This window comes from Leptodactylus fuscus, chromosome 10 (assembly GCF_031893055.1).
Source record: "Leptodactylus fuscus isolate aLepFus1 chromosome 10, aLepFus1.hap2, whole genome shotgun sequence".
NCBI classification, from domain to species: Eukaryota; Metazoa; Chordata; class Amphibia; order Anura; family Leptodactylidae; genus Leptodactylus; species Leptodactylus fuscus.
The window spans coordinates 54,875,167-55,008,953 of NC_134274.1; the positions used below are offsets into that span (position 1 = coordinate 54,875,167).

Below are 133,787 nucleotides of genomic sequence, written 5' to 3' on the forward strand. Positions count from 1 at the left end.
CAGGTCACATCTGCACTTGGGGACACAGGGACCCCCCTCCAGACGGAAGCCTATATGCATTAAAAAGCAGTTAGCTAAAAAACCGCACAGACCCCCATAGACTATAATGGGTCCGTGTGGTTTCCGCACAAAACATGCGGAGAGAAAAGTGCTGCTTGCAGTTTTCTCTCCGCATCTTTTGTACCGAAGCCAAGCGTATGGGGTCCGAGGGCTTCACAGGCAATCCCTTTTTTATGAGTATAGGGTTCTGTTTAGGGGGTCCCCAAACAGACTACTGGAACGGAAACCCAAACGCAGATTTGAACCAGGTCCGAGGCTTAGTATGACCAAGGGCAACATCTACAGTTTAAGCAAAAGCCAAGGTTTAGTCCAAAGCTAGCAAATCTTCAACACTGTTGTGGAACTAAAAGTCCCAGAATGACTACTAGCTCTGCTCGGTACTATTCCGTTATCGGGCCAGCAGCAGCGCATTTCAGCACCAGCTTTCGGGACAGCAGTTCAGTTCAGCAGCGGGAATTACAATGACATCCGAGGACTGCTGGCCCGATGCTTGTGCCCAGTAGCCAGTACATCAATGACCCCCCCTCCATCTCCTCCTCCTTCCAGTGCTGCCCCCCAGCTCTCCTTACATCTACCCCGTACCCTCTCCCCGCCACATGACTAAGCCGATGCTGGCCCGATGATAGAGGCCGTGCTTGTGTGTAGTAGGCAGTACATCGATCGATGCCCTCATCCTCCTCTTCCTTCCAGTGCTGCCCCCCAGCTCTTCTTACATCTGCCCCGTACCCTCTCCCTGTAATAGGCCTCACCGTAAATCTTGAGCAATGAATGCTACTAGATAGCCGCCGGACGCTGCAGAAAGTTTGTCCCTCCGGCTCGCTGTAGCTCACCGTTCCTATAGTCGGCGTGTTTCTTGTCAGGGCCTGGATTGAGCCCCGGTGTCTTTCCTTTCGGTCTCGGTACTAGCGCTGAGGTGAGGCCTAGTCGTGTGGCGGGGAGAGGGTACGGGGAAGATGTAAGGAGAGCTGGGGGGCAGCACTGGCAGGAGGAGAAGGATGGGGGAGGGGGGTCATCGATGTACTGGTTACTGGGCACAAGCATCGGGCCAGCAGTCCTCGGATGTCATTGTAATTCCCGCTGCTGAACTGCTGTCCCGAAAGCTGCTGCTGAACTGCGCTGCTGCTGGCCCGATAACGGAATAGTACCCTCTGCTCTCCCATAGAAGTGGCTGGTGCATGCTGGGAGTTGTAGTGTCACATCAGCTGCTGGTCCCTGCTACAGTCAGCGTGCCCTGGACATGGTTGACCCCGCCGATCATTTCATGGCCAGGACTATCCAGGCTGCATGTCAGATCCGCCATCAGTCTGGCTAGAAGTGACGCAGCACAGGGCCAGTATGCGCCACACATCACAGCATGGCGGGCACCACACGCCGACCACTCACCCGTTCTTCAGGTCCACCTCCACAATCTTCCCGAAGCCCTTGAAGAAGCGCTCCACATCCCTCTCCCGGGCCCGATGGCTGAGTCGTCCGATGTAAATCCTTGGCATCACAGATGACCGTGACATATCCGCGATGCTAAGAAACCTGCGCAGCCTACAACGTCAGGCCTCTCACCCAAACGCACGCACACTGACCACAAACACAACGGCCAAAGCGCGGGCTGGGAACCGGAAGTCGCAATGAGGACACACGATGCGGCGTGCAACACGCGATGGCTACGCGATGACGTACATCCGGAGGCGGAGAGCATGGGGGGCGGGGGTAGAAGTAGTGGTTACTTCAGAGTATGGGGTCCAGGTCACGTGATCCCGAGGCTGTAGTGTACAGTATGTGGAGGACTACACGTCCCAGCAATTTATCCTGGGACTTTACTGTATACTGAGTGACCTTATACAAGTGATAATAGCGAATGGAAAATGTATTAACCCATGAACAGTCCATGGTTAGAGATGTTACTCGAAGCTTCTGGACCTCCCCATGCCAAATCTGTAATGGGACCCCCAACCAACCTTGTGCCACTTAGAATAGTGTAGCTTATGGGGCCCCATAATGACCAATCTATAGCCACATCCCTGCACGGGGTAATGCCAAGCCAACCCCCTTCTTTCCTATGCCCTGTAAAGGCCATATACCTGCATTATAGGGACAGAGTAAAGGATGTCATGTCAGATCTGCCATACCATGAACAACAATAAAGAATATCCCATACAATATAGTCCTGTATGCTATACTATCTCCGATACCTGACAGAACCTACAACAGAGGCTTGTAACAGAACCTTCCAGGCAGGTGTGAACATAGCCTTACAGACAACTCATGCCAATTTTACTGAAGTGTTAAACCGGTCATACATATTAGATTTCGGATAGCCTTCACGCTTCTGTCCAATTCTTGGTGAGATAATCCGTACAAACAATCCCACTGTCACCATTAACAACTAATGTGCCTCTATAAGGGGGCAGTTTAGTTGTTAGAAAAGCAATGGGACAAATTTTAGAAGATTGGCAATTTCAACTGTATCAATGGAAGGTGTGCTTCCTTTGGGGTAAGTTCAGACAGAGTATTGTGGACCGGAACTTGAGGCGGAAACCACGTCTAAAATACGGGTAGCCGCAACTGAGTGCAATGAATGGGCCTAGTCGGGAGGGAGTGCCTTGAGGCCGAATCGCAAGGCGAAACTGCCTGAACAATGAGCATCTTGATTTCAATGGGAGCCGTCTTTTTGGTCAGGATTTTGAGGCGGATACGGCCTCAAAATCCTGCCCAAAAAACTCCGTATGAACTTACGCTTATGAGAGGGGGGATCTTTCACCAGGCTGTGCGCCTGAACTGAAATCTACACAAGATTTTAGCTGGAATAAATTTAGGCCGGGTTCACACTGGGTTTTTTGGGCTGGATTTTGATGTGGAATCCGCCTCAGAATCCGTCTCAAAAAACTGCCTCCCATTGACTTCAATGGGAGCCGTTCACTTCATTTTTCCGCGAGCGGTTTCTTCCCACTCACGGAAAAAAGAAGTAACCTGCCCTTTTTTGCTGCGGATTCTGCAGCAGAGTAAGCCACAGTGTCCACGCCGCAACACCTCCCTCCAGAATAAATCTATTCATTTGGGCCTAATCCAGAGCGGAATGCCGTGACTGGAGGCTGGTGCACTGCTCCAGCATCCAGACGTGGCTAGCCGTTTTTTGGACCGGATTCTGAGGCGGATTCCGCGTCAAAATCCAGTCCAAAAATCTCCATGTGAACCCAGACTTAAACGTAAATGGCGTAAATGAATGAATCTGACAGCTGGCCATTCGTCAGCCAAAACGGATGAATTGGCCATTTTGGCTTTTGACAATCTATGTGCTTCGCCATGTTTAGGTTGGGTTTACATGGGGCAAATATGCTGCTGAATTTTCAAAGCATAAACTCAGCAGCATTCTAAGAATCCACCAAAAGTCGCTGCAGGTCTCCCGCTGCATCAACCTTTTCATTGCGAACTGCCGTTTTTCATAGAGGTGAAAGAAAAGTTTACCAATGTATGTCAGTCCAGCAGAAGCCTAACAGAGTGTTATCATGAGAATGAGGCCTAGGGATACAACTGAGCTTTTTCGGTGCATAACATTTGGATACTGTAAATGAAGTGACAATTCAGTCTTAGCTCTCATTCACACAGCAGGATTCAACATCCCTGTGCTAGCTGTTGTACTACTGGCCTGTATACGGCCCATAGATAGGAAAGGGTTGTATTGTTAAGGTTGTATTCTCTGAATGATGGGTGCCCGACCCTCTCACAGCAGCATCTCTTTAAATTGTTTGTATATGAATAAGAAAACATATCTGTTTTCCTGAAAAACACTCCAACACATGGTCTCAGATGATTCGGAATAGTGCGGCTAACCCCTCGTTCACATCTGCATTGGTATTTTGTCCGGGGGAGTTCGCCTGGGGACCCCCCGAACAGAATACCAAACACAATTGCAAGCGCTGTGCAGTAAAAGCACACGGACCCCATAGACTATAATGGGGTCCGTGTGCTTGCCATGAATCATGCGGACAGAAAAGTAGATTGTGAACTACTTTCCTGTCCACATGTTCTGTGCGGAGATCTTGCGGCAAGCACACGGACCCCATTATAGTCTATGGAGTCCATGTGCTTTTACTGCACAGTGCTTGAAATTGTGTTTGGTATTCCGTTCGGGTGTGTGTGGGGGGGGTCCCCATGCGGACTCCCCTGAACGGAATACAAACGCAAATATGAACCAACCCTTAACCACATTTTAAAAGAACCCATCCAGATGGGAAGGGAGTGAGCATTACCTGGCACATCATGTAATGGTCTTTGTATGGGATTGTTTTTGTAGACTTCATTGCACACAGATTTCTACAACTCCATTACACTAAATAACATATCTGCTTATCTCCAGCAGTCCTGTAGAAGTAAATCGAGCTTTATCGTGCATAAACAACCTGCTGCTCCATGGGAACCCATTTCATGATCAGTGTGAGTATGAGAAGTCTGATTCTCACAGATCAAGATAATTATGCCCTCTTCTGTGTATAGGAGATAGCTTGTAATTACCAGAGTGCCCCTATAGGCTAAGACCCCAAGTAGCGAGCCACAGCCAAAAAAGCTCTGTGGGAAAAACCATGGTGGAAAGGCATCACATTTTTTCCCGCAACGCTTTTCACAGGAAGTTCGCCGAGTTTTCCTCCACGGACTTTCTGCTTCCATTGTACTTATATGAAAACCATCAGTATTTCCGTAGGTATTATTGACAGCTGATATTTACAAAAACGCAAACGTTTCTGAAATGGAAGCGTTTTCGCTGCAGCGTTTCCGCTACGTGGGGCTCCGGCCTCAAGGATTTGTTTGTGTTTTTTATTTTTAAATTGTTGCAAGCCTAAACTATTGGATGTGCCTTGTTGTTATTTTTTTTTTAACCCCTTAAGGACCAGGCCATTTTTTGGTTTCGCATTTTCGTTTTTCCCTCCTCACATTTCAAGAGCCATAACTTTTTCATTTTTCAGTTCACAGAGTCACATGATAGCTTATTGTTTGCGGGACAAATTGTACTTTGTAATGGCACCATTCAATATGCTGTGCAATGTACTGGGAAGCTGGAAAAAAATTCAGAATGAGGCGCAATTGGAGAAAAAATGCATTTGCGCCATTTTCTTATGGGTTTAATTTTTACAGCATTCACTGTTTGGTACAAATGACATGTTACCTGTGTTCTACGTGTCAGTACAAACGCGGTGATACCAAATTTATATAGTATTTGAAATTTTTTGATACTTTTAAAAAAATGATAAACTTTGCAAAATAGAAAAAAAAATTTGTGTCATCATGTTCTAACACCTGTAACCTTTTCATATTTCCATGTATGGAGCTGGTTGTGGTGTCGTTTTATGCGGGACAAGATGACGTTTCTATTGATACCATTTGGGGAAAGATCCGATGGTTTGATCACTTTTTATTCAATTTTTTATAGGAGGCAAAGTGTTGAAAAAAACGCTTTTTGGCTGTTTTTATTTTTTTTGCCGCTACGCCGTTCGCAGTACGGGATAAATGTTTTAATATTCTAATAGTTCAGGCATTTTGGAGCGCAGGGATACCTAATATGTTTATGTTTAATGTTCTTTAATTACTTTTATAGCTGATCTAGGGAAAGGGGGGTGATTTGAACTTTTATATTTTTTTTAATTTTTTTAATACTTTTAAAAACTTTTTTTTTTCTTCTGTTACATTTATGATCAGACCCCTTAGGTACCTTGAAACCTAGGGAGTCTGATCGCTCATACTATTCACTGCAATACTACAGTATTGCAGTGAATAGGAAAATCGCAGCACTTCTATTAGACGATGCCTCCGGCATCGTCTAATAGATCTAGTGCAGAGACAAGCCTGGAAGCCTTCAATAGGCTTCCGGCTGTCATAGCAACCGATCACCGCCCTCTTGTGACGTTCAGGAGGGCGGCGATCGGCAAAACATGGCGGCGCCCATGCCGCCGGCGCCGTTTACACACTGCGGTCACGTTTGACCGCAGTGTGTAAAGGGTTAACAGCAGCGATCGGCTCGGGCACCGACCGCTGATGTTAGTGGCAGGTCCTGGCTGTATTATACAGCCGGCATCTGCCGTGTATGGAGCGAGCTCAGCGTGTGAGCTCGCTCCATACATCCCCATGTGACCCATGACGTACAGTTACGTCAAGGGTCGCTAAGGGGTTAATTTGCTCTCCATTTTTTGCCAGTATACCAAGAATCACTACAGGTCTATTATTTGACCCCTATTCACAAGAACAAGCCTAAAATGCAGGGTTTTTTTTAAAAAAAATTTCATAAGTACAAGTCTAAATTTTATGCACCTTTATTAAAATCCAATAAAAAGTGACCCACAGACAGTTGTAACAACAGATGGCTCCCAATAATGAGTGCCAGCAGAGTACCCGTTGTATGTGAGTTTCAGCAGAGTGCCCCTCAAAAACAATGTCAGGAAAGGACTGGCTATGTTTTATTTACTAATTTATTTTTATTAGGTCAAAGGACATCTGCTTGGGGACCCTCCCCCGAACAGAAACCTATATGAATTAAAAGGCAGTTACCTGGGAAACCTGCGGAGCCCATAGACTCCGTGTGGTTTCCGCACAAGACATGGAGTTAATAGTCCTGCAAGCAGCACTTTTCTCTCCGCAGGTTTTGTGCGGAAACCACACGGACCCCATTTTAGTCTATGATGTCCGCAGGTTTCCTTTAGGTAACCACTTTTTAATGTGTTTAGGTTTCCGTTTGGGGGGTCCTCAAGCACACTCCCTGAACGGAAGCCTGAACGCAGATGTGACTGCAGGGATGAAGTAACCACAACTCTATAACCTCTTCCCTCCCCTGGAACCAAACCTGAAATAAAGACACGACATTATAGCTTCTTTTATGTGGCAGGGTGGTGGCCATAGCTTTAATCTTTAACCATACTCTTAATAACTTGTTTATGCAAAATTATGCAAATTTCAACTGTATCCAAACAACTGTAGAGATATTGTCAATAAACCGGTGAGCTGGGCCTGGTCCCACTTTCCGGGGGGCCCGCAAAACTCCCTTACCGGCCCTTATCTCCTTTGAACAACCGCACACCAGCTGTGACTTGACATCAAGAAACGCGGATTGACTGCAAAACAAGAAATACCATGAGCAACCGAATAGGTAAACCCAATTCCAATCCTCAAACTAGAGGAAAACCAATCTCCATTTTTATATTTTTTTTATTTTTATACACACACCTTTTGGCCATCATTAATTTCACATCTCTTTTTTTTTTTTTTTTTTTTGACCGTATAATCCTTATACATCACCACTTTTCCCCTTTTTTACTTTTGCGTTTTTCCTTTTATCATAATTTTTTTTTTTTTTTTAATATCAATGCCAGGTAAAGGAAACCATAAAAACTCTAACCAAATTACTGACTAAAAGAGGGAGGGTAGGCAACTCGTCCGTGACAGGCAGCTGGAGAGGGTAAAATGGCCACCCGTCACAGTTTAAATCCGTCTGGGACGTATCAAATGAAGCCCCGCCTCCCCTGTGGGAGGGGGAGAGGAGTGCTCACTGTTAATGATATGCGGGGCGTACCAAAACACCGCTGCCAAGCAGGGGACAGAGCACTGGTACCCTCAGCTGACAGGAAGAGAGAAAAGGAAGTATAATGCGGAAGGAGGATGAGAAAGAGGGGATAAAAACATGAATTTCCAACACACCCGTCTTCTGCCCTTGTATGCCTCTGTTCAGGAAGTGGTTAAATTGTGTGATTGACAGCCTGTCTGCCTATTAACTCCATGGGCGGGTTCTTCCTCCCCATTTAGCCTTGGCTCTCATTCACACCAGTGCTTGCTATTGCCTTGTACATACTTGCTCCTTGCTGTCACTATTTTTGCTTGCATTCTTATCCTTGACCTTTGGCTTTCCCTACTGACTATTCTTTGGACTCCGATTTGGTACTGCATCGCTCGACTGTTACTGACCCTTGGCTAGTTGACCTCCCCTTGTTGTTGTCCGTCTTGTCTGCGTTTTGTGTCTCACATATACAGGAAGGGACCGTCTTCGTGGTTGCCACCTATTACGTAGGATAGGGCCTGGCAATAGGAAGGGACAGTTGGGGGCTTCAGCTTAGGGCTCACTGTCTCTTGTGTCCCGTCCCAGGGTTCAACAGCTACTGGGGAATTGCTGTCCTAGCAATTCCCTAACAGTGAGGTTGTCTAAGCACCCACCTGTACAACATACTATAGAGGCAGGCACAGACCAGCATGGGGGGAGATAGAATAGATACGAACTATGAAAGCTTTATGACACATGATCATAAAGAAAGCAGTGGAGAAACACTGTGCCAGGTTGTGGGATTTGAGAAGATATATTGATCCCAGAATATGCAGTATAAGAATAACATATAGATGAAAGCCCCCTTTAATTATGGAAAGAGGATTTTTCTATAACCAGTGGCTGAAGATCCCGATAATAAGGTCATTCATTTTATTAAAACAGTATGTTTCTCACGTCTGCCTTTCATTACAGGATATAGAAAGGTCTGCAGAGTTTATTTTCTCTAGCTTGACATTTACTCTGATGACACTACGCCGGCGTGAATATGTATTTAGATGGTGTGTTTTTCATTTGCATGGAAATTTGTGGCATTCATTTTTGTAGCCCAAGAGAATTAGAGCAAGAATTTACGAGTTGAGTGCGAGCCCGTGCTTGTTATGTAAAATTCTTCTGCTTTGCCTGAGAACTGGAGTTACTTGTACATCTTATACTTGCTTCGTTTTCTGGATTTGCACAGTGTAAGCAAATCTATCCACTCTCTTTGTAGTAAGTAGACAGCCGCTTCCTACACACATTCCCTTACATCAATAACATTGGCTGAAGAAGAGTGTCCTCTTCACTGAGACTGATTTAGATCTATGTCAACAAAACAATGGGGGGAATTTACTATAGTGGAATTTCACCAATATTTTGCAGAAAAAGTTTACTGTAACGTAAGCCAACTAAGGCTAGGTTCACATCTGCGTTCGGGTTTCCATTCAGGGGGGTCCGCTTGGGGAGCAGCAGTGCCCTGTAGAAAAAGTGTATAGATGTGAGACCCTTATCATCATAGAAACCCTTGTGGTGAAGTTAAAGGAAAGTTGCTGCCAGATTTCCCCCTATCTGACGTCTGGTCTGAAGTCTATTATTGGTGGACCCTTCAAAAACAAAGGGATTGTCCAAAACAGATAGCACATGTAATTTTGTATATACTGTAATAGTCATTTACTATACAGTACATCCCATTGCCAGCACCAGCTGTTGAAGACATGTGGCATGGCTAGTACAATACATAGAGCCCTTTTGTGCACCCGCTATATTCAGAGCTAAGCAGGAGTTGCTGACAGTTAGTGTGGTTTTAACTGAAGACTACCCAGTGTCCAAGAAGGTTGATCCAGATCTATATCCAGAAAATGGTAGAAGAAGTTTCACCTATCATAAGAAACAATTTAAAGGTAAATAAAGGCACAGCTAAGTTATTTGTTTAGTTCAGAGGCCAGCTTCTGTGCCAAGGTTGGCACTTAAAGAGGACCTTTCATCAGATTGGGCACAGGCAGTTCTATATACTGCTGGAAAGCCAACAGTGCGCTGAATTCAGAGCACTATCGGCTTTCCCGATCTGTGCCCCGGGTAAAAAGCTATCGGTCCCGGTACCATAGCTCTTTACAGTCAGAAGGGCGTTTCTGACAGTCAGCCAGGAATGTCCTTCTCCACAGCAGTGCCTATCGCGCTGTACAGTGTGAGCGGGGAGGAACGCCCCCTCCCCTCCTGATAATACTTGTCTATAGACTAGCACTGTGAGCAGAGGGGGGGGCGTTTCTTCCCCGCTCTCACAGAACAGCACTATAGGCGCTGCTGTCAGAAACGCCCTTCTGACTGTAAAGCGATACGGTGCCGGGACCGATAGCGCTTTACCCGGGGCACAGATCAGGAAAGCCGATAGTGCTCTGAATTCTGCGCACTGTCGGCTTTCCAGCAGTATATAGAACTGCCTGTGCCCAATCTGATGAAAGGTCCTATTTAAGGCATATTTACTTGGCATAGGGCTCTCTGTAATGTTTAAATTTCTGCTCCAGACATTCCCTTTTTTTCATGGACAGTATAAATAAATAAGGGAAGAAGCACTGGCCCATTAATTTCTATCGGCCTATGCACATGACCGTGTATTACATGGATCGGTGTACTGGCAGACAGTCCAGGAATCAAAACTCAGGACAGGTTCTATTCCTGTCCTGTTTTGCAGCTGTGCATCCGTGGTTCCTATTTATTGAAAGAATGGGGATGCAGAAGCACGGCTGGTGCACGGCCATTCAATCACGACCAGCGGCCAGCCCATGGTCGTATGCAAGAGGCCTAGGGGAAAAAGAATGAGGCATGGTATCGTGCTGTGAGCTAGCCTAGTCAGAGGGCTGCAATTGCCTATATAATTTGTTTTGTACCTTGAAGAAAGCGCAAAAGTAAAGTAATATGGCAGATGAACACGCTAAACAAGGCTGGACAGATTTGTATGGGTTTATGTAAAATAAAGATTGTGCAATGTGAGGGACATCGCCTGTCCCCACAAAGCTGGTTTATTGCGGATCACTATGTTCAGCCAAAAGTTGTATCCATCAGAGAAGAGTCATCTTTGCACAAAAAGTAATGGACAAGGATAACATTAAAAAAAGGGAGTTTAATCAACCAATTAATGGTTACTTTGATGTGACTGTCATGTAAGGGTCGGCATTCTTACATTTATTGCATGGCACACTGACTACTTCAGATTTTACTTTAAAAAAAAAAAAAAAAAAATTGTCGCACAATACGAAAAAGGTTGCTGACATCTGATTTAGTTTATAAAAACCATGATAGGGTACACCAGTGTTATCACGTGTATGTTGTAGCGCCCTGTAACATATCATATCTCCTATGTGTCAAAACCAAAAGTGGGCACAGAGAATAAGACGTGACCCTCTCTCTACATGTTGACAAAGGAGGCTAAAGCTTATTCATCTGAATGCATTACTAGGTACTTTGAGTTTTATTATTTGAGTACTGCCAGATACTTATTATTTCTGTACTGCTGCTGACGTCATAGCTTGAAGATATGGAAAACTGAGCTTTGCGCAAGAAAAACGTGGCGCTCTGCTCAGTGGCCATACACTTTAGATATTTGTTTGTTAAACATTGCTATCTATTGTTCATACAATGGCTATTTTCTTGAATACCAGTTACATTTGCATGTTTGGTTTGGCTGAGTATGTATTTACAATGGCAACTGGGGAATAAGCTACTGTTAGACTTCTTTTTTTATGTAGATTGTGAGTCGCATATAGGGTTCACAATCTACATTTTCCCTATCAGTATGTCTTTGGAGTACGGGAAGAAATCCACGCAAACACGGGGAGAACATACAAACACCTTGCCCAATCAAGATTTAGTTGTTAAAAACATAAAAAGAAATGAAACAAATTTGTGCAAAAGCAGCTGATCATGCCAAACATTGGTATTTATGGCCAGCAGCCAGCTGAAAATGTCAAACATGGCTAATCTGCTTTGAACAGACTAAAGTCTGACATCAACCAGCCACATACAACTGTTTGTACCATCTACATGTCATTCAACCAGTTGGTTGTCAACTGAAATTTGGAAGCTTTAAGTTTCTTCAAATGAAGCCCATTTACTGTGTTATATACAATTTTCATCCATGTAATGATCACATAGGTGCCCAGCTTGTTGCAATACAATTATTATAGCTCTGTCTAGTAATAAGATGTCCACTTTAGACATTAATTCTCTGAAGGTATATGTAAGGGAATTGCCAGTTAAGCAATTCACCAGTAACTGCTGCAGGAACCTGGGACGGGGAGGGGAACGACAGAGACAGTAAACCATAATGCTAGACCCACCCCCAGTCCCTACCTACTTGCCTAAACTACCCCAGGCGGTAGAGGACAACTGGGTGACAGTCCCTTCCTATAATGTGAGTGGAACACAAAACACAAAGACAAGTAAACAGGTACAGATTTCAAGAGAACCAGGGGTCAGAAACAATTGGGCAGAGAAGTACAGAATCAGAACCAGAAGAATAGTCAAAGGTAAAAGGTAAGATCAGAAATTTATAATCAGCAAACAAAATATAGCTAGCACGAGCAGAGAAGCTAATAGCAAGCATACAAGAGAGGCATGGGAAACTATATAAAGGGAATCAGGAATCTGCCCCAGGCTTGGTTGTCAAGGAGGGATGTCAATCAAATAGCTATTAACTTTAACACCTTAGTGACCATAGGAACTAATAGCACTGGCTGGACTGACACACTGCAACAAATACTCAACTGTGCTAAAACAACAGGAGCAGAAGATCACAAATGCGCTGCATGCAACCAGAGGATGGCGCAGAGGCCCCCTACGGGCAAGTTTGTTACAGTATACAATGAAGGTCCAGTTTGAAGTTCAGAGAGTAAAGATCTTGAAATTGATACCTTAATTATATTAGTATATTATTCAGCTTCAGTTTCATACAAAGAATAACCTGTATTTGCTGAAACTAAAATTTTCATTGCTGAGATGAAGTAAGGATGACATGCTACATGGTACTGATTTGTACATTGCTAAGAAATGTTGGAGCCATATACATTGCTAACAATAGTAATAAGATGGAAACATATGACTTTGTGATAGTGAATTCCTGATTACTTTCTAGGAAATATCAAGACCCAGGATATGTTTCCTAGAATCGGCAAGCGCTCCATTAACCATCCGTCCCCAAGAAGGAAGTAATGGTAATGTGGATGATATTATTTTGCAGTGAATTTTTTATGTATACTGCATTTGTATATATATTGACATTTGTTTGTTAAAAATACAAATCACTAATAAAGAAAATGGATGTCCAGCAAGAATAATAAAATGCTTGGCGCTAAGTGGAAAGGTTGGTAAGAAAAAAAAAAAGAGAAGGATATTTTTAGCACGTTATTGGTGTACATGCAAATAATATTTTTCAGCAAAATTGTCACAAAATTATGATAAATTTGTAATATGAAAATCACTTGTGCACTACTTTCTAAAACAGTCAATATTGAAGGGGTCGTCCAACTCCTTTTTATTGATGTGCATTCCTCAGGAAGGATCAGCAACAAGAGATTAGTGGCATATCCTGCCAAAACTGCAGGAATAACGATAACAGAACATTAGATATAATTAGTTAAAACAGTCAGGAATGTGATTTTTTTTTTTATATATGAAAGCTTTCTTGTGATACCAGAACCATTTTTCTAGGTGGTATAAAACTGAAGATACAGCCATTTTAAGGGACCATCTTCCCCTTTGTCAAATGCTTCAAGTCTGCATATTCACAATACAAATGTGTACGGACTTTCCTTAGTAACAGCTCAGTTAGAGGGTTGCTACCCCCCCAACCCCGGATACAACAGCAAACAATAAATAAATAGTGAGAGTTACCCTTTAATAAGGATGACTCTCAATGCCAGACATAGCCCGTAAATAAAAAAAAATAGTTTTCTATACCTACTATATTTTTCCTTATAGTGATTCTGGAAGAGGTCACCCCTAACATGAGGAATCTATGTGAGGTAAGGTTAGCATGTTTAGTATTCTAACATAAATACAGATGTACAGATTCTGCTTTTGGATAAATTTCTGCAGCATGATATGTTATCACAGAAGACAAATAATACAAGTGAAAAGTCACTGAGGGGCAAAAATGCCGTAACAAAAAAGACATGAAAAACACAAGCATTTTATTCTGCATTGTTTTTGGTGACATTTTGCTACATCTAGCCTTAGTTTTCATGTTTTAGTGTATAAGGAAATAAAATCTCCAGATAGAAGTAAGGAAGACATACTATATGTCCACAAGCATAACCAAGCGAATGCTAAAAAATGCAATAAAGCTCCACCATGATAGCAAAAAATCATTCAGCCAACATGGCAGTATTTTGGATTACATTAAAAAAATTTATTAATCTATAATCTACCTGATTTTTCTGATTTGGGGAGAGTAAGTGTAAGGATTGGAGTCAGGGGCAGGCAGTGCAAAGAGACACAGATGGGAAAGCAACACTGTGCAACTAATGACAAAAGGGGTCGCAGGCCCTGCAGCTATAACTATGCTGTAATATCTGAGATGAGGCAGACCCATGCACTTCCTAATTGAAGTGCGCCTACCAAGGCTCCTGACACTTCTATCCGGCGGCTAGGATAAGGGGAGAGGAGGCCCTGAAAGTCCTAGGGACTGGAGTCACGGGGGTCACACCTAAACAGAAAGCACAGTGTAACTGCAATGCAAAACAAAAGACAAAAACAGCATGGAACCAGGGAGGACCACAAGTCCCAGCAAGACACAGAAGAGAAGGCGAGGTCAGACGAGCAAGAGGTCGAGCCAGGAGATATAATAAAGGTACCAAATCAAAAGACAAGGGATAGTCAAAAATACAAGCCGGGCAGATTAACCAAGAAAACAGACCGAATATTAACAGACAGGGAATCAGACTGAGCAGGGGGACCAGGAACCACAAAGTGAATGGCTGGCAAGGATCCATGCCTGGGTGGGGTTTAAATAGCAGCAGAGAACACACCTGATGGCTAATGACATGGAGACTGAAGGTAAGGAAAAGATTAACCCTTAATGACCTAAGCACACCCAATAGAACTCCTAACACGTCTCCCAGGGAGACGCCGCGCAGCAAGGAGACCGCGGCGACTCCGTATCCTGACAATGTGTGAGCCAATGGCTGGCAAGGATCCATGCCTGGGTGGAGTTTAAATAGCAGCAGAGAACACACCTGATGGCTAATGACATGGAGACTGAAGGCAAGGAAAAGATTAACCCTTAATGACCTAAGCACACCCAATAGAACTCCTAACACGTCTCCCAGGGAGACGCCGCGCAGCAAGGAGACCGCAGCGACTCCGTATCCTGACAGTAAGGCCTCATTCACACATCCACACACATAATAAACACATTGAAATGAGTTTGACATTTAGTGATATTTCTGGAAATAATATAGATAGCACTACAATCTTAGAATCATGCGAAGGAACAGTATCTCCGCTTTAAAGGGATCCTATCATTAGAATCTCTTTTTTTCTAACTAACACGTAGGAATAGCCTTAAGAAAGGCTATTCTTCTCCTACCTTTAGATGTCTTCTCCGCGCCGCCATTCGGTAGATATTCCGTTTTCCGTCTTTATGCAAATGAGTACTCTCACAGCACTGGGACCGTCCTGCGATCTTGCGAGAGAACTCTCCAGCGCCGCCTCCATCTTCTTCAGGAACCGGCCTCTACGCGTTGTCTTCCAACTTGGCTTTCAATCTTCTATGCATGCTCAGTCGGCTCTGCCAGCAGGCCTCAAGCAGAGCCGGCTGCATCGAGCTCGCGTAAACGGCCACAAAAAAATGGCCGCGCGCAGGTGCAGTCGGCTCTGCCCGAGGTCCGCTGGCAGAGCCGACTGCGCATGCATAGAAGTTTGAAAGCCAGGCTGGAAGACGACGCGTAGAGGCCGGTTCCTGAAGAGATGGAGGTGGCGCTGGTGAGTTTTCTCGCAGCATTGGTGGCGCTCCCAGTGCTGTTTGAGCACTGGGGCCCGCCTCCACTGCGGCGAGAGAACTCATTTGCATAAAGACAGAAAATGGAATATCTACTGAACTGCGGTGCGGAGCAAACATCTAAAAGTAGGAGAAGAATAGCCTTTCTTATAGATATAACTGAATAGCCTTTCCATACAAGGCCCTGTACGCCAAGCCCATACGCCATTCACTCAGTGAGAGTCTAGAACAGGCAGAATACAGAAGCAAGGGAAAGAATAAAGAAATGCAGGATTTCACAGAAGGGAACCAACATTGGTCAATTTAGTTTGTTACTGTTTTATTCAAAGCCTATGGATCTGTCGGAGACGGCTGAGTCCTGTACTTCACAGTCTCTGTCAGTCCTATATACTTTGAAGGAACACTGTGGTCATACTGTAAGAAAGAATCTGATTGTGTTCATGCTGTGTTGCTTATAGGAACCATTACAAGAAGTTTCTCATTTAACCTGGAATCCTGGATATACAAGATTTCTCTATTTCACATATAGTGGTAAATCTAAAAACTATATAACATTTTCTGCCATAGTCACTGTGTGTCATAATACAATATGCTACTTCCCTTCTTCAAATCGGTGCATCCGTTATAGGGGTTCATTGGGTAAAAAAAGCAGCTCACCACCTCCAGACAAAGACAAATCCTCAAGATTTCTTTTTGTATGTAATTCAAAATAAACATACACAAGCCCTGTCGGGGTAATGGAAAGCACTGTACAATATAAAATTATAATTTGAGAGGCATATCGAATACTTACATAGCATTCTCACTATTCATGACATTCAGGCTTTTTGTGTGTGGGGAAATACGGTGTGGAAAATTTTCTGGTCCAAACCTAGGAGACCCAGACTCAAAGCATAACAGTGATCTATTGTGCAAAGATTCCCTGTCTACTCAAAGTTCTGCTGTCCCATAGTATAGTACAGTAGAGCTGCAGAGTTTCTAGATCAGGGGTGCCCAATACGTCGATCACAAATAGACGTACTGTATGGGTCAATCGCGGGTTGCAGCCAGGGATCCCCGGTGTCTGCTTGTTCACAGTGCAGGCTGAGAGTCATCTCCGGACACTGACAGGCGGGGCTGCTGCAGCCCCAGCCTGCCAGTGTCCAGAGATAACTCTCAGCCTGTGCTGTGAACAAGCAGACACTGGGGATCCCTGGGCGGCCACAGAACGCCGCTGTCTCCTGCTCTCACGCTCTGCCCAACCCTGCCCACATGCCCGGCCCCACCCACATACACACGCCTGCCCCGCCCACATGCCCACCCCAGCCCCACCCACAAGATGTGGGTAGTAGATCTTTTGCCTTGGTCAGTTTATAAAGTAGCTCACATGCTGAAAAAGTGTGAGCACCCCTGTTCTAGATCATTATGATCACTATAGATTACTATGATGCTTGGAGTCTGGGTCTCTTGGCTGGGTTTGGGCCTGGAATCCATTCAATATACAGACCAGATTTTCAAGATTCCTCCCCCCCGAATGCGAAAGGCCTCAATGTAGTTTTTCTGTAAATGATGTCATCACTAAGTTACATTGTGTCTGATTTGTAATTGGACTTAAATACACTATAGCGAGCCTAATAAACACTTGCAAACAATGTAAACCAGAAACGCAAACCAAAAGCAATTCATAAAGAAAATTTATCTAAAAACTAATTATTAAACAAACAGTTTAGATGGAATTTCAGACATAGATCCAGGAGCCAACATACAGTTAAAATAAGGAAAACATGTTAGAAGATTATAGCATCAGTTATGGCCCTATCATAATGTACAACCAAGCACTAGAACACCAGCAACTGGATGGGCCAATCTAGTTCAGTTCAGGACGCCATCCCAAGTCAGTGTCCTGTTGGAGGGAATATATCACAATTAGCTCAAGACAAGCCAAACTCATTCCTAAGGGAAGGAAGCATTTTGCTAAAGCCAAGTGTATTGATGCACCAATCATCAGGCAGCAATTGGCATTGATGGCACAAAAACTGCTTTTACATTTTTCCATAAATCCACAGTGCAAGTGAAGATAGTAAATTTTGTAACATACTTTATTAAAGAAAATGACTTGTCTCTTCACTTATTCATCTCCTTCCACCACTGAATCTAAACAATAGAAGTCTATGGATACGGGAGGGGAGAAAAAGGAGTTCCTCAAAGCAGAGAGACTTCAGCAATATAGAAAGACAGTTTTCTTCACAACACAACCAGATTACAGAAATCACTATCCAGGCTTTTACCTGCAGAAATTATTCATTTAGTGCTGTGGATGGGCTCATAGCTCTGTCTACCTCCATTGCCTGCTCCCCCTTTCTTCCCCATAGACATGATTGTAAAATGATCTGCTTGTGTATAGGACCAAAATCTTGTAGGTAGAAAGTATAAACAAAAGTAATAGTTAAAGACCCAGGCACTTTTCTTTAATAAAGTACCGGTATATCACAAATTTTGTTCCCTTCATCTACACTATTGATTTATGGAAAAATACCATAAATATAAGTTTACTTACACGTATAACTAACTAGCTGGTACCCGCGACTTTGTCTGCGGTGATTGTAGAAGTGGGTAAATACAGGCGCGGGTAAGGTTTTCGTACTGTGTATAAGGGATGGGATATGAAATGTAACTTTGTATCTTGTTTTTGCTGTAATTCAGAGAATACGTGAGACTTTTGTGTTGAAGTTAATTTGTATTTGAGCTGCTATATGGTGTTGTGAGAAACTTTACATAGTGACTTTGGGACAGAGGTATTTGAAGTTAATATACAACATTGTATGATTTGTTATTTTCTGCCAGTAGTGTGTTGACCTTTTTTTGTTTTTAAAAGTTGCCATATCCTGACAGCAGTCACTTTTTTATTTGTCTGTGTCGGGGGATGTGTTTTTTTGTGGGGCCGGGTGTAGTTTTTAGTTGTTGCATTTTCGGGAAATGCTATTGGTTTGATCACTTTTGATTGATATTTGTATGATAATGAAAATAGTGAAAAAACAGCAGTTTTGAACTTTTCAGTATGTTTTCCGTTATGGCGTTAAGCGTCCAGGCAAAATATTTGTCTAGCTTTGTAGAGCGGGCGATTTCGGACACAGGGATACCTAACATGTATGTGTTTCACAGTATTTAACTACTTTTATATGTGTTCTAGGGAAAGGGGGGTGATTTGAATTTGTAATACTTTTTATTTTTTTTTCCTTTTTTTGTTTTTGTTTTTGCATTTATTAGACCGCCTAGGGGTATTGACATGGGTGGGCGGTGTCGTGGATTGTCAGAGCGGTGGGGGTCAGCAAACATGGCTGCTCCGGAGCGTTAAAGAGAGCCTCCTAGAGTATCGTTAAGGTGAGGGGCAAAGTGGTAAAGTATATGTATATGTGATTGTGTGGGGTTAGGGGCGAGGCTGCAGAGGGCAATATGAATTTTGTGGCTTGCTATGGTCCAAAGTGTGTGAGATTGCAGAGATGGTGGTGTGAGTTTGGGTTTTGTGGGGGTCCTGGCACAAACGTATCTGCGCTACTGTGACGAAAAGTAGCCTATTGCGCAATCGATCGGTCGAGCGGGTTTTGCGTGATTGAGGAACAAACATCCAAACACACAAACCCACAAACTTTCACAGTGATAGGATTGCTCAGTGCAGCATAATAGTACCAAACAGGGCCACAAGGGGTCGATGTGCTTGCAACAAATACTTATAAATACATATTGAAACATTGCTACTAGAGATGAGCGAACAGTAAAATATTCAATTCAACTATTCGATTAAATATCGAACCCCATTATGGTCTATGGGGAAAAATGCTTTGTTTCAGGGGAACCCACCATTCGACTCAGGAGGGTCACCAAGTCCACTATGACACCCCAGGAAATGATGACAACACCTCTGGAATGCAACTGGGACAGCAGGGGAAGCATGCCTGGCGGCATCTAACAAGCCCAAGTCACAGTTTTACCCCACCATCACAGACTATCAACTAGATGTTGCAGAGTGCAGTTGCAGAAGAAAGCTTCACAGTAGATTATATGGGTTAATCTTCTGTTTACTTATCAGAACATGAGGTAACATACATCAGCATGTCTATACAGCAATATAACAAGGAATACACTGGAAAGGACCTAACCATAGAAAGATGCAGCATTCTGAGATATAGACAAGTCTCCATAGCTTATCATTACATGTATTCAGCACATAACAATAATAACATCGCCATCTAATGTCCGGAAGCTGTAAGTCCTCCTACACAGTGTAATACAATAAGTCTATATCTGTTGCATATATGTATATACCAACGCTAGACACTTTCCACACTCAAAAAAACCTCTATGAAAGTGGGAAAATACCTGGAAACCTTCTTTCTTCCCCAAATGGATGCACAGAAACCCAAATTTAAGCTAAAGAAACATTAACAAGCACCCCTTTAAAACACGTTGCCCATGACAACCACAGATGGAATAGGTAAAAAAAAGCCCTTAACTGTCATTGTGGATGTGTGTGTGTGTGTGTGTGTGTGTGTGATGTGGTAAGACCTTCCAAAATTCACTTTTCTGGCCCTTAACGTGAGCCCTTCCAAAATAAGTTAGAGGCCTGTAAGCTGAGCTACCAGCAGAGTTTTAGGCCCTTTAACTTCGTTCAGCCTTGCACCAGCAGAGTTTTTTGCCCTTTTGTGTGAGTTGAGCCTTGCACCAGCAGAGTGTTAACCCCTTTAAAATTCTTAGCCCCTAAAACGGTGGTTCCAGAACCATCACTCTCATTGTGTTGGATTGATGCAGTGGATTGGACTGAGGACCCAGACATTGACCTTGATTTTGATTGGGAAACTACTACTACCGGTAATGATCCTCTAATATTGGACTCTACATTACCAGTACAGGGTTCTGATCAGGTGTTAATAGTCTAAACAACATGCTCCAGTACTTTAGATCTAGATCAGAAACCACTTTCCCTTCCGACACCATATTTAACCAAGCTTCACCATCATCATCCTGCTGAGATGGAGCCACTAAAGGAAACTTTGCCTTCAAAGGCATGCTCTGGAGCTGCGACTGAGCCAAATCTAAACACAGAGTCCTTTGGAACTGAACAAAATTCACCAGCAGTGTTTTTGGCCCTTAGGGTGAGTTGAGCCTTGCACCAGCACATGTCCCGTAACATCAGGCGGACCCTAAGTTCTGCGCTAAGTTGCACAAAGTTCCACTTGACTACCAACGCGTGGACAAGTGCATGCGGCCAGGGACGCTGCATCTCAATCACGGAACACTGGCTGAATGTAGTTGAGGCTGAGATCGGGTCGCAAACTATGGCGGCATGCCTTGTCTCCCCGCCCAATATTCCTGGCAGGAGTGCTGAAACACCACCCTCCTCCTCCTCCGCTAAATCGACCTCAGCTATGAGCTGGAAACGCTGCAACACTGGCATGGGCAGACGTCATCAGGCCGTGCTGAAGCTCATCAGCTTGGGGGACAGACAGCACAGTGCCTCCGAAATTCAGGGATGTTATCCTGGATGAGATGGCAATGTTTTTTGCCCCGCTGCACCTTGGCCCAGGTGCAGGTTGGTGTATATGATAATGGCCGGAACCTGGTAGCAGACCTGGAGCTTGCCAGACTCAAACACGGTCCACACATGGCCTACATTTTCAAATTATTGGTGCAATGGTTTCTAACAACTTACCCCAATTTACACAAGCTACAGGTTAAAGTGCAGCGCTTGTGCTCCCACTTTGGCAAGTCTACAGTACCTGGTGCTAGCCTCAATACACTCCAGCAACACCTACATTTGCCCGAAGCACCTGCTGTTGTGCGAGGTCACCACACGCTGAAACCCTAGATACCGTATGTTGAGCAGGGTGTGTGAGCAGCAGAGACCTTTGATGGAGTACCATCTACAAAACCCAAGGGTTCATCAAAGTCAGCTCCCTCAGTTTCTGCACCATGAGTTTCCATGGGTGGCAGACTTATGTGAAATCCTATCCCATCCTTTCCACTGGACAATAAACATTAGCATGCGCTCATGACAATTCCTGATATGACAGCTGCGTTAAGCAGGGTGCAGGGTACAACGCAGACCAGGCCCGAGCACCAGGAACAGGCGTTACAATGGCTAGCGGATAATGCTTCCAGCTGCTTTTCCACCAGCCAGTCAGCCAGTACCTGCAGTCATGTTCATACCCAAGAGTCTGTCCCTCCTTCCTCCCAACATGCCCAATCTTCCCAACAGAGTCATCCACCCTTGCCCCCTCCCAGGATCTCTTTTCGGGTCCTTTTACTGTCTCTCCCTCTGTTGAACCACTTCCCGAATCCCAGGAGCTACCAGACGACTTTGTGTGTACTGATGCCCAAACACTGTAGCATCCGCCATCACCTGACAATTTTGTGGTTTTGGACCCGCAACCAGCATTTTCCATCCTCAGTGATGATGATGAGACACAGTTGCCATCAGGGCATGCTGTTGTCATGTGCACGTATATAGCAAGAAGTAACTGCTGTGGATTCCTGTTATTTTGTGTGGGGACACCCCTAACAAAAGCTGCTGTGCACGTATATAGCAACAAGTAACTGTTCTGTATCCCTGTTTTCCACCGTCCGTGGAAAGCTGGACTCCTGTCCCTGCAGTATATACCTCTGAGAAGAGCTGTTGTTGTTCTTCGGTTTTTCCCTGCCTATTTCAAGCTAATGCCTATCTAGCCCTCATTAGATATGTCTCTCTCCCTATCTCTCACCGCGAAATGACATGAATATGGCGGCAGCCGTTCTTATGAATGGGAGGTGACATGTTTTCGGCAGCCACTGGGTTTTTTCAATTTTTTTCACTGCTTCCGTTGTCGTAGTTCCTGTCCCACCTCCCCTGCACAGTTATTGGTGCAAAAAAGGCGCCAGGGAAGGTGGAAGGGGATACAAATTTTTACTGCATATGCCGCGTGGTATTCGATTGGGAACGAATACATCGAGCGGGCTGATATTCGATCGAATACCTATTTGATTGAACGGCGTTCGCTCATCTCTAATTGCTACCATCACAGTGTACTGAAAGATGAAAAACGGAAAACTGTGTTGGATTTGAATAAAAATACGAACTTGTTCATGTACAATATTAGAATATAACCTTTATTTTATAAATGATAGGAGCTACAAGCAGTGATATACCTGCATATGAATGGCATGCACTACATAGAAGGCCTGGTCCACTTAGACTGGTAGGTATTTCTTCTTCCATAATCAAAATGATCATAGAATTACTAAGCACTTGCATGGCCTAGCTGAATCAGAAGTTGTACAGGTTTATCTAATGGTAGGCTCATGCTTGTAAGCTACCCTAAATCTTCATGCACACAACCGAGGGTGCAATCCCAGTTGTCTTCCAATCTTCCATTCCATTCTGATATTTTTAAAGCAGGTCCTATTGAGATTCATCAAATGGATACACAGACCCAGAAGATACTGGGTAAAAACAACACTATCTAATACACAAGCAGCTAGTGGATTAAAGCCATAGTCAATAGATGTCACAGCAGATCATTCCCCTCTCCTTGTTGACAACATTTTCACATTTCATAGAGTTGGGAAAGATTAGCCAGTCCACCATCTAGCAGCTACCGTATTTCGGACTATAAGACGCACTCTTTTTCCCCAAAATTTCGGAAGAAAATGAGGGTGCGTCTTATAGTCCAAATGGTTTTCTGCAGCGGCAGGAGCGTGGCAATACTGCCGGCCCTGTACCTGCGGCTAACACACTCCCCAGCATCCGCCGTTCTATTATAGCGGATGCCGGGTCCGGAGCGAATGCCTGCGATCTCTGATCACAGGCATCAAAGTCCCCCCCCATCAAATACCGAAGCTTATGCCTGCAATCAGAGATCGCAGGCACGAGCTCCAACAACTCCACTGTAAAAATTACAGTGGAGATGCCCACCGGAGATGTCCTCTCCCCCCCCAAAAAAGTTTAAAGTTAGCCTGGGGGCCGGTGGCGATGCTGCGAGCCCCAGCACCCACCCCAGTGCCTGTATGCCGAGTCCGGATGCCGGGTCTGTAAGTGTAATGGCGCCGCTCTGCAGAGCGGTCATCATAGCAACCGGCACCTCCGCTGTAACGCTTACAGCGGTAATACTGAAGCTTATGCCTGCAATCAGAGATTGCAGCCACGAGCTTCGGCATATCCGCTGTAAGAGTTAACAGCAGAGATGCCCTCAGGAGATGTCGTCCCCCTGCCCCCAAAAAAGTTTAAAGTTAGCCCCAGGGCCGGTCCCCACCGGCTCCATACCTTTAAAGTTGCAGGCTGGCTCCTACGCGACGAGCTCATAGGAGCAGACCTGTTCCGATGACAGCCGGGAGCCTAATGACTAGGAGTCTATGACCCTCCGCAATAGTAATGTATAGAATTTCCCATAGACGGCAATACACTTGTATTGCCGTCTATGGGACTTGCAATCAAATGACTGCAGGTTCAAGCCCCTTAGGGTGCGCTAATAAAATAGTAAAAAAAAAAAAAAAAAACCTTTTAAAAAAATATAATAAAAAATAAAATAAATAAAAGTTCACCTCTTTTCCCTAGAATAAAATAAAGTTCACCTCTTTTCCCTAGAATACATATAAAAGTATAACATTACTGTGAAACATATATACATTAGGTATCCCTGTGTCCGAAAATGCCCGGTCTACTAATATTTTCCTGTACAGTGAACGACTAAATCAAAACCACCGGGTTTTTCTCACCGTTTTGCCTCTGATTTAAATAAAAGGTGATCTAAGCAATATACATTTCCCAAAATGGTATAACTAAAAAGTACATCTGGCCCCACAAAAAAAAACGCCCTATACATCCCCGTACGGCTGCAGGGTCACCTGTCAATTGCAGCCTTTGCAAAACTACAACTCCCATACATTAAATATTTTACAATTTTTTGCTTGAAATTTTTTTTCCCCTATTTTTCTCCTCTAAAACCTAGGTGCGTCTTATAATCCAGTGCGTCTTATAGTCCGAAAAATACGGTAGATAAGGTGTCACGGATCCCGCTTTTTTTTTGCTCCTCGAGATATGAAATAGTATATGAGAACTAAGGGTCTTAAGGAGGACTTATTACATGTGTGTACCTTGATAAAAAGGAAAATAAGAATCTGCTGTTTGCCATACATTTAGTGACAAAATACACAATATGGGCCTTTATTAAACTAATGTTTTGTAGTTAGATATTTTACAGTATTTTTATTCATTTTTTTTTTCAGAATGAACCATTCACCTCAAGAAGACCATGTGAAGTGTTAATATGCATGAATTCATTAGAAAAATCTAAAAGATTTAAGTAGGTTTTGGAGGAAAAGCCCTTTAATTTATATGGAGCATTGGTGATGTACAACTAGTAAAAATAGATACTGTAATAATGTGAGCCCTAGCAAACACACTATAACCGCTTTGTAAAGACGCAAATTAAATAGGATGTGTCCCTAGATTTCACAATACAAAATTCATACTTTATTTTAAAAACTCTCATAATATATTATAATGTTAGTACAACATGATAGACTAGATGTATAATCCTTTTTGAAAGTTTTGCCGCCTGATATTAAATGAGCATAAAATAAGTCTGTAAGCTCAATCTCCACCCACCCAACCTAACAAGCTCATTTCGTGCACCCCTCCCTTGCTGCTACTGCTAAGGTCTCAGGGTTGGTTCACACTAGCGCTTATATTCCGTCCGCAAGGAGTCCGCATGTAGACCCACCCGAACGGAATACCAACGCTAATCCAAGCGCTGTGCAGTTAAGCACACGGAGCCCATAGACTATAATGGCCTCCGTGTGCTTGCCGCGCACTGCCTGCACAACTGCACAGCGCTTGCATTAGCGTTGGTATTTCGTTTGAGGGGTCTCCATGCGGACGGAATACAAGCGCTAGTGTGAATCAACCCTCACACCAATCTGCAACTTGTCAGTGAGACTTACACGGAGTAAACACGTGTGTATTTTGGCAAAATACACGTGTAAAATTACATGTCTAAAAATAAGACTCCCATTGACTTCAATGACATTTTACACGTGTATTTTAACGTGTATTATGATGTGTATTTTGACATGTTTTTTTACACGTGTAAAAAAATGTAATTGAAGTCAATGGGAGTCTTATTTTTACATGTGTATTTTTTACACATGTATTTTTCCAAAATACGTGCGCGTTTACTCCTTGTGAACAGGCCCTTTGGCCCGGTTCACATCTGCGTTTGGGCCATTCCTTTCCCCTATCTGCATGAAATATGCAGAGATCAAAGTCCTACAAGCTGTACTTTTCTCTCCGCATTTTTTGTGTAGAAACAGACCCCATTATAGTCTATGGGGCCATGGGTTTCCTTAGGTAACCGCTTTTTTATGCAGGGGGTCCCCAAGCCGACTCCCCGAATGCAAATGTGAACTGGGTTTAAGTGGAGGGAGGTTGAGTTGAGCTCCTGAATATACTGGACTCACAAACGCTATCATTCCTTTTAGCTCAGGGGCAGGGAACCCTCAGCTCTCTAGCTGTTGCAAAACTACAACTCCCAGCATGCATACTTGCTCTGCTGTTCTTGGAACTCCCGTGGAAGTGAATGGAGCATGTTGGGAGTTGTAGTTTCACAACAGCTGGAGTGCTGAAGGTTCCCTACCCCTGCTTTAGCTGAAGCCATTATTTGTTCCATTTAATATCTAGCGCGAAAATTTTTAAAAACGAGTATACAGATATTCTGACAAGTAGAAAAAAAATACACCAGCCTCATCAGGTCTATAAATATCTCTGTAATAATGTGTACAGTTTGTACTATGGCATGTGCTGACAGATCTGACTGATAGATTTTCTCCTACCGTACAACACAATGACTACTTGTCATTGACTAATTTGGGATGTGAAACATGTAGATGAACATTCTCAGTGACACCAAATAAAGAAATAATGTCACGAGATGCTTTTACCCTCATTACATTTTCAGCTATGTGAAGCGATTCAGTTGGGAATTGAATGAAGATTATACCACCAAACTACACTATATACGACAGGCATTTGAGGTAAGATGACAGAGCTGCTAAAGATTTCTCTCTCATTGATGAACATACACAGAGAAAACCAAGAATCTACGTTTTATGATAACTTTAACCTTCATGATGGAAGCTATATTATATAGTATTCGATTGAATACCTACTCGATCGAGTACTACTTGCTCATCTCTAATAAGGACATGATTTGCTGAACACAACACAGTCCTATTTATGATGTGAAGATAGAACCCCGGAACAAGCCTTAGATAATATTGCTCCAGTGAATATTCTATGACTAGGTGATCTCTTCTAATCTGTTCTGACACCAGATAGTGTTTATAAAGGAATCCAACAGAACCTTCATGGTCAATGCAGGGAAGACAATTCTGGCAAAATTTCTGATCCCTTGCAAAAAGGTAAGCGTTTGCTTATAAAGTGAAGTTTCAATTTCAAGCTCCTTTTTATAAAACATTAGTCGTTAATATTGTTAATACTAACTGAAAGATATAGCAGGGATATTGCAGTATATTCAACCTGCGCTTAGGATCTATAAACTATACATTACTGTAGGAGTAGCTGTATTTTTAGTTCAATTATGAACTAGATTTATTTATTAATATAAAATATACCAAAGCAGAAGTGCACATGTGTGAACACTGCTCTTTTCAAATGGGGGACACAGAACCACCCTGTTTGCATAAATAGTGGTCACAGCATTGGACTCCAATCATCAGACGCTTATTATCTGTTCTGTGAATAGGTGATACATGTTGGTTATCAGACAACTACTTTGAAACAATGGGACGCATTTATTGACAGTGTTTCAAGGTGCATAAAGTTATCAAGCGGTGCAATTGGCAATATATTCTTGCTAAGCACATTCTGGATTGTTAAAGGAGTTGTCCAGGAAAAATGGACAACCCTTTTAACTTTTATATCAGCACGATGCATTGAATACAATAAAAACAAAACAAAACATGCTCTCCTGTCCCTGATGCTCCAGTGTCCTCCCGCGTGTCCCAGTTCTTCTGCTCCGGCGGCTTCTCCCGGGTCACTTTGGGAGGTCCATTGAAGCCGCTGATTGGCCTCAGTGGTCCCGTGACCAGTTAGCTGCCTCAGCAGGCCTCAGGGAGAGGACCCATGACATCCCAGGTAGTGACATAGCAGGCCATTTGCTGATTGGACTTAGCAGTCACGTGACCGCTGATGCCAAGTAGTGGCTTCAACAGAACTCCGGAAGAAGCCGCTAGAGCAGAAGAAACGCGCAGGAGGACACCGGAGCACCAGGAACAGGTGAGTGCATTTTTTTTTTTTAATTTAATTTAATTCAATGCGCCTGGCTGATATAATAGTTAAGAGGGTTGTCCATTTTTGCCTTGACAACCACTTTAAGTAAATCTCTAGCAAGCTCTATTCTATCAGTTCCATCACTTTATTATCAAAGGTACTCTTGTACTGAGTTTGTAAAAAAGCTCCAAAAAAACTGGCCTATATTACCTCCCTATAGACTAATAGGCGTCCATGGTGGCTAATATATGAAAAATCGTAAGGTGTGAGTCAGAGTAGATAGATGGGCAATCATCATGAGGATGAATTATATTGCGGTATGGTTGCTACATAAATGTATAGTCAAGAATAACACTAATTCATTTTTAATATAGAAGTATATCAACTTTGAAGAAGCCTACAATAATTTGATATCCTTTATTGAGGAACCTTCAAATGCTGAAGAAATTGCAAAGACATTACGTTGGTATGATGTAAGTAGTCAATAGTAAACTTCATTGCTGTTGACCAGTATGTGGTGAAATATAAAAGTTATAATCTAGTAAAGTATAAGTAAGAGTAAGAAGGGAAAAGACCTAAAATAATTGATGGCCCCTTGCACACGACAGTGAGAAACAAACATGCGATAGATGTTTTTCTAGCAATGTCACATGTCCATTTTGACAACAAATTGAATCTAATGTGTCTATACACACACACAAAAAAGACTTGTACTATCTTTGTTCGCTTAGATGGCCAAATGGACTCAATGCAGGTCTATGGATGAAACGGATTCTCAACAGTTTGGGCTCATTCACATGGGCACAGAGGGGGCAGATTATGTCGCGGAATCCACGTCATAATCCGTCCCCTCACAATGGTGGTCTATGGAGACCGCTATCGTTCTTTTTTCTACTAGCGGCATACTGCCCTTTCTTCAACCAGAATCCGCAGCTGATTCAGACGTGGCGTTCGCCTCGCGACAGCACGCTCCAGACTAGGCCCATTGATTTGGGCCTAATCTGGAGCGGAAAGCTGCGACGGGATGCATAAGTACACACGAAATTGCATGGGAACTTAGCCTTACACATTCATTAAAAAACGGATCAGTGGATTGGGTAACAAAAAAAATAGACCAATGAAATGCACCCGTTTTTTTTCTCTGACAATTGAAAACTGATGACAATTGGCCATCAACGACAGAGAAACAGAGCGGAATGGATGCAAATTGGGCATAACTAGAGGCTCCTGGGCCCCAATGCAGAATCTGTAACTTGGCCCCTGCATAACATGTTCTATGTAAAATATTGGAGTCTTACTATTCTGTAATGAGGCCTATGTGCCATCTCAGCCTTCATGTCCTGGTGCAACCTTACCACCCACTTTAGTTGTACCCTTAATTAAAGGGGTTTTCAACCAATATTATAAAAGGTCAGAATGACATAAAAATACAAGAAGTGAAACTCAACACCAATCCCCATAACTTCTATTATAACACGGAGCTTTGGCTTTTTCACTGCAGGTTTACTTGTTAATTAGAATCAGCCACAGAATTTACAGAAAGATCAAGAAGGGATTTTCTTTTTTTTGTAGATTTTGAGCCCCATATAGGGATCACAATGTACCTTTTTTTTTTTTCTATCAGTATGTCTTTGTAGAATGGGAGGAAATCCACGCAGACATGGGGAGAACATACAAACTCCTTACAGATGTTGTTCCTGGTGGGATTCGAGCTCAGGACTCCAGCACTGCAAGGCTGAAATGCTAACCACTGACGCTGGGTTCACACCTGCGTCTGGGGTCTCCGTTCTATGGTTTCCGTCTTCTGCATGGCAGAAGACAGAAACCATAGACCGGGTCCGGCCGTGAGCGGCGGTGAGCGTTTTAGGCTCTCCTCCGCGAAACCGGATTTTTTTATCCGGACACAGAGTACTGCATGTCCGACTCTGTGTCCGGATTATAAAACCCGGTTTCGCGGCGGAGAGCGCAAAATGCTCACTGCCGCGCACGGCCGGACAGCTTTCTCACCCATTCAAATGAATGGGTGAGAAAGTCTCCTGCAGGCTTCCGTCTCCTGCATCTGTTTTATGCAGGAAACGGAAACCTGCAATAAGGACCCATGAACGCAGATGTGAACGAGCCCTGAGCCACCGTGTTGCTCCAGGGATCTTCTTTTTTCAACACAATGGGAGGCAAATTGCAGATGGGATTTGGGATCAGCTCCAAATTATGCTGTATGAACGTCTGTATGAACTTCCTCCTGTTCTGCTATGAATCCTGCTATATAGCATACTAGCTCTATGCAGTGATTGGCTGAGATGTCACTTCCTGTGTGTCATGAAGTACTAGGGAGTAGAGACTAGCAGTGACCCGAAAAACAATGGAACAAGGGCGGCAGGAAATGATGTGATGAGTCTCTATCACTTCTTTAATTTTTTGTTTTTTATGCCTTTGTGATCCTTTCTTAAATTTATAAATCGGACAACCCCTTAAAACCCCTAGTGGCACCCACATGCAGAGCTTTATCATTTATCTCTATTCATTGACTGTGCACTTAAAATACTAAATACAACTCCAGGCCTATTCCATGTGAGTTGGTTATTTACTGGCATTGTACAGGATTCAAAAACATGGCTGCTTTCCTCTTCTCAGGAAGTGACATCACGTCTGTTGGTCACATGACAATGCCGCATCTCTGTCTCATTGAAATGAATAAGGCTGTCTGCAACATGGCCATTTGTCCAATGGATATGATGTCACCATATAGGGTTGTCCTCTGCTGGACCTGTTACTGTGTCAGAACCTGACCAATGAATGTAGTAATAGGTGCCTCTTAACTATTGTTTATAGGAGACTGCGCAGAAGTAACTGCAAAGGGCTGAGTTTTTAGAAAAGATTGTCATGTAGTGTATTAAGCCTCATAAACTCAGTAAATTTGATCCCTACATCAGCCAGATTTGCCAGACCTCACCCAGTCAGGAGACTCCTTGCTTCATAGTGATCTTCAATGCTGGGAGTCCCTGACTTCTCACAGCTCCATTGTCCATGTTAGGGGGCGTTCACACTACCGTCAGTGTCTGATGTAGGTTTTTTCTGTCCGCTTGAAAAGTCGGACATCTTTACAAACGGACAGTGAAGGACAGGCACGGAGTGCAAAAGAACGCACCCGATCGCCATTTAAATGAATGAAAAGTGTCACAGACACAGCTAGTGTCCGCTCCTAGTGTCCGTGCCAGATTTTGAACAGACACTAGGAGCGGACACTACCTGTCGGACACTGACGGTAGTGTGAATGCTCCCTTATAAAGAGTAAAGAATAGTGATGCGTCCTACAGAGTGGAGCAGTTCTGACTCGGATTCCCCTGTGTGCATGGGGCCTAAAACTAAAACAGCATTTAGTTTTTTCTTCCCTGATAGGTCTAACAATTTATATTCTATGAAAATAATCAACACAGAATTGTGCATTGTATCTGATACAAAAGAAGGTGCCTAATGAGCATCTAATTACATCATATAATAGCAGTAATTAATTGTTTTGTGTCCCCACAGGTTAAAAACACAAATTTCTTTGATGTGGTCCTCTGCTTCCTTGTTTTGCAAGTGATTCATGACGTGGAAAACATTGTTCATGTGCTGCAGAGGAAAGTCGGAGATGAATGGGTTGCACATACTCGACTCACTAAAGTTGGTGCATTTATTTACCCTTTTCTTTAAAGCCTTTGTATGTAATGCTTTGCTTCTTCATTATGTCATAAACACACACAAAGATCACTATTGTGGAAGATTATTTTATATTCAAGAAGACACAAAGAAACCCTGTTTTCCCATTGAGGCACATAAACTTAGCAAGACAATATAACAGATAACAGAGATAGTGTATATCTCACAGTGTTACACTAATTCTGTAATTACTAATATATTCTATTGGAGTTATGAAAGTAGCACAGCAAGGTCCAGGCAACCTCAAGTATTGGGGAACACCACCTTAGGCTAAGGCCCCACATTGTGGTAACGCAGCTTTTTTTTGTTGAAGATTATGCTGCGTTTTGTTTTGTTTTTTTTTTAAACCCAGGAATGAATTAAGCAGAAGGTAGACGTATAAGAATTGCATGTATATAATCCCATTCCTTTTGTAGCTATTACACATCAAAATCTGTAACAAAAGAAGCTGCGTTTCTGCAACGTGGGGCTTTTAGCCTTAAAGGGATTCTACCATTAAAACATGTTTTTTTCTAATGACCATGTCGGAATAGCCTTAAGAAAGGCTATTCGTCTCCTACCTTTTGATGTGGTCTCCGCCGCGCCGGTCATCTGAAATACCGTTTTTTCCTGGTATGCTAATGGGTGTCTGGCAGCAATGAGGGCGGGCCCCAGCGCTCATACGCCGATGGAGGCGTCCCCACTGCTGCCGGAACTGGGCAATCCAGCCACACCTTCTTCCTAATCTGCCTCCTCCCCTTCTGTGTCCTCTTCTTTCGTCGTCATGGGTGACGCATGCGCAGTCGGCTCTGGCAGCAAGACCCTGTTAGAGCCGACTGAGCATGCCGGCCGGCGGCCATATTTGCGAGGCCGCAATTGCGTGCATGCGCAGTACGCTCCGCGAAGTATTTGCCAAACAGAGTGTACTGCGCATGCTCAGTAAGATCCATACAGCACTCCGACGCCTGGATGAGTTCACTTACGTGTCGGAGGGCTGTACGGACCTTACTGAGCATGCGCAGTACACTCTGTTCGGCAAATACTTCTAATCCCTAAACCTCAACGGACTCTATTTACTGTAGTCAGCGTACAAGTTCTTGACTACCTTTTTGTTGAAATCCCGATTCATTGGTATTCCTAACACAATATTACATCATCTTTATACCTCAGTATGGTTGAGAATTCTTTATCTTCTTATTTATAAAGGATGTAGATGGATTTTTATACTATATTGGTGAGATGCTTAATATCCTAGTTCCTGATCTTCTGGCTTCTGTAAGATATGGCGGAAAACAGAGAATAATTTTCGACCGCCTCAAGGTAAGAACAAATGGACTCACCCTATTATTATTCCATAGAACACTGAGTAAAATAATAACACAGTGTACTATGCAGATCACATCTTGCTCACTTATTTTGTTAACTGTCATATTTTAGTAAAAACTAAAATATGACAAAGGGCTTAGCAAAGGAGAAAGATTTTAAAGGGGTTTCTCAGGAGTGTAGACCTAGTGTAGACTCACTTAGCTGATTGACTTTTGATGATGGACCTGGGAGGGGTCTGGCCTTTTTTCCAACCCTAGGTCTTGTTAACAAAAGCAGCGCTCTGCCCCCTCTGTTGCTTCACCCCTCAGGTTGCTCTGCCCACTCCCTCCTTCCCTGATCTTCCATGCTATGAGGGCTGACATTGTCAGTGGTAAGTCAATTTAGACTTTTCGGACAACCACTTTAATGATATTTGGATGAAATGAAAGAGAGAGAAAAAGAGTAAATTCACGCAGCAGACTTTCAATAGGACCCATCATGCAAACCTGCAGTGGAAGTCTAACTGCTGTTGGCAAAAAGATATCTACCCCCAATTCACTCCAATGGGAGTCTGAGGCAGAATCTAACCAAAGATCAGGTAGGATACTTTTTCGACTAACTGATTTTTTCAGCTAAATAGAATTTTCTGCCTCCAACTGGAATGAATAAGAGGTGGATTCTGCCTCAAAATCTGCTTCACAAAATGCCTGAAATCTTCCTCCAGTCCATTTAAGGGTCCATTCACACTGAGTTTTTTGGCAAGGGTTTTGGCATTGAATCTGTGAAGTCAATGGGAGGCTTTTTTCCCCACACTGATTCTGACGCGGATTCCGCTCCAGAATCAGCGCCAAAATACTCGGTGTGAATGGACCCTAAATGGAAGGCAGTGACAGATTCTGCTAGTAGATTTGTTGCATTAACAGCAGAATGAAACATCCTGCCCAAACTTCAGGCTGAACATCCCATAAAAATTAATGAAAGACAGAAAAAAAAAATTCTTAAGAGGTGATTTTTTTTGGTGATTTTTGCAAAAACTGCTGTAAAGGTCGCTAGTAGAGATGAGTGAACAGTGAAATATTCAAGATTCAATATTTGTTTCGAGTAGAGCCTCAATATTCAACTACACGATCAAATATCGAATCCCATTATAGTCTATGGGAAAAAATGCTCATTTCAGGGGAAATCACTATTTGACTAAAGGAGAGTCACCAAGTCCATGAATAGCAGGAGGAGAGTGTTTAGGAGGAGCGCTGTGCAGTTGCGCTGATAAAAAGTCAGCTCCCTCGTAACAGCAAGTTCCCAGCTCTCCTGGTTCTGCAGCAGGCTCGTCCTTGCTAGTCAGGAGAGCTGGCTGCTTGCTGTTAGGAGGGAGCTGACTCTTTCTCATAGGAATGAATTGACCAGTGTTGATTGGCCAGTGTACAGCATTCGGCCAATCAACGCTGGTCTGCCGGAGGCTCATCTGTGAGGAGGCAGAGTCTAAAATCGGACCACAATGGAGACTGCTGTGGTCCGATCTTAGACTCCGCCTCCTCCCAGACGAGCCTCTGGCAGAACCAGCATTGATTGGCCGAATGCTGTACACTGACCAATCAACGCTGGTCAATTCATTCCTTTGAGAAAAAGTAAGCTCGCTCGTAACAGCAAGCAGCCAGCTCTCCTGACTAGCAAGGATGAGCCTGCTGCAGAACCAGCGTTGATTTGCCGAATGCTATACACTGTATAGCATTCGGCCAATCAACACTGGCTCTGAATCGAATATTTACTGCGAATAGCTAGTAGTATTCGATCAATTACGAATATTTTGAATACCATAGTATTCGATCGAATATCTACTCGATCGAATACTACTCGCTTGTCTCTAGTCACTAGACATTTTAGAAAACAGAACCCTATTTGCTAGGCACAAAATGCTTCCAAAATCTGCTTCAGAATTATGTGCCCAGAGATCGACGGTATTATATACTGCTAGAAAACTAAATTCACTAAATTCAATGTTCCCAAATGCCCGAGTATTATTGAAGAGTACTGTCAGAGGGAGAGTTCTTCATAATCCAGCGATCAGCGATGACGCTAGTCTGTAAGGCCCACCTGTCCTTCTGACAGTGGAGGGATATCTTGTGCTGAAACTAATGGCACCGATATCTCTGGCACACATGCGAATACTGGCAAAGCTGAACTCAGCCCACTGTCAGCTTTCTAGCGGTATATAATATCACTGATCTCCAAGGACATGAAAAGTCCTCTTTAATATGTGGCTGTTTTAATGGGCAAAATTTAACCCTCCCCTCCTCCATCGCTACAGATTGTTTAAATCCTTGAAGATCCTTTGATGCTGATTCTCTTTTTCCTCCATTTATTTCTAGAAACACATCTCATGTTTTATAGCAGATATATTCACCTATGAGAAAGAAAGCTACACCGTGACAGACGAACTGGCCAAGACTATCTATGAAAACTTAATAGACCACATTGATGTGTTCATGGCTTTTACTGCAAAGCTCTGGGATTGAAAGAAAATGGTATTCAAGCACATACAGCATGTTTGCAATGCTTAATTTTATTAACAAAAAAATAAATAAATAAAATCTTAAAGGGACCAGAAAAAAGGGTCTGTTTTTTTCCCCCAGATACAGCACCACTATGCCCCCTGGTATGTATCTGGTACCGTAACTCAACTACATGCATTTATGCGCACACCTACAATGGAGAGCTCCTACAGGAGTGGCGTTATTTGAGCCCAGCAGAAGAAATCATTCTCAGGACCAAATCTCAATTTATACAGAATATTAACACATCCACTTTTAGTTCAGGGTAAGCTTTGTAGTTATAGACACATGATATACTGTCCCATCAATAAGGTCATCTTAGTTATTTGGGAATGACTTACCGGTAAATCACAAGAAAACGTTTCTCATGACAAGTGGTCGGCTTCCAATACAGATGTTTCCTGCTGGATCTTTGAGCATTTTATTATATCGGAGTTTGGGCACACTGGTGGAGTCTGACCTCGGTTTTTAGTGAAGCACTGATGCGATTTGGTAATAAAATTCCCATTTCCAGTTAAATTATATAGTGAATGAGATATCTATAATGAATCATCTGCACAAACAACAAGAAGCTAGACGACAGAATAGTGAAAGAAAAGCTCTATACCTGTGTTACCATGATGTAAGTTGGTGGCATGCTTTATTATTATTATGCGTTAAAGGGGTTGTCCAGAATATACAGTTTTCCGTAAGGAGTCCTGCTGCTCCCAGTGCTTCTTTTCGAGGAAGTTGTTGCTGTCCGTGACCACTGAGGGCAATCAGAGGCCTCAGCAGCCTAAGAGAAGAACATGGACGTCATAGGTGACCTATGTGAGTGATGTCCTGGTTCCCTTCTGTAGGCCTCTGAGGCCAATCACCATCATGTTAGGTGAGGATTTCTACCAGAGTGCTGCAGGACCAGACAGTGGTGGTGTACACTGGAGCACCGGGTACAGGTGAGTATGTTTTGTCTTTTTTTATTTTTCACCTTCCCCAGCTTCTTTGCGGGAAAATTGTAAATCGTAGACAAACCTTTTTAAGAATTTCTAACCCCAGAATCTTCCCACGACAGTCTTCAGTCTCTGGAACAAAACGAAAAATAAAATGTGTATAATGCAGATATTATCATGTCATTTATACTACATGGTGAGCACAGAAACAAAAACACCCCCCCCCCCCCCCCCCGAAATACTGATAGAAGTTATCTAATATTTTAGAAAGTGACAACTACACCCACAATAAACAATCTCTAATATGGCTATGTCAATGGAAAAGTAAAATAAGTTGTGACTCTCAAAATGCTCTGTTCTGAATTCAAAAATAAGCTGGGTCCTTCATGGGTTAAATGTTATAGGTATCACAGTTCTTAGTTCTTGCTGTTACCAAAGAATCAGGAAGCAGTGATCAGTCAGTTCTCATCCAGCAGGGTTGTAAAATTGGAGTCAGAATCATGGAATTGGAATTGGACCAATTTTGGCTAGAGTCAGAAAAAATTTGCCAACTCCAGTATCAAAATAAAATGATTATTTTTAATTATATTATACAATTATTAAAATTCTTTATTTACTTAGATGTATAGTTTGTTACATATTTACCTTCGTAGGATTTCACACACTTACTTTTTCATGAAATAGAGGATCTTTACTGCTTCTTCTGACTGATGGTGGCCGTCAGCCATTTATGAAGGATTTAGATTCGGTCCATGGAACAATAAAGGAGTCAGAGTTGCTGGTTTAGGCTACCAGTACTGTTCTTGTGATAATATATAATATGTATAATATTATAATATGGGCACCACAAGGTACTGTTCTTGCCCCATTTCTCTTCACACTGTACACTGCTGACTTTAGGCAGAACTCATCCAGCTGTTACTTACAGAAGTACTCTGATGACTCTGCTATAGTAGGCCTTATCACTGATGGTGACGATAGGGAATACAGAGACTTAAACCAGGATTTTGTTGAATGGTGCCAGCAGAACCAGCTCAGGATTAATGCTGGGAAGACCAAGGCGATGGTGGTGGACTTTAGTAAACGGAGAAGTGCTCCGACCAAGGGACATGCATTGAGATAGTCAGGACCTATAAGTATCTGGGTGTGCTCCTCAATAATAAACTAGACTGGGCTGATCACCTGGAGGTGCTGCACAGAAAGGGCCACAGCAGACTCTACCTGCTCAGGAGGCTGAGGGCCTTCGGAGTACAAGGGCCACTTCTTAGGGCCTTTTTCAACTCTGTGGTTGCCTCAGCCATCTTTTTCGGTGTGGCCTGCTGGGGGAGCAGTATATCAACCAGGGACAGAAATAGACTTGACAGGCTGATCAGGAGGGCCAGCTCTGTCCTGGGGAGCCCCCTGGACCCAGTACAGGTGGTGGGTGACAGAAGGATACTGTGGTGACCTCCATGCGGGAGAACAAACCCCACCCCATGTATGGGACCTTGATGGCACTTGGCAGCATTGTAAGTGACTGTCTGCTTCACCCCAAGTGTGAGAAGGAGCGCTATCGCAGGTCCTTCCTTCCAACCGCGACCAGGCTGTATAATCTACATCAGACCAAGAACAGATCACTCCGCACAGAAAATTAATGATTGTGACGTCTTCTTTCTTTCTTCTTCTGTTCCTTAGCTGCTATGGACTCCTAGTATATCTTCTCTTCTCAGCATATGTGTGTCTACGTCTGTAATATATTACTGTGTATTATCCTGTATCTGTATTACTATGCTGCTGAAACATACTGAAATTTCCCCACTGTGGGACTATTAAAGGATTATCTTATCTTATCTCTTATCATAAAATATCAGAGAAAGGTAACCTTAGATCTGGCTTCCATTATCATTGGAGAATGTGAGCCACAGAAGGAAATAATATCTGTCGGGTAGACGTGCAACCTAGGTAAGATATCAATAGCAAATTCTACAGAATAAAGCTAAACTGGCAGTGTGCTGATAGTTTAATATTGCACTACCTGCCCACTAAACCACGCTGCCCTAGACATGTGCCTAGTCTTTGTGTAATAAGTAACATGTACTAAATATTCAATTTGAGCACATTAGTCTGACTATGACTGGAGCCTCAAGTATGCACACCAATAGAGGGCGCTGACTGAGAATGTGCAAGTCTATCTTCCATGATGTAATTAGATTATGGGGATAATGTCACTCTTTAAGGAGAGACCACCTTTTCAGGTGTGTGTAGATTTCTACAGCCATAGTTGCTCCACTGCAAGGGAACATGGGAAGAATATGCAAATCTGTCTCCCAAGATGTAAACAGGGAGACAGTGCCTCTGTTATGCTGCCCTCTATGGGAAGCACCCTGAACATCATGCCCGACTTTCTCAGAAGTCTTTACTGCATAATGATCTAAACATAGTGTGAACCTAGCCTTATATGCATCACAATATGATAACTAAAAAAATCTACCATACATACAAAAAAAAGCACAAATGTTAAAATGGAATATTATGACAAAACAAATAAAGTAAATCCTCATAAAGCTTCATTGTTAATACAAAATTCATTTCTTTTCAGTGAGTTTGTCTCATGCTATGTACGTTTAATTTTTTATAATTTCATTTTTTATTAAAACAGCTATATAAAGCTCAAGGGTGAAGAAATAAAACAATTTTGAAACTGCAGATCAGTTTATTGTACAGCAAAAATACATTACAACACTAGAGGGCAGTAAAAGAGCCTACTGTAAGCAACATTCATTTTAAATTTACATTGTAAAATTACTAAGACTGGCATATTGTAAGCATCCCGACTGGTTCAGGGACCAAGATGCTGCATCCTCCTTATATATCTGTATAATGTCCCGGTGCCAGGATGGAAATCTATGCTAGGTAGGAACTAGCATAGGATCCCAATCTAACTCATGTCAGGAAATGGGTGAACTTTAATAAATCAGGAGCAGGATGTGGCAGGTTAGGGGCAGATTGGGGCTTGAGGAACTTGTGCCAAATGTGCCACTTGATGTCCATCCAGGGCCGGCTCCAGGTTTTTATGGGCCCTTGGGCGACAGAGCCTCAGTGGGCCCCCTTGTAAAGGAGGCGGGGGAGTCGAGACACTGTGCGTCGCAGATGAAGCGAGTGATGTCATGCAGGAGTGTGGCGTCACCAACGCCATACCTCCCAATTTTTAAAGAGAAGAAAGAGGAGCAAAATGTGCCGCAGCAAATTTGGCTCCACCCACTTTTGTTGATTCCACCCATTCTCATTCATTTATCATGTGCTCCCACACAGTACAATCCTCCTACAGTCACCCGTAAATTATATGCCCCCCCTCCATCTCTCCCCCAGTTTCATATACACCCTTCCTTTGCCCCCAGTTTCATGTCCCCCCTCCATCTCTGTCCCCAGTTTCATCACGTTCTCCCCCTTCATCTGCCCACAGTTTCATGTCCCCGTCTCTGCCCCAGTGTCATGCTGTTCCACCCCCCCATCTGCCCCAGTGTCATGCTGTTCCCCCCTCCCCTTCATTTGCCCCCCCAGTTTCATTGGGCTCCCTCCATCTTTGTCCCCAGTTTCATGCCATTCTCTCCCCACCACCTTCATGTTCTCCAGTGTCATGCCATTCCCCCCCTCCCCTTCATTTGCCCCCCAGTTTCATGGGCCCCCTTCATTATGTTCCACCTTTATATTTAATACAAAACAAACACTTATACTCACCTTCCATCACTCACCTTCCATCGATCCCCCGACGCTCCTCTTTCCAGTCACATACGCGATGCAGGAGCTGTGAGTTCAGCTCCTGCTTAGCTGCGGCCCGGCTTGCGTGTGTAGGCGTGATGACGTCATCGCGCCTACACACGCAAGCCGGGCCGGAGCTTTAAAGTAGGAGCTGAACTCACAGCTCCTGCTTTAATCGCGTATGTATTCCAGCTCATCGGCGTCCGTCCGCCGATGAGCTGAAATCGTGACAGGCAAGTGCCGGGGGGCCCCCAGAGGCTCTGTGGGCCCCGGCACTTGCCCGACTATGCCGTGCGCTGACGCCGGCCCTGTGTCCATCAATGCCAATTTTTTGGCATGAAGGCGAATGATGTATTTCCCCCCATAGTATATAAAAGTCGCCAATGCTCTGCTGACTACAGAGTTCCAGACCTGCTTTGACAGTAACATAGGCACAAACACTGTGTCAGTAGCTTTATGCCATGGGTTTCAATGGCTGAGCAGCTGCATGCTAGCTTTTTATCACCAAGCACAAAGACAAGTGTTGGATGGAGTGGCATAAAGCACAAAATGCTACTGGACTCTGGAGTTCTTTGCAGTGACAAAGCACGCTTCTCCATATGGCTAGGAGAACATTATCTGACTGACTGCATGGTACCAACTATAACATTTGGTGGAAAAAGGATAATGCTATTGGGTTGTTCTTCAGGGGTTAACCCCTAAGTTCCAGTCAAAATCTTAATACTTCAGCATACCAAGACATTTTGGACAATTGTCTGCCATCAACTTTATGGAAGACCTTTTTCTGTTCCGGCATGAGTGTGCTCCAGAGTACTAAATCTGATCCAAGAAAGCTTTAACGGGTGAGTTAGACCTGAAAGAACTGGACTGGCCCACACAGAGTCCTGACCCTAACCCCATCCTGCTCCTTTCAGATGAACTGGATCGGAAGAACAAGACTTTCTCATCCAATACCAGGATCTGCCTTCATACTCCAAAATCCTGTAGAAAACCTTTCCTAAAGAGTAGAAGGTTTTTTTTGTAGTGGTCAGGGGGAGGGGACAACTCTATATTAATGCCTTATGGAAATAGAATACAATATCATACAATGCTTCTGTAGGTGTAATGTGCAGGTGTCCCAATACTTTTATCTATATTGTGTATTTTTGCAGAAATTTTTTTCCATAATTTCTCCATTAAAAACAAATATATGGAACTTGATAGAGTATGCCACACTTTTTTTTAGCTGTAATCGCATATAGTCACACAAAGTTACAGAAAGGGTCTATACATTTGAAGGGCAATATAACTTACTATGCTCCATTCTAAGGCCTAGTTCACATCTGCATTCAGTATTCTGTTCAGGGAGTCCGAATGGAATACCAAACGTATTAAAAAGCAGTTAGCTAAGAAACCACATAAACCCCATAGACTATAATGGGGTCCGTGTGTTCTCCGCGTGGTGTTTACACGGAATATGGGGACATTCTTACGGACACTGCGCAGAAAACACATGGACCCATTATAGTCTATGGGATCCGTGTGGTTTCTTAGCTAACTGCTTTTTAATGCGTTCAGTATTCTCTTCCCCAAGCAGACTCCCCAAACAGAATACCAAACGCAGATGTGAACCAGGCCTAAGAGAGTGTATTTAGCTGTGATATGCAGTTTGTGAAGAGCACGTGTATGTGCAGAGTACAAATTCTATTACTAGATCATTTTATCATGCTTGTCTGGGAGAAAAGGAAGAGGAGATTATAATAATCTTGTACTGCTTTATCTTCTGTCTGCTGGTTATGGTCTTAAAGTATATCTAAACTGTTATGATAAATTTGATAACTCAATACTGTAGATGATAGTAGTAAACTTTGTAATATACAAAATTTTAATTAAAACGTTTCTGTTATTTTCCTCCTTCTCCTGCCCTGATCACTATTTCTGAATACACTGTTCAGACCTGTACTCCATTACAAATTACTGCTACAGCCTATTGCAGTCTATGGAGAGAGGAAGGGGGAGAATGGGCAGACAGTGATAGTGAGTGATCATGAGACATGGCTTAGACTATGTTTAAATTATGTTTTGTTTTTTTTGTTTTTTACTTAAAGGGTTTTTCCATGACGAAAGAAACATTTTACTCTAAACTACCCCCATCCCCCGCCTAACTTCTAATTTACTTGCTTTAAAAAAATCTATACCCGTATCCCTGGGGCAATCATGTGACTGCACCAGGCACACTTTCTAATATTCCGGTGACGTTCCGTTCCCCAGTTTCCAGAAACAGAGCATCAGCAATACTACCCCCCACATCCCCATCATACTTACCTGTCTTCAGTCTTCTGGACATGAAATGTCACTTCCTTCCCTTCTGCTGGCACCTGCGCAATAGAGCCAGCCGTTTCAGCTCTACTGCACAATCACCAGCAGAAGTGAAGACCAGAAACATCCTGCCTCCCATGCATGTGCAAGAAGTCCACAGAAGAAGGAGATGGCAGGACAGAAGAAACTGATCTCCAGGACACAGAAAACAGGCAAGTATGATGGGGGAGGGTTTCTGAGTTAGTTAGGTAGGTTGGGTTAGTAGTCCATGGGCTAGATAGGGAAAAAGGGAAGGGGTGTGAAAGAGAAAGTCGGAGGGAGTGAGAGGGAGATCTGAGTGAAGTGCAATGCATCATGGTAGTTGGAGGCTAAGATAGCAGGTAGCTACTAGAGATGAGTGAACAGTGTATCAGGCTGTTCGAGATATTCGATTCCAATTGAATACCACGCGGAAAACGCAGTAAAAATTTGTTTCCCCTCCCACCTTCCCTGGTGCTTTTTTGCACCAACAACTGTGCAGGGGAGGTGGGACAAGAACTACGACAACGTAGGCATTGAAAAAAATAAATAGGAAAAAGCCATTGGCTGCCGAAATCAGGTGACCTCTGATAAGAATAGTGTGAGCCATGTTCGTCTCAGTTGCAGTTTGGAGAGATAGGGAGAGATTGTTTTGAGGGTGATAAAGAGATTTTAGCTTTTTCTAGACAGGAAAACATTCTGAAACAACAGCTCTTTTCAGAGCTACACTGCAGGAACAGTGTACACATACAGTGAACTTGCCAATGATGCATCAGGGTAACAGCAAGGGATGGGGGCAAGGACGTGGACGTGGAAATCCAGCTGGGCATCCAGGCCACAGTCCAGGTACTGGAGAGGGGCTGCCAGCAGTGCCCCTCGTCAGTAGCACAAGGGGGCGAGGACGTGGAAATCCATCTGGGCATCCAGTCCACACTCCAGGTGTTGCCAGCAGTGCCCCTCGTCAGTAGCACAAGGGGGTGAGGACGAAGACGTGGAAATCCAGCTGGGCATCCAGTCCACAGTCCAGGTACTGGAGAGGGGCTGCCAGCAGTGCCCCTTGTCAGTAGCAGAAGGGGGCGAGGACGTGGACGTCGAAATGCTGATGGGGATCAATTTCACAGTACCTCGACTCCAATTATATACTTGAGAGGGGCAGCCAGCAGTGCCACAACATCAAGCAGGGTGCAGGGTGTAGTGCTGCCAGCATACAATTTACTCATCCTCCTCCTCCTCCAACAACACCACCTTCACCGTACTTTAATACTTAAAAAATCCCATTAATGTTTTAGGGCTCCCCCCAAGGGCCTGAAAAATAATGTTTTATGGCTCCTCCCAAGGGCCTGAAAATTAATGTTTTAGGGCTATAAAATAAGCCAAACATAGGCTATAAAATGAGATAAAATTGTGAATCTACTTGCAGTTTTCATCTAACTGTAATATTTTATGTGAACATTTTATGTAACATTTTATTTGAACCACTCCCGCCAAAAGAAGAGGACGATGAAGCTGAGGAAGAGCCAGGACTGGAGGAGAAAGAAGAAAGAAGAGGAAGGCGTGGCAGAAGATGACGTCGGACAGTGCATGACCTCCCACCGTGCATGATAAGTATAATTTGCATATAGGTTTTTAGGGTTTTATTTCAAAACTGGGGGGGGGGGCTTAATATAACATTAGCGGTGACTGAATAGCCTATTTACAGGCTATTCACACACATATGTGGGGCTCATACAGCATAATATTTCTGATAGAGCCCCTTTAATAAACAAAAGTGTTATCTTGTGCCCCTTCCTAATCCACCTCTCCCCACTGGTTCACTAGTTAGGTGCTCATACTCTCTGCCAGTCTGGGACCAAATAAACAGAGAGGTCCTGGGACCCACTATTGATATGATAGGAGAGCCAGGAGAGGGGATAGTATTCCCGGCTGTCAAAAAAAGATTTGACTTCCTAGAAAAACCCTTTAAGGATGACACTGTCTGGGACATATGGCATTCAGTCCAAAATGAGTATAAAGGTATAATAGGTATAATAAATAAATGATTTAACGTGAATACATAAGTGACCTCTAAAATCCACTAATAAATGTCCTCCTAGTGAACTCCAAACCCACTGTGTCCCTTCATATAATAGATGATAAAACTCTGTCTGCCCGATGTCACCACTAGGGGGAGCTCAGTACATAGGACGTGATCCAGCTAATATAGAAGCCAATAGTAGCTGTAAGAATCATTGGTGTTTGGTATCTGACCTAGTATCATCAATGAAAGACTACTGTCTCCTGTCAAATAATGAGCTGGTCAGATATATATATATATATATATATATATATATATATATATATATATATATATATATATATATTTTATAGGTTATATAAAACATTATGACTCAATCTGCTAAAAAGCAAGACCTCATAAGGCAATATCAGTTGTAAATAATAAATATATGGCACCTGGAATGTGGGGACATAATAAAAATATTTTACTGATTTATTCCTCATCCACCAATAAGCAAGGTTCATACAGAGATGTCTATGGAAAAAATATAAATGGTGTTAATGCTGAATCAGTGCTGTAGCTTAAGGGGTTAAATCCTGGGTTGTTTATGTCACCGTGGTAACCACCACCAACCAATAGGATTGCAGGATGTCATTTGAATAAAACAGTTGATGTCCGTCAGTTGCTCCTTAGTGATGCAGGAGATGGACGTCTACACGATCGGCTCTGCTCAGCATAGTGGTGAAGACTGGTAAGAGCCCGGGGACTGATCCTAATACTGACAGGACATATCACAGATAACAGCTAGGGGGCGACTGTTAGTAAATGTCCATCATCCAACATTTCCTTTGATTTCCACTCATTACAGTAAGGCTGGATTCACACTACCATTGTTCATGTCCATTGCTGTCATCAGTACATAAGTAATCAGTACATAAGTAATCAAACAAGATGGAAGACAAAATGACTTCTATCACACACTGTACTGATATCTGACACTTATTTGTTGCACCTTCCTATCTACCCAGGACGTTTGTCATATATGTATGTGAACAGGATGTCCGTGTGTTATATATGTATGTATGTGTACAGAATGTCCTTGTGTCATATATGTATATAGGATGCAGTGCCGCACCTCCCATGAGGCGACCTGAAGCGAGCGCTTCAGGCGGCGCTATGCCAGGGCATCAGGGAGGGCGGCATTTTTGCTTCCCTAAGCCAGTCCAGGACAAGCTGTCCTGGACTGGCTTATCACCGAGCGGTGGTTTGGGGAGGCAACTGGAGCAGCGCTGCTCCAGCAGCCTCCCCTCACGCTCAGGCAGAGAGCAGGCAGTCTCCGGGCCTACTCTCTGCCGGCGAAAGGGGATAAGCCCCGCCCCTTCACCTGGCCACGCCCCTGATCTGCCCAGTCACGCCCCGATCCGCCCGGCCACGCCCCCTCCTCCCGGTCGGGGGGGGGGGCGGCTTTCTGCAGTTAGCCTCGGGCGGCAAAAGGAGCAGGTTCACCCCTGATAGGATGTCCATGTGTGATATATGGATGTATACAGAATGTCATATATGTATGAGTACAGGATGTCCGTGTGTTATGTATGTATGTGTACAGAATGTCCATGTGTTATATATGTATATAGGATGTCCATGTGTCCTATATGGATGTATACAGGATTATGTATGTGTACAGCATGTCATTATTAAAACAAGAACTGGACAATCCCTCGCCATTTATGTATTCTCTCTATATAGTTTATGAATGTTGTGTCTTTTGTATGTATATATACATTGTAGAGAATTTATTTAGACTGGCATTAGTCAAGTATCCGGCTGTCGTGAGACCAAGATGCCCACACCCTGACCCATGTACTTGGTTAGCAGGTAGCAAGAACAATGTGTCACATCTTTAACAGATGATAAGGTTGTACGCCAAAGTTGTGCCACATTTATACACATTTACGCCAAAATCTGCTGTACTTGGGTTAATATATTCCCCCTATCTTATGTATATTTACATTGTGTGTATTGTAGGCATATATACATATATATTTAGACATAGCTGTACATTGCGCCAGTTGTGTAATAAGTGCATGTAAATCTGCTGTACATATGCTATATATAGTTAACGAATATTCATGAGGTTCAGATGTCCATTTTGTTCAGTGCACGAACCAGAAGTGCTATTATTATACTGTGGGTATATACCTCAGAGTATAATAAAGTGAGCGTATGTAGCAAACGGTTATATCCACCTTGTCTCACCTCTCCTGAGCCTCCACTTGTTATATTCTGGGGCTGAAGAGAGCCAAAGTATAATAGTGTTTTGTGTATGAGAAACCCCAAAAGATTCCGGTTGCGGCTGAACCTGAAACTTGAGGCCAAATCAGCTGTGATCTGAACCAGTTCGCTTATCTCTCATATATGTGTAAATCATTATTTAGACATGTCTGTAAGTACTGTCATGTATAAAATAAGTATATCTGTATGAAATAAGTATATCTGTATACAGTATGTGTAGGGTGTGTTTGCTGTTACATAGATAGATAGATAGATAGATAGATAGATAGATAGATAGATAGATAGATAGGAGATAGATAGATAGATAGGAGATAAATAGATAGATAGATAGATAGATAGATAGATAGATAGGAGATAGATAGATAGATAGATAGATAGATAGATAGATAGATAGATAGGAGATAGATAGATGATAGATAGATAGATAGATAGATAGATAGATAGATAGATAGGAGATAAATAGATTGATTGATTGATAGATAGATAGATAGATAGATAGATAGGAGATAGATAGATATGAGATAGATAGATAGATAGATAGATAGATAAGAGATAGATAGATATGAGATAGATAGATAGATAGATAGATAGATAGATAGGAGATAGATAGATAGATAGATAGATAGATAGATAGATAGATAGCAGATAGATAGATATGAGATAGATAGACAGGTAGGAGAAAGCTAGATAGAATAGATAGATAGATAGATAGATAGATAGATAGATAGATAGATAGATAGATAGATAGATAGACATAGCTGTATTTTAGTATGTTTGTAAGGGTAAGGCCTCAGGTAGCAAAAAAAAAAAGGCTGCAGAAAAAACACTCGGTGGAAACACATCACGTTTTTTTCCCTGCAGCATTATCCACTGCATAAGTAAGCAAATTTTTTAAAAAAAGCATTTTCACAGTTTTTCTCTGCGGTCTTTCTGCCCCTATTATACCTATATGGAAAACACGATAGTTTCCGCAGGTATAATTGACATGCTGCGATTTTTTTTCTGGAATTAGCCAGAATCCACTTTGCAGGTACTGTATAAGGCAGCCCTCTTATCAATGTGGGGCTTCAGCCTAAAGATAGTAAAGGTGTGTGCATGAGCTACAGTCCTATGAAAAAGTTTGGGCACCCCTATTAATCTTAATCATTTTTTGTTCTAAATATTTTGGTGTTTGCAACAGCCATTTCAGTTTGATATATCTAATAACTGATGGACACAGTAATATTTCAGGATTGAAATGAGGTTTATTGTACTAACAGAAAATGTGCAATATGCATTAAACCAAAATTTGACCGGTGCAAAAGTATGGGCACCCTTATCATTTTATTGATTTGAATTCCCCTAACTACTTTTTACTGACTTACTGAAGCACAAAATTGGTTTTGTAACCTCAGTGAGCTTTGAACTTCATAGCCAGATGTATCCAATCATAAGAAAAGGTATTTAAGGTGGCCAATTGCAAGTTGATCTCCTATTTGAATCTCCTCTGAAGAGTGGCATCATGGGCTACTCAAAACAACTCTCAAATGATCTGAAAACAAAGATTGTTCAACATAGTTGTTCAGGGGAAGGATACAAAAAGTTGTCTCAGAGATTTAACCTGTCAGTTTCCACTGTGAGGAACATAGTAAGGAAATGGAAGACCACAGGGACAGTTCTTGTTAAGCCCAGAAGTGGCAGGCCAAGAAAAATATCAGAAAGGCAGAGAAGAAGAATGGTGAGAACAGTCAAGGACAATCCACAGACCACCTCCAAAGAGCTGCAGCATCATCTTGCTGCAGATGGTGTCACTGTGCATCGGTCAACTATACAGCGCACTTTGCACAAATAGAAGCTGTATGGGAGAGTGATGAGAAAGAAGCCGTTTCTGCACGTACGCCACAAATAGAGTTGCCTGAGGTATGAAAAAGCACATTTGGACAAGGCAGCTTCATTTTGGAAACAAAAATTGAGTTGTTTGGTTATAAAAAAAAGGCGTTATGCATGGCGTCCAAAAAGAAACAGCATTCCAAGAAAAACACATGCTACCCACTGTAAAATTTGGTGGAGGTTCCATCATGCTTTGGGGCTGTGTGGCCAATGCCGGCATCGGGAATCTTGTTAAAGTTGAGAGTCGCATGGATTCCACTCAGTATCAGCAGATTCTTGAGAATAATGTTCAAGAATCAGTGACGAAGTTGAAGTTACGCCGGGGATGGATATTTCAGCAAGACAATGATCCAAAACACTGCTCCAAATCCTCAGGCATTCATGCAGAGGAACAATTACAATGTTCTGGAATGGCCATCCCAGTCCCCAGACCTGAATATCATTGAACATCTGTGGGATGATTTGAAGCAGGCTGTCCATGCTCGGCGACCATCTAACTTAACTGAACTTGAATTGTTTGTCCAAAATACCTTTATCCAGGAACTGATTAAAAGCTACAGGAAGCGACTAGAGGCTGTTATCTTTGCAAAAGGAGGATCTACTAAATATTAATGTCACTTTTCTGTTGAGGTGCCCATACTTTTGCACCGGTCAAATTTTGGTTTAATGCATATTGCACATTTTCTGTTAGTACAATAAACCTCATTTCAATCCTGAAATATTACTGTGTCCATCAGTTATTAGATATATCAAACTGAAATGGCTGTTATAAACACCAAAATATTTAGAACTAAAAATGATTAAGATTAATAGGGGTGCCCAAACTTTTTCATAGGACTGTATATATATATATATATATATATATATATATATATATATATATATCAAAGGTTTGGAAAAAGTAAAAATCAGCACCAAGATGCGCAAAGTATACTTAATAAAATATAACTTTAATTCTATAGTAAAAAAAGGTTTCATCGATCCAGTGGTAGACTACGCATTTCGAGATATGTCCTTTACTCATGGGGCATATAACCTCTATTTCGGATGGATTTGTTAAGGCTGACGTTCTATACACCAGTCTTAATCTATTCCCCATTTGTTTGTGTATATATTATATTACTAGGACAATCCATATCTTACTGCTCAGTGTTGCTGGGACTTCTTGTTCCCCATTTATCACTATAGTGAATGAAGGAGTTGCAGCACTAGTGCAGCACAGCTGTAGGTTTTCTTCTTGCCCATCACTACTCCTGCCCCAGCACTATGTAGCTTCTGCACCTTCTTCTATACTCACCTGAAGGGGGCGCTGTTGCAGTTCTTTGTACAGGATCTGGTTGGGAGCAGCGATGTGCAAGGAAAAGTCAGAGGGGCTGTGTCTGTCAGTAATATACTAGCACTAGTTGTAGTGTATAAACATATATAACATTAGTAAGAGCATGTTATATATTTAATGTTATATAATATTTTATTTTATTTTCAATAGTATATATAATATATAATAATATAGTATATAATAGTAATAGTTATAGTAATAAGAATTTTACCCTAAATGTGCAACATTTTATGTAAAATATAGTGGGGAATTTAACTAAGGCTGAGTTCACACTAGCACTTGGTTTCCTTACGGGGATTCCATCTCCCATTCCACCTGAGTTTTCTTTCTGCATTTTTAGGGTGGAAACTCAGTGGACCCCATACAGTCTATGGGATCTGCAGGCTTACACGGGTAACCGCTTTGTAAGCGGATTGGGTTTCTATTTACCAGGTCCTCAAGTGGACCCAAAGAATAGAAACCTGTGCAGGTGTGAACCTAGCGTAAGACGGGAGTTGATGTACAGGTATATCTCTGCTATACTTCACACTAATTTTTAGCTTACTATGAATTATAGTAAAGCTGTCAGGCTACGGGTGATCCCATCCCCTCTTAGATGACCCCGTTCACTGTTTTGTAAAGTAATCATTAGCAAATGTATTTTATGATTAAAACATATTTTATATATAATAGTAGCATTAAAAGGGTTTTCTCTGGGCCAATGATGTCATGTTCATTGGCCACATGGTATAGAAATAGTTCAGTCCCTCTCAAGTGAATGGGGCTGAGCTGCAATAAAAAGCAGTCCCTATGATATATACAGTCTATACTTGGTATTCAGTGAAGAGGCCCCAGACTCACCAGAATGCTGCAGCCAATTCAACCCGCTTATTGGTGAGGTCCCGGGTGTCAGACCCGCAGAAATTATATACTGACAACCTATCCTAAGGATATAATATCAATATATAAGTCATAGAAAACCCTTTTAATAGTGAGAATAAATAAGTTAAGACTAACATTAAGTCGCTTCTCTTGGACAGGACTGCACAATCTGTGGCCTGGGGGAAGATAAAGAATAGTGCAAAGTTATAGTGTATACTAGTTATTGTAGACTGTTAATATAACATTATTATAGTGTTTTATGAGCATACCCCTTCCCTAAAGATACCTGTAGTCACACCAGCTCATAGGAGGGGGACACAAGTCACAGACCCTTTTATATGCTACAATGCATAAAGGCAGGGGTTATATTCATTATACAGTCCTATGAAAAAGTTTGGGCACCCCTATTAATCTTAATCATTTTTAGTTCTAAATATTTTGGTGTTTGCAGCAGTCATTTCAGTTTAATATATCTAATAACTGATGGACACAGTAATATTTCAGGATTGAAATGAGGTTTATTGTACTAACAGAAAATGTGCAATATGCATTAAACCAAAATTTGACCGGTGCAAAAGTATGGACACCTCAGCAGAAAAGTGACATTAATAATTAGTAGATCCTGCTTTTGCAAAGATAACAGCCTCTAGTCACTTCCTGTAGCTTTTAATCAGTTCCTGGATCCTGGATTAAGGTATTTTGGACCATTCCTCTTTACAAAATAATTCAAGTTCAGTTAAGTCTGATGGTCGCCCAGGATGGACAGCCCGCTCTCAAATGATCTGAAAACAAAGATTGTTCAACATAGTTGTTCAGGGTAAGGCTACAAGAAGTTGTCTCAGAGATTTAACCTGTCAGTTTCCACTGTGAGGAACATAGTAAGGAAATGGAAGACCACAGGGACAGTTCTTGTTAAGCCCAGAAGTGGCAGGCCAAGAAAAATATCAAAAAGGCAGAGAAGAAGAATGGTGAGAAGAGTCAAGGACAATCCACAAACCACCTCCAAAGAGCTGCAGCATCATCTTGCTGCAGATGGTGTCACTGTGCATCGGTCAACAATACAGTGCACTTTGCACAAGGAGAAGCTGTATGGGAAAGTGATGAGAAAGAAGCCGTTTCTGCAAGCACACCACAAACAGAGTCGCCTGAGGTATGCAAAAGCACATTTGGACAAGCCAGCTTCATTTTGGAAGAAGGTCCTGTGGACTGATTAAACAAAGATTGAGTTGTTTGGTCATACAAAAAGGCGTTATGCATGGTGTCCAAAAAAAACAGCATTCCAAGAAAAACACTTGCTATCCACTGTAAAATTTGGTGGAGGTTCCACCATGCTTTGGGGCTTTATGGCCAATGCCGGCACCGGGAATCTTGTTAAAGTTGAGGGTCGCATGGATTCCACTCAGTATCAGCAGATTCCTGAGAATAATGTTCAAGAATCAGTGACGAAGTTGAAGTTACGCTGGGGATGGATATTTCAGCAATACAATGTCCAAACACTGCTCCAAATCGACTCAGGCATTCATGCAGAGGAACAATTCCAATGTTCTGGAATGGCCATCCCAGTCCCCAGACCTGAATATCATTGAACATCTGTGGGATGATTTGAAGCAGGCTGTCCATGCTCGGCAACCATCAAACTTAACTGAACTTGATTTGTTTTGTAAAGAGGAATGGTCCAAAATACCTTCATCCAGGATCCAGGAACTGATTAAAAGCTACAGGAAGCGACTAGAGGCTGTTATCTGTGCAAAAGGAGGATCTACTAAATATTAATGTCACTTTTCTGTTGAGGTGCCCATACTTTTGCACCAGTCAAATTTTGGTTTAATGCATATTGCACATTTTCTGTTAGTACAATAAACCTCATTTCAATCCAGAAATATTACTGTGTCCATCAGTTATTAGATATATCAAACTGAAATGGCTGCTGCAAACACCAAAATATTTAGAACTAAAAATGATTAAGATTAATAGGGGTGCCCAAACTTTTTCATAGGACTGTATATTCCTTTAAGAAGGTTATTAAGATCTTATATCACATGTTACATGATGTATTTGATCCCATCGACCACTTAGTGGCCTTATCCTGATGGGTCCCTACACTAACACTTTATATATAGGACAGGAGATGAGCTTCTTATATCCTCACTGTTACAGGGCAGTCTCTTGTCTATAGGGGGAGTAAAGTCTTAGTGTAGGGACCCATCTGAATGAGGTCGCCGTGACGTGGCAGATGGGCTCGCACAATTCTTGAAACTGTGCGCTAAGAACCTCACATTTATATCTGTAGTCAGTGATACATGAAAGTGCAGTCCAGGAATTTAATCATTAGAGGCTCTGCCCCAGACCTATAAACTCACTTGTCGGGACTGGGTCTATAAGTGCTTTTCCAAAAATACTAGTACGCGCATGTCGGGTGTTTAACTATGGCAGCCGCCCGGGAGTTGGGCGGCCGCCACAGCCGTCGGGTGTCTACTGTGTTACACAGTAGACAGCCAGCGCTAATGCTTCCGATCGGAACCCTGACCGATCGGAGGCATTAACTCTTCCGGCGCCGGAGGTGCCATTTTCCCGGTGGCGCATGGGCGTCGCCATTTTGCCTGTGATCGCCGGCGCCTGGAGCAAGCTCCAGGGCCGACGTCACGTTTCCATGACAGTGGGGAGCCTTGTAAAGGCTCCTGGCCAGTCTGCAGTCTTTCTTTTGCAGGCTGGTCTATGCAGCCTGCAAAATAAATGATGATTTTTTGCAATGCATTACAATGCATTAGCATTGTAATGCATTGAATTAGTGATCAGACCCCTGGGTTCAAGACCCCTAGGGGGTCTAATAAATGCAAAAAAAATATTTAAAAAAAGTAAAAAAAATATATAATTTTTAAAGAAAAAGGATTAAAAATTCAAATTCAAACCCCCCTTTCCCTAGAACACATATAAAAGTAGTTAAATACTGTGACTATGACTAACTTTAAACTTGAACGTTGAACTTTAAACCCGAAACGCGTTAGCGTTTATTTTATATCACTTGTGTGTTTTTCTTACTATCACAGTTATGTTTGCTATGTGGACTATCTTTTTAATCGATATGGAATAAAGCTTTGAAGTTTTGAGGACTCCAGAGTGCTGCAGACTTCCTTTTTTCACATGTGTATCTTCTTAGCCAAATACTCTGCTACTACTACAAGGCTCAATTCACCTTAAGAGCCTAATACTCTGCTACTACAAGGCTCAATTCACCTTAAGAGCCTAATACTCTGCTACTACAAGGCTCAACTCATCTCAAAGGCCTCAATCTCTGCTGGTACAAGGCTCAACTCATCTCAAAGGCCTCAATCTCTGCTGGTACAAGGCTCAACTCACCTCAAGGGCCTAAAACTCTGCTGGTACAAGGCTCAACTCACCTCAAGGGCCTAAATCTCTGCTGGTACAAGGCTCAACTCACCTCAAGGGCCTAAAACTCTGCTGCTACAAGGCTCACATCACCCCAAGGGCCTGAAGCTAAGTTTGGGAGGGCTCACCCCAAGGAGCTGAAAAGTCATTTTTGTATGGCTCAGCTTAAGGGCCTCTAACTTAATTTGGAAGGGCTCACCTCAAGGGCCACAAAAGTAATTTTTGGAGATCTCACCACATCACACACATACATAATGACAGTTAAGGGTGGGGGCTGTTTGATTTCCCCCTTCCCTATGCCATCTGTGGTTGTCATGGGCAACATGATTTAAAGAGGTGTATGCTAATGTTTCTTTAGCTTAAAATTTGTCTTTCTGTCCATACTAATGTAGAGGAAAGAAGATTTCCAAGTATTTTTCCACCTTCCATAGAGGTTCTATTGAGTGTGGAACTTGTCTAGTTGATAGGCTGTGATAGTGGGGCAGTACTGGGACTTGGGCGTGTTAGTTGCCCCCAGGCATGCTTCCTCTGCGGTCCCAGTTGCATTCCAGATGTGTTGGCATCATTTCCTGAGGTGTCATTGTGGACTTGGTGACTCCAATTGGTCGAATTTTGGTTTCCCTGAAACAAGCATTTTTTTCCCATAGACTATAATGGGATTTGATATTCGATTGAATAGTCGAATATTGAGGTCTACACGAATCAAATTTCGAATTTTCGAATATTTCACTACTCGCTCATCTCTAGTTATTGCAAACAGTCAGAGCCCAAACTAATACAGCAGAGACCCAGCAGGTATGGTGGGCACTAAGTTCTTGTACAGCAAAAGTTGGGAAAGGGTTAAGATACCTTTTACATGTTGGTAGTCAGATTTGAAGAATCACTGAATATCAGATTAGTGCTTGTGCCTGGTTCCTCTCGAATAGTTATTATTAGTAGATGATATAATTGAATAGGAGCAGGATTGCAGTTCCCTGCGCCACCACTACAGTGGACAGACTGTTGTACACTGTTCACAGATACTAGGCTATACAGTACATTGCAGTGGTGGAGTCTATAACTGCAGCTCTGCTTCTGTCCACTTGAAAAGGAGCAGGTCGTATTCTCTCCAATATGATACTGATCAAAGATGATGTGGATAGGTCATCAGAATCAATTACCTTCAGATCCTGGATTTGTCCACGGAAATCGCAGTGTTTTACAGTACAGGCAAAGTGGATGGGATTCAAGCAAATCTCATGCCCACTGTGAGGTAAAAACTGCCGAGCGGACATGCCGCGATATCCAACACTAGTATGGTTTTGGAAATCGCAGCATGTAAATTATATCTACAGAAATGCCGGTGGTTTCCCCATAGATATAACTGTAACAGAAAGTCAGCGGAGGAAAACGCTGCAAACTTTCTGTTTAAAGCGTTACTGCCTCAGTTTTTCCTGCAGCGCTTTATTGTTTTATTGGATGTCCCCTGGGGCCTTAGCCTCAAGGCTGGGGACACATTGTGGACTTTCTGTGAAAAGCACTATGTGAAAAAACACTATTCATTACTGTGGTTCTTCCCATAGCAATTTTTTTTGCTGCGGTCCACTACATGGGGTTTTAGCTTAAGGTTAATGCGCCACGTTGCAGAAGCGCAGTGTTTTTTTGTTGCAGACTTTGCAGTGTTTTTTTGAGCAAAAGTTGCTTGAAAATGAATGGAAAATATAGGAAGCACCTAGACGTTTCCCCTTCATTTAAATCCACTCCTGACTTTGACTCAAAAAAACGCAACAAAATCTGCAACAAAAAAATGTTGCATTTCTGCAACGTGGGGCTATAGCATAAAGATACATCCAGCCTAGTTGCTAAAAGATTTGATCTTTTTGTATTTCTGCTACAAGAAAACTACACTTCCAGTATATAATAAAGTGGGAATGTTTTGCAGGTATGTTACTAGAAATGATAAGGCTGAGGCCCCACATTTCTTAAACTTCTCCCTTCTGCTCAATCCACTCCTCGCTTTGGCTCAAAAAAAAAAAAAAAAAAAAACGCAGCAAAATCTGCAACAAAAATAGCTACATTTCTGCAACGTGGGGCCTTAGCCTAAGCCTGCAAGTGGGATTTCAGCTTTATATTAAGTTATTAAAACCCATCAAATAGTAAGAAGTTCCAAATAGATGCAATACGATCTGGTATCAAGATAGTTCAAAGTTAGTGGGTTTCCACCATACAAGGATCGACAACATATATTAATACATTTTTTTTATTCCAAGTTAAATTCAACAAATATAAACACACTCAAAAGAAGATAAAATTTGGAATTAACTTTTTATTTTCTGAAGTAGCAACTCAGCACCTTACATAGGCAAAAGTTGACTCCACAAAACATAATGTCAGGTGACCCTGTGAGGTGACCCTCTTTGTCAATGACCTGTGTAGACCTTGCTTTACATATAACTAAAAGGAAAATGTTTGTTTTTGTACTGTGTTAGCCAGTGGGTAAGAAATATAAAAACAAAAAACTTGAGAGTCTTCAGTAGTTGATACTTTTTTAAGGGCTAACTAATAATGATGACAGATTACAACGTTTCGAAGCTCTCAGCTTCTTCAGGTATATCTAAAAACAATTTCTGAAGGATGCATATTTATGTACAGAGGGACACTCAGGAATAGAACTCTAGGAGGGAGGGTGGAAGAAAGTTATTGGTTATTGTTACATACAAATAAACAATTCAGTTTGCAATGTTCTTATCAGTTCACAGAGTGTCTTTTATGGCTGTTTCAGTTCAGTGATTTCTGTAGGATGCCATGAACCCATGTGACAGATTCATCCCTTTCTGCAATGTTTGAAGCAGGGTCATAAACTTGTTCTCATAAATCCGTCTCTTTCCTGGATTTAAAATTCCCTCTTAAAACCAAAATTTTCATGTCATTGGTGATATTACGATCTTCATTGCTGAAATGTTTTGACCTGCTTCAAACATTGCAGAAAGGGATGAATCTATCACATGGGTTCATGGCATCCTACAGAAATCACTGAACTGAAAAAGCCACAAAAGACACTCTGTGAACTGATAAGAACATTGCAAACTGAATTGTTTATTTGTATGTAACAATAACCAATAACCTTCTTCCACCCTCCCTCCTAGAATTCTATTCCTATGTGTCCCTCTGTACATAAATATGCATCCTTCAGAAATTGTTTTTAGATATACCTGAAGAAGAAGCCGAGAGCTTCGAAATGTTGTAATCTGTCATCATTATTAGTTAGCCATTAAAAAAGGTATCAACTACTGAAGACTCAAGTTTTTTGTTTTTATATTTCCTACGTATAACTAGTAACCTGTTATGTATATGTAGTACCATTGTTGCTTATATAAAGCCAGTGTATGTGTTAAAATCTACCATTGTCTATATCAGAGATTCTCTATAGGGCTGCTTCTGGTTGGGAATATGATTGCATGCAACGTAATCTGTATTCTAAGGACACATCGTCTTTTGGTAAAAATTACTTCATAGGGGTGCCCTAAGGAAAATTTTTTTCTAAGGGTGCCCTGAGTCTGAAAAGGATGGGAAACACTAGTCTACATCATACATGTTCCCATTGTACCTAGGTGAGTTTAAAGCAGAGGCTGAGGCAGAGTTCAGTTTTTCTTTTGGCGTAAATTATGCGTTATGCGATCAAGATGCGTTCACTATGTGTGGTCTTTGGTTTGCAAAGAACTATTCTTACTCATAGGAGTAATCTTAAAGCGGTCACCTTTTTTTTTCAAAATGTGTCCCTCAACAGGAAACTCTATAAAACAAAGAACAAAAAGATCATGCACCATATAAAGGTCCTTCCATGACCTCACAAGACCACTCATTGGCTGAGATGCCATGTGAACTATGAACATCACATCTTCACTTTCGGTCCAGTTGGGACTAGTAACCTTACAGACTGAATCCCCATTGTTGGGGTGGAGGGATCTGTACATGTAGTAATGGTTTTGGTTGTTTTTTTAGGATTCCTGTCGTAGACTAGACTTTGAAAGATGGTGGCCAACCCCTCAGTGAGTTATTTGTATATCATAGAATTACAATGTAGTTTGCACACTTACTGTATGCAGCACATGAACTATAAGTACCACAAATAAAATGACAGCTTCTGCACTTAGATGTTTAACTTAAAATCCTATTATACAATCATGTATTCTATCCTGCTGGTTCAGGAAGCAACTTCTGTAAACTTATACAGCAACACTATTAGGGATCCTATCTGGAGACAGATAATAATATGGCAGCTTCTTATTCTTGTTGCGGTCAAGGATGGAACTGGTGATGTCTTCAAGGGTCTTCCTGAATTTGGCCATGGCTTTTTTCATTGGTTTTTCGACAAAATGTTCATCAGGATACATCCCTAGAAACAACTAGATACACAGCATAGAATGAGAAAAAATTGTAGGTACGATGTAGTGTTATCACTTACATCGCGCCTGTTGCTCCCTGAAGATCAGAGACCAAAGGCAACGGGAACAGTGAAAGGTGAGTATTAGTTGGCTTTTTTTTTCTTTATTTGATTAATACTGAGGTGGGGCAACATGGAAAGGAGACATTATACTGTTGGGACAACCTCGAAAGGGGACAATATATTGCTGAGGCAGCCTTGAAAGGGGACATGATACTGTGGGGGCAACCTGGGAAGGGAACATGATATGGGAGCGCAACATGGAAAGGGGACATTATACTGTAGGAGAGAAAGTGGAAAAGAGACATTATACTGTGGGGGGCAACCTGGAGGAGGGGACATTATAAAATAATGTTTAAGGAGCCACTAGGTTGAGATAGGTTAATATATGAGGGGCCACTGGGGGAGACTTGTCAATGTCTGATGCCTCTGCAGGAGCTTTGGATAGCGTGATGGGCTACTGAGGGGCATTATATTGTATGGTACTACTGAGCAGGCATTATGCTGTCTGAGGGGCATTGTACCATGTGGGAGCCGCTGATGGGCCATTATAATTTGTGTGAGTCAGGCATTTATAAGGGGTGATGATAGGAGGCCCATTTATGAAGCAATGGGCCCACCAATATGTTAAAATGGCCCTGAGCATGTTGCTTACCTCATTATCTTGAAACTGACTCAAAGCCCATACAGCTCCAAGATGCCAGCACGATCGACCTCTGTCAGGTAAGCTTTCAATGATATCTTGTATTGTAACCACTCCTTTCTCTTTGGGTGGAGGACTGCGCATGGTAGGAGGAGCATTGGGAATCCATGAACACCAATCATACTGCAGGACACAATGTTCCGATATATTAGGTTTGAAAAGTCACTGCAGTACATAATAAATTATATAATATAACTATTAATCTACACAGATCATTTTCAAAATATCCGATAGGTTTGTGTTAAAATTTAAAAGCTTTTATGCATAACCGTGCTTCCAGCTCCACTCTCTTTGGTAGCTAACCCAGAAAAGCCCTATATCAATACATATTTCTCCTAGTTTGCCAAATCTACACATTTACTCATGCTAAAGATTTGAAACACAGAGCTAATAAATAATTGTAAACTTTTTATACACTAAATCTTTAGGTGTAGTTTGTTTTTGCATCATTTTGTTGGATTATTTCATCTTGATAACATATTTATTACAGACTAACCTGACCAAAGTTGACAGCAGCATGTTGCCCACTTGCAGTGAACATGACAAGGGTGAGGTATTCCGCTAGCTTCTCTTTGGTCTTGATAGTTTTGGGAAAACCTATTAAAAAAAAAAAACAATAATGGCAGACCCATGAGAGTTTAGAAAGTTTAGAACAGGGGTCCTAAGCATCCTAGATCGCACTCCGCTCAGTTCAGAGTGGGACTGCAATAATAGGGTTGTCCATAGGTCACAGTCTACAGGTTATATGTGGCAGTGCAGCTCGATGTATCAGATATAACAAGAGGTGTGATGGTAGTTCTTGGAGAAAGCCACTAAGTGTAAACCTGAGGAAGATGCAAGCTTTTGTGGAGGACCTTAAAGTGTACCTCCATTTATAAACCACTAAATTAATGCATTTAGTGCAGATAATGGCTGTTTGCTGCACTCTGCACCTCTGTGCTCTTTTAATACTGCTAGGTTGTTGATAAGAGGCTGCCAGTATATAGACTAAATCAATTAACCAAACGTCAGCAGCCTCCTACTTCACCCCCTCCCTTCTCTATATCTCCACGTGTGAGGTTCAATATGGAGACAAAATTTAGGTAAACAAGCAATCAAACTGAAGATAAGGAGCAGGAGAATAGCTTAATAGTGGTGATGGAAACAGATCTTCTTAATACAATGTGTAGTTTCTTATAGTCACAAGAACTATTCATTTCTGTAAAGTTGTTTAGAGCCGGATGTTACTGTTACTGAGTTACTGCTATGAAGGGGCCAGGGCTTAGAACAGGTAATGTTAGCGGTAAGAACAGTGCATCATAAGATGTGGGTTACAAGTCAATTGAAGATGGAATTTGCTGTATGAACACAATATTTGAGCCAGTTTAAACAGGTAGCCTTTTCTTCTACAAGGAAGCCCGGACTGTTTACAGACATCTCATACGGGTCTTGGTTTATTGGGACAAACCCTTGTCAATGGGGCAGAGCAGTTTTACTGTATAACAAGACACTAGCTGAATTGTTTCTCATCATAATAGTTGCTGTTACATTTGAGAAAGATTTGCATGAATTTTTCCTAACCTTATCACTACTGCACTGTAATAAAAGTAATAATTATTTTACCAGACTCTTCATTGTCCCGCAGTCCAAAGACGAATACATCTTTTATAAAGGCCTGTATCTCTCTGTCTTCACAAACTGTCTCGTCACTTTCGTAATAAAGATCTACCACATCGCCCACAAAGCTGTAGAAAATACATATGTGTATTACATTTACATACTAAGAACAAATTCTTTCTCCAAGCCAAATATTGTTATTTTTTTCTACATTCCTATGATGTGTCTAGTTTTCAGATGGATGGTGCTGCTGCTCCTGCTCCATTGCTACTATAAGTTTTCCAAATGCAGGCAGTTAGGGTTGGTTCATACTAGCATATGTATTCCGTTTGGTTAGAATCTGCATGGAGACCCCCTCCCCCCCCCCCCCGGACGGAATGCAATCGCAATTGCAAGTGATGTGCTGTCAAAGCACACAGACCCCATAGACTATAATGGGCTCCGTGTGCTTGCCATGCACTGCCCACAAGAATCATTCTGTCCGGGGGTCTCCATGCAGAGTCTAGCTGGACGGAATACATACGCTAGTGTGAACCAACCCTTATCCCTTGTCCACAGCATAGGGGATCAATGTCTGATCACTGCGACTACTAGCAATCATGGGAATGGTTGCTCACAATTGTCCCCATTGGAATGGCATGGTAGGGCACATGCTCCGCCACTTCATTTACTCTTATCTCTGTCAGTCTTATAGAACTGAATAGAGCAGTGGCAAAGCAGTGAGGAAGAGTTTGTTGGGTGCGGTGGTCCCTGACCCTCCATTAAATTTCTATGAGTATAATGCTAGGCTGTTACCGTCACCTCATAGATACTAAATAAATTAGCAGGGCACATTCGTGACCACCATACCATACAGCCCTACAGCTTTTATCCCTATCAAACAAATAAGTATCTTTTAAATACATTGTAAATATAGTTATTTTTGGGTGTCATCAGACTGATAGGATTCTCCAGAAGAATAAACCTTCAATGAGGAACATGATAGAAGGGATGTTGACATAATCAAACGTGACTTCCTCTATTATAATCAGAATATCCGTAGATAGAAAAACAATATAACTGGAACATGTCTGTCTTTATTATTACGTGCCTGATGTAAGGTACTTGGAAAACATGCAAACTAGCTATAAGGGAAGAGGAAATATAATCTGAAATACCACAGTCCATTTAGCCATTTCACAGACATAAGCCCTTTTAGTGTTGATGCAAATTCGGGTTTTCTAGCCAAGTGGGCAGTAACACTGCATGATATACAGTACACAGAGACCCCACCCCCTGACAAGCCACAGTATTGATGCCCAATATATGCCCAGTATGCTGACAAGTTGGTCAGTATACCTAAATGATCAGCAACACTAAAAGAATTTATATGTTTGACTGGTTGAACAGATTTGGATGAAGAAAACACCAAAATGCTCTGGGTGACTAAGGCCTGGTTGACATCTGTGTTTGTTATTCCGTTTGGGGAGTCTGTTTGGGGACCACCTGAATGGAATACCAAACACATTGATAAGTGGTGTGCTTATGAAAGCACACAGACCCCATAGACTATAATGGGGTCCGTGTGTTTTCCGCATGGAACATGCAGACAGAAAAGTATTTCATGAACTATTTTTCTCTCCACATGACTCATGTTGACATTGTGCAGAAAACATTGTAGTCTATGGGGTTCGTGTGCTTTACTGCTCACCGCTTGTCAATGCGTTCAGTATTCCATTCGGGGGTCCCCAAGTAGACTCCCCGAACGGAATACTGAATGCAGATGTGAATCAGTCCTAGATGATATATTGAGCTTTTCAGACCTGGTGAAAAGTCTTCTTTAGGATAAAGCCCCAAATTGTAGAAACACAGTTTTTTGGTTGTAGATTTTGCAGCGTTTTTTTGAGCCAAAACCAAAAATGGATTTAACAGAATGGAGATGTATAAGAGCTTCCTATATATTTCCCTTTCCTTTTCAAGCCACTCTTGACTTTGGCTCAAAAACTGCAGCAAAATCTGCAATGAAAAAATCTGCATTGATGAAAAGAAAAATGGACATTCAGGCAGATACAGTATTCTTACGCCAGTATTGCTTCCCAGACTTTCATTCCATCATCTCTGTAGAAATAATAGGGAATTTCCTTTTTGTCATCCATGCCCCTCAACTTGATTGATTCTGGAAAGCAAAGACTCTCGTATGTAAACTCAGTCATAGCTTTCAGCACCAACTCCACGTGTCCTCCTCCTCCGGTTGCATTGGCCTAAAAAAATAGAATCTCACTATAAACATAGAATTTTAAAAAATTATCAAGTAAAGGGGCTTTCTACACTAATAAGTCATGGCAGGGAAGTAGTTATAAGGCAGTAGTAGTGGTTGATACTGGGCCCTGGACCCTATGGAGGCCCCGAAGGTCCTCCTGCTACATAAAATATATCACTATTCTAAATCGCACAACATAAGTAAGATCCCATGATAGACTTTGCATTGGTGAGCTATCTTTAAATCTGATACCTTGGCCCCTAACTGATCAGATGTTTGGGTGAGCGTTACAGCCTCTTCAGTACTTACCAAGTACAGCACTGATCATTTGTATTATAGCTGTGCATGGTATCGCAGCTCAGCCCATTCACTTATATCTTATATCTGGTCCCCAGACTGATCAGCTGTTTGGGTGAGCATTGAAGCCTCTTCAGTACTTTTCAAGTACAATACTGTACTTTTGTACAATGGCTGTGCATGGTATCGCACCTCAGCCCATTGACTTGTATAGCTCATCAATTAAAAAGTCCCGGAAGACCCAAATGGTTAATGAAAGGCAAGGGACTAAGGGGGCACTCACACTGAGTATTTTGGCGCGCATTCTGATGCTGAATCTGCGCGGAAAAAAAATTCTCCTATTGATTTCAATTGATTCCATTTTCCGCGTGGAACCCATTGAAATCAATGGGAGGCTTTTTTTCCCATTGATTTCAATGTGTTCTGCGCAGAAAACGGAACCCATTGAAGTCAATTGAAGGCTTTATTTCTGTGTGGATGCCGACGCAAATTCTACATCAGAATCAGCACATGGAAATTCTGTGTGAATGCCCCCTGAGAAGGGAATAACCTTTAACAAGTAAAAAAAGCTGCAGAATGTAGATAAGTCCAAACCTTATCGAAGAGGCCACATTCACATATTAGCTGCTCCCGTGCCTTTGTGTTGATCGCTATTGTGAATCTTACATGTGGTACCAGCAGCTGAAATGTGGAATTAAGTTTTTAATTTAATAATGTATCACAATTAATTAAAGTAATTACTTAATTACAGGGCTGGCTCCAGGTTTTTATGGGCCCTTGGGCGACAGAGCCTCAGTGGGCCCTCTTGTAAAGGAGGTGGGGGAGTCGAGACACTGTGCGTTGCAGATGAAGCGAGTGACGTCATGCAGGAGTGTGGCATCACCAACGCCATACCTCCCAATCTTTTAAAGAGTAGAAAGAGGGGCAAAATGTGCGGCGCCGCGGCAAATTTAGCTCCGCCCTCTTTTATGTTGATTCCACCCATTCTCATTCATTTATTATGTGCTCCCACACAGTATAATCCTCCTACAGTCACCCGTAAATTATATGCCCCCCTCCATCTCTCCCCCAGTTTCATATACACCCTTCCTCTGCCCCCAGTTTCATGTCTCCCCTCCATCTCTGTCCCCAGTTTCATCACGTTCTCCCCCTTCATCTGCCCACAGTTTAATGTCCCCCGTCTCTGCCCCAGTGTCATGCCGTTCCCCCCCTCCCCTTCATTTGCCCCTTCAGTTTCATTGGGCCCCCTCCATCTCTGTCCCCAGTGTCATGCTGTTCTCCCCCCTCCATCTGCCCCAGTATCATGCTGTTCTCCCCCCCTCCATCTGCCCCAGTGTCATGCTGTTCCCCCCTCCCCTTCATTTGCCCCCCAGTTTCTTTGGGCCCCCTCCATCTCTGTCCCCAGTTTCATGCCGTTCTCTCCCCACCCCCTTCATCTTCTCCAGTGTCATGCCGTTCCCCCCCCTCCCCTTCATTTGCCCCCCAGTTTCATGGGCCCCCTTCATTATGTTTCACCTTAATATGTAATACAAAACAAACACATCACTCACCTTCTATCACTCACCTTCCATCGTTCCCCCGACGCTCCTCTCTCCGCTCTCCCTCCAATCACATACGCGATGCAGGAGCTGTGAGATCAGCTCCTGCTTAGCTCCGGACCGGCTTGCGTGTGTAGGCGTGATGCGATGATGTCATCGCGCCTACACACGCAAGCCGGGGCCGGAGCTTTAAAGCAGGAGCTGATCTCACAGCTCCTGCATCGCGTATGTATTTCAGCTCATCGGCGGACGGACGCCGATGAGCTGAAATTGTGACAGGCAAGTGCCGGGGGGCCCCCAGAGGCTCTGTGGGCCCCGGCACTTGCCCGACTATGCCGTGCGCTGACGCCGGCCCTGCTTAATTACAACAGTTAGCGGTTACCTGGCACATAGACATTGATAGGAGAAAATAATCCAAGCAAATCTAACATCACCACAAAGAGATTTGGGTTTTATGTTTGAAAACATCAAAAAAGCTTACAAAAGCAAATAACAATATTACAGTAAAGATACAAAATAGCGAATAGAGATTGTGGTGTAAACATATGGAATGAAGTCACAGAGCTATTTATCTGATAAATGTTCTGTGCCCAGCCTGAACTTCTGAACTGAATTGCACGTCTACAACCCTGCACATTCTGCCAGATAAAGGATCAGTAATAAATCGGAAACTTTGCATGTTTTAACCTTTTTTGGAATAAAGCATCTCAAAAGCAAATAAAGGCCAGGTTCAGACGGGGTGTTTTGGTCAGGATTTTGACGCGGAGTTTGACCTCCCTCCCGACTAGGCCCATTCATTTGGGCCTAATCCGGAGCTGAATCCCATGACTGGATGGCACTGCATCGGGATCCAGGTGCAGCTAGCCGTTTTTTGTCCGTTATCTGAGGTGGCCTCTGCGTCAAATTCCGGACCGAAAACCTCAAGTGTGAACTTAGCCAAAGTCTGCAGTGCTGTCTACTTATAAGTATCAAGGCAAAAGAGATGGGATAAGCATGATACATATATATAGTTGACTTAGGGTTGGTTCACACTAGCGCTTATATTCCGTCCGCAAGGAGTCCGCATGGTGACTCCCCGGACGGAATGCAATCGCAATTGCAAACGATGTGCTTGCAAAGCACATGGAGCCCACAGACCGGGGTCTCAAACTCAACTCAGCATGTGTGCCACAGAGCAAGACCCCAGCCAGTCGGCGGGCCGCACCGCGGCAAATTTAGCTCCACCCACTTTTATGTTGACTCCGCCCATTCATTGTCCATGTGCCCCCACACTGTATAATCCTCCTACAGTCACCCGTAAACTATACGTCCCCCCTCCATCTTTCCCCCAGTTACATATACACCCTTCATCTGCCCCAGATTCATGTCCCCCCATCTCTGCCCTCAGATTCATGTACCCCCATCTCTGCCCCCAGATTCATGTCCCCCCATCTCTGCCCCCAGATTCATGTCCCCCATCTCTGCCCCAGATTCATGTCCCCCCATCTCTGCCCCCAGATTCATGTCCCCCCATCTCTGCCCCAGATTCATGTCCCCCCATCTCTGCCCCCAGATTCATGTCCCTCCATTTCTGCCCCCAGTTTCATGTCCCCCCCATCTCTGCCCCCAGATTTATGTCCCTCCATTTCTGCCCCAGTGTCATGCCGTTCTCCCCCCTCCCTTCGTCTGCCCCCAGTGTCATGAGCCCCTTCATTCCACCTCAATGTTTAAAGAGGACCTTCCACCATTTTGCCCACAGGCAGTTTTATATACTGCCGGAAAGCTGACAGTGCGCTGAGTTCAGCACACTGTCAGCTTTCCCGATGTGGGCCCAGTGTGAAGAGCTTACGGTCCGGTACCGTAGCTCTTCTATGGTCAGAAGAGCGTCTCTGACACTCAGTCAGAGACGTCCTTCTTCACAGCACAGCCAATCGCGCTGTGCTGTGAGAGCCGTGAGGAACGCCCCCTCCCTCCCTGATAATGCTCGTCTATGGACGAGTACTGCGAGCAGAGGGAGGGGGCGTTCCTCCCGGCTCTCACAGCACAGCGCGATTGGCTGTGCTGTGAAGAAGGACGTCTCTGACTGAGTGTCAGAGACGCTCTTCTGACCATAGAAGAGCTACGGTACCGGACCGTAAGCTCTTCACACTGGGCCCACATCGGGAAAGCCGACAGTGTGCTGAACTCAGCGCACTGTCAGCTTTCTGGCAGTATATAAAACTGCCTGTGGGCAAAATGGTGAAATGTCCGGATTCAACTTGGATCCGGCGTCCCTAGGCTTGTGCGGGCCGCACAAAATTGTTCGGGGGGCCGCATGCGGCCCGCGGGCCGCGAGTTTGAGACCCCTGCCATAGACTATAATGGGCTCTGTGTGTTTGTCGCGCACTGCCTGCATGAATGAATTGTGCGGGCAGTGCGCGGCAAGCACACGGAGCCCATTATAGTCTATGGGCTCCGTGTGCTTAACTGCACAGCGCTTGCATTAGCGTTGGTATTCCGTTTGGGGGGTCTCCATGCGGACTCCTTGCGGACAGAATACAAGCGCTAGTGTGAACCAACCCTTAGGGAACTGCTGCCCCTCCAATACAGTGACTTGAAGATTTATCTTATAAATGTAACAATTGTTTTATGAAGGTGTCTAGCAATACTGATTATTATTAGAGATGAGCGAACACTAAAATGTTCGAGGTTCGAAATTCGAATCGAACAGCCGCTCACTGTTCGTGTGTTCGAACGGGTTTCGAACCCCATTATAGTCTATGGGGAACATATACTCGTTAAGGGGGAAACCCAAATCCGTGTCTGGAGGGTCACCAAGTCCACTATGACACCCCAGGAAATGATGCCAACACCTCTGGAATGACACTGGGACAGCAGGGGAAGCATGTCTGGGGGCATCTAACACACCAAAGACCCTCTATTACCCCAACATCACAGCCTAACAACTACACACTTTACACACTCAATACCACCTCTCTGACAGTAGGAAAACACCTTGAAACGTGTATTTGGCACTTGCAGTGAGGAGAGCTTGTCACCAGCAGTGAATTTGGCCCTTGTAGTAAGTTGAGGTTGGCACCAACATTTGTTTTGAAAATCAGGGTGGATTGAGCCTCTAAACAGCCCAGTTTGGGCAAATTCATGGTGGAGGGAGCCTCTAAAAACCCCAGTTTGGACCAATTCATGGTGGAGGGAGCCTCTAAAAACCCCAGTTTGGACCAATTCATGGTGGAGGGAGCCTCTAAAAACCCCAGTTTGGACCAATTCATGGTGGAGGGAGCCTCTAAAAACCCCAATTTGGACCAATTCATGGTGGAGGGAGCCTCTAACCAGCCCAGTTTGGACCAATTCATGGTGGAGGGAGCCTCTAACCAGCCCAGTTTGGGCAAATTCATGGTGGAGGGAGCCTCTAAAAACCCCAGTTTGGACCAATTCATGGTGGAGGGAGCCTCTAAACAGCCCAGTTTGGGCAAATTCATGGTGGAGGGAGCCTCTAAAAACCCCAGTTTGGACCAATTCATGGTGGAGGGAGCCTCTAAAAAACCCAGTTTGGACCAATTCATGGTGGAGGGAGCCTCTAAACAGCCCAGTTTGGACCAATTCATGGTGGAGGGAGCCTCTAAACAGCCCAGTTTGGGCAAATTCATGGTGGAGGGAGCCTCTAAAAACCCCAGTTTGGACCAATTCATGGTGGAGGGAGCCTCTAAAAACCCCAGTTTGGACCAATTCATGGTGGAGGGAGCCTCTAAAAACCCCAGTTTGGACCAATTCATGGTGGAGGGAGCCTCTAACTAGCCCAGTTTGGACCAATTCATGGTGGAGGGAGCCTCTAAAAACCCCAGTTTGGACCAATTCATGGTGGAGGGAGCCTCTAAAAACCCCAGTTTGGACCAATTCATGGTGGAGGGAGCCTCTAAAAACCCCAGTTTGGACCAATTCATGGTGGAGGGAGCCTCTAAAAACCCCAGTTTGGACCAATTCATGGTGGAGGGAGCCTCTAAAAACCCCAGTTTGGACCAATTCATGGTGGAGGGAGCCTCTAAAAAACCCAGTTTGGACCAATTCATGGTGGAGGGAGCCTCTAACCAGCCCAGTTTGGACCAATTCATGGTGGAGGGAGCCTCTAAACAGCCCAGTTTGGACCAATTCATGGTGGAGGGAGCCTCTAAAAACCCCAATTTGGACCAATTCATGGTGGAGGGAGCCTCTAACCAGCCCAGTTTGGACCAATTCATGGTGGAGGGAGCCTCTAACCAGCCCAGTTTGGGCAAATTCATGGTGGAGGGAGCCTCTAAAAACCCCAATTTGGACCAATTCATGGTGGAGGGAGCCTCTAAACAGCCCAGTTTTGGCAAATTCATGGTGGAGGGAGCCTCTAAAAACCCCAGTTTGGACCAATTCATGGTGGAGGGAGCCTCTAAAAAACCCAGTTTGGACCAATTCATGGTGGAGGGAGCCTCTAACCAGCCCAGTTTGGACCAATTCATGGTGGAGGGAGCCTCTAAAAACCCCAGTTTGGACCAATTCATGGTGGAGGGAGCCTCTAAACAGCCCAGTTTGGACCAATTCATGGTGGAGGGAGCCTCTAAAAACCCCAATTTGGACCAATTCATGGTGGAGGGAGCCTCTAACCAGCCCAGTTTGGACCAATTCATGGTGGAGGGAGCCTCTAACCAGCCCAGTTTGGGCAAATTCATGGTGGAGGGAGCCTCTAACCAGCCCATTTTGGGATAAATATAACAGTCCATGGAGTCTCATCTTCCTCTTGTTTAGTGACAGCTGGACACGTATTGGGCAGCGATCTCCACAGTGGCCTCTTCTTCTCCCAGTAGGATGTAGAGTTTCCTCTTCTCGTCTGCAGATATGAAGTCTGGGATGTGGGCAGAGAGTCTTTGGTAGTAGACGGCCCTCATAGCTGAGTATTTGGTGCAGTGTAGCAGGAAGTGGGTCTCGTCTTCTAGGGCCCCCTGGTCACAGTGCTGGCACAGTCTCTTCTCCCGTGGCTTGTACGTCTGTCTGTATCGCCCCGTCTCTATCTCTAGGTTGTGGGCGCTCAGTCTGTATCGGCTCAGGGTCTGTCTGTGCTTGGGATGGCGTATTCTCTCCAGGTAGGTGGCCATGGTGTAGTCCCTTTGTAGGGATTGGTACACGGTGAGTTTCTTGGAGTTATTTATTTCGTTTCTCCATTCTTCAATGTACCGCTCTCTGTTTGCCTCTGCTAGTATTAGCAGAATTGTGCAACGCTTATGGTGGATGAGTATGAGGATGCGGAGGAATTGGAGAGGTTGAGTACAGACATGGAGTTTCATGTTGGGGTGCTTTACACAGGTGGGCACAAAAATGAAGGCTCTATCCAGTGGTGGTTCATTTTTATCAAAGTGAGCCGGTCGGCACTCTCAGCTGACAGACGGGTGCGCTTGTCAGTGATGATGCCACCGGCTGCACTGAACACCCTCTCAGATAGGACGCTGGCGGCAGGACAGGACAGCACCTCCAAGGCATATAGGGCAAGTTCAAGCCACAGGTCCAACTTCGACACCCAATACGTGTAGGGCGCAGAGGGGTCGGAGAGGACAGGGCTGTGGTCGGAAAGGTATTCCCGCAACATGCGCCTATACTTCTCACGCCTGGTGACACTAGGACCCTCTGTGGCGGCACTTTGGCGAGGGGGTGCCATCAAGGTGTCCCAGACCTTAGACAGTGTGCCCCTCGTTTGTGTGGACCGGTGAGAACTTGGTCGCCTACTGGAGGAACTGTCCTCCCTGCCGCCAACGTCACATGCTGGAAACATCTCCATCATATTCTGCACCAATTGCCTGTGGCAAGCATTGATGCGATTGGCCCTCCCCTCTACCGGAATAAAAGACGAGATGTTGTTTTTATACCGGGGGTCAAGGATAGCAAAGATCCAGTACTGGTTGTCCTCCATGATTTTGACAATACGCTTGTCGGTTGTAAAGCACCCCAACATGAACTCAGCCATGTCTGCCACAGTGTTAGTTGGCATGACTCCTCTGGCCCCACCGGAAAGTTCAATCTCCATTTCCTCCTCATCCTCCATGTCTACCCATCCGCGCTGCAACAATGGGACGATTCGAAGTTGCCCGGAAGCCTCCTGTATCACCATCACATCATCGGACAACTCTTCTTCCTCCTCCTCCTCCTCCTCCTCCTCCTCCATTAAACGCGATGAAGCGGACAGATGTGTGGACCTACTCTCCAGCTGTGACGGATCGGATGCTATCCCTGACTCCTCTGTGTGATCTGAGTTATCCCTGATGTCAATCAGGGATTCTCTCAGAACACACAAGAGCGGGATTGTAAGGCTCACCATCGCATCCTCAGAGCTCACCCTCCTTGTGGACTCCTCAAAGACCCGTAGGATGTCACAAAGGTCTCTCATCCATGGCCACTCATGGATGTGAAACTGAGGCAGCTGACTTTGTGGCACCCTAGGGTTTTGTAGCTGGTATTCCATCAAAGGTCTCTGCTGCTCAACCACTCTATTCAACATCTGAAACGTTGAGTTCCAGCGTGTGGGGACGTCGCACAAAAGCCGGTGTTGTGGCACATGCAGGCGTTGCTGGAGAGATTTTAAGCTAGCAGCGGCTACTGTCGACTTGCGAAAGTGGGCGCACATGCGCCGCACTTTCACCAGTAGCTCTGGAACATTGGGGTAGCTCTTTAGGAAACGTTGCACCACTAGGTTGAAGACGTGGGCCAGGCATGGAACATGTTGGAGTCCGGCAAGCTCCAGAGCTGCTACCAGGTTCCGGCCGTTATCACAAACGACCATGCCTGGGCCCAGGTGCAGCGGCTCAAACCATATTGCCGTCTCATCGAGGAGGGCATCCCTCACCTCGGAGGCAGTGTGCTGTCTGTCCCCCAAGCTGATCAGCTTCAGCACAGCCTGCTGACGTCTACCAACGCCAGTGCTGCAACGTTTCCAACTCGTAGCTGGGGTCAATCTAACAGCGGAGGAGGAGGCGGTGGCGGAGGAGGAGGCGGTGGCGGAGGAGGAGGCGGTAGAGGAGGAGGAGGAGGGGGGTGTTCTTCTCGTGTCCCTGCCAGGAATGTTAGGCGGGGAGACGAGGTACACCGGGCCAGTTTGGGAAGCAGTCCCAGCCTCAACTACATTCACCCAGTGTGCCGTCAGTGAAATGTAGCGTCCCTGTCCGCATGCACTTGTCCACGCGTCGGTGGTCAAGTGGACCTTTGTGCAAAGCGCGGAACTAAGGGCCCGCCTGATGTTGAGTGACACGTGCTGGTGCAAGGCGGGGACGGCACACCGGGAGAAGTAGTGACGGCTAGGGACGGCATAGCGAGGTGCCGCAGTTGCCATCAGGTCCAGGAAGGCGGGAGTTTCAACAAGCCGGAACGCCAACATCTCCTGGGCCAGCAGTTTAGCGATGTTGGCGTTCAAGGCTTGCGCGTGTGGGTGGTTAGCAGTGTATTTCTGCCGCCGCTCCAATGTCTGAGAGATGGTGGGTTGTTGTAAAGAAGCGCCTGATGGTGCCTTTGATGGTGCAGGAGAAGGAGATAAGACAGGAACAGGGGAGGATGAGGGAGAAGTCAACAAAGTGGCGGAGGCAGATGAAGTGGTGTCCTGGCTCGTCCTCTGGAGTGCATCGCCAGCACAGTCAGCAGTGGCAGTGGCAGAGGCAGTGGCAGAGGCAGTGGCAGTGGCATGAACGGCAGGCGGCCTTTGTCCTGCCGTTGCTGCCTGCCACTGATTCCAGTGCTTGGATTCCAAATGACGGCGCATTGAAGTGGTGGACAGGTTGCTCTTCTCAGAGCCCCTAATCAATTTCGAGAGGCAAATTGTGCAGACAACACTATATCTGTCCTCGGCGCATTCCTTGAAAAAACTCCACACCTTCGAGAAACGTGCCCTCGAGGTGGGAGTTTTTCGGGGCTGGGTACGAACTGGAACATCTTGGGAGATTCCGGGTGTGGCCTGGCTTCGCCTAAGCTGCTGACCTCTGCCTCTGCCTCTAGCTACCCTTTTTGGTGCTGCACTTGCCTCAACATCCACACTACTTTCCCCGCTTGACATCCCCCCTGTCCAGGTCGGGTCAGTGTCCTCATCATCCACCACTTCCTCTTCCAACTCCTGTCTCATCTCCTCCTCCCGCACAATGCGCCGGTCAACTGGATGCCCTGACGGCAACTGCGTCACATCATCGTCGATGAGGGTGGGTTGCTGGTCATCCACCACCAAATCGAACGGAGATGGAGGAGACTCTAGTGTTTGAGCATCTGGACACAGATGCTCCTCTGTTAGGTTCGTGGAATCGTGACGTGGAGAGGCAGGTTGAGGGACAATGAAAGGAGCGGAGAACAGCTCTGGGGAGCAGGGACAGTTGGGGTTATTGTTCTGTGAAGCTTGGGAATTTTGGGAGGAAGGAGGACAAGACTGTTGGGTAATAGGAGGAGAGGAGGCAGAGTCTGACTGGCTGCTGGACAATGTGCTGTAAGCGTTCTCTGACAGCCATTGCAAGACCTGTTCCTGGTTCTCGGGCCTACTAAGGTTTGTACCCTGCAGTTTAGTTAATGTGGCAAGCAACCCTGGCACTGTGGAGTGGCGCAATGCTTGCTGCCCCACAGGAGTAGGCACGGGACGCCCTGTGGCTTCACTGCTACCTTGCTCCCCAGAACCATTCCCCCGACCTCGCCCACGGCCTCGTCCACGTCCCTTTCCGGGAGCCTTGCGCATTTTGAATTCCCAGTTAGAAATTGGCACTATATACCAGTAGCAAAAATTGTGGGTGCACGTAACCCCAATATATTCTTTGAATTCCCAGTCAGACAATGGCACTATATACCAGTAGCAAGAAATGAGGGTATTTATAACCCCAATATATTCTTTGAATTACCAGTCAGAAACTGGCACTATATGGCAGTAGCAAGAAATGAGGGTATTTATAACCCCAATATATTCTTTGAATTCCCAGTCAGACAATGGCACTGTATACCAGTAGTAAAAATTGTGGGTGCACGTAACCCCAATATATTCTTTGAATTACCAGTCAGAAACTGGCACTATATGGCAGTAGCAAGAAATGAGGGTATTTGTAACCCCAATATATTCTTTGAATTCCCAGTCAGAAACTGGCACTGTATACCAGTAGTAAAAATTGTGGGTGCACGTAACCCCAATATATTCTTTGAATTCCCAGTCAGACAATGGCACTATATACCAGTAGCAAGAAATGAGGGTATTTATAACCCCAATATATTCTTTGAATTCCCAGTCAGAAACTGGCACTATATGGCAGTAGCAAGAAATGAGGGTATTTATAACCCCAATATATTCTTTGAATTCCCAGTCAGACAATGGCACTGTATACCAGTAGTAAAAATTGTGGGTGCACGTAACCCCAATATATTCTTTGAATTACCAGTCAGAAACTGGCACTATATGGCAGTAGCAAGAAATGAGGGTATTTGTAACCCCAATATATTCTTTGAATTACCAGTCAGAAACTGGCACTATATGGCAGTAGCAAGAAATGAGGGTATTTGTAACCCCAATATATTCTTTGAATTCCCAGTCAGAAACTGGCACTGTATACCAGTAGTAAAAATTGTGGGTGCACGTAACCCCAATATATTCTTTGAATTCCCAGTCAGACAATGGCACTATATACCAGTAGCAAGAAATGAGGGTATTTATAACCCCAATATATTCTTTGAATTACCAGTCAGAAACTGGCACTATATGGCAGTAGCAAGAAATGAGGGTATTTGTAACCCCAATATATTCTTTGAATTCCCAGTCAGAAACTGGCACTGTATACCAGTAGTAAAAATTGTGGGTGCACGTAACCCCAATATATTCTTTGAATTACCAGTCAGAAACTGGCACTATATGGCAGTAGCAAGAAATGAGGGTATTTGTAACCCCAATATATTCTTTGAATTCCCAGTCAGAAACTGGCACTGTATACCAGTAGTAAAAATTGTGGGTGCACGTAACCCCAATATATTCTTTGAATTCCCAGTCAGACAATGGCACTATATACAGTAGCAAGAAATGAGGGTATTTATAACCCCAATATATTCTTTGAATTCCCAGTCAGACAATGGCACTGTATTCCAGTAGTAAAAATTGTGGGTGCACGTAACCCCAATATATTCTTTGAATTACCAGTCAGAAACTGGCACTATATGGCAGTAGCAAGAAATGAGGGTATTTGTAACCCCAATATATTCTTTGAATTCCCAGTCAGAAACTGGCACTGTATACCAGTAGTAAAAATTGTGGGTGCACGTAACCCCAATATATTCTTTGAATTACCAGTCAGAAACTGGCACTATATGGCAGTAGCAAGAAATGAGGGTATTTATAACCCCAATATATTCTTTGAATTCCCAGTCAGACAATGGCACTGTATACCAGTAGTAAAAATTGTGGGTGTATATAGCCCCAATTCTATTGCTAGGGGACTTGCAGGGTATTTCTGGGGTGAAGGTGGGGGGGCACACCGTTGGAACGGGTATCGGGGGTATATATCGGGTATACGGGAATACACTGACAGTGTATTCCATTCAGGATCCTGGGAAAGCTGGGTTGCGGCGATTGAGCCCGTCAGTGCCACGTTACACTGACAAGCTTCTCCCTGGAATTTAGCTCTTACAAGAGCTGTTGTGGTTGTCTTCTCCTTCCTATCCTAGCCTGTCCCTGCCTACCCAGAATCTAAGCCCTAGCTAGCTGGACGGAAACCTCCGTCCTCGGTGAATTGCAAGCTCAGAATGACGCGAACCTGGGCGGCGCTGTTCTTTTAAATTAGAGGTCACATGTTTTCGGCAGCCAATGGGTTTTGCCTACTTTTCTCAACGTCACCGGTGTCGTAGTTCCTGTCCCACCTACCCTGCGCTGTTATTGGAGCAAAAAAGGCGCCAGGGAAGGTGGGAGGGGAATCGAGTAATGGCGCACTTTACCACGCGGTGTTCGATTCGATTCGAACATGCCGAACAGCCTAATATCCGATCGAACATGAGTTCGATAGAACACTGTTCGCTCATCTCTAATTATTATTCTAGAAATTCTGCCAAAACACAAATGATAAATTCATGACTTAATAGAGAGCCGGCATAGGGCAAACTGGTGATTAATACATGTAATATAGTCAAGAATAAAGTAAGGAATGACGCTATGAGGGGCTTACTCCAGATATCCTTTGTTTAGGAGTGAAGTGTGAAGGAATTTTGATTCGGGAAAATAATCTTACAGTATCTCTTTTTAGAGATTAGATTTTGGCAAACAGGGATTTATTTTGTAATCTAATAGGGGCAGGCTGACCTTTAAGGCATTTGGGCAGCGCCGGATAGCTTGCAGCTAGGGAAAGGTGAAGGTCCATCTATCAAATCTAAGACTCATTAGAGTGGACCTGTCATGTTGCACATGGCGATCCCGTCATCAATTGGAAAGTAATGCAAAGTCACTAGCCTGAATTTATTAACTCATATATGCCTTTATTCTAAGGTAGAAGCAGTGGTGTAACTACCGGGGTAGCAGGGGTAGCGGCTTCCACAGGGTCCGGGACATTAGGGGCCCAGCGACAGCCGCTACCCCTGCGTTTTTTTTCTTTCTTTAATAGGCTGTTACCGACTGGAATTACGCCAGCTGGTAACAGGCCCTCTTTACTTACCGATCCTGACAGGTGCCGGGATCGGTAAGTGACAAAACGGGCCCCACGAGCACTATTATTATACTCAGGGGGGTCTTTTCAGACCCCCGGGTATAATGATCGGAGGCCCCGGAAAGTTAAAGTAACATAATAAACGTGTTACTTATTTTTCCACACTCCGGGCATTATGTGAGTACGTCATTAAAGAAGGCCGACACCACCGAGGACTGCAGCGGAGTGGGAGATAGGTAAGTAACAGTGTTTTTATGTTTGTATCCCCCCGGGTCTGAAAAGACCCCAGAGTATAATAATTGTTCATATGTGTTATGGGGCATAATACTGTGTGCAGGGGCCACTATGGGGGATAATACTGTGTACAGGGGCCACTATGGGGATAATACTGTGTGCAGGGGCCACTATGGGGCGTAATAAAGTGTGCAGGGGCCACTATGGGGATAATACTGTGTGCAGGGGCCACTATGGGGCATAACACTGTGTACAGGGGTGACTTTGGGGCATAATAGAGCACACAGGAATGCGGCGGGGGATCGGTCGGTCGAGGTCTTCGGTGTCGGTCAGGAAGTTGGTTGGGCCCCATATCAAAAGTTCGCCACGTGGCCCCGCCATTCCTAGTTACACCACTGGGTAGAAGGGTTAATGTGGTGCACTCTATTTAGGTGTAAAGCGGCAAAAAATAGTACATGGGTAGCGCAAAAAAAGGCTGTCAAGTCATATAGTATTAAAAAAGGACAATTGTGCCTTTTTTTAACAAAAAGGAGCACACTGGACATAGCTTATAAGGGCACATCTAAACTAACTAACACATGGACAACATGTGACGCTAGGTTCACACTTGCGTTCGGCACTCCGTTCTGTGGTTTCCGTCTCCCTAGGGGGTCTAATAAATGCAAAAAAAAAAAAATTAAAAAAATATAAAAAAATATAAAAAGTATTAAAAGTTCAAATCACCCCCCTTTCCCTAGAACACATATAAAAGTAGTTGAAAACTGTGAAACATATACATGTTAGGTATCCCCGCGTCCGAAATCGCCCGCTCTACAAATCTATAAAAATATTTTTTCTGTTCGGTAAACGCCGTAGCAGGGAAAATAGTCAAAAGTGCCAAACCGCCGTTTTTTCACTGTTTTGATTCTGATAAAAATTTGAATAAAAAGTGATCAAAGCAATAACATTCCCCGAAAATGGTAGAACTAAAAAGTACACCTGGCCCCGCAAAAAAAGACGCCCTATACATCCCCGTACACTTACGTACAAAAAAGTTACGGCTGTCGGAATATGGCGACTTTTAGAAAAAAAATTTTTTAACACAGTTTTGGATTTTTTTTAAGGGGTCAAAATGTAAATAAAACCATATAAATTTGGTATCCCTGGAACCCTACCGAAACACAGAATATAGGGGACATGTCATTTTGGCTGCACAATGAACGCCGTAAAACCAAAGCCCGTAAGAAAGTCGCAGAAATGCATTTTTTCTTCAAATCCACCCCATTCAGAATTTTTTTCCTGCTTCCCAGTACATTATATAGAATAATTAATGGTGGCATCATGAAGAAAAATTTGTCCCGCAAAAATTAAGACCTCATATGGCTCTGGGAGCGGAGAAATAAAAAAAGTTATGGGGTTTAGAAGGAGGGGAATCAAAAATGAAAAACGAAAATCAAAAAATGCCATCGGCGGGAAGGGGTTAAAAAAACAGCGCACTAGCAAAAAATATGTCTAAAATTAAGACCCCTAGGGTGTATGTCGTTTTGATGCAGTGCCTTCATTTTAAGTCATGAAGGCATGCTAAGTCAACATGTTCTACCAGTACAATCTCCACCTCAGACCGGGTTCACATGGTGCATTTTTGTTGAAGAACTGCACATGGTTTTTAATTGCAGTAATTAGTAGCAAATGTTACTATGCAGGTCACATGTATGCTAACAAACATTATACAGTGTAGACCCAGCTGCAATAACCACACTGATTCTGGACATTAACCCTTCTGATGCCTGGGTCAAACCTGACCAAGTCACTTTTTTCCTGCATGTCACCTGTGATCACTTTAAACAAGATCCAGTGGCAGCAATCAGTTACTATGACAGCCGGAGACTTTTGAAGGCATGTAAGGCCGAGGCCCCGCAGCAAAATAGCAACGCATCGCAGTTCTTCCCGTAGCACTTTAGACAGAAAGTTCGCAGAGTTTTTGTTACAATTATACCTATGGGGAAACTGCCGATGTTTCCGTAGGTATGATTGACATGCTGCGATTTCCAAAACCACACCCGTTTTGGAAATTGCGGCTTTTCTGCACCTCGGTCTTTACCGCAAAGTGGGCATGGGATTCACTAGAATCACATCCACTTTGCCCTTACTGTTTAATGCCTTGATTTTTCTTGTGGCGCTTCCGCTGCAGCCAAATCACAGCGTTTCCGTCTGTGGGGCCCCGACCTAAGAAAGGCGCACCTGCAAAAAAAATATGGCCCAAAACGGGGCAGATGATGCATAAACCCAAAAGAGTGATGTAATGGATATGATACTGTCCTGTATGAACTCTTGATAGTATATGGTGGTCAACCACATGGGACCATTTACTTTTCACCAGTATTTGAGCCCCACCAAACGTTCAGCCCCTTAGTCATTAAGATTTCCAGTAGATTCATGAGGCTACGCAGGTCTGGTGGTGTCTGACTCAGACTAGCTACAGGATCTGGATTGATAACATGGGTCACTTCATCAAGGCGTGCGGTAGAATTCTCTGTATATATTGGGCTCATTGCCAGGTCATGCAAAATTGCCATAATGTATACAATTGCTCATTCCTTAATGAAAGAATTGCATGAGTAGCAATTCCTCAAATGGTAATTTTAACATATACGGGTAAATATGTTTTGTATATAGCAGAAATGTCACTAGTTATTCCTGATATTTATCTGGATATTATAGATTGTGGTAACACAATTGTCATGTAAATTTTAACAATTATGGAGTAACCTTTTTGTATATAGTGGGGGATAATAAGAATTGTGATTTTTGGACATTTCTCCACTTTATCCTATTTCATAGGCAAATTTATTTCTTGTGTTTATGTGATCAGTGGTCATGTGACTTTTCAAGTAATCTGTGATCATGTGACCATCCCAGGGCTGTGTGGTTTAGTAGTTGCAGGAGGGCTATGTGTCTGAAACAGGTAGGTTATCTGCATGGACTGTGTATATGGTGCCGTGATATGAACTTGATAGTGTTTAGACAATACAAATGAAGTTTTAGGGCTGTTTCCTGTACATTGTTGTTGTTGCATATTGGATCTGCCCTCCAGTTATCTTTGCATTCAGTATTGTGGAGCCTTCAGGATATAAGGTGAGCAGATTGTACTTATGTTATTGTATAAGTTAGACATTGGGGGACACTTATCAAGCCACTTGCACCTATTCTATCCGATTCTGACCATTTGTGATGCTGTGTATGCAAGATTTATCATGTGTTTGCTCCTATTTTAGGCTTTTAGGCAGAGGCCCAACATTGCGAAAACTCTTTTTTTGTTGCTGATTTTGCTGCGTTTTTTTAAATCCAAAACCAGGAGTGCATTGAGCAGAAGGTATAAATATAAGAACTTCCTACATACTCCCCATTCTTTTTGTAGCCATTCTTGACTTTGGCTCAAAAACTGCTGCATAATCTGCAACAAAAAAGCTGCGTTTCCGCAACGTGGGGCCTTAGACCAGATTTGTCACTTTGGTTTTTTTTTGTTGGGTAAGGTGGGTGTAATTTGTCTGGAATAACATTTTACACTACATTTATGAAATGCCCCTTTTTCAAAAATGCACAAAAAACTTTTTTTAAAATGGAGCAGCTGCATTCTAGCATGTGGGTAGTGTTAAAAACAAAACAAAAAAAACAACCTTAACATATCTGACAGCATTGGATTCTCAAGTTCCATTACGTGAACGTTGTGCAAACTTGCAAACGTTGACACAATTGCGCCTTTGTAGTACATTAGGTGCACAGAATGCTGAGGCATAAAAAAAAAGTGCACGCCAAAGAAAAGGTGCAACAACTTGTACAAATGTCAACATACAATATGGGAAATTTTTATTAATTATTATTTGATCACTAGTAATTTACTTAGTATTTGGTGTCAATATAAATATACCATACCACGTTGATCCAGGGTTTTTATACTGACTGCCAGATTTGGATTTTTTTCCCCTGAAATGGGGCAATTGGCATAAGCCTCATGGGTTTTTTTTTTTGCCTTCCCCTGGATCAATACTGTAGGGTTGTATGCAACCTCATCTACTATGTAACTATACCTACGTCTTGTTTTTGTTAATGTAGATATACTAATTTGATATAACATTAAAGGGGTTGACGTCTTTAAATTAACTTGTGTATATGAATAGGACCTGCCACTTACTTTTTGGAGCTCCTGACCCCTCTGCACTATATTCTTTATGTGAAGTCATGCTACCCCCGGTCTCACAGCTGGCTGAGTTGTGTGAATGACTATCGCATCCATAACAATGGCGGCAGCTAGAGGAGCATGTGAACACTACATCCTTCTTGGTGCCAACACACTGCTCTCTGGAAAGCAGCAGAGGTGGCTATGTGACCCATATGGTTAAATGCACCTCACGCAACCATGTTATGGATGGAAGCACAATCCACACAAATTTATCAGTTGGCAAATTGGCAGGCGAAAGCAATGTCACCTATTTATAAAATGGCACAGAAGGGTCAGACATGCCATATATTAAGTGATAGCTGTTTGTCGCATACAGCAAACCATCAACTAAAGTCGGTTCTCACCAAAATCATTGATAGTTTTTTTGGGTTTTTTGGTCTGTCAGCTGTAATTGCTTCAGTGTGAGCTAGACTGACAGACCTGTGGACAATTTGTATATACTAACACAAACCCACAAAGTGCCCATCATTGCCCGTTTCCATCACTTTATTAGCATTGCTCAACTTTTATCTGTTTATATTCCAAGTGTTTGCGATAGTTGAACATTTGTTGAAACATTCATTGTTGTTCCTTTGTTTGGATCAATTGCCTGTATGAATGATGAACAAACATCTAAAATCTAATGTCTATGGCCAGCTTTAAGTACATGGCCATTCATTTAAGTGATGGTACATTTCCCAGCCAGCCACATAAGCAACTCCTTTTACTGGGGTTCAGCTGTCAGATAAAAAGGATTGTTCATCATTTGACTACCTCTTTACTCTGAAATATTATGATAACAAAATTGTACATTACCTTAAAAACTGGGTGTACAGCAGGTAGTTGACGGTACATAGCAATTGCAAAAACTTCCGTAAGGAGGTGGGTTCTCAGAAGATGGGTAACTGTCTGATGAATGTGGAAATCAGATGATCTGACCCATATCTTAGCTAACAACCAATCATACTTGGCATCTGATGGCAGAAATATTGGGTTTTCTGGTCCTGGTTTCTGGTTGAGCTATATAGCATAAAGAAAATAAGTGTTATATCCATATTAGTTAATAATGAGGTTTCTTTGTTTTTATTGAGTGCTTAGTGTATCTTGAATTGGTGGTAAGTTTGGGAACATTACATTGAATTTACCTGTATAGCAATGGGTACAATTTTGTTCTCAAGATTTTTGTATAATAAGCAGATGGGTGCAGCAATGTACTGCATGGTGCAAGGATCTGTTTTGTTTGTAGAGATTCCCTCGAGAAGGTGAAAATCAACAATGAACATATTATTTTGCTGTAAAAGATGGAAATTTTGTTACATACAATGTAGCATTTAGCATCATATTTTCCTCTTAAAATAAAATTAACAGGTCCTACTAGGTTAATGTAACGTATTAGAGCTGTAAATTCCTTTACCCTGGTCCTTACAAAAATTAAGTCCTTTAAGATTGCAGTAAATATGAACTATTATTGCCTGCTACATGACTGTAGAGCAGAAACTGCTAAAATAATGCCCCTTCTGACATCACTTCCTGCTTTGCAGCGATTGGCTGAAACTGTACCAGTCAGGCTTCCTGATCTAAGCACCTCCCATTATGCACTCTTCGTATTACCAGTACTATATGCAGATACATTCAGGAGGTCAGTCTATTGTATCTTTACCAAATGTCTACAGAGAAGGAGGTGATGTCAGAGAAGGAGATGTCCTCTTTGTGTCATATAACAGTGCGTATAGAGTACAGAAAACCTTAGAGACTTACACTTGGTTATCTAGAGTAAATAATAGATCGCTCTTATTCATTAAAGGTCCCTAGTAGGTTCATTTTACTAAGTAAGGCAATTTTTTTGGAGTTGCACTTTAAGATAGCTGCTTATTTCCATTTACCTCCATTTCTTGCTCAAGTGTTAAGTTCCGTTCCAGGCTGCATTCTACCATTTCCTGGGTTACAGGGAAATTATCTGGTAATTTCTTGCATTTTTTAATTAAAACTGGATTGCAACCATTTAGAAACTGATATCCAAACATGAAGTCTTCCTGCCAGTGCTGCATTACATATTCTACAAGATAAAAAATGAAGGATTCATTGCTTGAATCACAAGATTCTTTGAGCACTAGTCATCATGTTGTTCTAAAATATCTGGCAATGTTGTACAGACCGAGATATGACATGAAGCTGCTGGGCCCCAATGTAAATTATGGGATGGGGTCCTCACTTAACATGTGTTATCTGAAATAATGATTTTTATTTGTGTTGTTCAGACTCCCTTGGACCTCCTCAGGCTCCGTGTCCTGGTATGCCCCTGTGAACAGATATTGTTATGGCTCATGGAAGTCTCTGTCCCCCATCGGATAAATGAAAGACTCAGGATAATATAATCCTACATTCATACGACTGTCTTCCATACGACTGTTCACATTACTGTTTTGCACCCAAGGGGTGACCATTTTTCACAGATCCCTCATACATTACAGTGTAAAAATAGAGCATGATGTATATTTTGATGCTCCGTGTGAACAGACCATCAAAGTATTGATCATGTGAATAGTCTCCATTCACAGATATTGAAATTAATGTGGCCGTACAAATAAATACAGCCAACACACAGACGATTTTGTGAATATAGGGTTTATGTTTTGGGAGGAAACCCACACAAATATAAGAAGAACATACAAACCCCATGCCATTGTGACCCAGGACTCGGGGGCTGTGAACCATCAACATGAACCACTGAGCCATGCTGCCACACTACACTAGTTGTATACCCTGGATTAGGTTTCTATGTAAGGAGGCATTCGCACTTGCACCCAGTGTCCGCCCTGTGTCATTCCCTGGGTTTCTTTCCTCGGCCCCGATAAACTGGTCAGAGGACGGCTTCCTGACGGTTTAATGGTGATCACCGATGTCCACCTGCGACCTCTCTGCAGGGAAACTGGTTTTTTTCGGGCGGACATGTAGGACTTTATGTTCTTTGTACATGAATGCATTCCATTTCACCCACCTTGTTTTTTTGCACTGTTTTATAGAATGTTTTATCATGAGAATTAATTTTAGAACAGGGAACATGCTAATCCTGTGGGCTGGCCCAATAAATGAAAGTTTTTGGATCGGCTGGCCCAATAAATGAAAGTTTTTGGATCTTTTTGACTGGTCTGAAACACACCTGAGATTGTATTACTAATCCTGACAAAAATACGTTCAAAATCAGCAAAATCACTCCATGAGGACTGAAACATATGCATGAAACTGTTCACAAATAGGTTTTCCATCCTGTAAGATAAAAAAAGACGTGATCAATGTAGAAGTTTGACATGTAACGTTTCCTGTGAATTATATGGTCATGTTACTTGTAGATGACTAATTAATTATCCACCCATCTGAATGTAGTTCTGGTAGCTTGGCCTTTATTTAACCCCACATTCTTCACTGTTATAATTGTTCAACGAGAACATTACAACTGGTTTACAAGGTTTAATCTCCTATAAAAAATTGTTACATCATATCGATGTAGCAATTTTTAACTTGAGTTTCAATCTAATAACTTGCTGTAGCATACTAGCATATAATGAAAGTAATTGAAACAGTTAAGGTTGGCTACATCTGGACGTCATTGTCATGGTATTTAATTTTAATGGTTTTCTTTTATGTTTCCCTTAAAGGAGTTGCACCGTCAGAAAAACTTCTCGCCCATCCACAGGATAGGGAAACGTGTCTATAGATCTAACCTCTGGAACACCCAATGAAGAGAAGACTCATAGCATGGAATGGCGCTCTGATCACATGTAAGCACACAATGGAAAAAGCGTTTGTAATGTTGTAATCCCTTTAACACGGTGCTGTTCACAAAACGTCAGACTAGGAGACGTGACCATTACTCTGAAAAAACCCCAGCATTCATAGTCATGTGAAGTGCACATTATGAGGGCGTAGGAAGAGATTGCTATTGATCAGATGCTCATTTGACCAACGCCTATCTGATCTGCAAGGACAATTTGAGTCGACGTGCAGTTATGCGTTCCTGCATGCCATGTGATATATAGTAATACCATACTGTGATGTATCTACCATCTAATATAAAATTACATGTTTGTTTTTACTTACGCTTTTGTGTAGTTCAGGATAAAATCGACACCCTTTTCGCTGTCAAATTGAATGTCATGGGGCAAATCGCTATGGCAGTGAGCATCAATACTGAGTGGGAAGCCTGGGTGCCACTCCTTCCACCTGTGGAACATAAGGTTGTTCTTAATAATAGAAAATATGTCACTGACCTAGATGGTTTCGTTATGTGGTAAGTAGAGTTCACTAGCAAAGCCCAAATGTCATAATATAGAAAGCTGCACTGGAATACATCTATAGATCTAGTAATGTTTTAATAATGTCATGTTACTGTATAGTCTTCATATGCGTTACTCTTCAGGCCATAATCAAGTATATGGGTTTCTTGGCTGTGCGTATGTAATCCTTGAAAGTATAGGACGTGCACAGCAGATCAGTAGCATAAAGCAATTAGTGATAGTAAATGACGCTTTTAGCATACCTGTACTGTTTTTGTCTGTCTTCCAACTCCTTTCTTCTGTGTTGCTTGTGAATTTGTGTTACGTCATGTGTAACTAATTTAGCTAATATAAGGAAATAAAATGTTCTTTTTAATCATATTTATTCTACATAGAATCAGAGCCCCATATTAAATGTCAGAATTACCCCCTTCCAAAAAAAATTAAATATAAAAAAATATAAAACTCAAAGTCTGTAGTAGCCCGCTCTAAACAAATCCACATTTCTCGCCCAATGTGGGTGAAATTTGTCATGCCCCCTCTCCACCCACAGGAGCAGAAAAGTGCACATGTTACATCTCACTAGCGTCCCCCTGTCATGAGATTGGGGCCCCCGAAGTTAGGCCCTATACATATAATGGAGAAATGTGAATGTGAAAGCGCTGAGGGGAAAACATTTGTGACTGACAGGGATGGATTATAGCAACGGCGCCAAATAGTCGCTGCTAAAGGGGCCGCATCACCACACACAACACACAAACACCATATAAACATCACACAGACAGAGCGCACATACAACAACCTACAAGCATAACACCACACAAACACCAGACCACTCTAGACACATACAACACAAACATCACCCCACAAATACCACAACACCACCCCATAAATACCACATGCACACCACACACACATGCACGCAAGGGCCACACATGCATGCAAACACAGTCAGATGGATGCACACTAGGCACATGTACGAACAGAGCACATACATACTCGCAACTACTGCACGCATGGAAACTTGCACTGCACAAGCACAAACACATGGATTACGTGCACATATACGCATACATATGCATGGACCATACACATGCATGCACACACACATACACTCACCGGCCACTTTATTAGGTACACCTGTCCAACTGCTCGTTAACACTTAATTTCTAATCAGCCAATCACATGGCGGCAACTCAGTGCATTTAGGCATGTAGACATGGTCAAGACAATCTCCTGCAGTTCAAACCGAGCATCAGTATGGGGAAGAAAGGTGATTTGAGTGCCTTTGAACGTGGCATGGTTGTTGGTGCCAGAAGGGCTGGTCTGAGTATTTCAGAAACTGCTGATCTACTGGGATTTTCACGCACAACCATCTCTAGGGTTTACAGAGAATGGTCCGAAAAAGAAAAAACATCCAGTGAGCGGCAGTTCTATGGGCGGAAATGCGTTGTTGATGCCAGAGGTCAGAGGAGAATGGCCAGACTGGTTCGAGCTGATAGAAAGGCAACAGTGACTCAAATAGCCACCCGTTACAACCAAGGTAGCCAGAAGAGCATCTCTGAACGCACAGTACGTCGAACTTTGAGGCAGATGGGCTACAGCAGCAGAAGACCACACCGGGTGCCACTCCTTTCAGCTAAGAACAGGAAACTGAGGCTACAATTTGCACAAGCTCATCGAAATTGGACAATTGAATATTGGAAAAACGTTGCCTGGTCTGATGAGTCTCGATTTCTGCTGCGACATTCGGATGGTAGGGTCAGAATTTGGCGTCAACAACATGAAAGCATGGATCCATCCTGCCTTGTATCAACGGTTCAGGCTGGTGGTGGTGGTGTCATGGTGTGGGGAATATTTTCTTGGCACTCTTTGGGCCCCTTGGTACCAATTGAGCATCGTTGCAACGCCAAAGCCTACCTGAGTATTGTTGCTGACCATGTCCATCCCTTTATGACCACAATGTACCCAACATCTGATGGCTACTTTCAGCAGGATAATGCGCCATGTCATAAAGCTGGAATCATCTCAGACTGGTTTCTTGAACATGACAATGAGTTCACTGTACTCCAATGGCCTCCACAGTCACCAGATCTCAATCCAATAGAGCATCTTTGGGATGTGGTGGAACAGGAGATTCGCATCATGGATGTGCAGCCGACAAATCTGCGGCAACTGTGTGATGCCATCATGTCAATATGGACCAAAATCTCTGAGGAATGCTTCCAGCACCTTGTTGAATCTATGCCACGAAGAATTGAGGCAGTTCTGAAGGCAAAAGGGGGTCCAACCCGTTACTAGCATGGTGTACCTAAATAAAGTGGCCGGTGAGTGTACATACACATGGATTACATGCGCACACACATGTATACATATACACGGACCATACACGTGCACACGCATGCATATACACAGATCACACGTGTGCGCGCACACACACGTACGCACGCACTGATAAAACACGTCTGGTATTCTTAGTGGCTGCTTGCATACTAGTATTTTTCACGGGCTTCCGGGCCATGGATTTGGAGGTTCCATAGACCTCTTTGTGCACAAAGCTGTGAATTTTGAACATAGAAGCTATAGGCCCGGAGACCCATGAAAAATCCTGTAGTGTACAAGCAGCCTTACTGAGCAGCCATATTGGTCAGGCGAAAACTGCCGGATAGTAAGATTGTCATTATTGCTGATTATACAGGAGCTTTCATCACTAAAGCTGCTGAGGTAAAGTGAAAGCTGAGCTGTGATTGGTTGCTATGGGCAACTCCACAAGTCTGCCTGTGAGGCGGCTCCTTCAGGTCCTAGTAATACTGTGAGGGCGGCTCTGTATTACTATTCATCCTATTACCTCTCTTATCAGTGTCAGGCGAATACTAAAGGGTCACAATACTAAGGACTGGATTTTTAAATGCTGCCCAAATAAACAACCATCTATTGGGCAAGTTCATCCAAATTCTAAGAACGCAAAATTGTGTCAAAGAGCTGAGACCAGTGAACAACATGACTCACGGCTTGAAAAGAAACAGATGGGGCAGGCTAAATGTAAGGCAGCTGAGACATCAGAGCAACGGGAATATCGTCTTCACATCAGGCAGGTTGAAGCAAGGAATATGGAAACATCTGAACAAAAGGATGAACTTTCTGAATTTCTCAATTTAACATATTTTGCACGAGCGAAGCAAGTCTTGGTCACCCATGTTTGTCCACACACAGAGTGGGACCTATTACTTTAGGGTGGGATTTTATAGGCCCTGCCCCTTTTCAGACCATGACATGCCTAAATTTACCAGGAATGTTGACCGCTACTTTCAAGAATTGGTGTGAGTGCCAGCTATAGAGGGAAAAGGAATAATGAAAATGTATTGAGCTATGGAGGGCACTATAGCTGCTTGTCGCAAAGACCCATTAAGTAACAAGGCCTGTCTTTGGCTGGGGTGCACTACTACATACACAGCAATGCATAGTGTACGGAATGGTGTATTGTTTGAACAGAAGGGGTGAGTAAATAATTGGATTAAGCAGTAATGAATATAGCTATAGCTGTAATGCCAGGTACGACTCCTCTAAAATGTACAGTATTTTGTTGTATCCAGTGGCGTAACTAGGAATGGCGGGCCCGTGGCAAACTTTTGACATGGGGGCCCCCCCAACCAACACTGACGCCGAAGACCTCGACTGACTCCCTCCTCCACACTCTATTACAGGGGTGGGCAATTAATTTTCCCATGGGGCCGTATAAGAAATTGAAACTATGCTAGAGGGCCGCGCCACGGCAAATTTAGCTCCACCCACTTCTACGTTGATTCCGCCCATTCCCAATCCTCTTTCCATGTGCCCCCACACAGTATAATCCTCCTACAGTCACCCATACATTATACAGTCCTATGAAAAAGTTTGGGCACCCCTATTAATCTTAATCATTTTTAGTTCTAAATATTTTGGTGTTTGCAACAGCCATTTCAGTTTGATAGATCTAATAACTGATGGACATAGAGTTGCCTGAGGTATGAAAAAGCACATTTGGACAAGGCAGCTTCATTTTGGAAACAAAAATTGAGTTGTTTGGTTATAAAAAAAGGCGTTATGCATGGCGTCCAAAAAGAAACAGCATTCCAAGAAAAACACATGCTACCCACTGTAAAATTTGGTGGAGGTTCCATCATGCTTTGGGGCTGTGTGGCCAATGCCGGCATCGGGAATCTTGTTAAAGTTGAGGGTCGCATGGATTCCACTCAGTATCAGCAGATTCTTGAGAATAATGTTCAAGAATCAGTGACGAAGTTGAAGTTACGCCGGGGATGGATATTTCAGCAAGACAATGATCCAAAACACCGCTCCAAATCCTCAGGCATTCATGCAGAGGAACAATTACAATGTTCTGGAATGGCCATCCCAGTCCCCAGACCTGAATATCATTGAACATCTGTGGGATGATTTGAAGCGGGCTGTCCATGCTCGGCGACCATCTAACTTAACTGAACTTGAATTGTTTGTCCAAAATACCTTTATCCAGGATCCAGGAACTGATTAAAAGCTACAGGAAGCGACTAGAGGCTGTTATCTTTGCAAAAGGAGGATGTACTAAATATTAATGTCACTTTTCTGTTGAGGTGCCCATACTTTTGCACCGGTCAAATTTTGGTTTAATGCATATTGCGCATTTTCTGTTAGTACAATAAACCTCATTTCAATCCTGAAATATTACTGTGTCCATCAGTTATTAGATATATCAAACTGAAATGGCTGTTGCAAATACCAAAATATTTAGAACTAAAAATGATTAAGATTAATAGGGGTGCCCAAACTTTTTCATAGGACTGTATGTCCCCACATTGTAATGTTCCCTTCCAACTGCCCCACAGTATTAAGCCCCTCTCCTGGTGCCCCAGTATAAACTGGTGGAAACTAGAGGGGACATGAAACAGTGGGGGTAGTTGGAGGATGGCAATAAATTGACAGCTGGAGCGGGACATGAAACTGGGGGCAACTAGAGGGGGACATTAAAATCGGGAAGCTGGAAGCAGACATTAAACTGTAGGGGTAGCTGGAGGGTGACATTAAACTGGGGGCAACTAGAGGCAGACAGGTCCCCCTACAGCTTCCTCCACGGTTTAATGTCCCCCCAGTCTGTGCCCTCTTCATCTACCCCCAGTTTCATGTCCCCCCCCCTCCATTTCTCCCTCAGTTTCATGTCCCCCCCTCCATCTCTCCCCCAGTTTCATGTCCCCCCCCCATCTGCCATCTCTGCCCTAGTATAACATTCCCCTTCCATCTCTTCCCCTAGGTTGCTGACACACACACACACACATACAGACACATATAGACTCACACACATATAGACACACACACATATAGACACACACATACAGACACACACACATATACACACTCTCTCTCTCTCTCTCCACCCTGCAGCTCACCTTACATCTCTCAGTACTTTATGACATGCTCCACATCTCCATCTTCGGCCGGCACTAAGACACGCCCCCTAGGCACGCCCCCTAGACACGCCTCCCTAGTCAAAGCTGTGCGGGCCGGACTGAATCAGTCAGAGGGCCGGATATGGCCCGGGGGCCAGACTTTGCCCAGGTCTGCTCTATTATGTCCCTTAGTAAGCCCTGCACACAGTATTATGTCCATTAGTGGCCCCTGCACACAGTATTATCCCCCATAGTGGCCCCTGCACACAGTATTATCCCCCATATTGGCCCCTGCACACAGTATTATACCCCATAGTGGCCCTTGCACACAGTATTATGTCCAGGATCGGCAAGTAAATAGGGCCCGTAACGGCCAATTTAAAAAAACAAAAACGCAGCGGTAGCGGCTGTCACCGGGCCCCCTAATGGCTTGGGCCCTGTGGCAGCCGCCTCCGCTGCCTCTATGGTAGTTACGCCCCTGGTTGTATCTAGTAAGTAGTGAAGAGAAATCACTCTTCTGAACACTGCGGTCTCTTCAAATATTTCATTGGTGAGGGTGCTGGGTGTTGACTTGATTTTACCTAATCTCTGATTTTACCTAATCTCTCGCTATTTACCCCACATGCAACCCTATGAAGACCTCCTTCTTCATTCTACTCTTAACCACTCTTCAAACAACCACCTCCAAAACTTGTTCCGTGGATCTGCATGCTCTGGATTTCACTACCACATTACATAAAGCTGTCTCAAACAATCATAATTTCACTTCTTGAGGAAGTCCATGACCTTCAATAACCCCTCTCCATCCACTCCACCATTTGAACAGTTTCTAGGTTCACCTACTGTCATCCTCCCACTTACCCTTAGATTGTAAGCCTCTCCAGGCAATGTCCTCTCTCCCACTGTACCAGTTGATCACTAAATTAGACTGTTGTATTTGTATTAAGTATGTAGATAATCTTGAAATGTAAAGCCCCATGGAATAATAGTGCTCTAGAGGTTTTCTGGTTTAACAATATGATATACATTAGTATAGGTAGTCAATGTCAAATACATGGGGGTCCAACTCTTGGCACCCTTGCTGTAGTTTAAAACAAGATCCATAGACTTCATTTTTTTCATAGGTTTGTCATCTGCATGCCATCTACTGAGCCATTCAAAGCCATAATACCCTGCACTGCCACTGCTATGCCTATAAGCTATTAAAAAAAACTGTAAAAGTTTTTAACAGTGGTCTTTATATTTAAAGAACTCCAATAACAAAGAAATCTTCCTGCACTTTGGAATTAACTTGTGTGTAATGTTACTGAGTAACTTACTGACAGCTTACTGGTGAAGTTATGAGCTCCCCTACAGACCACAGACCTCATCTCTGCTCCTTTGATGTATACAGTGTTTTCTGTTAATATCAGAAACTCTTTGCATTGGAGGAGAAAGAGGAGGTCAGTGCTCCAGATGTGAGCACATAACTTCACAATAAAATCAATAAGTTATACAGTAACCTTATACTACACATAGTCCCTTTCATTTGAAAATGAGCCTAAAAAATAGTGGAGTAGTTCTTAGAGTGTGGTGAGATCACGATTGACATTATGTACATGGATATTATGCCTTTAATGACCTGAAGTATTTAAATATCAGGGGTCACACTGTTGTGACCACCTCAAACAGCAAGACCAAAGACCAGTAGCTGCTTCCTCCAGGAGGCGCCATGGTCAGTTTGTCATATATAAATTGTTGATATTATCGTCACAGGACTTACCTGATCCTTCACGAAGAACTATTTCCTTATCATTGGTAATCCACCTATAGCAGGGGAACTCCAAGTACTCTCCTGTGGGAGTCTTAAGTGTTATGTGCCGGCAATACCAGTCGTCTTTATACCAGTATTTATGTTTTTCAATTTTAATTAACTGGATCTCTCCAATATCTTCAGATATTGTGATGTCATAAGAGTCAATCTAAAAAAAAATGACAGAAATAAGTAAATGACAAATGATGAAAACACATAAAACATGGGTTACATTTGGAATGAGAATGTGTATGATGCAGCCTCTGATAATTGGTACCCAAACTGACAACTAAGCAAATGTTCCGGATGGGGGACTGTTCCACACCTTTTAGTGGTCTGTACTCTATACAGAGATATACCGGGTTGAGGCGACTGTTCTTTAGGTATGGTTTACAAAAGTGGTGTGACTTGTGTCCAAAAAATGTCCAGTCCTAAACCTTCTTGAATATGTATTATAGCACAGAGTTGTGCAAGAGGCACGAAGCCTTAAACAGGATGTTTTGTCCAGGAAGTGATTTCTGTTTTGCTGATGTGTCTGATTATAGAATGTTTGTTTTTCTCTAATATTTATTTATATTTATCTATATGCTTGTATAACTTTGTGTCCAAGTCTGAGTTGTCTAAGGGTATGTTCACTCAAAGTTTTTACCAGGTGGATTTTAACGCTGAATTCGCCTACAAAACTTACTCCAATTCATTTCAATGGGAGTCTCTAGTAGTTTTTTCCCACTAGCAATTTTTTTCAGCTAGCAGAAAAAAGAAGCAACATGCCCTATCTTCCTGTAGATCAGTGGTTCTTAACCAGGGTTCGATCAAACCCTAGGCCATATGCATGGTTCATTTTGTGTACCAGTAAAAAAACGTATACCTATGTCTTGAATTTTGAAAAAAATCATATTTGATTTATCACTAAAGAAAGGTTCGGTGAATGTGCATATGAAACTAGTGGGTTCGGTACCTCAAACAAGGTTAAGAACCACTGATGTAGATTCTGCGACTGACTCAGCTGCGGTGTCTGCAGCTCGAGACTCCCTCCTGCTTAGGCCCGGTTCAGTGCATCAGCATGCCGTTGCGGCTAATCGCGCAGAAAAGTCACACAGCGTAAAAGGTTTCGGCCGTGCGAACTTACCCTAAAGTGGCCACCTGCTTTTGCCCATGTTGCTGTTACCTCTTAATACATTCTGCCCCACAAAGACGTTTCTCACCAGAGTGTATGTAATGCTACTTCTAGGCATTTCTCATTGGGGTGTATCTAATGCTATTCCTATGCGTTTATTACCAGGGTGTATCTAGTTGTATTCCTCTATATTCCACCAGTGCGCTAACTTCACAAGACTGCAACTGACTGGCATCCCTGTGGCCTTGGAAGTGGCTTATCTTACTCTACTCTGGTTGCGGTCTATCTCTCAGGATTGAAATCTTAAGTTCACAAGGACCCAACTATTTTGAGTGTTGAAGTCTCAAGCAGCCCTCACAGCCTGAGAGTAAACTCCTCTCAAGCCTGGCGCCTCACAGCACATATAGCCTGAAAGTCAGTCCTGACCTGTGAGCTCACCAACTTCTCATCTAAGATGAGATCTAAGATAGTGCTTTTGTTTTTGGATCTTCTGTACCTCTTGGTCTCTGTTACTACTTCAGAGATCCAATGTGTAGCTTTCATTCAAATTCACAGTCACGTGCCCACTAACCTACTATATTTTCCGGCATATAAGACGACTGGGCGTATAAGACGACCTCCAACTTTTCCAGTTAAAATATAGAGTTTGGAATATACTTACCGTATAAGACTACCCCTTTTCTGTTGGGTACCTCTTTTTAATGCATACTTACCCCTTGGCATACTCTTTAATGCTTTTTTATTTGCTTTCCAGTCCCGAATAGAGATGAGCGAATAGTATTCGAAACTATAATTTCGAATACCTTGCTTTCATAGGAATGAATGGAAGTGGCCGAACACCAAGGGGTTAAACGCCGGCAACGGCTGCTTCCATTCATTCCTATGGAGCGAGGTATTCGAAACTATAGTTTCGAAACTATTTGCTCATCTCTAGTCCCGAACCATCTTTTATATAAAAGAGGGTTCACACTACCGCCGCAGTCCGCCCTGGGATTTCCGTCCTAAACCTCGGAGAAACTGGACAGGCGGCGGCTTGCCAACGGTCTGCTTTACGCTGGGTTCACACCAGCGCCTAAACTCCGTTTTCAGGTTTCCGTCTTCGGCATGTGTTCTGCGGCGAAACCGTTTTTTTTAAAACAGAGTACTGCATGTCTGACTCTGTGTCCAGTTTAAAAAGACCAGTTTCGCGCGGAGAGCATAAAACGCTCACCGGCACACACGGCCGGAGACTTTTCAAGCCCACTGAAATGAATGGGCTTGAAACATACTGGCATGTTTCCGTCTCCTGCCCCTGTTTTGTGCAGGAAACGGAAACCTGCAGAACGGACTCCCAGGTGCAGATGTGAACGAGCCCTTACAACTCATTCATTTGAATGGGATGTAAAGCAAACCGCCGGTGTCCGTATGCAGCCTCTCTGCCTGGATAACCGGTTTTTTTTGCACGGACAATCTGGGGCCAGACTTACCGTAGATATACCATTTTGGGGAATGTCTATTGCTTAGATCACCTTTTATTTAAATCAGAGGTGAAACAGTGAAAGAGAAAGGGGGTTTGGCACTTTTGATTTTGATGTTAACCTTACAGGAAAAATATTTTATAAGTAGATCGGGCATTTTCGGACATAGGGGTACCTAATATGTATATGTATCACAGTAGTTTTCTGCTTTTATATGTATTCTAGGGAAAGAAGATGATTTAGAACTTTTTACTTTATTTGTTATATTTTTTTTTTTAAAACTTTTTAAAATTATTTTTATTAGCCCCACCTAGGGGGCTTGAACTTGCAGTCATCTGATTGCAAGTCCCCATAGACGGCAATACAAGTGTATTGCCATCTATGGGAGATTCTATACATTACTATCGGGGCTGTTCATAGACTAGCCGCAATAGTAATATTGCTATGACAGGCCTGGGAGCCTTCAGTAGACTCCCGTCTGTCACCGGAACAGGTCGGCTCCTCCAACCTCACCGCACAGGAGTCGGCCTGCAACTTTAAAGGTATGAGGCCGGGGAGGACCGGCCCCGGGGGGTGTTTTTACACTTTGTGGACGGGAGGGAGGGTTAAGTTTTACCACATAGTTTGTAGTATAACGGGGTGCTAGACCGGCCTCTGGACCAACGAGGATATCCGATACTTACCTGCCGTTAAGTTTTAATGCCTGGAGTACATTCTGATTGCCGGCATTAGCATCAGGCCTCCGCATATAGCAGAGACCCGGTTGCTATGGCGACTGCTCTACAGCTGAGCGGTCGCCATTAGCTTTACATACCCGGCGGATGATGTGGAGGCTGGGGCTGCAGCATTGCTCCACTCCTGCCGCTGCAGGAAGCTAGCGGCGACAGGAAGGTTGCGATCCCACTCCTCCACCCCCTGCCCCACCTTATACCCGGCATATAAGATGACCCCCAACTTTTCAGAAAAGTATTGGGTGTTAAAAAGTCATCTTATACGCCGGTAAATACGGTATATTCTGAACCCAACAGAATATCCTTAAGTGAACGCATTGTCACTCTGTCTATGACAGGCCAACAACAATGACAGGCCATGAACCGTTTCCATAGGCATTTCATGTAGTCTGTCCTATCTGGTCCCAAACATTGTACGCTACCGCTCCCCCCCCCCCCCCCCCCCCTCTTCAGCATTGTAGAACCAGATGTGTGCAGTGAGAAAGTTTTCAGGGGAGAAAAGTAGGTCTTTGATGTTTTTGAGCAAGCTGTATAAGTAACAGTACTGGGAGTCTGTTGGGTCCAAAATGCCTCCAGATCCAATAATGATGCTATATAGAGGCCTTTAATAGGAGGAGATGTAACTTTATGGCCACAAATTGATTGAGTGTTGCAGAGAGAATTTGGGACGGGTCTTGATTTGCAAGATTAGTGGTTTGGGAGGCATTTTGGACCTGATAGACTCCTTTTTAACTGCATCCACCTAGCTGAAGGAAAGCACTTGATAGAGATCTGCAGCATTTTATTTCGTTAAGTACACTTATCCTCTATCCAAAGAATACTGCATCAGTGTCAGATTGCTGGGGGTCTGATAGCTGGGTCCCCAGTAATCAGGTGAATGGAGTCTTAAATTCCCCCATGCCTCCACCTTTGGTCTCACTTTCATCTGATTTCTGAGAGACCCAGCAGTCCGACCCCCAGCGGTCTAACACATCTCCTATCTCCAGGGTCAGACATTAACCATTGTCATACAGAATACGAGATGCGTATCACAGGGTATTATAGGATATATAATTAAGAGAAAGACCACTATATATATCTCCCTTTATTGTGAGCATTCATCTGGGGCTCTGTGATACGTTTTGTCCTCTTATTAAGACTTGAGCATTTTCAAACTATGTGACCCTGTAAACGTTACCATTATAAGGATACAAAGCGTTGTTGGAAACATTCTTTTTTACTCAGTCTTGTACAATAATAAGAAGTGAAGAAATTATCTCATGAGGAAATGTTATATGCTTTTGGATAGAATCACCCTGTCAGGATTCTCAATTCAGCTGTTTTACCTTTTAAGGTTACCTGGGAAGCTTCTGCAGTTTCAGAAGTTTGTTGGGTTGATCCATTTAGCAGCTGAGGAGGCCTATATAAGACCCCTCCCTCCTGACCCAGGTCGCTGAATAATTGTTTAGTATCTCTAGTTTGGCTACCTGATCATGTGTGTACTTAATTGCTGTACTGACCCTTGGCTTGTTCTTTGAATATCGATTTTGCCTGCCTTTGATGTACCCATTTGGATTTGACCCTTGGTTTCTATTGGATATTGTTTTGTATCCTAATTCTGCATTTGACGTCTTCTCCTGGTTTTGACCCTTGGCCTGGATGTCTATTATCCTGTTTCTGATCTGCCCTGTAAGCCAATTGTGGGTTCTGATTTGGATTTCAGTTTGCAGAGCATTTATTATTTGTACAGTCTCTGTTCAGTGACATTTCAGACTCTCAGAATCTGCAAGGTCGATCTGAGCAGCTAGTGCTGGTTAAGGTATCTAAGGGTCTATCTTGGCTTGCACTGCTGTGCAGATTTTAGATAGCTGGTTCTACTGCTCGCTTTAATCAGCCAGCTCTTGCTTTTACTCGTTTGTTTTTGGCCTTGCATCTCTATCATAATACACACTTTTCTTTTATGATACACTTTATTTTATTTCTTTATTTACATTAAAAGTTTAAAGGAGTCTATGACCTTCCTTAACCTTTTCAAGCTTCCAACATAGCGCTGTAGGTGCTGTGACATGCTACCATATCCTAACTTCATTATGTGTTTCAGTCCTGTGGATGCCAAGAAAAAGACACTTTATGCAAATTAAGTCCTCGGAGCCCTTGTATACTTTGTTCTACCCCCAGGCTAGTGGGAAACGATGGTCCCGTGTGATGTCATCGCCGCCATGGTTAAATCTCATGCGTGTACACTATGCTCTTGTAGTGTTCGGCGTATATGAGAATATAGCTCATAAGTAACTATGCATTGATATTCATGGCATGTACTGCACATGCATGAGACTTCACAGACCAGATGATGACATTGCAGCAGTGGGGCTATCTTTCCCACTGGCCAGGGGGTGGAACAAAGCATACAGGGGCGTGTTTTCAACAGAGAAAGCTGTGCTCAGAGATCTTTGGGAATGTCCTCTGTGCTCCAAACATCTAACTTGCATAATAAAAATGTCTTTTTCTTGGCATCCACAGGACTGTGAAACATAAGCAAGGCATGATATCAAAGCATGTCGTAGCATCTACAGCACTATGGTGGCAGCATGAAGGGGTTAAGGAAGGTGATAGAGTTAAAAATTAAAAGGGAGTCTATCTCCTATAATACCCTTTGAGACCTATCCTGTCCTAGCAATATATAGATGTAGAAATGATACAATCACTTCATAGCAGTCAATTTTTACTTATAGGGCACACTTAATTCAACTCCTTGAAAGTGTTCACAGTTGAGTTTTTCTCTAAATATAACTATTTACAGTTAAACATGCAAAGTAATTTTTTTACTTTTTTCTTATCACACTATTTTTTTTTTCATGTGAGATCTTAATCTTATCTTTGTTGAAGTGTTTGAGAACCAATGTAACGAAAAGCACAAGAAGCACAGAGTTTATCTCCATATCAGCGGCTTCTACGGGCCCCTAATATGGTTTGACTACATGATAACCAAATAAACATAAATGTACTAAAGGAATTTTAGGAGTTTATTTTGGATTGATTTATTTTCCGATGTTGAATAAACCTGTAATAGTTGTTCAGGATTAGAGAAAAAAAAATCTTTTTGCTATTGCTTTTCTGCTCTATTCACCTAAATTCTGAAGAACTGTAAAACCTAACAGCATGCGGACAATCCAGATACTTCTAGGGAACCAGCAGATCCTGTATTCTAGTCCTGTGTGACATGAGTTTCTTTTAGAGCAAATACATCCAACTCCAATTGCTCATACTTTCTCTAGATACTTTTCTTTCATCAAAAAAATGGGCACTGATTAAAAAATGGGGTTCGGTATATGAATTGAAAAAGTGTGTTTGATAAAATAATAAAAAAATCCATAGCAAATCTAAATATGTGTTAAATAATGTTGCACACATTCATGATATTGTGTTAATATTCAACGTCTCCGTCACTATTGGCAAATATCTAGTGTGGGTAAGTTAGCTCGGTAGAATCAGTGGTGTGGACCCAAACAGTCAAGACGGAGACAAAATATGCAGCAAACTGGTTTATTTAGAAAAAAACAAGAAAATAAATAAACCTTGACTTTGGACACAAAATGAGCAAAACAAAATACAGCCTTAACTTCAAGCAAAAACAAAATAAATACCTGCTCGTCTGAGCAAATAAGTAAACAGCACTGATAACCTAACTATATGTGTGGCTTACTTCTAGCCACACAAACAAAACAAGCGCTATATAGTCTTACCAGACTCGGGGTTACAGAACAGAACCATACACCTCCTTTCACCTCATGGAACTGCAGACAATGCAGGATCTGCAGCTTTTTCTGGCCCAGTAATGAGCCAAGGATTTACATGTCTGCTGAGGCCTACTCCAGATCCGCCCTGGACCACACGTGTCAGAAACCTGTGGCTGATATATCTGGACTACAGCAATCTGCCTGTCACCTTCTCAGAATAGTTTACTGTTCTAGCACTGTACCTTGGCAAAGGCATAGTGCAGTTGCTTGCTGTTGCCTTCCATATCTAATCTTGGAGATTGGTACAGGCAAAAAATTCAACAAATCAAAATTATAGAATATTTTACACTCTCAAACACTAAAGGAGCAGGGACAAGAGCAGGGACTATAATAAGGTCCGCCAAGTTTCTGCCCAAAATTGATGGAGACAACAGTCCTGTTCCACATATTTTAAGCAGAATGATGGATAAAGTCCCCGAATGGTCACACAACACGGTCTGGTGTGATCACAACCTTGGTCTCAAGAACAAGGTTCTTAGACCCCATGTCTTGCAGCCGCCATCACTGGAGGGCACTCTCAGTTACTTTCGGAAATTTTTACACCTGTTCACACAGTGGAAATAGAAGAAGGATTTGTTGCGGACCTTCACAAATTCCTCTTTACTTTCTGCTGCTATGGCTTTCTACTGCGGCTTTTACTTGCTCATTAGGGTCAGATAAATGAGGCTATTTCCCACCACAGGCTCTAAGTCGAGCACAATGCAAATTTTTTTTTTTAATGTTTTTTATTCTCATGGGAGGTAAATTCATGGTGATTTGACAAAGGTAATAAAACACCCAGCACTCCGGTAATCCAGGGTTTCCGATTAAAACATAACTTTTATTCTGTAGTCACAATATCACACTTAAAAATTCATTGAAAAATAATCTGCGATTATTATGTGCAGAGAGAGATGTTACAGTGAGCCTACGCATTTCGGGGTTCCTTTTACTCCCCTTACTCATGGCTTAAAATTACAAGGCAGACTACTGCACTATATAAAGGATTAAAAACAAATGAACTTCTCCCGTCAAATTCTGCCATGTGAATATACCCTGTGAGAGAGTGAAGGGTGTGGTCTGGGAAGACAGGTATGTCCCAGCCAGGCAGCTAAAGGGTGTTTGGTAAAGACTCACACCAGGGAGGTCAGCTGACTAATCAAGACCTGATAATAGTCTGTGTGTGAAGACTAGCAATGTGGCACCACACTGACAGAGCTGACCTGTCCAGACCGGACCTCCAAAGCAGGTACTGTGCCACCCGTTGTTGTTGTCAAAGTGGGAGACTAGTAACTAGTCTCCTGTATAGTCAGGGAAAAGTTTCTTTACGTTTAAGTTAGTTTTCTCAGCCGAGAAGGGTTTTGTTTTGTTTATTCTGTGCCCTTGCAAAGGCAGTGTATGCGTTACAAGTGAATAAAAGCCTGAACTTGTGTGCAATCCAGTGTCGGTGTCCTTGTTTCCTGCACTGCTACAAGCATCTACCTGAGCGATTTCCCCACAACCCATACAGAAGCAGAATAATAAATATGTCTATAGGCTCTCAGTATATTTCAATGTAATAGCCAGATTGGATTTAGGTATGACAGTATGAACATACTAGACTAAATAGGCCATGTACAACACACCGGACACTAGTATAGGTCTTATTATATCTGTGATCAGATTCACTACCCCAAAAAAATAATCTGAACAAAACTGAGGAACTTTAAAAAGGAAGCAAAGGCTCCCCCGAAAGCTCTATTTATATGTGGTACTGTGTGTCTTGCTGACAAGCCAGTGGTTTTCAGTTGCAGCGTTTGCTTACTATGCTTGAGCAAATTCCTCTTCCTTGGGATAGTAATTTCTGCTTTTACAGTGTGAAAGTTTTGTAGAATTGTTGCAGAAAAACAACATATAACTGTCATAGTTTTTATGCTGTTCTGTTTGCTGTGATATTGCTGTAGTTCTCATCTGTATCGTGAACAACATGGTAGCCTGTGCATCAATAAGGCCTTGAAGGGATTGTACTGAATTAGAAAAGCATGGTACCTTATTTCATACAAAGTGTAGGGTATCCCAGCTCTACTTCATTCAGTGGAGGTGACCAGAAAACGTAATGGGCTTGGGACCAAGATTTGTTTAGGGTTAAACGAGTTTTGGTACAAGCCAGAGCTTAAATTAGCTTAAAACATCGTGTCTAACACTGTCAGGGCTCCTAGCATCCTATCTATCCATCCAATATTTAGCTCTCTAACTAAAGCAAATACAGCTGAAGTTATGACAAAGTGAAAGTGACATGTATGTGTATGGAGAAACATGATAAGCATTGGATACAAACTCTTACTTTAACCATCCTGACTTTAACTCTGACACTTTCTTGTATGCTTTTTAACCACTTCAGTACCGGGCCAATTTGTGGTCCAGGACCAAACACATTTTTTGTTTTTTTTTGTATGTGCGTTTTTGAGGGCTTTAACATTTTTCTCATACGTCTCATTCTACTAATTTCTGCGTCTTTTTTCGGGGACACATAGGGCTTTATTTTTATGTTGTTTTTATTTTCGAATGTGTTTTAATTATTATTTTTTTTATATCCGGGAAAATATAAACATAATAGGAGGGAAATTGTCTGATTTTCACTTTTTTAACACAAAGTGCTACTGAAAAACTTTATAAAATATTTACAGTAATTTTTATTTTGTATGGTGTTGGGTGTGGGGCTATAACGTTTAATAACGGCGTTTTATTAGCGTATTATTTTATTTATTATTTTATTTACATTTTTTTAAAACTTTTTTTATTACATTTTTATTTTATTTTTTTCAAATTGTGTCCTCATAAGGCCATAATAGACCTTTGGGGACATCACATTCAGTGATGAATTGCTGTTTTTTTTTCAGTTTTGTTAAAAACTGAGCATTTGAATTATTTGGATCAGATATGAGTAATCTTTTTTCCTATCTCTTTTGAGGACCATATAGTAAAATGAATTATATTGCAGCCTAGGTATTTAGCTGGTGTATCTCGTGGATGTTGGGTACTTAGAAGTTTTTTTTATTGCAGAATTTTTTTCTTCTGATATCTGTTTTAAAGGCTTGGTTTTAATCCAAGAAATGGCACACCTCTTGTCCATAGTCATGTTCTGGTTTTGCAGCTTAGCCTTATACAGTGGATGTGGCTGAGCCAGAATAATAGACTGAGGACATAGACAAAAGAGGTACGGTTTTTGTGGCTTAGATCCAAATGCCCACCAACTGGTCCAGTCTCATGCATCACCAAAACTAACGGAAAAGCAAAGTCTTTGCAGGTCTTGCAAGTAGTCTTAAGGTGATCCTTTTATCTTGAAGTGCTCTTCATTGAGCTGCTTCATCCCCCTCTTGTATGCGTTGGGTGAAAACTGTAGTGGCCTCCTGGTTGGATACTACAGATTTATCTTTAATTTTGAGCAAAGGGCAGTTCCAAAGACACCTCATCCGAACGACTTCAATGGCTACAGACCTGTAGCACTTACATCCCGCTTGATGAAGGTCCTAGAGAAACTGGTCCTGACACAACTTTGACCTCTAGTGAGCTCTGCTATGGACCATCCCCAGTTTGCCTATCACCCAGGCATTGGGGTGGATGATGCCATCAACCACCTTCTTCATCAAGCTTTTTCTTACCTGGAGAAACCAGAGAACACTGTGAGAATAATGTTCTTTGATTTATTTCTCAAGTGCTTTTAACTCCATTCAGCCAGAGCAATTGACAGACTAGCTGAACCTTGTTGGAGTGGACCATCACCTGTCCAACTAGCTAGTAGACTACCTCACAAACCGACCTCAGTATGGGAGAGCCCGGGGCTGTGTGTCTGACACTGTGATCTATAGTACAGTGGCACCACAAGGTACAGTTCTTGCCCCTTTCCTCTTCACACTGTACACTGCTAGCCTTAGGTGCAACTCGTCTAGCTGTTACTTGCAAAAGTACTCCGATGACTCTGCAATAGTAGGCCTCTTCACAGACAGAGACAACAGGGAATACAGAAACTTAAACTGGGATTATGTGGAATGGTACCAGCGGAATCACCTCAGGATTAATGCTGGGAAGACCAATGAGATAGTGTTGGACTTTAATAAGCGGAGAAGTGCTCCAATCAGGTGGTCATCTAGGGGATGGGCATTGAGGTAGTCAAGACCTATAAGTACCAGGGTGTCCTCCTCAATAATAAGCTGGACTGGGCTGATCACCTGGATGTGCTGCACAGAAAGGGTCACAGCAGGCTCTACCTCCTCAGAGGCTGAGAGCCTTTAGAGTCCAGGGGGCATGTCTTAGGGCCTTTTTCAACTCTGTGTTAGCATCAGCCATCTTCTTCGGAGTAGCCAGCTAGGGGAGTAGCATACCAGCCAGGGATAGAAATAGACTTGAAAGGCTGATTAGAAGGGCCAGCACTGTCCTGAGGAGCCCTCTGAACCCAGTACAGGTGGTGGGTGACAGAAGAATACTGTTCGTGGTGAGCTCCATGCTGGAGAAAAACTTCCATCCCATGTATGAGACCGTGACAGCACTGGGCAGTACTGTCAGTGACCAACTGCCTCACCTCAAGTGAGAGAAGAAGCGTTATCAAAGATTCTTCCTCCCAACCGCGGTCAGGCTATATAATCAACATCAGGCTAAGTGAAGATCACTCCACACAGAGAACTAAATGATCCTGAAGTCTTCTTTTCTTTTTAGTTGCTATGGCTCCTAGTATCTTTTTCTATCTGCTATTCTGAGCTTGTATGTGTTCTTTCTTGTAATATATATATATATATATATATATATATATATATATATATATATACTGTATTATCCATGCTGTTGTAACACACTGAATTTCCCCATGGTGGGACTATTAACGGATTATCTTATTTTGAAGCATCTCAATAAGGCTGAACATCCTTGGAGAGTAATAAAAATGCCCAGCTTTAAAGGGGCTCTATCAGCAAAATCATGCTGATAGAGCCCCACATATGCGTGCATAGCCTTTAAAAAGGCTATTCAGGCACTGTAAAAGTTAAATTAAACTACCCCCCCGTTTTAAAATAATAACTTACAAAAGAATGTTCTCTACTTACGGAACGTGCACCCTGGGCGGGCATTCAGGGTGCGCCGTCTTCTTCTTCCCCGCCTCTTCTTCCTCTGACGTCTTCGGGTCCCGTCCTCCTCCGGCGCTTGCTCGTGGACACTGATAAAAAAAATAGCCTGGGCGCATGCGCAGTAGCCGTAGTAGAAGCCGCGTGCTACTGCGCATGCGCCCGGGCTATTTTTTTTTATCAGTGTCCGCGAGCAAGTGCCGGAGGAGGACGGGACCCGAAGACGTCAGAGGAAGAAGAGGCGGGGAAGAAGAAGACGGCGCACCCTGAATGCCCGCCCAGGGTGCACGTTCCGTAAGTAGAGAACATTCTTTTTTAAGTTATTATTTTAAAACGGGGGGGTAGTTTAATTTAACTTTTACAGTGCCTGAATAGCCTTTTTAAAGGCTATATCAGCATGATTTTGCTGATAGAGCCCCTTTAAGCACAAGGAGCCAGCTGTCAGTGACAGCCAAACTGCCCAGGGAGAAGATACACATTATTACCAGTCCTCCCTTCCCCATCACTATATACACACAACTTGAAATAACAAATTAAAAGAAAATAAAACAAAAAAAAAATAATACCACTATCATGCCTATGTTATAAGTTTTAGACCCTTCCACACAAACCTATATGCCACATACATAAAAATTTAAAAACATTTTAGCAGTATTTTTAAAAACATAATTTGAAGGAAAAAAAATGTTATAACCTTCAAAACTGCATCTGCCAAAAAACTCAGAAACGTGTCCAGTCATGAACCAGGAAAAATGGACCAGTCAGGAAGTGGTTAAAGAAAAATGTTTTGTTCTGTTTTCTTGTACTATTAATTTAGGAAGTAATTTTATGATTAGGACATTGCAAGAGCATCTGTGGCTGTGAAAGGCTTAGGACATCTTGTATTTCAGTGTACGTTCCAACTGCCTCTCCCAAGTTATCGATTCTGTGAGAAACCAGACTATCTTAAGTGGATAAGCTCAGTAACTGGTTAAGAACCACATGACCGGTGTCGAACAGAAAAAAAATAAAACGTCTATTATTGGGTGTCTGCAGTTTACCAAAAAGCAATACGTGTATATCCAGGGTTTGCAACCTGTGGCTCATGTGGAATATCCTGCCATATTAAAATATCACAGTGTTCATATGTAGAGATGAGCGAACAGCGTTTGATCGAGTACATGTTCGGTCAGATATCAGGCTGTTCGAGATGTTCAATTCGAGTCGAACACCAGGTGGCAAACTCACTAAAAATTCGATTCCCCTCCCACCTTCCCTGGCGCTTTTTTTGCACCAATAACAGGGGAGGTGGGACAGGAACTATGACAACGGAGGCATTGAAAAAAAATCTGAAAAAGTAATTGGCTGGCTAATTCAGGTGACCTCTGATTTATACGAACAGTGGATTTAATATCCGGTTCATGTGAGATTGTAAACTATGTGATTGTGAGACAGGGATAGATGTACTGGCAGGGTTAGCTAGGGATTACCTTTATTTAGGTGGGAATGTCACTCACCCAGCTCTTTGGGGCTCTATCTGGTCGGGATCCCTGTCAGCTTGCGATATGCACAAGCTGACTTTTTCCCATATGAATGCATTGACCAGTGTTGATTGGCCGAATGCCATACAGAGTACAGCATTTGGGCAATCAACGCTGGTTCTGCCGTATGCTCGTCTGTGAGGAGGCGGAGTCTAATATTGGACCAGAATGGAGACTGCTGTGGACCGTTCTTAGACTCTGTCTCCTCCGGCAGAACCAACGTTGATTGGCCGAATGCTGTACTCTCTATGGCATTCGGCTAATCAACGCTGGTCAATGCATTCCTATGCCGAGATGTAGCAGTTCTGGCCGTGAGCTCAGCTCGACTACTTTGGAGATGCAGCCGAGCTGAGCGCACGGCCAGCACTGCTACACTGAAGATGAAGCAGAGCTGGCCATGCGCTCAGCCCGGCTACTCCGGAGATACAGCCAAGCTGAGCGCACGGCCAGCACTGCTACACTGAAGATGAAGCAGAGCTGGCCATGCGCTCAGCCCGGCTACTCCGGAGATACAGCCAAGTTGAGCGCACGGCCAGCACTGCTACACCGGAGAACTGCTGGGTTCAGCGTACACTCAGCTCTGATGCAGAAGAGCAGAGTGTGCAGCAGGGTTCAGTACATCTCTGATGCAGCAGAGCAGAGTGTGCAGCAGGGTTCAGCACATCTCTGATGCAGCAGAGCTGAGTGTGCAGCAGGGTTCAGCGTATCTCTGATGCAGCAGAGCTGAGTGTGCAGCAGAGTTCAGCGGTTCTCCGGTGTAGCATCAGTTCTCCGGTGTAGCATCAGTTCTCCGGTGTAGCAGTGCTGGCCGTGCGCTCAGATCGGCTCATCTCCGGAGTAGCCGAGCTGAGCGCATCGCCAGCACTGCTTCATCTCCGGTGTAGCAGTGCTGGCCGTGCGCTCAGCTCGGCTCATCTCTGGATTAGCCGATCTGAGCGCACGGCCAGCACTGCTACATCTCGGCATAGGAATGCATTGACCAGCGTTGATTGACCGAATGCCATACAGAGTACAGCATTCGGCCAATCAACGTTGGTTCTGCCTCCTCACAGACGAGCCTCCGGCAGAACCAGCATTGATTGGCCGAATGCTGTACTCTGTATGGCATTCGGCCAATCAACGCTGGTCAATGCATTCATATGGGAAAAAGTCAGTTTGTGCATATCGCAAGCTGACAGGGATGCAGCAGAGCTGAGTGTGCAGCAGGGTTCAGCGTATCTCTGATGCAGCAGAGCTGAGTGTGCAGCAGAGTTCAGCGGGTCTCCGGTGTAGCATCAGTTCTCCGGTGTAGCAGTGCTGGCCGTGCGCTCAGATCGGTTCATCTCTGGAGTAGCTGAGCTGAGCGCACGGCCAGCACTACTACATCTCCGGTGTAGCAGTGCTGGCCGTGCGCTCAGATCGGCTCATCTCCGGAGTAGTCAAGCTGAGTGCACGGCCAGCACTGCTACATCTCTGGTGTAGCAGTGCTGGCCGTGCGCTCAGATCGGCTCATCTCCGGAGTAGCCGAGCTGAGCGCATGGCCAGCACTGCTTCATCTCCGGAGTAGCCGAGCTGAGCGCATGGCCAGCACTGCTTCATCTCCGGTGTAGCAGCGCTGGCCGTGCGCTCAGATTGGCTCATCTCTGGATTACCCGATCTGAGCGCACGGCCAGCACTGCTACATCTCAGCATAGGAATGCATTGACCAGCGTTGATTGACCGAATGCCATACAGAGTACAGCATTCGGCCAATCAACGTTGGTTCTGCCTCCTCACAGACGAGCCTCCGGCAGAACCAGCATTGATTGGCCGAATGCTGTACTCTGTATGGCATTCGGCCAATCAACGCTGGTCAATGCATTCATATGGGAAAAAGTCAGTTTGTGCATATCGCAAGCTGACAGGGATGTAGCAGAGCTGAGTGTGCAGCAGGGTTCAGCGTATCTCTGATGCAGCAGAGCTGAGTGTGCAGCAGAGTTCAGCGGTTCTCCGGTGTAGCATCAGTTCTCCGGTGTAGCAGTGCTGGCCGTGCGCTCAGATCGGTTCATCTCCGGAGTAGTCAAGCTGAGTGCACGGCCAGCACTGCTACATCTCTGGTGTAGCAGTGCTGGCCGTGCGCTCAGATCAGCTCATCTCCGGAGTAGCCGAGCTGAGCGCATGGCCAGCACTGCTTCATCTCCGGAGTAGCCGAGCTGAGCGCATGGCCAGCACTGCTTCATCTCCGGTGTAGCAGCGCTGGCCGTGTGCTCAGATTGGCTCATCTCTGGATTACCCGATCTGAGCGCACGGCCAGCACTGCTACATCTCGGCATAGGAATGCATTGACCAGCATTGATTGACTGAATGCCATACAGAGTACAGCATTCGGCCAATCAACGTTGGTTCTGCCTCCTCACAGACGAGCCTCCGGCAGAACCAGCGTTGATTGGCCGAATGCTATACTCTGTATGGCATTCGGCCAATCAATGCTGGTCATTGCATTCCTATGAGAAAAAGTCAGCTCGCGCATATCGCAAGCTGGCAGGGATCCCGACGTAGTACAGTGACTTGGGCATGTTAGATGCCCCCAGACATGCTTCCCCTGCTGTCCCAGTTGCATTCCAGAGTGTTGGCATCATTTCCTGGGGTGTCATAGTGGACTTGGTGACTCTCCTGAGTCGAATAGTGGTTTCCCCCTAAACGAGTATTTATTTCCCATAGACTATAATGGGGTTCGATGTTCGATCGAACAGTCGAGTATTGAGCGACTACTCGAATCGAACTTCGAACATTTCACTGTTCGCTCATCTCTATTCATATGCTAAAAAAAACTGTAAAAATGAGCGACTTTGTAAACTTTTGTTTTGGACGCCAGTTTATTCATTTCAACAATAAGCTTTCAACATGTGTGATGCAACATTTGGTAACAAATTCCTCATGACCACATCTTCCTATTTTGTTACATCATTCTCCTCCAAGGAGATGAAGCACATGCATAAATCGATAGTAATCATGATAACTTTTCTTCTTTTACTTTATAACTTTTTGTTTTTCCTCACTTTTATTAGCTTGATTTTAGCATTTCAGGAAAAGGCCTTGTCACAGACTTGTGTTCTCTTTGTCCTTGGTTTATCCAATTTTCGTGTTGGTTAACCACTTCCGGACCGCCCATAGACTATATACGTCTGGGAAGTGGTTGTCTTGTTCTGACAGGACGTACCTGTACGTCCAGTCAGAACACTGCAGCTGCACGGAGATTGTGCAGCTGCTTTCAATAGGAGCCGGCTGTAACTTCAGCCGGAGCTCCCAGAGAGATAGCAGGGAAGATTTATTACCTCCCCTGCTATCTCGATCGCTGTGTATACAGCGCTCAATGAGCGCTGTAAACACAGCTATGGGCGCTGCCATAATTCAGCTGCCCTCTGACCCAGCGGACATGTGATCCGCTGGGAGCAGCGTCTTGCAAGAGCTGCTGGGTCCTACAGGACCCCAGATCAGCTCTGCATACTGTGTATACAGCATGCAGGAGGCTGTATTTCTCCTGCAACTGGGGTTAAAAGTAGCAGCCCCAGTTATAGGAGAAATCAGCCTCAAGTACAAAAAAATAAGTGATCAGATGTCCTCAAAGGTCTCTTATCACCTTATGGGGACACAATCTGGAAAAAATATAAAATAAAAATATAATAAAAAAGTTTTTAAAAAAGTAAATAAAATAATAATAAAAAATAAATAATATGCTAATAAAACGCCGTTATTAAAGGTTATAGCCCCACCCCCGATGACACCATACAAAATAAAAATTACCGTAATGGAGAGGAAAAAATATATTATAAAGTTTTTCAGTGACACTTTGTGTTATTAAATAAAAAAAATAATCTTGCCGAGCCGTACACGCAGCGCTTCCCATTCACTTCAATGGGAGTGCTCGTAGTGAAAGAAGCAGCCCATTCATTTCTATGGGGAGTGCTCGTATGCCGGCTCCCATAGAAATGAATGGAACTGCTTTTTACGCCGCTTATTCTGAACGTGTTTTACGTTCAGAATAAGCTGCCGTATACGTATTGTGATTGCCACATCAAGAAACATTCAAGATCTTAAAATGGAATAGAATATTGTTTATTCTGCAATGTAAATTTCGTATTTAAAAAAAATAATAATAACTGACTGAATTTTTGTTTTTGGATCACGTCACCCACAAAATAATGGAATAAAATAGTGCCTTTGTGAAAACACATGATAAATGGGTTGGGGGAATTTACTAAAACTGGATTTTCCCACTATGTCTTAATGTGATGACTAGTATGAACCATCAAAAAGCTCCAGCCTTTAAGAACAGCCATAGATTTCCTTTTAGAGAGTGTGTGTGTGTGTGTGTGTGTGTGTATATATATATATATATATATATATATACAGTATATACAGTATATACACACATACATACATGTGAAAAAACTAAGAAAATGTATCAGGAAAGGGTTAACCAAATCTTTCATTACATCTTGCCTCTCAAGTGATAATAACGACGCACGGAAACTACTTGAACTGCGGTTAATACCATGTTATTGCGTAATAATATACACTGTAAACTTCCTTCCTAAGATCACGGTCTTCACTTAGTGGTGTTTTTTTGGCAGAGTGACTTAGAAAATATTGAAAACTATTAAAAATCGTGATCTTATAATAACTATCAGCGTGATCTTATAATAAATATAATATAGTACACTCACCGGCCACTTTATTAGGTACACCTGTCCAACTGCTCGTTAACACTTAATTTCTAATCAGCCAGAACGTGGCATGGTTGTTAGTGCCAGAAGGGCTGGGCTGAGTATTTCAGAAACTGCTGATCTACTGGGATTTTCACGCACAACCATCTTTAGGGTTTACAGAGAATGGTCCGAAAAAGAAAAAACATCCAGTGAGCGGCAGTTCTGTGGGCGGAAATGCGTTGTTGATGCCAGAGGTCAGAGGAGAATGGCCAGACTGGTTCGAGCTGATAGGCAACAGTGACTCAAATAGCCACCCGTTACAACCAAGGTAGCCAGAAGAGCATCTCTGAACGCACAGTACGTCGAACTTTGAGGCAGATGGGCTACAGCAGCAGAAGACCACACCGGGTGCCACTCCTTTCAGCTAAGAACAGGAAACTGAGGCTACAATTTGCACAAGCTCATTGAAATTGGACAATTGAAGATTGGAAAAACGTTGCCTGGTCTGATGAGTCTCGATTTCTGCTGCGACATTCGGATGGTAGGGTCAGAATTTGGCGTCAACAACATGAAAGCATGGATCCATCCTGCCTTGTATCAACGGTTCAGGCTGGTGGTGGTGGTGTCATGGTGTGGGGAATATTTTCTTGGCACTCTTTGGGCCCCTTGGTACCAATTGGGCATTGTTGCAACGCCAAAGCCTACCTGAGTATTGTTGCTGACCATGTCCATCCCTTTATGACCACAATGTACCCAACATCTGATGGCTACTTTCAGCAGGATAATGCGCCATGTCATAAAGCTGGAATCATCTCAGACTGGTTTCTTGAACATGACAATGAGTTCACTGTACTCCAATGGCCTCCACAGTCACCAGATCTCAATCCAATAGAGCATCTTTGGGATGTGGTGGAACGGGAGATTCGCATCATGGATGTGCAGCCGACAAATCTGCGGCAACTGTGTGATGCCATCATGTCAATATGGACCAAAATCTCTGAGGAATGCTTCCAGCACCTTGTTGAATCTATGCCACGAAGAATTGAGGCAGTTCTGAAGGCAAAAGGGGGTCCAACCCGTTTCTAGCATGGTGTACCTAATAAAGTGGCCGGTGAGTGTATGTGTCCATGGTGTTATACTTGTGTGTATATCAGATTACAGAATTTTGTATTGGTATAAAATGGGAACAAAATTGAATACTATAAAAAAGTGGTGTTATTCTAAGCACAAATTCACATTCGACATTGTAAATTAATATCCGGCAATTTAGTCATTGTATATCACATGCATAGATTGTGCAGCAGAAAATTGTAAAGGGTTGAAACCCCACTGTCCATGTCCCCATCTATCTCAAGTGGCTTTCTGACTCTTATTGTAAGTTACACTTGAGACTTCATAGGCTATTTTGCCCATGTTATTTTCCTACCAAAACACTGTAATGCTGTTTTCTGTAAAGAATTTAATTAAATTTAAAGTAATATTCCAAGCTAAAATAATTGGTGACCTATCCTAAACATAGATTGCTAATATCAGTTTGTTGGAGGGGTCTGACGCTCACCGCCAACATGGATTAGCCGTTCTTAGCAGCTGATACACAGAGAATGGAGCAGGAAACAAACATATCTGCTCTCTTTGTAATGGCTGCCCTGAGACCCCAAAGCTTGGCTCACAGTGGTGAACCTAAAATCTTGTGGGTCCGGGTGCAATCTTTTGTTCGGGGCACCCTAAATCATCCCTACAGCAAATTCTTTATAGCAATGGTTACAGATGCTAAGGAGTGTAACCAACCTTAGTACTGTTAGGGTAATCTATGGGTCTCCTTGGTTTATGGGCCAGACAGAAGCTGCAATCTCAATACTGATGGCAGTGCTTATGGGCCCCCTAAGGCTTCTGGGTCCCAGTGCAATTTCACCCTCTGCACCCCTCAAGTTGTGCCCCTGTTGGCTCATATTCAAATTAATAGGAACTAATATGCAGTATCTGGTATGGTCACTACAAAGAATGCAGAGTTGTCTGCTTCCTTTTCCATTCTCTGAGTATAAGCAGCTGAGAACATCTGAACAGTGGGGATATATTAATATACTTTTGTGACAGATGAAGCTAAGGCATTCCCATTTGTTGACTCTTGTAGAGGATGCCCTGTGTCAGGTAAATGGGAATGAGCTGCAGAAGAATGCACAAACCCACTGACCTGTATGGTGCTGTATGAAGTAAGAGCTGGGCTCACTGTAGCACCTGCAAGCTTTCAATATGTAAGGCCCAGAAAACTCTTATTTTACATACAATAACTCTATAATCTCAGTATGGTCATATTTCTAGAAAGAAAAACATAAAAAAAAAGACTGAACACAACAAAGTGAAGTCTCCTCTGCAAAAAATGTTTGCTCACCACATAAAAGGAGAATGGCACAGACGTGCACGGCGTTCTGACAATATATTTACTTTAGATGTTACATTATTCTTTATTTATATTTCATGGAATATTCTAGACTACAAAAAATTCTTCTAATCTTAATTCGTACAAACAATTTACGCTGAATATCACTGAATACGACTGTAGTATGTGCAGACATAATGGAGTAGATTCACTGTACTCATACTTTCTACAACTAACAGAGCAGTTTTATCACAGTGTCTGATACTGAATGAGAAATCTGTTAAATTATTAGACTTCCTAGTCTGCCTTTACATTGCCTATTAGTTTGCTTAATTTACACCAAAAAAAGTGCCAAAAGTTTGGGTGATATTTCGCACATTGTGTAGCAATTCAGTCCACATTCATTTCCTGCTAAGCCTTGCCTTACACTTTAATTTAGGTTTTTATATAGGTTTTTAACATAAAATACACCAGAATTTTGGTGTAGTTTGCTTAGTAAATCTCCCCCAGTATATGCAGGCTTCCTGACAAATTAGTTGTCTGTCCTCAAGAGACCCACACACTGGTGTTCAGTAAGCATCACTATTCTGTATATTTCTATCACTGGTGTGAATGCTACATTATTTGTGTAATGTATGCCTGTTATGGTGTGGCAAACTAGGCAACTGCTCAGGGCCCCCAATTCCATAGGAGCTCTGTAAGGAGGGCACACTAGCGGGGGCGCAACTACTGGAATAGCCGCATTAGCGGCTGCCACAGGACCCAGGACATTAGGGTGGTGATTTTTTTCTTTAATTGGCAGTTACCTGCTGGAGCAACTCCAGCAGGTAACAGGCCATATTTACTTACCGATCCTCACTTGTGCTCACAGCTGCCAGTGCTTCCCCTTCTGCAGAGGCGGCTGTAATCAGGAGATGGGATCAGTAAGAAAGGCCGTGGGCCTGCGAACCACACAAACACTGTTATCATTATACTTTGGGGGGGGGGGGGGAGGGACTTTTGCAGACCCCTGAGTTTATTGATCAGAGGGCTAGGAGAGGAGAGAGAACATAAAAACCACTGTTTCTTACCTCTCCTGTGCTCCAGAAGGCTTTGGGCTTATTTGTTGATGTCCCAGACGTCACGTGGGCCGGGTCTGCATTATTATATGTCGTGACGCAGGCCCGGCTCACGTGACGTCTGGTTTATCATTGAAGATGGCCAACATCAGAGGGGAGTTTGCCAGAACCCAGGAGAGGTAATAATAGTGTTTTTTACGTTCGTATCCTCACATGGGTTTCCGATCTTCTAAAAAGACCCCTGAGTATAATAATTGTTCATGGGTGGTCCATAATGGGGCATAATACTGTGCGCAGGGGCCACTATAGGGCATAATACTGTGTGCAAGGGCCACTATGGGGCATAATAGTGTTTGCAGGGGCCACTACGAGTCATGATATTGTGTGTGCAGGAGCCATTATGGGGCATAATAGTTTGTGCAAGAATATGTTCCTTGCGCGCGGGGGGAGGGGGCGGGGGTTCTTCCCATGTCAAATGTTCGCTTTGAGGCCCAGCCACTCCATGTTACGCCACTGCTCACCAGAAATATGAGTAAGGACCTAAAGACCAGAAACATGTCAGGAGGAGAGAGATACCAAGTCCAATAAATAATAGTAATAATAATTTTATATATGCACTCTTATGAGGGCAGCTTTTGGTAATATCAGTTAGATACTCTATAGCGGTATTATTTAGGCCTTTTTATATGCAGGTTTTAGTATTCTATGACCTAGATCATGTCTCTATCAGAAGAATGTATTCCTAATTGGGTATTTTAGTTTAGCAGTATAGAATCCACATATTATAATAAGGTAGTTGACTGTGATACCCAGTGCCTGAGGTTATTGGTTATTTTCCCATAAGAACCCATAAGAGATGCTACAGGATTCACACACGTGCAAAAAGTTGTTCCTCTTTGTGGGAAAGACTTTAGCAAATTTCTGCTGTCTAGTTCTACTTTCTTCTGCTTTCTGGAGAAGATGTGATCGTTAACAATACTCTCCATTCTTTGGTTGCTGCTTCACTAAAAATGGTTTATGTAGTTCCTTATAGTTACATGGTAGTGGCCCATTCCTGTCTTTTGTTATGGGGGTCTATGATGTGAAGTTATGCCAGGTCAGCTGCCTTTTTTATGATGGGTATGATATCCAGGAAAATCTGTGAATCAGCAGTTCTTGGTGGGAACCAGCACCGCAGGCTTTCTGTGAGTCATGGCCAAATAAAACCACTTATTAAAATCAAATCACAGAGAATGACTGTATATATATTCCCTATGTGCAGGATTTCCCTTATATCATACACTGTCCCAATATAGACTAGTATGCACAAAAAAAGGACCAAAAACACATGTTTTTGGAGCAAATTTGCATACACAGTCTCTCTAAAATTAGTAACGTGTCAGATTTATTGCAGAACTGAATGGAGTTGGTAAAAATCCAATTGAAATGTACACTGTCTACCAATAAGTATTTGAACACCCATGCTAGTGCAAATGAAGATATCTGCGGGCGTGATGTACGTCACGCCTTCTGCCATTAACCCCTTAAGGACCAGGCCATTTTTTGGTTTCGCATTTTCGTTTTTCCCTCCTCACATTTCAAGAGCCATAACTTTTTCATTTTTCAGTTCACAGAGTCACATGATGGCTTATTGTTTGCGGGACAAATTGTACTTTGTAATGGCACCATTCAGTATGCTGTGCAATGTACTGGGAAGCTGGAAAAAAATTCAGAATGAGGCGCAATTGGAGAAAAAATGCATTTGCGCCATTTTCTTATGGGTTTAATTTTTACAGCATTCACTGTTTGGTACAAATGACATGTTACCTGTGTTCTACGTGTCAGTACGAACGCGGTGATACCAAATTTATATAGTATTTGAAATGTTTTGATACTTTTAAAAAAATGATAAACTTTGCAAAATAGAAAAAAAAATTTGTGTCATCATGTTCTAACACCTGTAACTTTTTAATATTTCTATGTATGGAGCTGGTTGTGGTGTCTTTTTATGCGGGACAAGATGACGTTTCTATTGATACCATTTGGGGAAAGATCTGATGGTTTGATCACTTTTTATTCAATTTTTTATAGGCGGCAAAGTGTTGAAAAAAACGCTTTTTGGCTGTTTTTATTTTTTTTGTCGCTACGCCGTTCGCAGTACGGGATAAATGTTTTAATATTCTAATAGTTTGGGCATTTTGGAGCGCGGGGATACCTAATATATTTATGTTTAATGTTCTTTAATTACTTTTATAGGTAATCTAGGGAAAGGGGGGTGATTTGAACTTTTATATTTTTTTTTATTTTTTTAATACTTTTAAAAACTTTTTTTTTTCTTCTGTTACATTTATGATCAGACCCCTTAGGTACCTTGAAACCTAGGGGGTCTGATCGCTCATACTATTCACTGCAATACTACAGTATTGCAGTGAATAGCAAAATCCCAGCACTTCTATTAGACGATGCCTCTGGCATCGTCTAATAGATCTAGTGCAGAGACAAGCCTGGAAGCCTTCAATAGGCTTCCGGCTGTCATAGCAACCGATCAGCGCCCTCATGTGACGTTCAGGAGGGCGGTGATCGGCGAAACATGGCGGCGCCCATGCCGCCGGCGCTGTTTACACACTGCGGTCACGTTTGACCGCAGTGTGTAAAGGGTTAACGGCAGCGATCGGCTCGGGCACCGACCGCTGCTGTTATTGGCAGGTCCTGGCTGTATTATACAGCCGGCATCTGCCGTGTATGGAGCGAGCTCAGCGTCTGAGCTCGCTCCATACATCCCCATGCGACCCATGACGTACAGTTACGTCAAGGGTCGCTAAGGGGTTAAATATCATGTAAGAAACAGCATTGGCATTAGTCGCGTGCAAGATGCCACAAAATGCAGAGTTGTTTGACTTCGAGAAAGGGGTAATTGTCGGGTACCACAGAAATGGTCGATCCTTAAGGGACATAGCAAGCAAACTGAATTACCCAAAATCGACAGTGGCCTATGTGATTACGAAGTAGAAGGTCAATGGTGATTGTTGGAATGTGCCCTGAGTTGGCAGACCCCCAAAACTGCAGCTGTCCAAAATCGGTGAAAGAACTTACTGTATATACTCGAGTATAAGCCGACCTTTTCAGCACATTTTTCATGCTGAAAAAGCTCTCCTTGGCTTATACACGAGTCAGGGTCCACGGAGCACAGAAAACTGGAAGGGGGAGGTCCTTTAGTGCTACTGCTCTGTGATTGGCTTGTCATGAGGTCACGTGATGTCATCAAAGGTCCTGTAGCCATTGGTATGTAACATCTGCAGATAAGGTTGAGTCTAAATCCTAGTAGCTCCGCCCACACCAGAGTCTGATCACATGGTCATGACATCATCAGAGGTCCTTTAGCACACTAGGATTTAGCATCTACCCTGCAGATGAGTGGCCAGGATTCATTGTGTCTTATGGAAGATGTCTGTTGTATGGAGGAGAGGAAGCTACAGTAATGTGACACACACAGGTACCTTCCTTTAGTTACTCTGCCTATTACTGTTAGGCATTTGGGTAATTAATTAATTTAGTTTCAGTAACTCCATGTGCCTCACATTAATAACAGTTAACCCCATCATGCCCCTCATATTAACCCCTGTGTGCCCCATATAAGGGCTACTAATATGTGAGACACATGAGGGTACTAATGAAGGACCTTAATTATGAAGATACCTAATTACCTCCATATGTCCCACATATCAGTAACTCTTATGTGAGGCACACAGGGGGTTAATGTGAGGGACATGATGGAGTTAACTGCTATTACTATGAGGCACATGGAGTTACTAAGCTGCAATACACATGACCAGACTTTTTATCTGCAATGGTGGATTCCCCCCGGCTTATACTCGAGTCAATAAGTTTTCCCAGTTTTTTGTGGTAAAATTAGGGGTCTCAGCTTATATTCGGGTTGGCTTATACTTGAGTATATACGGTACCTTACAAGGACTTGTGGAAAGCATGCCCCGGAGGGTTGAGGCTGTAATTGCCACTAGTGGAGGCTCTACCAACAATTGAATGTGAATGTGAAGAAATGTTTTTTTTGTTGCGGATTTTGCTGCATTTTTTGAAGACAAAGTCAGGAGTGGCTTGAAAAGGAATGGAAAATTTAAAGGAAGCTCTGAAAAAAAGTTTCCTTTTTGTTAAACCCTCTTCTGACTTTAGTTTAAAAAAAACCCCTGAAAATCTGCAATGAAAAAACAGCATTTCCACACTGAGGGGACTTGGCCTCATGCAGCTTTTCTACAATGGGAGGTTTCAGGTTTAATTCACATGGCAGAATCGGCAGAAGCTGAAAAATGCTGCTTCAAAAATTCAGAAACAAAATATTCAGAGGCAGAATCCATCTCAACATAAGCTCCAAATTTCTGCATGTAAAAATACTCTGTCCATAGTCAAACAACGTAAGTGGCTTATTCACATGGCAGTGAGTAACGGTCCTCACACAGCCATTATAGAACCCATGTATGGCAATGGGTTTCTTTACACTGCTTTGTCTTTGGGGTGTGTTTTATAAATCTGCCATGTGTGAATATATCCCCCATTTATTTATCATCCCATAGATATTGCTAGGGAAAAAAATGTAGGTAAAATTAAAATGCTTCATCATTCAAAAACACTGAATTTTTTTGAGTTATAACGGAAATCTACACCAAATCATTCTCGTGAAGATATCTCTAGCAATGGTTTATCATGGGTATAACGTTTGCATGATCATTTGCCTACATATAATAAGCATTTGTATCTTCTGAGGAAATGGATTAGTCACGTCATGCAAAGCACCATAGAAAATGTGAAAAAAAAACACAGAGCCATTTACGATATAAAAAAGTGCAATTTCCTTTTTCCTTATATACATGTCAAGCTCAAAGAATTTCTTACACAGTGACACAATCTAGTTAGTCACCGTGTGATGCCACAAAATAGCATTTTACTTGACTTGAGTGGCAGAGTACCATACTATGCAAATAATGTCAAAAAGTACCAATAATGACATAAAGTAATAACAATATGGCCACTTATTGCACTGTATATTGTCAACAACTGCTAAGCAAAGGATTCGTTGATACACCCCATTCATCCATTCAGTGAAGATTTTTTTTTTTTTAATAGGATCTGAACATATTGCTACTTTCTGAATATAGAAACAGAAATAAATACTAGTAAAACATGTTAGGGATTCATTCTCACTTAGTAACACCATAAAGGGCACCAATAAGCACAAAAAAGTGCCTTGAATACAGCTAGTGCTCCACAGTATAGTTTTCAGAAAATAATATGGAAAAAAACCTTCATAGTGTACTCAAATAAACCTCCCGTACAACACAAAAATAAAGCCTTACAGTGACCTCAATACGGCAAAAAGTGCACCATGGTTCAAAAATAATACTTCTATACAGTGCCTACAGTCTCCTATCATAGTACCACAATGGACAGTCGGTGGTCATGGGCAACTTTTTTTTTTTTATAATTATTATTTTTTATTTTTTATAAAAAAAATCTAGTGTGAACAATTTTACTCCATTAGAGTAGTTTTCGGTATATGGTGAACCATAATAAGTAATATTTTCATAGGAAATGAGTGATACTTACCGCCCCTCTCTCAAAATCGTTGTAGAAAGGTTTGTCCAGCAGATTCTTTTCACTGCTGCCTTTTGATCCGATAAGTGTAATATAGATATAATCGTCGGTGCCGGCGAACCACTGACTGCCTGTAACCACTGTGATGGTGTATGATGGCATCTTGTTAGTACCAAGGAGACGCGTGTATGGGTGATCAGCTCAGCAGGAGCTGTGAGGATATACCTACATACACACTCTTATACTTTGCATGAATCGTACTCCTTGCTCAATCTTCCCCGCCTATTCTCACTCTTCGCTCTCTTTAGCCCGAGGTTTTAACTTTTCACTTCCTCTTTTGCCTCAGTGGCTTTTTGTTGTATTCTCTTAGGTATTTTTTTTATCTCTTTTATAATAACAGATTGTATAAGCCTGGTTTTATATCAGTTGTTGACATAATTTTTATCTATTTTCTCATATTTTTGGCATACCATAGTTACAACGTGAGGCATCTGTGGGCAGCAGTTATACTCAGGAAATTTCCAATCGTGTGGTATTTTGCAATATTATCAGATTTACCACCTATTTCTTAAAGGTTTTGAAAGTAGAACTTTTTTTATCTATATATCAGGTTGTGCTTTTCACTTCTCTCAACCTGGAGAGGGGAAAAAGTCAGATCTGTTAGAGGCCACTGATCTCGGGCTGTACAAGGAGGCTTGCAGGTACATATCTCAGGTGGCTGTTGTTTTTGACCGGTATGAGAGTAGCTCAGCCTAGTCTCATAGAGGGCTGCATAACAGAGGCACTGTCTCCCTGTTTACATCTTGGGAGACAGATTTGCATATTCTTCCCATATTCCCATTAGTCAATGACAAACCTTTGTTTAGTTAGTGTGTGAACAAGGTTATGCTAGGTTCACACTGGCGTTCGAGTCTCTAAGTCCAGGTTCACATCCATGCTCAGGGACTCCGTTCCCCACTCCACTTGAAAAATTCTCTGCATTTTTAGGGTGGTAACCCAGCAGACCCCTTTATAGTCTGGAGTACTTTTCTCTCCGCATGACTCGTGCAGTCAGCGTGCGGAAAACACATGGATCCCATTATAGTCCATCACCACTTGTCCATGTGTTCGGTATTCCGTTTGTGGCGGGGCCCATGAGGACTGTCCAAAAGGAATACTGAATGCAGATGTGAACCAGGCGTTAGATGACTAGTCCCTTTAGCCACAAATATGGAGGACACGTTAAAGGTTATACTGCAAGGCACTGTAGCTCTACAATAGTAACTAAAGTGAAGCAAGAAACAATGAAACAGACCAATGGACTAATGTGCTCTGGCACTACTTCTCTAACAGAAATGTAAAGTAAGGATTGTGCTGTTTGGGCAGAGGTGGTGCAACATCTTGTAGAAAGAACTCTACAACTTACTGGAAATGGACACTTTGAGATAAGAGCTATATGTGCTGGTGACTACTTGTAAAAGATGGTGGTGACAGATCATGTGAAAGCTTGTCTGATGGCCTTTGGGCACACTGCACAGCATAAAGTGTCTAGAGCCATTTGTTGTTTCTTCACAGGATGTGAAATGCGTTGTAGACCGATATCTGCAAGTGTGTTATGCATGGTGAACAAAAATGATGGATGAACTGGTCTTTCTAGTAGAAAGGTATGCAGGATATGAAGATCTGAATAAAGAAATTCCAGGGAAGACACGCAAATACCCAACAACTACTACTGATGGTAAGACTCTGCCTACTGCACCGTTTTCCACAGAAAGTATGCAAATTTTAACTCAGTGGACTTTCTGCTTCTATTAAACCTATATGGAAAAAAAAACTGCTTCCGTAGATATAGTTCACATCCTGCAATTTGCAGAAACGCTTGCGTTTTTGTAATTGTAATATTTCTGCTGCAGTTTATTTTCTGCATTGTGTGAATGGGATTATCCAGAATCCACTTTGCTTTGCAGGTAATGTAAAATGCAGCGATTTCACAACGTGGGGCCCTGGCCTTAACACGTTCCATGTTAATAACTTATAGGCACTCCAAAATTATGTCCTTAAAGTGTATCTTATCCAACAAAAAACAAACCTTCATATGGCTCTGCAAATGTATGTAATGTTCACCTCCATTTTGTCTTAATTCCTGTTAAGCACTTATAGGGTTGAAATACTAGGTATATGTTGTTTTGGCTTATTTAAGGGGTGCAGTTTTAAAAATGGGGTGATTTATGGGGGGCTTTAATACAAGGGTCTTTCAAAACCCCTTCATAACTGGATCAGTCCCTTAAAAAATGGGTTTTAGAAATCTCTTGAAAATTTTCAATATTGTTGTTTCACTTGTATATCTTATAATCTCTGTACAAAATAAAAGGGTGACTAAAGTTTGATTCCGACATAAAACAGAAATCTGGGACATGAGATTTATGATATAATTTTGGCGGTCTGACTATCTGTATGCAATGCACATCATTTCAAACTTTATAAAATGCATATTTTCAAAATTTACGCCAAATTTCCTATTTTTTCATAATTAAAGACAAAACATATCAACCAAAATTTACCACTAACACAAAGTATAGTGTGTTACGAAAAAACAATCTCAAAATCACTTTGGTAAGGTAAAGCGTTCCAAAGTTATTGCCACATAAAGTGACACGTCAGTTTTGAAAAATCGAGCTTGGTCAGGAAGTCAAAAAGTGCCATCAGCGGGAATTGGATAAGCTGAAGTAAAAAGATATTGCAAGTAATAATAATTCATTTGGATGGTATGACTATGACTATCTGTTTGAAAAGCAGAGCATTTACCCTTTTTGAAAATTGAGAATTTTTCCAAATTGTTACCAAAGTTTACCACTAATGAAGTATATGTGTTATTACCATATAAAGGGACACATTGATTTCTAGGGCTTTGTCCTTAAGGAGTTAAACGCTTAACCCTGCAATGAGATTTGAGTGTTTTGCTAAAAGTTAAGGCTTTGTTTATTCAGGTAATTTGTTCTGCTGTGTCAATTGAAAATGCTGATAGACTTGTGTACAGAAACTGTAGAAGGGCAGGCATTGCAAGGTCCACTTGATTCTGGCACTTTACTCACATTGGATAAGGCCTGTTTTGTAAACCCTAATAGGTTACAGCCTCATACCAGCAGTAATACTTGTTGAGGTGATAGCCGGCCAGGGAGCAGTTGTCCTCTTTCTTGTATGACGGTAATACACTGTCTACCAATAAGTATTTGGACACCCATGCAAAAAAGATATCTGCAGTTGTGATGTACGTCATGCCTTCCGCCGCTAAATAGGAAACAGCGTTGGCATTAGTGTATTGGCATTAGTCGCATACAAGATGTCACAAAGTGTAGAGTTGTCCATGGGGTACCACAGAACTGGTCGATCCTTAAGGTACATAGCAAGCGAGCTGAATTACCCAAAATGGACAGTGGCCTATGTGATTACGAAGTGGAAGGTGAACGGTGGTTGTTGGAATGTGCCCTGCATTGGCAGACCCCTGAAACTGGGAGATAGAGACCAACGAATGCTGGCCAGAGAAACCGCACCCAACCGATGGCTCACATACACCAGGTGTTTCACCAGGTATCCAGGAGTATTGTCGATCAATCCCATCCGTATGGAAGCATCTGCTGGGTTCTACCAACTATTGAATAGGAATAAATGTTGTTTTTCTATTCTACCACAGGTGTCCAAATACTTATTGGTAGACAGTGTACTAGGAAGAGTCTTTCCTTTGTTATGAAAATGGCCACATGGTGTACATTTGCCACAAAAGTGTCCAACAGAAATGAGTCAAGGTGAGAGCAAGTGTTTTGTTATTTTTCCTCACCTCACCTGGGTCTCCACTTATATTGTGCAGTCTGATGAGACCCCAGAGTATAATAATAGTATTTCTGGTTCTGTCTGAACAAGTTTGGAATGAAACGAACTGGAGGGCCGAACCTCATAAATATTCAGGAAACAAATCTTATGGAGTTCACCTATCTCTATCCAGCACTGTTTGATACCCAGGGACTTAGCCCTAACCTCTGAACCTTTGTTGAGAAATTGGCATAGATGGAGATCCAACTCCCCCTAGAGTAATAAATTTATACAAATAGGATAAAATATTATGCAATTTTATATTATATTTGTGAAATCAAATTAAAATTAAAATCAAATTAAAAACTAATCTTGCCTATGTTTCTGAGTTACCAGATAAACCACTTCTTATATTACAAGCACAAAATGAAAATGATGGACCGATGAAGCTAAAACAGATTGGTTTTTAACATGATCTCAATGAATTCCGTCATATCCACCGCGTGGTCGCTGTTCTTGTCAACTGCTTGGAGCATGTCGTCCAGCTCTATGTTTGATAACTGGATGCCGGCTAATTTAGAGGCTTCACATAAATCTTTTGTGGTTATTTTGCCATCTTTATCTGCTGACAGAATTTAAGTATTATTATACTATGTAAAAAAATAATCAAAAAAATTCTCTTTTTAAATTATTCATAATAGCATAAAAAAGTAGAAAACTTCAGATCTACAATACATTTGCGCGCAATTTGTTTCCGAAGATTTCAGGAACCACAAATTGTGTCCAAGCTGTGACTATTTTTTGGATATATTACATTGCTGTTTATACAAGTTTAATTGTAAAATATTTCTAGGCACACTCCATTTTTAACCACGTGAGCCAAAACATTTATATTGTTGTGGTGGGTTTTTTTTGTTTTTTGTTTTTAGATAGAATAGTATCTAAATCCGAGAGAAAATATTTGTGAAACACAGCATACCTCACCTTTTTAAATGGTTAGTAACTTTTCAGACAACTTAGTCTAATTACATAGAGCATGTGATTCTGGACCAAAATGTAATGCACTTCAATAAAAATGTGTCTGCTTTCTGCCTGAAAAACCTCTAGAAGTTCTGAGAATAAAACCAAGATGTGTCACTGTGAGTGGAGGTAGGAGGTGCATTTCCATCTTCACACAGTGAATGCAAATGGGAGGGGTTGGTTCTCCTCACTGGACATTTGAAAACTGCTCTGTGCAGAGGACTGCAGACTCTACAAATCTCAGCTTGCAACATAAGAAAAGTCTACTTATGTACTTGTATCTACTTCTGGCTGCTTGTTTGATAACAGGTGGGATATTATTCCCAGACAGCAAGCAGTTTTCTTGATTATGCTCATAGATTTGCATGTTTGTTTAATTCCCTGTTTTAGTTGTTTGCTTGCAAGTATTTACCCTATACTTGCAGTTCATTGTTCCTGCTTCTCCTATAATATGGTCATTTGATATTTAGTACGTAGGACGTTTTGGCGAGATCACCTTCATCAGTGAATATATGAAATAAACAAAATCTCTAATCTACCAATGTTGTTCAGCCTGTACACATGTAATGAATACAATAAAGGCATATGGACCACCAGCAGACTTCTGTCATCTCAATCCTCTATGGTTGAAGGCCAGAAAGAATTCTATTTAGCATTACGCAGAATTGTTCTTCCTCTTTGTTGATCAATTTTACATTCAGCAGAGGGGCACTGCAATGGGGTCAAATGTCGCCCTGCCCTACGCCAACACTTACATGATAGGAGTAGAGGAAAAACACATCTACGCCACTTCATTATTCCAACAACATGTAAAAGCCTGGTTTCATTTTATAGATGATGTATTTTGTCTATAGGGTGGCTCCATCACATCCTTGAACTTGTTCTATGAAAAGCTATAGAACATTTACTCAGAGCTGTTCTTTACTATGCACATGAGACCAAATAAAGTAAGTTTCTTGGACAGTCTGGTCCAGTGTTCTAACATCATTAGCGACAACACGTATACACATCCTCATTTGGGCAAGTGATACTAGATAAAGGATTTCATTACATGTGCTTCCTCATTTGTGGTTGATTTATTTAAATGTTCTTGCGGTCTCACATACGTTGGGGAGACCACCCAAGATGTGCGAGACCACATTTCCAAACACAAATCCGTCATACAATATTGGGGCAAATTTTTGCTAGTTCCACATCATTTTATACAGATGGTAACGTATTTGAGAGGAATTATGTCCCAAGTTTTGGAGGTACCGATACCGAGACGGGGAGGTAACCGCAGTGGGAATCACTGTGGATCCACAGACTGAACACTCAAACTCCACAAGGACTGAACTGGGAATGAGAATTTTTTTTTTTTCTTTTTATCTTTTTTTAAATTAATGTATGGATATGTAACAACACTTGTTTTTAATGATATTCCTTGTCTTGCAGAGCAGATTTGATATCACTTCTTTAAGGCTGAGGTCTCACGTTGCGGAAACGCAGCTTTTTTTGTTGCAGATTTTGCTGCGGTTTTTTGAGCCAAAGCCAGGAGTAGATTGACCAGAAGGTAAGAACTTCCCCTATATTTTCCATTCCTTTTGTATCCATTCTTGGCTTTGGCTCAAAAAAACAATTGCAAAATCTTCAAGAAAAGAAGCTGCATTTCCACAAAGTGGGGCCTTAGCCTAAAGATCTTTTTTGGGTGAGAACACAATCGCCTCCCTCCCCCATCCAATTCTCACCTATTTGGAACTCATTTTCGTTTTTCCCTTTTTTTTTCCCTTTCCCCTACTTTCGCCCTTTTCCTTCCCACTCCCTTTTCTTCTCCTCCCCTCCCTTCTTCCACTTTTCTTTTTCTTTATTTCCCCTCCACCCTCTTTCATCATTTAGTATTCAGCATAGACCCCTGCCCCTCCCATACTTTAGTACCTATATCCTCTCTTGCATCCCCCATGTTCCACAGACTTCCTGTTGTTGCTGCAACCAAGCGCTGACATTAGAGATGAGCGAACACTAAAATGTTCGAGGTTCGAAATTCGATTCGAACAGCCGCTCAATGTTCGTGTGTTCGAACGGGTTTCGAACCCCATTATAGTCTATGGGGAACAGATACTCGTTAAGGGGGAAACCCAAATCCGTGTCTGGAGGGTCACCAAGTCCACTATGACACCCCAGGAAATGATGCCAACACCTCTGGAATGACACTGGGACAGCAGGGGAAGCATGCCTGGGGGCATCTAACACACCAAAGACCCTCTATTACCCCAACATCACTGCCTAACAACTACACACTTTCCACATTCAAAAAAACCTCTATCAAAGTGGGAAAATACCTGGAAACCTTCTTTACTCCCCAAATGGATGGACACAAACCCCAATTTAAGCTCAACAAACAGTAACAACCACCCCTTTAAATCACGTTCCCCATGACAACCACAAATGGAATAGGCAATGGGAATTCCAAAAGCCCTCACCCTTAACTGTCATTTTGAGTGTGTGTGTGTGTGTGTGTGTGTGTGTGTGTGTGATGTGGTAAGACCTTCCAAAATTCACTTTTCTAGCCCTTAACATGAGCCCTTCCAAACAAAGTTACATGACCTTAAGCTGAGCTACCAGCAGAGATTGAGGCCCTTGGCATGAGTAGAGCCTTGCACCAGCAGTGTTTTTGGCACTTAGGGTGAGTTGAGCCTTGTACCAGCGTGTGTCCCTTAACATCAGGCGGGCCCTAAGTTCTGCGCTTTGCACAAAAGTTCCACATTAACTAGGCTGAATGGTACAAAGATTAGTAGGCCCGAGAACCAGGAACAGGTCTTGCAATGGCTGTCGGATAACGCTTAAAGCACATTGTCCACCAGCCAGTCAGCCTCTACCTCCTCTTACCCAACAGTCTTGTCCTCCTTCCACCCAAAATTCCCAATCTTCTCAGAACAATAACCCCAACTGTCCCTGCTCCCCAGAGCTGTTCTCCCTTCCTTTGACTGTACCGCAACCTGCCCCTCCATTTCGCGATTCCACGGACCTAACAGACGAGTATCTGTGTCCAGATGCTCAAACACTAGAGTCTCCTCCATTCCATCTCCGGTCGATTTGGTGGCGGATGACCAGCAACCCACCCTCATCGACGACGATGAGACGCAGTTGCTGTCAGGGCAGCCAGTTGACATGCGCATTGTGCAGGAGGAGGAGGCGAGACAGGAGTTGGAAGAGGAGGTGGTGGACGACGAGGACACCGACCCCACCTGGACAAGGCAGATGTCAAGCTGGGAAAGTAGTGTGGATGTTGAGGCAGGTGCAGCACCAAAAAGGGTAGCTAGAGGCAGAGACATGTCCAGAGGCAGAGGTCAGCTGCTTTGCCGAAGCCAGGCCAGACCCGGAATGTCCGAAGATGTTCCCTTTTGTACCCAGCCCAGAAAAACTCCCCCATCGAGGGCACGTTTCTTGAAGGTGTAGAGTTTTTTCAAGGAATGCGCCGAGGACAGATATAGTGTCGTCTACACAATTTGCCTCTCGAAATCGAGTAGGGGCCCTGAGAAGAGCAACCTGTCCACCACTTCAATGCACCGTCATTTGGAATCCAAGCAATGGAATCAGTGGCAGGCAGCAACGGCAGGACAAACGTCGCCCGCCGTTCATGCCACTGCCTCTGCTCACAGTGCTGGCGATGCACTCCAGAGGACGAGCCAGGACATCACTTCATCTGCCTCCGCCACTTTGTTGACTTCTCCCTCATCCTCCCCTGTTTCTGTCTTATCTCCTTCTCCTGCACCATCAAAGGCACCATCAGGCGCTTCTTTACAACAACCCACCATCTCTCATACATTGGAGCGCCGGCAGAAATACACCGCTAACCACCCACCCACGCAAGCCTAGAACGCCAACATCGCTAAACTGCTGGCCCAGGAGAGGTTGGCGTTCCGGCTTGTTGAAACTCCCGCCTTCCCGGACCTGATGGCAACTGTGGCACCTCACTATGCCGTCCCTAGCCGTCTCAACTTCTCCCGGTGTGGCGTCCCCGCCTTGCACCAGCACGTGTCACTCAACATCAGGTGGGCCCTTAGTTCCGCGCTTTGCTGCAAGGTCCACTTGACCACCGACACTTGGACAAGCGCCTGTGGTCAGGGATGCTGCAGTGCTTATCTTTAATGACAGGCAGGGTGAATGTGGTGGAGTCTGTTCCCCGGGTGCAAACTGGGGTGGCCTATCTCCTCTCCCAGGCCAAAATTCATGGCAGGAGTAGACTGAAACCCTACGACGCTGCAACCTCCACCACAGCTACTAGCGGCAAACGCTAAAACACTGGTGTGGGGAGACGTCAGCAGGCGGTGCTGAAGCTCATCAGCTTGGGGGACAGACAGCACAGTGCCTCCGAGGTCAGGGATGCCATCCTGGCTGAGATGGCATTTTTTTTTCCCTGCTACACCTGGGGCCTGGCATTTTTACGCCTGTGATAATGGCTGGAACCTGGTAGCGGCTCTGGAGCTTGCCAGCCTCCAACACGTTCCATGTTTGGCCCACGTCTAACCTAGTGGTGCAAAGTTTTTTAAAAACATACCCAAATGTACCGAAGCTACTGTTGAAAATGCGGCGCTTGTGCGCCCACTTTTGCAAGTGCACAGGAGTCGCTGCTAGCCTAAAAACACTCTAGCAAGGCCTACATCTGTCCAAACACAGGCTGTTGTCCGTCATTCACACACGCTGAAACCCTACAATACCATATCTTGAGCAGGGTGTGTGAGCTGCACAGACCTTTGATGGAGTTCCATCTACAAAACCCAAGGGTTCCTCAAAGTCAGCAACCAAAGTTTCTGCACCATGAGTTTCCAGGGGTGGCAGAGTTATGGCTAGGGGAAGAGGCATGGATAGGGATGATGTCTAGGGGCAAAAGCAGTGTGGATGTGGAGGCAAGCTAAGCAGGAAAAACTGGGGGTACAAGCTAAGGCATGGACTGGGGTGATGTCTAGGGGCAAAAGCAGTGTGGATGTGGAGGCAAGCTAAGCAGGAAAAACTGGGGATACAAGCTAAGGCATGGACTGGGGTGATGTCTAGGGGCAAAAGCAGTGTGGATGTGGAGGCAAGCTAAGCAGGAAAAACTGGGGGTACAAGCTAAGGCATGGACTGGGGTGATGTCTAGGGGCAAAAGCAGTGTGGATTTGGAGGCAAGCAAAGCAGGGAAAATGGTGGCTAGAGGCAAAGGGATGTCCATAGGCAGCAAGGGCAAAGATGCAAAACTCTCCCGTTTCAAGAATTTTCCTGACTTGTTTCCCCACAAAACATTCCTGGGAGGAGGGCTGAAACACCACCCTCCTCCTCCTCCGCTGTTAGATTTACCCCAGCTACGAGCTGAAAACGCTGCAACACTGGTGTGGGGAGACGTCAGCAGGCTGGGCTGAAGCTCATCAGCTTGGGAGACGGACAGCACACTGCCTCTGAGGTCAGGGATGCCATCCTGGATGAGATGGCAATTTGTTTATCCCCGCTGCCCCTGGGGCCAGGTTTTTTAGCTTGTTGGAGGGCTCTGGAGCTTGCCAGCCTCCAACACGTTCCATGCCTGGCCCACATGTTCAATGTAGTGGTGCAATGATCTTTAAAAACATACCCCAAATTAGCTGAGCTAAGGGTGAAAGTGCGGCACTTGGACACCCACTTTCCCAAGTCTACAGTACCTGGAGCTAGCCGCAATACACTCCAGCAAGGCCTACATCTGCCTGAAGCACCTACTGTTGTGCGAGGTCACCACACGCTCTAACCCTAGATACCGTATGTTCAGCAGGGTGTGTGAGCAGCAGAGACCTTTGATGGAGTACCAGCTACAAAACCCAAGGGTTCCTCAGAGTCAGCTCCCTCACTTTCTGCACCATGAGTTTCCATGGGTGGCAGACTTATGGCTAGAGGCACAGGCATGGATAGGGGTGATGTGTAGGGGCAAAAGCAGTGTGGATGTGGAGGCAAGCTAAGCAGCAAAAACTGGGGGTACAAGCAGCCGGTGACATCATCACTGACAAGCACAGCTGTCTGTCAGCTGACAGGCTGACTTTCACCAAAATGAACAGACAATGGATAGACTCATCATATACATGTCAGTTACATGACAAATTTAGTGCAATTTGCAAGTCCAAGATGGTTTGGAGATCTGCGGAGAGGAATCTCACCACCTCTTGCGGGTGCCATCATTTGGAAGGCAAGCCCTGGGCTCAGTGGGTGAGAGCAAGCGCAGGATAATCGTCGTTTGGCCTGGCGGCCACTGCCTCTTCCACTGTTGACAGGGCTGGCGCTGTAGTCCAGACCAGGAGCCAGGACACCTCCACATCTGCCTCTGACACTTTGGGGAGTTCACCCTTATCCTCACCTTTTCCTGCCATTTCTCCTTTTGCCCGCGCCATCATGCGCCTCTTCCCAGCAACTCCCCATCTCCCAAGCCTTTCATTTCATGCTAAAGTACAGCGCAACCCACCCACATGCCCAAGGCTTCAACGGCCTCATCTCAAGAAATCTGGCCCAGGAGATGTTGGAATCCCGGCTGGGGGACACTCTGCCCTTTTTGGGCAGAGTGTCTACTGCGCCACCGCACTGTGCCGTCCACACCAGCACTTTCCCCCAAACATGAGGCGGTCCCTAAATTCAGCGCTTAGCCCTAAAGTTCCATGTGACCAGTTACGAATGGACAAGTGCATGCGGACAGGGACGCTACCTTTCAATTTGGGCACAGTGGTTGAATGTAGTTGAGGCGTGGACCGGGTCGCAAAATGTGGTGGCCTGACTTGTCTCCCCACACAACATTCCTGGGAGGAGGGCTGAAACACCACCCTCCTCCGCTGTTAAATTGACCCCAGCTACGAGCTGGAAACGCTGCAACACTGGTGTGGGGAGACGTCAGCGGGCCGTGCTGAAGCTCATCAGCTTGGGGGCCAGACAGCACACTGCCTACAAAGTGAGTCATGCCATCCTCGATGAGACGGCAATGTGGTTTTTGCCACTGCACCTGGGCCCAGGCATGTTGTCATGTGTGATAATGGCCGTAACCTGGGATTGGCTCTGTAGCTTGGCAGCCTGCAACATATTCCATGCCTGGGCCACGTTTTTAACTCATTGCTGCTAATCTTTTGAAAAAGGTACCCCAATGTTCCTGAGCTACTGGTGAAAGTGTGGCGCTTGTGCGGATAGTTTTTAAAGTGTATAGTTGCCGCTGCTAGCCTCTATGCACTCCTACAACGCCTGTACCTGCTGGAACAACGGCTGTTGTGCGACGTCTCCACACTGCTGGCACTAAACATATCATGTGTTGAGCAGAGTGTGTGAGCAGCACAGACCTTTGATGTAGTTCCAACTCCAAAACCCTCGGGTTCGTCAAAGTCAACTCCCTCAGTTGCTCAACCATGAGTGGCCATGGGTGGCAGACTTATGTGAAATCCCATCCCATCCATTGCACTGGACACGAAACATTAGCATGCGCTCAGCACAACTTCGGATATGGCAGATGCGTTAAGCAGGGTGCAGGGTACAACACAGACCAGGCCCGAGCACCAGGAACAGGTGTTAGAAATACTGCAGCATCTGCCATTTCCTTCCAATTTTGGGGTTTTGGACCCGCCACCGACTTGTCTGGACCTAAGTGGGGATCATGAGACACAGTTGCCATCAAGGCAAGCTGTGGTCATGTGTGGTTTGCAGTAAGGGGGCAGTGCGCAATTGGAAGAGGAGTTGGTGGATGACGAGGCCACCGACCCCACATGGACAGGGGTGATGTCTAGGGGCTAAAGCAGTGTAGATGTAGAGGGAAGCTAAATCAACAAAAAACCTGGGTAGAAGCAAAGGCATAAACTGGGGTGATGTTTAGGGGTGAAAGCAGAGTAGATGTGGAGGGAAGCTAAGCAGCAAAAACAGTGGGTAGAAGCAAAGGCATGCAAAACTCTACCCTGTTGGAAGACTTATTCCTAGGTCTGGAACACGTTAATGGCCCCCCTGGACAAATTACTGCCACTCAGGGGCCTAGTGTCACCAGGAGGGACAAGTATAGGCGCATGTTGTGGGAATACCTGGCCGACACCAGCTCTGTCCTCTCCGATCCCTCTGTGCTCTACAGCCTAAACTTATTTTCTCATCTTTTTTTCTGAACTGCACATCTCTTGCCTGCTTCCTTTGGGATCTTAGAAATGGTGGTCCACTTCCACAGATGGTAACTTCAATAGACAGTGTAACGGGAGTAGCTGAGGGATCGCTGTCTTAACCACTTTTTGGCACAAAATTAACTTCCAAAGCCAAATATGGTGCAAGTATATGATGCAAGGACACCTACACACCTATCTCTGACACATTGGGGAGTTCACCCTCATGCGCCCTTTTGGCCTGCACCATCATGCGCCTCTTCCCAGCCACTCCACATTTCCCAAGCTTTTCATTGCAGGCAGAAGTACAATACAACCCACCCCCATGCCCAAGCCTGTAACAGCCTCATCGATAAACTGCTGGCCCTGGAGATGTTGGTGTTTGTTTATGCTTCTGGAGACCCAGGCCTTCCGTCAGCAGATGGCAGCTGGGGCACCTCCCTATGCTGGGCCTAGCCGTTACTACTTCTCTTGGTGTGCTGTCTCTGCCTTGCGCCTGCATGTGTCCCATAACATCAGTCGGGCCCAGAGCTCTGCGCTTTGCTGCAAGGTCCACTTGACCACCGACACATGGACAAGCGCCTGTGGTCAGGGATGCTGCAGTGCTTATCTTTAATGACAGGCAGGGTGAATGTGGTGGAGTCTGTTCCCCGGGTGCAAACTGGGGTGGCCTATCTCCTCTCCCAGGCCAAAATTCATGGCAGGAGTAGACTGAAACCCTACGAAGCTGCAACCTCCACCCCAGCTACTAGCGGAAAACACTGTAACACTGGCATGGGGAGATGTCAGTAGGCCGTGCTGAAACTGATCAGCTTGGGGGACAGACAGCACAGTGCCTCCGAGGTCAGGGATGCCATCCTGGCTGAGATGGCATTTTTTTTTCCCTGCTACACCTGGGGCCTGGCATTTTTGCGCCTGTGATAATGGCTGGAACCTGGTAGCAGATCTGGAGCTTGCCAGACTCAAACACGGTCCACGCATGGCCCACGTTTTCCAACTTGTTGGTGCCATGTTTCTTTGAAACCTACACCATTGTGCCTGATATACA

The 133,787-nt window shown here is 43.4% G+C and overlaps 2 protein-coding genes and 1 pseudogene across 2 annotated transcripts in view; all 3 read right to left on the reverse strand.

Moving 5' to 3' along the window:
* The window catches only part of LOC142183216 (uncharacterized), a 12,992-nt gene extending 11,299 nt beyond the window's left edge, over positions 1–1,693 (reverse strand). The window contains exon 1 of the mRNA XM_075258203.1: positions 1,444–1,693. Coding sequence (XP_075114304.1) covers positions 1,444–1,568 — 125 coding nt within the window. The 5' untranslated portion in view covers positions 1,569–1,693. The remainder of the gene's footprint in view (positions 1–1,443) is intronic.
* Positions 1,694–57,408: 55,715 nt separating this feature from the next.
* ALOX5 (arachidonate 5-lipoxygenase) lies at positions 57,409–120,045 on the reverse strand. Its single transcript, XM_075258196.1, has 14 exons — positions 119,859–120,045; positions 92,459–92,657; positions 85,540–85,621; positions 85,101–85,223; positions 84,163–84,269; positions 82,886–83,058; positions 82,148–82,294; positions 81,819–82,022; positions 64,003–64,089; positions 62,934–63,112; positions 60,879–61,000; positions 59,773–59,873; positions 59,229–59,399; positions 57,409–58,535 (listed from the first exon to the last, which is right to left on the reverse strand). The coding sequence occupies exons 1-14, from the start codon at positions 120,006–120,008 to the stop codon at positions 58,356–58,358; spliced, it is 2,025 nt and encodes a 674-aa protein (XP_075114297.1). The 5' UTR covers positions 120,009–120,045; the 3' UTR covers positions 57,409–58,355.
* Positions 120,046–124,081: 4,036 nt separating this feature from the next.
* Positions 124,082–133,787, reverse strand: part of LOC142183509 (uncharacterized) — a 37,287-nt pseudogene continuing 27,581 nt past the window's right edge.

Excerpts from the sequence above, each read along its gene's own strand:
- ALOX5 (XM_075258196.1), bottom strand. The coding sequence starts at position 120,008 with ATGCCATCATACACCATCACAGTGGTTACAGGCAGTCAGTGGTTCGCC. Across the intron at positions 92,658-119,858 it reads ACGATTTTGAGAGAGGGGCG|ATTGACTCTTATGACATCAC; the intron begins GTAAGTATCACT and ends ATTTTTTTTTAG. Across the intron at positions 82,295-82,885 it reads CACTTGAGCAAGAAATGGAG|CAAAATAATATGTTCATTGT; the intron begins GTAAATGGAAAT and ends CATCTTTTACAG.